At 45.9% G+C, this 140,775-nt stretch overlaps 6 protein-coding genes and 1 non-coding gene across 10 annotated transcripts; 4 read left to right on the plus strand and 3 right to left on the minus strand.

Moving 5' to 3' along the window:
• Nucleotides 1–23,773: 23,773 nt before the first annotated feature.
• On the plus strand, nt 23,774–43,184 carry CWC25 (CWC25 spliceosome associated protein homolog). The gene is made up of 10 exons (XM_036758113.1): nt 23,774–23,961; nt 27,105–27,277; nt 31,723–31,959; nt 32,903–32,972; nt 35,554–35,681; nt 36,450–36,513; nt 37,023–37,213; nt 37,640–37,738; nt 41,398–41,559; nt 42,090–43,184. Exons 1-10 carry the CDS (start codon nt 23,944–23,946, stop codon nt 42,202–42,204), a joined length of 1,257 nt encoding a protein of 418 aa, XP_036614008.1. The 5' UTR covers nt 23,774–23,943; the 3' UTR covers nt 42,205–43,184.
• A 1,518-nt stretch (nt 43,185–44,702) lies between these two features.
• Nucleotides 44,703–74,476, plus strand: PIP4K2B (phosphatidylinositol-5-phosphate 4-kinase type 2 beta). The gene is made up of 10 exons (XM_036754401.1): nt 44,703–45,006; nt 56,716–56,813; nt 58,358–58,454; nt 64,135–64,287; nt 65,003–65,149; nt 65,855–65,893; nt 66,376–66,489; nt 68,242–68,500; nt 69,267–69,370; nt 70,317–74,476. Exons 1-10 carry the CDS (start codon nt 44,848–44,850, stop codon nt 70,395–70,397), a joined length of 1,251 nt encoding a protein of 416 aa, XP_036610296.1. The 5' UTR covers nt 44,703–44,847; the 3' UTR covers nt 70,398–74,476.
• Nucleotides 74,477–74,913: 437 nt separating this feature from the next.
• Nucleotides 74,914–80,318, minus strand: PSMB3 (proteasome 20S subunit beta 3). The gene is made up of 6 exons (XM_036754402.1): nt 80,204–80,318; nt 79,783–79,967; nt 78,000–78,107; nt 76,532–76,709; nt 75,966–76,060; nt 74,914–75,037 (listed from the first exon to the last, which is right to left on the minus strand). The coding sequence occupies exons 1-6, from the start codon at nt 80,204–80,206 to the stop codon at nt 74,989–74,991; spliced, it is 618 nt and encodes a 205-aa protein (XP_036610297.1). The 5' UTR covers nt 80,207–80,318; the 3' UTR covers nt 74,914–74,988.
• Nucleotides 80,319–85,478: 5,160 nt separating this feature from the next.
• Nucleotides 85,479–85,552, plus strand: TRNAN-GUU. Its single transcript has one exon. It is a non-coding gene; the product is annotated as a tRNA-Asn (tRNA).
• Nucleotides 85,553–89,919: 4,367 nt separating this feature from the next.
• On the plus strand, nt 89,920–104,947 carry PCGF2 (polycomb group ring finger 2). 2 transcript variants are annotated; one of them, XM_036753448.1, is made up of 10 exons: nt 89,920–89,972; nt 98,302–98,444; nt 99,285–99,381; nt 99,771–99,826; nt 99,946–99,996; nt 100,458–100,566; nt 100,825–100,879; nt 101,065–101,163; nt 102,626–102,706; nt 102,993–104,947. In XM_036753448.1, the coding sequence occupies exons 2-10, from the start codon at nt 98,333–98,335 to the stop codon at nt 103,362–103,364; spliced, it is 1,032 nt and encodes a 343-aa protein (XP_036609343.1). In that variant the 5' UTR covers nt 89,920–89,972; nt 98,302–98,332; the 3' UTR covers nt 103,365–104,947. The 2 variants fall into 2 exon arrangements, with proteins under 2 accessions (XP_036609343.1, XP_036609344.1); XM_036753449.1 differs by having other exon boundaries at nt 101,068–101,163.
• A 1,439-nt stretch (nt 104,948–106,386) lies between these two features.
• Nucleotides 106,387–110,162, minus strand: CISD3 (CDGSH iron sulfur domain 3). Its single transcript, XM_036756361.1, has 4 exons — nt 110,071–110,162; nt 108,855–108,902; nt 107,340–107,453; nt 106,387–106,869 (listed from the first exon to the last, which is right to left on the minus strand). Exons 1-4 carry the CDS (start codon nt 110,116–110,118, stop codon nt 106,690–106,692), a joined length of 390 nt encoding a protein of 129 aa, XP_036612256.1. The 5' UTR covers nt 110,119–110,162; the 3' UTR covers nt 106,387–106,689.
• An 11,567-nt stretch (nt 110,163–121,729) lies between these two features.
• MLLT6 (MLLT6, PHD finger containing) lies at nt 121,730–137,565 on the minus strand. 3 transcript variants are annotated; one of them, XM_036756459.1, is made up of 20 exons: nt 137,457–137,565; nt 135,859–135,938; nt 135,087–135,141; nt 134,660–134,769; nt 133,540–133,643; nt 132,825–132,918; nt 132,113–132,244; nt 131,038–131,136; nt 128,103–128,313; nt 126,875–127,480; nt 126,295–126,476; nt 126,053–126,161; nt 125,414–125,480; nt 125,177–125,325; nt 124,841–125,041; nt 124,655–124,743; nt 123,936–124,288; nt 123,350–123,440; nt 122,549–122,875; nt 121,730–122,161 (listed from the first exon to the last, which is right to left on the minus strand). In XM_036756459.1, exons 1-20 carry the CDS (start codon nt 137,563–137,565, stop codon nt 122,120–122,122), a joined length of 3,210 nt encoding a protein of 1,069 aa, XP_036612354.1. In that variant the 3' UTR covers nt 121,730–122,119. The 3 variants fall into 3 exon arrangements, with proteins under 3 accessions (XP_036612354.1, XP_036612353.1, XP_036612357.1); XM_036756458.1 differs by having other exon boundaries at nt 121,730–122,875; XM_036756462.1 differs by lacking the exon at nt 135,859–135,938 and having other exon boundaries at nt 121,730–122,875; nt 137,457–137,557.
• Nucleotides 137,566–140,775: the final 3,210 nt, after the last annotated feature.

Raw genomic sequence — 140,775 nt, forward strand, 5'->3', positions numbered from 1 at the left:
GTCATTTTGAGGTTTCTTTGAGGAGGTGACTGTAGACTTTTTCTATTTTGCCTTTTAGTTCTAAGAGATCTGGTCATTGTTCTCTTATGATTTCTCTAAATATGATGCCCGAGCCCTTTTTTTTTGTCATGGTTTTCAGGTAGATCAGTGATTCTTAAATTATCTTTCCTTGATCTATTTTCCAGGTCAATTATTTTTGCTGTGACATACCTCATAATCTCTTCTATTTTTATTCAGTCTTTGACTTTGTTTTAATATTTCTTGATGTCTTGTGCAGCCATTAGCTTTTATTTGGTCAATTCTGATTTTCAAGGAATTATTTTCTTGGATAAGGTTTTGTATCCCTTGTTCAAAGCTATTCTCTTTTGCTATCTTTCTTCCATAGCTCTCATTTGGTTTTAAAAACCACTTTTTTTAGCCCTTCTTTTAATTCCTGCTTTAATTCTTCCAAAAATTCTTTACAACACTCAGTTTCACAAGTGTTTTGAGTTCCAAATTTTCTCTCTCCCCTCCCTTCCCCTCCCCTCCCCTCCCCTCCCCTCCAAGACAGCATGTAATCCCATATAGGTTCTACATATACCTTCCCATTAAACATATTTACATAATAGTCAAGTTGTAAAGAAGAATTATAACCAATGGAATGAATCATGAAAAAGAAGAAACAAAACCAAAAAAGAAGGGAAAAAAAAAGAGAGCAGATAGTTTGCCTCAATCTGTATTCAGACTCCATAATACTTTCTCTGGATGTACATAGCTTTTTCCATCATGAGTCTTTCGGAGCTGTCTTTGAACCATGCATTGATGAGAAGAGCCAAGTCTATCAAAGTTAGTCTTTATAGATACTATGTGTCTGTAATTGTATATAATGTTCTGGTTCTGTTCCCTTCACTCAGCATCAGTTCATATAAGTCTTTCCAGGTTATAATGAAGTCTGTCTGCTCCTCAATTCTTATAGCACAATAATATTCCATTATATTCATATTCCACAATTTGTTTAGCCATTCTCCAATTGATGGGCATCCCCTTGATTTCCTATTCTTTGCTGCCACAAAAGGAGCTGCTATAAATATTTTACCAGTCCATTTCCCACTTGTGTGATCTCTTTGGGATATAGCCTTATAAGTGGTATTGCTGGGTCAAAGGGTAAGCACATTTTTATAGCCCTTTGGGCATAGTTCCAAATTGCTCTCCAGAGCAATTGGCTGGATCAGTTCACAACTCCACCAACAATGTAACAATGTCCCAATTTTCCCACATCCTCTCCAGCATTTATCATTTTCCTGTTTTGTCATGTTAACCAATCTGAGAGGAGAGATGTGGTACCTAAGAGTTGTTTTGATTTGCATTTCTGTAATCATTAGTGATTTAGAGCATTTTTTCATATGACTATAGATATCTTTAATTTCTTCCTCTGAAAACTGCCACTTCGTATCCTTTCACCATTTCTCAATTGGAGAACGACTTGCATTACTATAAATTTGACTCAGTTCCCTGTATATTTTAGATATGGGCCTTTATCAGAGACACTGGTTGTAAAGATTTCTTCCCAATTTTCTGCTTCCTTCCTACTCTTTGCTGCATTGACTTTGTACAAAAACTTTTCAATTTAACATAATCAAAATTATCCATGTTGCATTTTGTAATGCTCTCTATCTGTTATTTGGTCATGAATTCTTCCCTTCTCCATAGATCTGACAGGTAAACTATTCCTTGTTCTCCCAAATTGCTTATAGTATCAGCCTTTATTCCCAAATCATGAACCCATTTTGACTTTATTTTGGTATATGGAGTAAGATATTGGTCTATGCCCAGTTTCTGCCATACTAGTTTTCCCATCAGTTTTTGTGAAATAGTGAATTTTTAACCCAGAAACGAGACTCCTTGGGTTAAGCTGCATTTTTTTAAAATAGTGGAAAAAATTTTTCCAATTACATGTAAAAATAATTTTTTTTGACCTTCATTTTTTACAATTTTGAGTTCCAAATTCTCTCTCACTCTCTTTCCTCTTTCTCCTCATTGAGAAGACAAGTAATTTTATAAAGATTATACATGTGCAGTCATGCAAAAAATATTTCTGTATTAATCATGTTGTGAAAGAAAATATAAATACCACCCCCCCTCAAAAAACATGAGAAAAGTAAAAAAAAAAACACAATATGCTTCAATATGCATTCAGACTCCATCAGTTCCTTCTCTGGAAATAGATAGTATTTTTTATCATAGGTCCTTCAGAATCGTCTTGCATCTTGTATTGCTGAGAATATCTGTCATTCACAGTTGATCATTATACAATGTTGCTGTTACTGTGTACAGTGTTCTCCTGGTTCTGTTCATTTCACTTTGCATCAGTTCATGTAAATCTTTCCAGGCTTTTATGAAACTATCCTGCCCATGATTTCTTATAGCACAATAGTATACCATCACAATCATATACCACAACTTGTTCAGACATTTCCCAATTGACAGACACCCCCTCAATTTCCAATTCTTTGCCACCATAAAAAGAGCTGCTATAAATATTTTTGTACATGTGAGTCCTTTTCCCTTTTTTATGTTCTCTTTGGGATACAGATCTAGTAGTGATATTGCTAGGTCAAAGGGTGCCGCCAGTGGCTGCAGTGCCGAAATGGCCGGAGATGGCCAAATGCTTTTTCAGAGTGAAAAGAAAACATGGGCCAGGCAGAAGAGTAAAGAACAGCTCTGTTTATTAAACTGAGGGACAGGGCTTATATACCCTTTTAGGCAAGCAGAATCAACAAATCCAAGTGTGAGGCATTTTCATAATGCTTGACTTCTTGTGCTTTTGTTCCCCTTTTGCTGTAAACAATATTGTGTTAATAGCCTGCAGGTCATATTTAGCATGTATGTGCCCTGGGGGTTTTGGAGAGAGCACATGTGTACCTAGGAGGATTGAAGAGCCTTCATCTATGTATGCTGAGAAGGGGTGGAAAGCCCACATGCCAAGTTATCAGCCCAAAGGCAAGAACAGGCCTCTGGCCTGTATCTTGTCCTGGAATGGACTTTCTCAGAGCTGGCCTTCTACAAAAGGGTATACATAGTTTTATAGGCTTTGGGGCATAGTTCCAAAGTCAAGCTTCATTTTTCTATGAGATTTTGCTTATGGATGTTTTTGAGATGTTCTATTCTTCTGGGTTTGTGTCTGGAGCTTACATGTCATCCCACCTGGTTTGAGTTCTTCAAGCTCCTGATCCTGGGTTGGGTCTGTCAGCTTGTCCCTGGTTGGGAGGTTCACTAGACTGCTTCTGGATTCAGTCACTTTAGCCTCCTGGGAGGCTCTTCAGGTTCAGTGACTGACCTTCAGGATTCCCTTTGGTCTTGAGCTCCTGCCCTGGCTATTCCACTATGCAGGCTTCTACCCTAGACCATAGGCTAGAAACATTCCAGCTCGACTCCTGGGATTAGAACTATATAGCTATTATGTGTTTGCCTCTGGAGCTTGTTCCTTGCTCATTATGCAGTTAGGGGCCCTGATCCTCTGAGACCTCACCTCCCTTCTATGTAATGGGCTTCAAAGCCAGATGGCACCTATTCCTGCACCCTGCACTAGTTCAGGGATCCCCTTAGATGTCTTTCTGTCCCAGTCCTTCTTGCCCTGGTGCCCAGTCTCGGTTTTCTTTTAGTTCCAGCACCAGAATGCATTCCTGGCCAGATCCATCCCTAGAGTCCACAGACTTCTCAGTCTATCTCCCTAAGTCTCCTCAGGGCTAGAATAATGACTCACTGTAAATTTTTCTTAGGTTAACCAATCAGAATCCAGAATTTGGTCTGGATGTTTTCTAGATCTTTGTCAAGAAGATGTGGTAGGCAAACTAGGCTATAATGCTTTCTCTTATTCCACCATCTTGACTTTCTCTATTTTCTGAAAGAGCACAACAGCACCCCAATTGAAGATCACAGAGCATCCATCTAGCACAGACACCAGAGCCATGTATGAAGAGCTTGAGGTCTAGAGGGAAAAACGTCCATGTCCTTTAGCAACAAGAGTTATGAATCACCATTACTAAATGTCTATCCTATTTCTGTGCCTTGCTATCATTGTACCCTAAACATGAAACCTGCTGTTCCTATGGATGCTATGTGTTATTATATGAGAGTATTTTTATTGAGAGGAATATTTTGTAAGAACTGTTTTTACTAAGCTCTTAGCAAAGGCGTTTGCTAAGAGCTAATTGTGTCTATTAGCTGAATATTAATGAGAAATATGCCAGTAAGGGCTCATGAGCTGTTGGAGGAGTAGCATAACCACAGGGTTACTCTTTAAACCTCCAAGGCTACAGTCACACTCTTGGGACCCAACCTGTGGGTATAAATTGGAGTAGCCACTGGGGCATTACATGTAGATGTCACCACCCCTATTAGAATGTAAACTACTTGAGGGTCATGGACTTTTTCACTTTTTTTTCTTTATATCTCCAAGCACACTGTAGGCATTTTATAATAGGTTTGTTGATTAAGACCCTAAACCCCAGCTTTGGTTTCAGCTTCTGTGCCTTCCTTAGGAAGCTGTAAATTATATATGTTCAGGATATGAGATCACAACTAGTTCTTTACTATCTGGCAAACTAAAACTAGAAGTGGATTGTTACTATAATATACAATGGAGATCCCATTCTAAATAACTACTAAATGCATAAAATACCTAAAAAGACTTGTATAGATTCAATTACAAAGCACTCCTTGAAGAACTAAAGAACAACTTATATAACTGGAGGAATATTCAATGCTCATGACTAGGCTATACCAATATGCTAAAAATGACAATGCTACCAGAATTAATTTAGACTTTTAATGCTATACCAATCAAATTAGCAAAGGGTATAAATTGATGAATTAGTAACAAAATTTATTTGGTTTTTTTTGGAGGAAGAGAAGGGAAGGCAAATTGGGGTTAAGTAACTTGCCCAAGGTCACATGGCTACTAAGTGTGTCAAGTATCTGAGGCCAGATTTAAACTCAGGTCCTCCTGACTCCAGGGCCTGTGTTCTACTCACTACTCTACTCACCTAGCTGCCCCAACACAATTTATTTGAAAAAAAAAAATCTAGAATATCAAGGGAAATGATGAAAAGAAGTAGAGATATTTGGGGAAGAGTACTTCCAAACCTAAAACTATATTATAAAGCAGTAGTCATCAAAAATATCTGGTATTGGTTAAAAAATAGAGAGACAGATCAATGAATAGACTAGATAATGGAGAATCAGAAAGATTGGAACACAATAATCCAGTGTTTGCTGAAGTGGAAAACATAAATTGATGGGGTACAGTCTCTGGAAAGCCCCTTGAACTCTCCTGGAATTTCCCCACTTGATTAGGCATTTGTCTGAGGCTATAATCCCCTCAATTGGCCTTTTGTTGTCTTTAAGTTTTTCTGTTACCTTAACCTAGCTCAGGCTTTCATTGTCTGTTACCTCCAGATTCCTTCTGGCTACTCCCCACCCTTGATCCTATCTAGACCTCATTCTGCCTTGGCCACATAGTCCAGGTCCCTGGTGTTCCAGCCCTCCTCTGTTACCTCACAGTCACTCCAGCCTATTGGTCATTCCCATCAAGATCGCCCCCAGACCCCTCCCCCAAACACCCCAGACTACTTGGCCAACCCTAGATCCTATTGGCCTCCATGAAAGTGCTCAGATTCAGTCTGGCCCACTTACATTCAGATTCCTTAAGAGTCTGGCCAATGTGGCAGATCTTTAATAAACCTTGTTTTTCTTTGGCTGAAAGAAGACTTGGGTTGAATTCATTCAAGGAGGACCCTTATGTTGCTATTTTGGGGTCCCAGCACTCCTAAATCTCAATATAAATTGCCTGTGGAAAAAACTCCTTATTGGATAAAAACTGCTAGGAAAACTGGAAATCAGTCTGGCAGAAATTAGGCTTAGACCAATAACTTTCACCAAAAATACATTCTAAATGTATACATGACCTTAACATTAAAGATCATACTCTTAAAAAATTAGAAGAAAAACAGATATATCACCTCTTACAGCCATGGGTAGGAGATGTATTTTTAACCAAATAAGAGATAGAGACAATTACAAAAAATAAAACAGAAAATTTTGATGACATGAAACTGAAAAGCTTTTGCATAGACAAAATCAATGCACCTAAGATAAGAAGAGAAGTGGTTGAATGGAAAAAATATCTACATATCAAATTTTTCTGATAAAGTTCTGGTTCCCAAGATATATAAAGTTTAAAAATATATAAAAGTAACAGCAACTCCCCAGTAGACAAGTGGTCAATGGATATGAACAAGTAGTTGTCAAAAGAAGAATTGCAAAGTATTCCCAACTATATGAAGGAATGTTTCAAATCATTAATAATAAGAGAGATGCAAATCAAAATAACCTTGAGGTTTTACCTCAAACCTTGCAAATTGGCAAAAATGACACAAAAATGGCAATAGTCAATGCTGGTGGGGTTGTGGAATTATTGGCACACATACATTTTTGGTAGAGCTGTGAAATGTTATAACCATTTTGGAAAGCATTTTGTTTTCACACCTCTATCTTGGCTCTGCCTCCCTAGCATTTTGGAAATATACAAATAAAATGACTAAAATGTCTATACCCTTTGAACCAGAGAGTCCATTACTGGTCTTATAGGAAGTCATTTTTAAGAAGAAAGTCTCCTTATACTCCAAAATACTTATGCCAGCAATTTTTTGTGTGTGATAGATAAGAATTGGAAACAAAGTAGATGCCCATCAGTTAGGAAGTGGCTAAACAAATTGTGGTATATGAATGTAGTGAAATATTATTGTGCTATAAGAAATTATGCATGTGATAAATACAAAGAATAATGGAAAGATTTATATGAACTGAAGCAAAGTGAAGTAAGCAGAGCCAAGAAAACAATACACTCAGTAACTACAACAATGTAAATGGAAAGCACTATGCATCAAAAAAAATCAAAAGTAAATGTACCAAAAATGGTAAAGATTCAGCAAGACTGAAATGAAGAAATGTGAGAGGATACCTCCAACCCACCCCTTTGTGGAAGTGGGAGTTCCACAGGTATTACATAAATTCTTGGACTTTTTCAATGTATCAATCAGTTCTGTTGATTTTTCCCCCTCTAAAAATACGTTGTTATATGGGATAGCTCTCTAAGAGGGGAAGGGGGAGAGATACTTGGAATAACTATGATGTAAGAAATAGAAGACATCAATAAAAACTTCTTTAAAAAAAGAAATGGATTAGGCAAATTGACTTGTTTCGGGGATAAGGAGGAGCAAGATTTCCCTTTGAAGGGATACCTGGTTCAGGTTGAAATCCTTCTCTCTTTCTTGTAAAATTTTTCCACATTTAGTTTCAGGGTATTAATTTGATTCAGCTGATTGGCATGAACCTCTCTTTGCTTCTTTCCTTCACACTGGAGCCATAACTATGGAGGAGCTACATGGGCTTTGCTCCAAGGATAAGGGTAAGGATAGGGATGGAACCTATGATTCCATTGGCAAAGGGAACTCCCAAATGAGAAAACTCCCTCTATCTAGGTAGGTTATCACCTTCTCCAAAATTAATCATCTTAAAGAATTGCCTAAAGCACTGAGATGTTCCGTGACTTGCCTAGCATCACACAGATAAGCATGTGTCAGAGGCAAAACATGAACCCTAGTCTTTCTGGCTCCAAGGTCAGCTCTCTCTTTCTACTATACCTTGCATCTCAGACTTTGTTCCAGAATACTGAAGTCTGGGAGTAGGTTGACAGCACTTGACCTGTCTCTTTCTGGTGGAGGAGCTAGTTAATTGCTTAAAGCTCACCATCAATACAAAGATCCAAGACAATACTGAAGGACTTAAGATGAAAAATGCTATCCACCTCTAGAGAAAGAACTGATAGAGTCTGAATGCAGATTGAAGCATGCTATTTTTTTAAACTTTTTTATGTTTTTTTGTCTGCATTTTCTTTCACAACATGACTAATATGGAAATATGTTTTGTATTATTATACATGTATAACCTATATCAAATTGCTTGCCACCTGAGGTGGGAGGCAGTAAGGAGAGAATTTGGAAATCAAACATTTTTTAAATTGAATATTAAAAATTGTTTTTACATGTAATTGGAAAAACAAAATATATTTTTTTAAAAAGCTGGCTGTCTTCATGTGGCCAATGACTTAGGATACAGTTTTCAAGGAGATTACTCTTCTGATTCTTGCTGAGCACTCATCTTCATTGTTCCAACTGTTTACAAAAAAACGTAATTCATAGATTGACCACTATGACATGTCATCATGTGATCAGAGCAAGTTATTTGTGGCAAAAATTCTAGCAAAACTCCCACAAGGTAAAAAGGGAAAAATAACAGCTTAGAAACCAGAAATCCAGCAGTTAGGAAAACACCACTTAGTGGTTAGAATCATTATCACTTGTACCTATGAAAGAAGATGTTCATTGTCAACTTGAGTCTCTGTTCCAGGCCTTTTAAAAAAATTTGGCACTTCCACCTTCAGCAGGTGGAAAAAATAAACTTAATAACTAATTAGTAATAATTAGCAAAAACAGGAAGTTACCAGATGGCAGCACTTCCATTTCCCAGATGAGCTCTGCTCTGGCCCTACTTTGTCTCTTCTTTAGGCCCAGATATGTCTCTGAAATTCTTTAGTCTCTTCCACCATAGAGCCTTGTGTTCCCAAATCCTAGTTCTTTCCTACACAGCCCTCTCAACTGTCTTACTGCCTTACTCTGGTGAGGGCAATCTGGAGGGTTCCCCCCTTCCCTAACTCCCTTATTTTATATTGTTTGTTTTAAATTAATTTTTTTTCAATTGATAAGAATTTATTTTCCCTTCCTCTCACTTCCAACACACTAAAAAAAAAAAATCCTTGTAACAAATATTCATGGTAAAGCAAAACAATTTCCTGCATTAGTTATATCCGAAACTGTGTATTTCATTTTGTATATTTAATCCATGATCTCTGTCAGGCTGAGACTGGGGCTGGGGGCAGGACGGGAGTGGTGGGATAATATTTTTCATTAGTCCTCTGCAATCATGGTTGATTATTGCATTGATCAGAGTTCTTTTCTTTCAAAGGTGTATGTTTTTGCAATATTGTTGTCATACTATAAATTATTCTCCTGGTTTTGCTCACTTTACTTTTTATCAGTTCATACAATGCTTCCCATGTTTTTCTGAAATTGTCTCCTTTATGGTTTCTTATGTCACAATGGTATTCCAGTGCATTTGTATACCCCAATTTTTTCAGCCATTCCTCAACTGATAAGTACCCATTAGCTACCAGTTCATTACCACCACAGAAAGATCTACTAAACATATTTGTGTGTGTGTGTATAACTTTTTCTTCTTTCTTTATCTCTTTGAATTGTAGTGAGAAGGGGCAATTTGTGGTGCTTCCAAACATCAGAATCACTAGCTGCCTGACTTGCCCCCTATCTCTGGGCACTTCTTCTGCGTAGGATCTTCCTTCTTGGTTGCATATATTGTCTTATTTTGATGTGCATTTTGTATTATTCTTTTTCTTATGTATTCACACTTTGAATTCTAAGCTTAAGTAAGCAAGGATCACATCTTCCTACATCTTTTCTCTCTCTTCTTGATACCCAGGATAGAGCTCACCACAAATTGGGCCTTAGTATAGGATGTTACTAGTTGATTGGTAGATTTCTCCCTGATTCTCAGATTGAGTCAAATATTTTCTTCTATTTCTTATCAAGGTTGGTGTAGGTCTACATTTGCTAAAACACCTCCGGATAACTTGTAAAGCTGCCATCCTGTTTACCATATCCTGAAAAATTTGTAGGAAACCTACATACATACTAAAGTTCCTTGTTAGCTTACAAAAAGGTGGGGATTCACTAGCTCAGTAGCAGAAGATTTAATTGTAGATTGAGTGATCCTTGGTTCTAGCACCTGGGTACACGATAGGCACTGAAGCTTTCAGTCTACCAGTAGTCGCAGGACTCCAATGTTTTATGTTGCTTTTGTGATAGTCAGCATGCTAATTATGCATTCGGTGGTATGGAAGGAATAACAACCCACACCTGCCTGGCTCATTTCCCAGCTTTCTGCCACCTACAGAAAACCAGGCTGTCACTACTAATTAACCAGTCTTTGAGTATAGTATATATTTTGGCCACCAGGTGGTGCTACCTTCAGGATACCTCCCTCTAGAAGTGGTTTCATCAGATATTAGCCAGCGTGTGATATAATGTGTATAATATCCACGTAAAAAGTACATAAATACCCTGCTTTTCCCATTCACAGCATGATCCTCAGAGCGTACCAGAGTGTGCTAGACTTTTTAAAAAAGGTTTTTCCAGTAGATAGTATTTTATTTTTTCCAATTACATGCAAAGACAATTTTTAACATTCCTTTTTATATAAAATTTTGAGTTCCAAATTTTCACTCTCCCCCTCCTTAGTATAGCAAGCAGTTTGATATAGGTTATACATGTGCAATCATGTAAAATATATATTCATATTAGTCTTGTGAAAGAAGAAACAGAATAAAGGGAAAAATATGAAAGAAATAAACAAATTGAAAATAATATATGTCAATCTATATTCAGAATCCCTCAATTCTTTCTCTGGATGTGGAGAGCATTTTCCATCATGAGTCTTTTGGGCTTGTCTTGGATCATTGTATTGCTGAGAAGAACTAAGTCAATTAGGTGCTGTGTACAATGTTCTGGTTCTACTCACTTTACTTTGCATCAACACATGTATAGAATTCAAGTTCTTATAGCCAGACCTCTCTTATGCTTCTGGGGCAGCAGTAATGGTGCCCTGATTCAGTATTAATCTAAGCATATGATGAAAAAAAGACAATGGCATATCACTCTCAACTATTAATAATATGGAAATATTGACATGGCTCTGTCCTTGATTCTATTCCCAGCCCACATTTGGGAGACATTTTTCAATGAGACCAATTTTCTATATATAATCTTACAAATAGTCCACCCTAATGGCCATAAAGATAACAGGAAAATGGCCTCATATCATTTCCCCAAAAAGAAAACATCTTCCTGCTGTCCTTTTTTCTTTCCCTGGTGGTGAAAGGGGCAGAAATTTGCTGGGGACTCCTTTTTAGGGAATCAGGGACCTCAATTGAATTGATCAAGGAAACAGTGTAGGAGAGAACAGTCTGTCCTCCTTCCATCTCACCAGGTGCTACAACTTTCAGAAGCTGTTGGTCCAGGTGGCTAGGATTTCATCTCTATTTCAGACCTGACTCATTCTGCTTAATACTGTACTGGTAGGCAGCTTGTGTCTTCGCCCTGTATCTGTTATCATATTGTCCCTGTCAAAGCAAGAGCAGGTAGAGGCTCAAGCCATGGCTACAGTAGCAGCTGTACCTGAAAAATGTCTATCTGAGCACAGAAGACAATTACTCTTTGTGGCTAGCATGACCAAGAGGGCATGTGTCTTGGCCTCTTCTCTCCCTTCCACCCCTGAAACTAGCAGAAGAAAACCCTTCTAAAGGCAAAGGACATAAAATGCGGGATTTTCAGGACTTATAGAACATTACCTTATCCTAGTAACTCACCAATTTTATCTCCTTCCCATCCCTTCCTCAAGGGTGAGAGAGTCATATTAGCAGCATTTACTTTTGTAATAGGATGAGCATTGAAACACTTTTCTAACATTAAGGAAACCACTGTTGGGACTATAGGGGTTGTAGTACTTTACCAATACAGCACTGGATCAACTCATGATTGGAATCAAACCCCAAAGCTCCTACATGGTTGACTAGAACCAGGAAGGGCAATCCCAAGCATATCCCATGGGACTGCACTCTTGCATTTCCAAATACATATAACATCCACTTATAGGGTACCCTGAAAAATAGCTTTGTGTTTTATGTTTTGTACTTGGAAGGAGATATTAGTTGATAATAACTAACTTAAGTATAATTAACTTCACTACTTAAGGTTTTTTTTTTTCCAGACACTTCAAGAAAGGACCTTCAGGGAGGCAGTCCAGAAAGACAGAGATAGAGACAGACAGAGACACAGGCAGACAGAGACAGAAACAGTCACAGAGACAGACAGACAAAGTTAGCAAGACAGAGAAACAAGCATAGTGGGGGTGGGGGAAGAGAGAGTGTGTGTTTTCAATGATGTGAACTTTTAAATGTCAGACTACAGCCCTTGGAGCCATGGACTTGTATAGAAAAGTGGACTCATCCACGGTTCTTGACCTCCAGAGCTTACAACTCTAGAGGCTGCTATGACTGAGCTTGCCTATGAAGAGATTGTTCTTTTTCTCAGTTTGAGACTGAGATCTTCTTTTGCTCTTAGCACATTTGAACTCACGTATTCTTTGGTATGTTTAGCCTACAGAACTTCTCTGATTTCTGTTTGCTGTTTTGTTTAGATAAGTGGGTTTACTTGCTATTCACTATTTGTGATGATCTTTCAAGTAACCAGCATTTTGTGGGTGGAGCTGAGCTTTAAAAGTGGTCAGCTTTCCTTTTGATACTCTAAAATTATACTACTAGACTAGAGATATTTGAAGGATGGCAGATAGATGTAACTCTATCCCAGCATCCTTTTGGGGGACTGGTGGAGAGATTCCTCATCCTTCACTGTTCGGGAACCTGTCTCCCTCTCCCTCCTACCTAGACTACTGGAGGTGCAGATAAGGCATGCCTCTTGCTTTCCACAGATATAGATCAGACCTCAGATTGAATCTTCCATGCCACCATCAAATCTTCTATCTTTATATGTAGTCAGTCCTCCACACCCCACACATATCCTACATGCAGATATACTTAATTTTGTTGGCTAAAATACCTTTATGACACAGCCTTAACTGACATATCGAGAAGGATTTATGTAGCAAAAACTCTACTTCACCATATTCCTGTTCTTCCATTCTAATTAGTACTCAGGGCAGTGCTATAGACCAGGCATTTGTATCAAGCGTATATGTGTATTAAGGTGATTGGTATAAGTTTGCTTACCAGAGAGTATAAGCTATATGCAGCTAGGTCCCAAGTAATGCAAATTCAAACAGCCTGTTTCCACTAGGTTGAACTCATTATTATAACTCTGAGTTACATCTATTTGCCATCGCTCAAATATCTCTAATCTAGGAGTACAATTTTAGGCTATCAGAAGGAAAGCTGATCACTCAAAGCTCGGTTTCTTCCCACAAAATGCTGGCTACTTTATAACACAATCATAACTTTGAATAGTATGAATTTGAATACATGTGACCATTTCAGGGAATTATTTATTCATACTAATTGGGACCTAGCTTTATAGAAATAATTGTTCCAGTAGAGAAGGTGATCCAGTCGTTTACAGGAACAATTGGAAGTTGAGGAGGCCAGAAAATTTGGGGGTGGGAAGGGTGGGTCTGCAGACCATGTGACAAGGAGAATCATAAAATAAGGCTGGAAAGGTAGATTAGGGAGCCAGATTTTGGAGGGTCTTTGATTCCTTTGAATGCTGGCAAAAGGGAACTATTGATGGATTTTAAGCCGAAGGAAGATATGACCACCCACAGATAAGGAAGATTAGTCTGGGAATATGAAGAATGGATGGAAGGGAGAAAATGTGGAGATAAGAAGAGTTAGGAGGCAGTGGTAATAGTTCAGGCACTTAGAAATGGAGGCCTGTACTAGAATGGTGTCAGTGGGAACAGAGGGGCTGAATAGAAGAGATTACAGAGAAAGAATCAGTCAGATTTGGTAACCTTGTAAATGAGATGGGGAGGGGAGGAACAATCAAAGACAACCTCAGTATTTCAAAAATGCAGGATGAGGGTGAGTGGTGCCCCCCTGACAGATACAGTAAAGTCAGAAAAGAAGCAAGTTTTGGGGTCATAAAGTAAACCCAATTTTGGAGTTAGAATTTGTAGTTTGTTGAGTTAGAATCTGTAACTTCCTTCAAGAGTCAATTAATTGGCAATATCCTATGGGAAGGCTTTTCTGATTTCCCCAATCAGTGGTGTTTATCCTGTAGCAAACATTTGTAAAGCACTTAGCATGTAGCAGGCACCTCACAAATGCTTGCTTCCCCCACTACATACCCATACATGCACACCCACTTCACTTTGTATTTATTTTGTATATGTCTTTGATTTTTCCCCTTCCCAGTCCTATGTGCAATGTTACCAAGTCTGACTGATTTGTTTTCTGTAATGATACTTGTCCGGCCCCTCTTTTCCCATTGACACTGCTGCAGTACAGGCTCCCTTATGTTCACTTATCTGTGTAAAGGAGGTAAAAAGGAAAGTGTGTACTTCTTTGCTCCTCTAGGAGTCATGAAGAAGTATCTCAACCCAACTTAATGGAATTATAGGAAAGCTAATATGGAGGGAATTCTGATTTTCATAATAATCTATGTGATATGCGTAATGAATATAGATTAGATTTCTCAGAATTGCCTTCTTTAGCTTGAGTTCAACTCACAATGCTGCTTGAACTGATCAAACTTTGACAAGACTGACAATCACTTCTGTCTGCATACCTGGAGTGAAGTGAATCTAAGACTGTAGAACCTGTTCCTGTCACAGAACTCTGGTCCTGTAACCCATCAAGTAACGACCCCCAAGGACTTGAGCAATATTGCTCCCACAGGACTCCAGAATTGTTGTATTGTCTTCTATTCGTGGGTTTCTCATGGGAAACCACTCTGGCCCTGGGAACAGTAGTTTGTAATTCACCTTTCCCCTCCCTTTCCATTTGTGATTTATGTATATAATCTCTGTCTTCACTTCAGCAAGGTGGAATTCTGATCAGGAGGATTACTGATTTGCAAATCTGTTCCTCATAATGAAACTAATTAATTAAATGGCTACCTGATTACTGGCACTTTGTCTCTGGCCTGCTGTTTCTTCATTCTCAGGTTAGAGAATGGCTCAGTAAAATCCTGTTAACATTAATTGGGCTGAAGAATCAACCATGCCTCTGGTGGTCTTTTGTTTTATTTTATTTTTTGGTAAATTTTAAAATTTATTTTAAACTTAAATACAAAATGAGAAAAGAACAAAATTTCCATGTTCACAGCAGAGCGTAAGAAAGAACTGAATACAGAACAATAAATTTCCATTTCAAAAAGACAAATATAATAAGTACTACACATTGTTATCAAAGCTGCCCAGCTTTTCTTTGCTTCCTTGTAGGTTTTCTTTTGTTCTCTGCTGTGCACTTTTTACTTTATTTTTTTCCCTCCCTCCCCCTACCCCACTCTAAAGAAGGCTACAACTAAGTGTGTGGATATATATACATATACACAAATATCTATAAACACACATATATATACTCATACATATATGTGTAAGACAATATTATGCTTATTTCCTCCTATTATCTGTTTCTCTGAAGGTGGATAGCATCTTCCTTCATAAGTCCAACTCTTTCCATGTTTTCCTTATTCAACCATTTCAACATTTACTATATACCACAGCAGTATTCCAACCCAATCCCTTCAAAGAAAATATGGAAAAAAGATGCAAAGGATTCAGCAGTATGAGACCTTAAACTATAAGGTGAGAGCATTGTTGAAGTATAAAATGGATAATTTCAATTATTTTAAATTAAAATGTTCTTGTATAAATAAAACCTATGTAGCCAAGAAAAGAAGGAATGCAGAAAATTGGGGGTAAAACTTTCATAGACAATGTCTCAGATAGGCTAGTGGTCTTTAAAATAGCAAGCTTGCCAACTCTGAAATCGGGAGGAGCTTTGTCATTTGAGGGACTCCTCCCTGGCACTCAAGAAGGGAGCCAGTTATAGAGAAAGAACCCAGCTCTTAATGGGGGAATTGTTCTTTTTGCCTTTTTCCCTTGCCCCTCTTTGGGGAGGCGGGGCAGGAGGGGGAAGGAGGGGATTTCTCTTTCTTGTAGCAGGGTGACTTGTTTACCCAGTAAGAGATGCCATCTTTGGCAGAGAGGGAAAGGCATGGGAATCCAAGAAGAATAACTTGTAGGAGATATCCTCCAGGAGGAGCCACAGGAGAACAGTGAGAGAAGAGAGATCATCAGGGTTCTGAAGCCCAGAGGTTTGAGTTGCCTTGGCTACGTCTGTACTTTGTGTTCTCTAGTAGAAAGAACCTGTATCAGAAAGAAATGTCTACATTAGATAAGCAGCTTCAAGTGTGAATTGGGAGGGGTATCCCAGAGGAGGTGCCGTATCCGTGTCCCTACTGTATTCCTTCAATAAAATATAAGCTTCTTGAGAGATGTGCCTTTTTTCATTTTTGCCTTTGGATTCCTAGCACCTAGAAGAGTTCTGAAGCACAGGGCAGGCTTGAATGAATGCTTATTGCATGCATGCATGAATGAGTGAATAAAAGGATGAATGAATGAAGTACAAGAACATCCAAGTGAGATGTCCTGGAGGCAGCTGAGAGCAGTCTCAGGGAGTTGGGGAGGGGTAACAAATTGAGTCTGACTCAGGCTGGTTTCCCTTAGTAGTTTAGGTCCAATATTGGAAGTAAATGAGACACTCATAATCCATAAAAGCTAGCAAAAGGAGGTTTACTGAGCCATAGCAGGGAAAGATGTTCATCTGGGGTAAAATATTGATTTAGAGGAACGCAGCCTCCCAGTCTTGTTCACCCTGCTACTTTATGGTGTGAAGCTTCAGGTGTCAATGGGTAGATTCTTAGTTCATTAAGACAATCAAATCTCCAGAACAGTTTCAATAGCGTGAAAAGCAGGGATTCTTAACTTGAGGCCTGTGAACTTTTAAAAAAATATTTTGATAATTTAGGGATCCATTGGTAGGTACTTCTGCCAAACATATTTATCATCACAGAGAGACATTAATAACCAAATTATTATGTTTGGAGCACAGTCCTTTTTAAAAACTATTTAATATTTTATTTACCCCCAGTTACATGTAAAAACAACTTAAAAATTTTTTTTAAATTAAAATTTTGCGTTCTAAATTCTCTCCTTTCCTCCCTATCCACCCCCTCATTGAGAAAATAAGCAACTTTATATCGGTTCATGGAACACAGTCCTTTTGAACACAGAAACCAATGGGCTACAAGTAGCATTTTCCAAAATTTTATATAGGACTAGGCAGGATGGATACAATTGTAATGTTTACAGAGGGCAAAGGGGAAGGTAAAGATTTACACATCAAAGAACCTATAGCAGAAGAGGAAGATCTATATTAGATAAATCTGATCAGCAAATACTGGAGCTATTCCTTATATCTCAAGCTAGAATTTTGCAAACAGAGCAGGCACATGACCAGATAGTACTAGGGTTGTAATTGATGTTTCAGCTTAATTAAATAGGGGTAATAAAGCTGAGCCAGAAATTCTTCTATCCCTAACCTGAGCTAAAGTTTGATTTCTCAGCTACACCCTGTAAACTCCAGCCTATAATGGCAGCAATACCAAAATTCTCTAACCACAAATATTTGCTTTAAAGGAAAAATTAGCCTAACTAGCATGATGAAGATTAGGCCATTTGTAACCATTACTTTGTAGGAGGCTTGTCCAAGCTCAAGATTACTGAAAAGGTGCCTCGTTAATTAATACACCCTGTAGTAGAGCGGCTAGGTGGCAAAGTGGATAAGAGTGCTGGGCCTGGAATCAGGAAGACTCCTCTCCCAGAGTTCAAATCTAATCTCAGATACTTGCTAGATGTGTGACCCTGAGCAAGTCACTTCATCCTGTTTGCTTCAGTTTACTCATTTGGAAAATGAGCTACAGAAGGAAATGGCAAACCACTTCAGTACCTTTGCCAAGAAAACCCCAGGGGCACAAAGAGTCAGACATGACTGAAACAACTAAACAGCAGCAGCATAAATCCATGTCCCATTCTAAACCACCCCCACCTCCTCCTAGGCTTGGGCAGAATCAGGATTAAACAGAAGACAATCCAAGTGGCATATTACACTCTTTATATTCCACCCAGAAAAGAAAGCTTTTGTCAGAGAGAATTGGGACTAGGCCCGGAGGAGTGGCCCACTCAGTGGACTTTAATGGGCCTTCATACTTCCAGTCTCCCAAGTCTGCTAAGACTCTTCTAACCTTTCCCTGGAGGATGTAGGAGAAGCAGTTTGATCTGCTCCCATATCAGGAGAATAATACACTTTCACGTTTGGCAGTGTGAGCTTAAAATTAGATCTCAAGAGCTTTGTGTTTCTTTCTTGAGTAATGATGATAGAACAACAATCCTAGGTTAGATATTTCCAGCCTTAGAGGAAGTCTTGTAAATTCAAGAAGTTAGAAGCTCCTGAGTGCTCATTTGGGGTCAGCTGCAATTCGGGTACCACCTGTAATTATTACACCACTTCTTGGAAAAGATGACCATCAGTAGGAGAATGAGCCCAATCTCTGGCCTGTCTTACTACAAGATATGGACCTGGAGGGGATTGTTGGGACAGATCAGAGCCGAAGTGAAGGTGAAATGCCAATTTAGTAGTTCCACAAAATGCATCATGTTTTGATGTTTTAAGCATCAATCTCCTGGGAGACTATAATAGTAGTTATGTTACTACTTCATAATTATGATGTCTGTTTTTGCCAATGCATATCTGTGAGTCTTTTATTTTTGCTACCATTTCTTTTTTTTTTGTGGAAAAAAATACATTGCTGCCACATACCTGATTTATGTTTTACGAGTTTCTAAGGACAGGGACATAAAGAACTAGAGAATGCAAGAAAAGAGTGTCCTAACCCAGGACTGAAATCAGCACAAGAAGTCCCTTAGTGGAGAGAAGGGAGTCAAGTGCCTCAGAACAAATGAGCCCAGCAGCAGGTGTTGTCTTAGTACACTGATAATACTAGTACCTCACAATTTGTTTAGAGCACACTAGAGCAGATCATCTATAGTAATTGGTGTGTGTTTGACTTACTTTTGAGCCGATCTAGACTGCTTGCCTTTTGATAGAATGACTTTGCATAACTTGTCTGACACTCTAATGAACTGCAGGTTCATTAAGTTGAAGATTGGCTTGTTTATCTGGAAACCCCAAGTAACCAATGCCAAGTATTTAATCCCTTTGTGGGAACCCCACATTTCTTTAGGACTTTTGTGATTTTGATTTCTTTTTAGGCTAGCCTGTTTTGCCCTACCAAGGGGATATTTGGACCTCCATCTGGAATGTCCTCCAAATTGTGGGGGTCCATTGGGGAAATTTTGGGTGTCTTTTGTATTGTAGTAACCCATTAAAAAATTTTGTCTGGCTAGACAGTTGGAATTTACTATGTAGTACAGGGAATCCTTGAAAAAATATTAAGTGCTCTATGCATTGTAGGTAACCCAGAGGAAGATAGGTAGATAGATAGAAAGATAGACAGACAGATAAGTAGATAGATAGATAGATATAGATATATGTATGCATATATATAAATACATTATATATCTTTACCATATCTAGATCTAGATCTAATATGATAGAAAGTAAAAAGGCAGGGAGAGAAGATGACAGAATCCTAGAGTACACTTGAATAATGTTTTGAAGATACCTTTTGGAGATACTTTGTTTCTCAGACCTAAGGCCCAGCAAGCAGGCTGTGTCCTAAGCTTGGCATAACAATAATCCTTTGCACTCAAGATGATATCACCCTCTGCCAAATTGCTTGGAGCAGCACCAGGTGTTCACTGAAGTATTTGTCTCCCCCGATTTCCCAGGGCCATCCATCACATACTCACAATCCCTGTTCCTTGTCACTGACAGGTACTACACTACAGAACTCTGGTTCTGTGCCCTGAAGGGGGGCACAACCCCCAAGATTTGAGACAATGCTATTCCTGCAGAGCCAGTGGGAACAGTAACTCAAGATCTAAAAATGATTATGTCATGATCCAGTCCAGGATGTATATAATCCCTGCCTTTAGTCCAGCATGTTAAGCCCTCCTTCTTATGAGGAGGGGCTTCTGTATGCATATGTCGTTTTCCCCACTCTGAAATTAATTAAACTTCTATTTTGTATCCTGACTCTCCTGTCTCTAGCCTGCTTGGTTTGTTCAGCTCCGGTCACCTTCAAGTTAGAGGCCAGTTCCAGTCTAGTTGACAGGTGGGACATGAATTCAGCAAAGGAAACTGAGAAGGGGTAGCCAAACATATTGGAGGTGAAATAGGAGAGAGCAGTGTGACAAAAACCTATATTTGAGTGTCTGAAAGGTGGCTAACAGTGCCAAATGCTACAGAGAGGTCAAGAAGGATAAATGCTGAGAAAAGACCCTCAGATTTGATCATTAAAAAGCACTGGTAACTTTGGAGAGCAGTTTTATTTGAGTGACGAGGTCAGATTTCATGAGGGTGAAAAATGTATGGAAGGTGAGAAGGTGGTGGCAGCCAGTATTAGACTGTGCTTTCTGGGAGTTTGGCTATGAAAGGGAATAGACAGGATGAGAAGTCAAGGAGATGGTAGGATTAAAGGAGGTATTTTAGGAACGAGGGAGATTCTAGATGTATTTATAAGTAGTGGCAAAGGAGACGGTAGATTTGGTAAGTAATAAGAGGAAAAGCTGAAAATTAGGGATCGAGCATGTGATATAAGGGGCAAATTCATGGACTAGACAGAAGAGAACAGGACCAAGAGCACAGGACTGGGTTGGCTAAGAAAAAGGCCACCTCTTCCTCTGACACTGAGACCAAGCGGGAAAGTAAAAAACTAATATGGAGAGGATTCAAAGTGAAGAACTGGGGAGAAGAAGGCAATCTTGATGAATAGCTTCATTTTCTTTCTGTAAAGTATGAGGTGAGATACTCTGCTCACAAGGGGAGGATAGTACTTGTATCATTTTGTTAAAGGCTGTGTCCCCTCAGTTAGAATATAAGCGCCTTGAGGGCAGACACTTTTTTTTTACCTTTCTTTTCTTTTCTGTTTTAAAAATTGTTTTCTTTGTACATGCATCACCTGCCATAATATCCTGCTGAATTTCAGTGGAATTGGCTCACTAGGGGGAATACCTTGATGGAGTATTTGAATACATAGAGAGGAAAAATAATGAGGTTCCAAATTCAAACTTAGCTGTCTTTTTCATTTATTTTATAAACATTTACTGAGCACTCAGTCTAACATAGGTCTAAATAACTTTCGAGGATGTTTTTCTATCATTCTAAGTCTGTGCTCTTTTGTTTTTTCCCAACTTCTAAGGATGCCTAACTATTACAAGCTGCTTCTAAAACTCTTCCTCTACCTTTCTTAGTTTTTTTTTTTTCCAGAATTGCACCCAGGGTATAGCTGCTGCCCATACTACACCCTGTAAACCATCTTGGCAGATGGGCTTTAATACAAGGAAAATTAGGAACCCCTGAGAAACCCCTAGCTACTGACAAGCACCCCCAGAAAGAATGGACTCAGATATCTTTGGTATTTAGCAAACCCCCTGGGACTCCGTGGCTCTTCCCTGGAATGTCAATAGATAGGACCATCCCACTGAGAGATAACTTGACAGACCCTTCCTGGGAGATATCCCTGGGACTCCGTGACTCCACCAAGGAATGTAAATGAGATTATCCCACTAGTAAGATAACCTGACTGAATCTTTTGATCAGCCAGGACCTTTGATCCTGTCCCCCCCCCCCCATTCTGTACCCCCATATCCTATATAAGCCAAGCCATCACCCCAACACATTTGCCATTGATTTGTGGTGCCGTACCCTGATGGCCGCCGGCTAATAAATTCTCCACTTAAAACTTATACTCTGTGGTGTGTCTCGCTTGCTTCTGGTACAACAGGCTAATCCAGTTTGAAGGTAACTGACAGGCTTCAAACTTGTCAGCGAGTTAGGGGGATATCTACCCCCAAACATGTGAAGACTTCCCCCAGCAGAATGGGCAAATGAGAGCAGTTACAACAGCTGTGAAAGTAGCTGAAGCAGGTGCTGTAGAGCCTTTAGAAAACCTTGGTCAGGCCCCCAAAATGCCAAGATCATCCATCCGCTGCCTCCTGGGCCATCTTCAGTCTTCTTGACTTGTGTCCTGTCACTGGACTTTGATGACTCAGGAAGAGTGAGGCTGATGACTTTGTGCAACTCTACCCTACTTAAATACAATTCATGTACAAGTCAGACATCATCCATTGTGTCCTTGGTCCACTTCAAAAATGAAGCATGAGCAACAACAGGAATGCACCCTCAACCTGGTTTAGCTCCTCTGCCCAAGAAGGTTTGTCAGGGTGTGGCCACTGCACATGCTACAGCTTCTTAGAGCCACAGGTTAGAATTGGTGGCAGTCAACACCAAAGGTGAATGAGCAGCCCTGACTTAAAAGCTTCTCCCACAAAGGGAAGAGATGATACTGTGTATCTCTAAGACTGTTTAGAGTCCTTTGGTGGTCATTTTGGAAAGACTGTTAAAAGTGATAACTTGAGAGAAACTGAGAAGACATAAAGGGAATGAAGACTACTTCTTTCCTGGATCCTGGATCCTAATCTTGTTAAGAGGGTGGCAAGAATTCTTGAAAAGAGATTTTAATTGGTATTCTGTGTGAATTGAATGGTGGAAGTAGAACCTTGTTATCAGAATTATAAAGTCAACAGTTAAAGGGATGGTGGGAGGTGACTCTGACAGCTATAATGTTTCTCACAGCTAAAACATTGTAAATAGTCACTTTGAGTTACTTGTTACTTTGTTAGTATATCGCATAGTCAGTTATTCCGATGTTTTTTAAGCCTATTTGAGAGATTGGGATAGTCTCTTCTCTATTGGTGACTAGTCTTTCCTGTTTTTCTCCTTCACTCCTTTGCTACATCTTCAACCAGGTTATAACTATAACTGTGGGTATCCCCCAAGGGTCTGTCCTGGGTCCTCTTCTCCCTCCACATTATCTCAGTTGATGATCTCATTAACTCTAATATATTCACTTATAATCTCTATGAAGAAAATTCTCACATCTGTTCATTACCATCTCCTATGACAGCCCTTTCCCCTGTCCTCTAGTCTCACATTACCTACTGGGAATTGGGCATCTTGCACTAGGTGTCACAAAGTCATCCCAAACCCAACCTGTCCAAAAGAGAATTCATTATCTTTGCACCAAAGTCATCACCTCTTCCCAGTTTCCCTGTTATTACTGAGGGCACCGTTCTCCTCCTGATCACCTATCATCACCTGGGTATAAGCTTCACCCCTTCACTTGCATTCATCTCACATATCAATCAATCTTTCCCTTAGAGGCCAGAAGAGCTAGGCTCTGTTCGAAAGACAACTGGTCTAATTTTCAGGAACAGGGAGGACCTTGAATGATTAAACAAACAAAACCCCCAAACTTGAATGCTGTCCTCACTCTATGAGACAATAAGCCAGCCAGCATAACCAACTTTATGAAGCAAGGAAGTCAGTCATATTAAACAGTCGACATATTAAACATCCGTCATGTGCCAGGCACTGGGCTGAGGTCAAAGATATAAAGAAAAGGGAAAACAGTCCCTGATCTCAAGCTCAGAATAATCTACTCATGGCGACAACGTGCAAATAGTTCAGGATTTGGAGATAACCTCGGAAAGAAGGCCCTAGCGTGACGTCGCGGAGCTGTCATTACATGGGTGGGGTGGGTGGGCAGAAACAAAATTTTGGGACGTCACGCTTTCTGATCATCATTGGGTAATGACATATTATGATAACGAATTGAAAGGTGTGGCTAGGCCCTGATACCCAGGGCCATAACGACCAGAATGCAATGGCGAGCGACTACACTGGTAAGAGAAGTCACAAAAGAAAGGGGGGGGTGTGGGAGGGGTGAGTATGACGTGAAACAAGTGCGCCATGACGCCTGGGCAATGCCACTCCGCGTCTTGGCGTCGGCAGATCGCCTTTCCCTCACTCCTACCTCCTCCGCCCCTCGCTGGTTCGCTCAGCCGTCGCAGCCTGATGACGCCCTCCCGGAAGTGGCGCTCCAGACTGGGTAATAAAGACAGCGGCGGCCGCGGGGGGAAGCTGTTTGGGGCTGTCTCTCTATCCACAGTCTCCTCCTTTCCGGCTCCAGGAACGTTGGCGAACCTTCCCCGAAAGAAGAGCAGGCCATCATGGGAGGTGGAGATCTGGTGAGTGGAGGGAGCCCGAGGCCTGCTGGGCGGGGAAGGACGGGGGGGGGGGGTTAGTAACCATGGCAACGGAGGAATACAGGGAGAGAGAGAAGGGCAGTGACCTTGGCCCCCAGGAACTGAGGGCCAAACCCCAAACCCCGCTGCGAGGAGCGAAGAGAGAGAGAGAAAGGGAAGGAGGGCGGAGAGAACTGCAGAGAGAGAGATCGTGAGGCTCTGTTACGGCGCTTTTTATTAAGCGCCTACTGTGTGCCAGGCCGTTTACTAAGCGCTGGTGGTACAGGGAAAGGTAAAAATCAATCAGCCCCAGCCCTCAAGGAGGTCACAGTCTAGTGGGGGAGACAGCATGCAGAGAGCTACGTAGAAGCAAGCCATAGACAACCTCAATGGGGGATGGATAGATGGCAGTGATTTGGGGTTGAGAAGAAAGAAGCAGGGAGGTTAAAGGGAGGGGAGAAACCCTGGGCAGAGAGAGGGGAGACATGAGAGGCAGAGATAGTGACTGAGACATAGAGACAGCACCTTTCCCCTTCGTGGAAGGTAAGGTGGCCTCAGGGAAGCTGAAGTGGTGACATTAAGAGGAAATGAGGCCGGAGCACGATGGCCTTAGTCATTGTCATCCCCTTCCCCATCTTCCCATTCTCTTCAGGCAACTCTTATCCTGTTTTCTCCTGTTTGATCCTTCACATCACTGCCAGATGAATCTTCTCTCGGCATAAATCTCGTTTCAGAACCCGGTTAAAGTACAGATGGCTTAGCTTTCTTTAAAGGGCTTCCACTGTCTGGAGTCCCAATTTTCTACCTGATTTTTATATTATTTCCCATTGTACACTCTACATTCTAGCCAAACCTGACTTTTCACTGGTCATCTTATCACAGTCCGCCCCACCTTTATAAATCTTATTTTTTCTTGGTTCTGGCACTCTTTCTCATGATCTCATGATAAATGTTATTTACAGATTGATACTCCTACATATTTGGTTACCCTTTCTTAAGCCCCCATTGAGAAGGGTTTAAATCCTACTCATCATTTAAGACACACCTTTAATTCTTTTTTATGGAGGCTTGCTTGATCCTTGTAGTTGGAATTGATCTTTCAATTCAGCAAACGTTTGTTAAACTACTGTTGTAGGGGTACTGCTAGGCTCTGAAGGAGAAACAAAGTTTAGCCAAGAGACAGTTCTTGCCTGCCTGAAGCTTGTGGTCTAGTGGGGAGGGGGAGAATATGTAAGTAAGTTTATTAGAGAGCTGCAAAATAAAGTACTCTGTGAAGTCCAAGAATGAGAAAGTTGCTAAGTTTAGGGAACAGGGAAGGCTTTACCATGGCAGTTGTGTCGGTTTTGAAAAGCTGGATAGTAAGAGGTGGCTGGTATCTTTGGAAAGAGAGAGAAAATAATGGAAGTATGAGTATTTAGGGGTGGCTGGTACTTGCAGGATAATGGTCATCAGCATTTCTCCAGTGTCTACTGTGTGCTAAAGCCCTCTGGATGCACAAGAGAGGCATAGGAGGAAGGTATAGACTGCTCAGTTCTGACCTAGAGTCAATCACCTGAAACTAGGCTTGGTCTGCTTGCTTGACCTTTACTTATGTGATCTGAGCTCCCATTGACAGAGACTTGAGAGATTGTGTTACAGAAACACTAAGCAGTATGTAAAATGTGTGTAAATATTATTATTAAAGTCAGAAAGGAGCCTTGAAAACCAAATTTAGCCCAGTACAAACCCAAATCTATTTCCCTTTGTAAGTTGTACACATAGCAAAGGCTGCTTGCTAGTTTTGGTATTCCTACGAAGGTCTTTTCTTGGACCTCATAATACTGTACACTTTTATACACTCACTGTCTTGGTTTGCTTTGCATTTTATATATTTGTAAACGTTCCCCATGGCTAAAGATTGTCTTCTTTATCTTTGTAGCTCTCTGGTACCTGTTGCATATACTTTATTGACCTGAGTAGGATTTTTAGCTGTCTTAAACCATGTAAATTTGTGATGGCAGCCTTAGAACTCTCCCTGTCCTTGAGCTTTGTGCTCCATCTCCAAAGCTGTCCAGATGAGTAGGAGAGGCACCCTTTATTTTTCTGACTGAGACTTATCAAGAGAAAGGTTTTCACTTGCATTTTTCCTGTCTCCTGTTGTATGAAGATGTGGAGGTGTGAGAGGCTATGCCATCGAGCATTTATTAAATGTTAACTATGTGCTAGGTAGGCACTGGCTTTGATCAGGTCACATAAAGGAAGGCAAAAGCAAAAACAACCCTCAAGGAGCTTCCATTTTCAGGGGGGAAACATCATGCAAATAAAAAAAATCACCTACAGAGTAGAAAAGAAACTTAGAGCGGAAAGCTCAACACCGAGAAAGGCTTCCTGCGAAAGTAGAATTTGTACTGAATTCTAAAGAAAGCCATCAATGTCAGGAAGTGGAGATGAGGAGCAAGAGGATCCCAGGGGCAGGAGATGGATGGTCACATGTGAGGAATAGCAAGCAGGCCAATGCTGCTAGACTTCATGGAAGGAGTAATGTGTAAGAAGACTGGAAAGGCAGGAGGGGGACAGGTTGGGAAGAACCTTAAATGGCAAACAGAAGGCTTTATATTTGATTACTGCTGGTAATGGGGAGCCAGTGGAAGTTATTGAGAAAGGGTTGGGTGGAAACATGGTTAGACCTACTCTAAGCAAAAATCACTTGGACAGCTATGTGGAAGATGGATTAAAATGGGAAAAGACTTGAAGCAGACTTGAGACTAATTAGAAGGCCATCACAATAGTCCAGGTCAGAGGTCATGAGGGCCTGAACTAAGTTGCTGACTGTGGGAGTAGAAAGAATGAGATTTGTAATAAGATTCAGCAAGTGATTGGATTTATGGTACTAGAGAAAATGAAACATAAGATATCAAACCTGAGTTACTCTGAGGATGGTGTGATTCTCAGCAGAAATATGGAAGTTCAGAAAAGGGGAGAGTTTGGGGGAAAGGATAATGAATTCTGTTTTTGACATGTTGAATTTGAGATGCCTAATTGGAGATTGAGGATTAGAGCTCAGAGGAGACTGGAGGGGAGGGGCTGGATGTGTAAATGTGGGAATCTCCTACATGGAAATGGTAAAGGTCTGATGGTTTTTTTTTTCTCTCATTTTGACTCCATAGAATCTGAAGAAGAGCTGGCACCCACAGACCCTCCGAAATGTGGAGAAAGTGTGGAAGGCCGAGCAGAAACATGAGGCAGAACGGAGAAAGATTGAGGAACTGCAGCGGGAGCTTCGGGAAGAAAGGGCACGGGAGGAGATGCAGCGCTATGCAGAGGATGTGGGAGCTGTCAAGTGAGTGTTGGAACTTAGCATTTGGTGAGAACTTTGGAACGAGGGTCTTCTGGTATGGGTCCCAGATTGGTTTATTTCCTGCGTGTTGCATTTAGCACTTAGTGGAGGAGTGCCTTGCATACAATAGGTGGTTAATATTGAATTTACATATATGCTTCTACTGTTGGATAGCATGCACTTTGGGAATGTAGGTTTTTTTTTTAAACAAACAAAATCTTTCCCCCTTCAATTAAAAAACAAAACAAAACCCTACAAATATGCACAGTTAAGCAAAACGAATTCCTGAATTGATCATGTCCAAAAAAAAAAATAGAAATCTCATTCCACATCTTGAGTCTGTCACCTCTCTGTCAGGAGGTACATAGTGTGCTTTATCATTGGTCTTCTGGAATTATGGTTAGTCACTGTACAGATCAGAATGCTTAAATGTTTTAAAATAATTTATCTTTATGATGTTGAATAATTTGTTCTGGTTCTTCAGGAAAGTCTTCCAAGGTTCCTCTGAAACTGTCCCTTTTATTATTTCTTAAAGAGTATAATACTATTTTATTACATTCATATACCATAACTTGTTCAGCCATTCCCCAATTCATAAGCACCTCCTTAGTTTCTAGATCTTAGCCAGCACCAAAAAGCTGCTATAAATATTTTTGTGTAAGTGAGTCTTTTCCCTTTTTCTTTAGTCTCTTTGGAGTATGCACTTGGTATGGTATTCCTCAATTAAAGGATACATATAGTTTAATAACTTTTGGAGCACATTTCCAAATTGCTTTCCAGAATGACTAAACCAATTTATAGCTTCACCAGTAGAATGTAGGTTCATATTAAGGAGCCAGTGTGATGTCATGGAATGGGGAATGGGTTGGAATTCAGAAACCTGGATTCTGGTAGTATTTCTCCCACTATCAATCCATCAACATGCATTAAAAATGCTAAAGAGTTTTGTAACCTTGGATATAGTTTTCTATTGTGTAAAATAAGGATGACATTATCTACTCTATACCTTATAATGTTGGAAAAATAAAATGAAATATGAAAAACACAAAATCACATAATGTATTCTAAAAGTAAAACCATAAGTGATTTTCTAGATTTGTTGTGTAGAGTCATCTGTACCGTTATTCCCTTCCATTAAAGTAAATAATTAACAGTTCACTATGTATGTGTAGTGACCTCCAACTGTAATCAGTTACTATAGTAAACTAGGGTTTTTTGTTTTGGTGAAAATTCATTTCTCTTCAGATCATGAGGGCACAGAACATGGGAGAACCCATACTACTGCTTTAGGCTTTACCTGGGGCAAGTCTGCAAACTGGTTATGTCCTGCTTTCCCTCATCTGCTATACTGAAGGCTCTTCATTTTTTATTAATAGATGGCATTTTTTATTTAATACAGTAAGCATTTATCAAGTACTTACTATGGGCTAGGCCCTGGAGATATAAAAGCAAGAGAGAAACAGCCCCAACCCTCAAGGAGCTGGGAATTCTAGTCAGGGAAAACATGTACATGTACCGAGATAAGTAATTTCAGGATTGGGGTGGAGTGGCCTTCAGCAAAGGCTTCTTTTTGGAGCAGGCACTTGGGGTGAGCTGTGAAAGAAGATAGGTGAAGGAAAGTAGAGGTAAGAAGAGAACATTATAGGTATGGGGAATAGCCTGTACAAAACCATAGGCACAGGAGGCAGAGAATCATGTGTCAGGTGCAGCAAGTTAGACAGTTTGGTAGGACCCCATAGTGTACCTAAGGAAGGATGATCTGAAGTCAGTCTGGAAAAAAGAGGTTGGGGTGAGATTGTGAAATACTTTAAATGTCATGCTAAGATTTTACATTTTAATCCTAGAGGCAGTAGGGAACTACTAGAGCTTCTTGAGCAGGAGAGTGTTGTGGGTTTCATATCTTTTGAGATTATAGCTATACTTGGAAGAGATCTCAGAGGCCATTTAGTCTACCCCTGTCATTTCACAGATGAGAAAACTGAGCCTCATGGAGGTTTAAAATGACTTGTTCGTTGACACAGAGGTAGTAAATATCAGAGGTGTAATTTGAATTCGGGTCTTCTGATTCAGGTCAAATGTGCTGCTTCTGCTGCTTCCTGGAGTTGACATTTTTGAAATACAGGAAAAACATACTAAATAAAAATGATGGGTAAGGGAGAAAAGCTAAAAACTGAAATATAAATGGCTTGCTGATAATTTAAACCCTCCAAATAAAAGTTCTCAATAGAAATATTTACATCACAGTGTATCATGAATGTTATTAGACTGTTAACATACTATAATCCTGGATCTAGAAGTCAAAGTCACGTTGAAATAGTTCTTAATTTTCTGAACCCTTTGAAAAAGCTACTAATTTTTTCTTATATTCCTCCTATATATCCTCTTTATATTGTAGAAGAAAGCATTTTTTAAACTACTCAACAAAACCACTTTCTTTGTATTATCACCAATTCTGAAATAGTGGAATTTTCCATGTAAATGAGCTTTCTGGAGTTGACTGTCTTGTAAGACCACTTGAAGACCCTAGCTTTCTCCCTACCTATTCTGCCCCCATCGGGAGGGGGAGAGAAAGGTGATGGTCTTTTATTTACTTAATGACCTTTGAACACAGAGACATGAAGTATATGTCCTATTCTTTGTGCTGTGAATTGTTTGAATCATATGGTTCAGGAAGGCAGAGCCCTTGTCCATCATCTTTGCTTGTGTGGTATTCCGTATAGAATCATGCTAACATGGGAACTTGATAGAGTGAAAACTCATTTAAAGACGCTCGGTCATCATGTTCCCCCATTACTGCAGTTCATCTCTCAATATAAGCAGAGTGGTTAACATCGTTATCTATCTATCCCCATCTTTGTTTTGATTATAATTTTATTTTTGGTGGTAGAAAAGTTTTCCTTCTAGGATACTATATTTTCCGAAAGGAACTGATTAGAAATCATTTTAAGACCAGATTAAGCTACAGAAAACAGCTGAAGCAATGCTCTTATTTCCCTTGACTTGTCTGCTGAATTTGATTTCCCCACAGCATACCATAAAAAGTATTACTCCAGCTGTCTCCTCCAGCCTCTTCATTCACTCCTCTGTTTCCTTTCTTGGTTCCTCTTCTTCTTTCTGATCTTTCGTTAAGGATGGATGTTCCCTTAAGGCCTTTTGGACATTTACAAAAACTTGGCAGGTCTGCTGTCACCTCAAACCCAACATGTTTAAAATTAGATTTTGAATCTACTTTCAAGACTTGCTTCTGGTTTAACTTCTTTGTCAGTGGCATTACCATTCTGACAATCATCTGGAATCTTGGTTTTTTTGGTTTATCAACCTCCTTCAGTCCCCATCTCCATTCAAAAATCCTTCAAAAGATTCTACTTAGCTTAAGTCTCACCTCCTCTGTGTACCCTTCCCTGATTACTCTTTGTCCTCACTGAACTCTCTCTCTCCTTTGAATTCCTGAAGCACTTAAAGTGTACCACACCATTTAGTATAGTGGGGTGCGGGTGGGGTGGGGTGGGATGGGGCTTATTGACTGAGTCCTGCTCTTGGCAGCTGCTACGTGAGTTTATCTCTGGCACTGTGGAAAAAAGCATTACTCTGAGAGTCATAAGACTTGGGTTTGAACTCCAACTTGGCCACCTAACTCTATGATCTGACTTCTCTTGTGTCCATTTCCCTGTACATAAAATAGAGATGATGAAACTTGTACTACCTGTGTCTTGCCTTCTGCTGAAATCCTACTCTTGTATTGTGAAGGATTCTCAGAGGCTGCATCATTTTGGCAGGTGCTGCAAAATTGGAAAGGCCTTTGAATATTGGCCTTGTGACAAGGCTATCTGTCTTCCAAAGATTATCCTAGCTAATTGAAGAAAGCCATCACCAAAAGTGATTTTTTTTTTACTACATCAATTCATATGTTATCTCATAGGATCATAGCTTAAGATCTGGGAAGGACCTTAGAGGCCAGTGAGTCCAACTGTCTCATTTTACAGGTAAGGAAACTGAAGCCCTAAGAAGTTAAGGGACTTACTTAGGGAGCCAGTGCAGTGTTTGAGGCAGGATTTCTTTCTTTCTGACTCCATACCTAGTGCTGTACTTATTTCACCACATCACTAGCTTCATCTGCTTACTGTCTCCTAGGCTACAGAGAGACTGTCATTATATTGAGTACAAAGGGGCAGTAACTACATACCAATGAAATTTCAAATGTTTAGAAATATTGTGGTATTTATCTCTCTATTCCATGAGGTTATTCTGAATAACAAATGACAGAATGAATGTAAAGTGCTTTGTAAGCATAAAGCATTTGTAGAATTTGCATAAGCTATTATGTGTATTTATAAATTAGTAGGTATCTAAGCTTTCTTTGATCACATGGAAGGTGACCTATTGAAGGGATGAAATTCTGAGAACTTTTTTGGTAATTGTGGGTTGTTTTCTTTTCCTCTTGGAATCAGAAAAAAAGAAGAAAAACTAGACTGGATGTACCAGGGCCCTGGTGGGATGGTGAACCGTGATGAGTATCTGATGGGACGTCCCATTGACAAATATGTTTTTGAGAAGATGGAAGACAAAGAAGCAGGTTGTTCATCTGAGACAGGACTTCTCCCAGGCTCCATCTTTGCCCCCTCGGGTGCCAATTCTCTACTTGACATGGCCAGCAAAATCCGGGAGGACCCACTTTTCATCATTCGGTATTACCATAGGTTTGGGAGGGAGGCTTAATTTACTGAGACTTTAAGAAGTTTTGCTGAACTGAATTCAGTAGACTCTCTTTCTTTGTATTGGTTTCTCCTCAGCTTTTTTCTTTTTGAATGAATTTGTTCATATCTAAGGCTGGGCATCCAGATACTGGTGAATTTCATAGTCTGACCCAGATTTGTTTTCCTGATTTTAGCCTCTTTGTTGTAAATGTGGCTTCAAGCACAGGCTAAAGAAAACTGGCAACCTTGGAAGGATCTGGGGCTTAGGGTGAGAGCAATGAGTGGGCAGAGAAGTTCATCTGTTAGATGACTGTTGAAGCTAAGGTGAGGAAAAGAAACTGTTGCTGCCTTTACTAGGTTCCAGGCTGTCCATGGGAACTGACAGAACTGCTGATCCACTGTGTCCCCCCAAATGCCAGGATCTTCTGGCTTGTAGATGGGGAGGAATAAAGTACACTCTGGGGCTGTTGTGTTCCCCATCCCTCACTCCCTCTGCTGCTGAAGAACGTAGAATACGTGGTTCTTAGTCATCTCTACTGACAGTATGGGCTTGATTTCTTTAAAGGGGAATCTGCCATAAACCCCTTAAAGGTTTCACCGCTTACGTTAGCCAAAGGGAAGGAAGAGCAGAACCTTCCAATTCCGCATTAAGGGTCTCTTGCCTGACAAATTTCTATGAGGATTTTAAGCATTGAGTTCCTCCTATAAGAAGTAGGAAAATGAGCTGATTGCCAAGAGGGAAGAGGAGAACCAGAGCCTTCTAAAGGTAATGACATCTGTAGATTTGGGAAGGTCTCTGGTTTTAGCACTGCTATACAGACTTCTCTATGGGACTTGGATGGATTTGTGTGTGAGAGCATCCATTTAGAGAATCATTTAATATCCTTTGGAAAAAGAAATGTCAGTGATTTGTATTTTTACAATTTGCTTTCAGAAAGAAGGAGGAAGAGAAAAAGAGAGAAGTCTTGAATAATCCAGTGAAAATGAAGAAAATCAAAGAATTGGTAAGTATTACGTAATATAAGAGTCTCAAAACTCAAATTCCTAATCAATCAACAAACATTTATTAAGGGCGTACTGTGTGCCAGTCATTGTGCAAGGCTCTAGGGATACACATACATACATGAAATCATCTCTAGTAGATAGTAGCTTATGTCCTAATGGGAGGGGCAGGGGTATAAACAAGGACATGTATAAGTGTAGACAGAATAAGTTTAAAGAGAATACCAATGAATACAAAGTGGTTAAATACAAGGTAGTAGGTAGTTAAATACAAGGCAGCTAGGTGGCACAGTGGGTAGAGCACCGGCCCTGGAGTCAGGAGGACCTGAGTTCAAATCTGGCCTCAGACACTTAGTAGTTATGTGACCCCAGGCAAGTCACTTAACCTTGATTGCCTCAGGAAAAAAAAAATACAGGGTAGTTTGGGAGGGTTGGCAATAACAGGAAAGGAGGAGATGGTGCTTGGGCTTCATCTTGAAGGAAGAAAAAGGGGTCCTCTGAGGCTGAGGGGGAATGCATTCTAGGCATGGAGATGGGAGATATGGAGTGTCATGTGAGGAACAATGAGAAGACCAGTTTGGTTGGTCTCAGAGTATTTCATAAAAGAATATGTCCTATTCTGCAGAAGTAAGATTTATGATCCAGATCTGGAAGAGACCTCAGAGGCCTCTGAGTCCAATGTCCTTAAATTTTTCTGTTACAGAGAATATATAACTTTCAGTGATTATATTTTTAACTAGATAACTTGTTTCACCGAAGCATATAAACCCCAACAACGTCACAACCAGCCCACCAGAGCACTGTCCTTGAAATGGTTAAACAAAACCAAATGAATTCTATATACCGATGCTGCGTGCAGTCTTTTGGTTGTTTGCCATTTGTTAAAAGGAAGCAGGGTGTATGCTTTGACTAATAAGTTCAGTGTATTTTATCCAATTTTTTTCTCCGAGTGCATTTTTAGTGAAGCATGATTCTTTTCTCTACTTTTTGGGGTGGGGAAGGTATTGTGTGGCATAAATTCCCTGGTAAAAGTGGGAGCTTGGATTTTACTGTGTTTCACAACGAATCGTGCTGTTTTTTCAGCAGGTCAAAGCCTATTGTTGAGTTTTTTAGACAGAACCATCAACCCTTACCCACTTCAGCCTAGCCTCTGGTGGAATCAGACACAATTGGAAAGTTGGAAGGCGTTGTTGCAGCTAATCTAACCTTGCCACTGAAGGAATCCCTCCTATTCCATACCTGAGAAATAGTTGTCCAGCCTCTGCTGGAAGGCCTCCATGGAAGGGGGATCTTGCCACCTCTTAGGTTGCCTGTTCCACTATTGGGCTGCTCTCATTAGTAGGGAGTTTTTCCTGACATCCAGCCTAAATTACTACTTCCACCCATTGTTCCTTATCCTGCCCTCAGGGACCAACCAAATGGAATAAGTCAGTTCCCTCCTGTATGTGACAGCTTCTATTTCTTGTAGCTAGGCCCATCTTAATGTAGCCCAAGAACGAATTGCCTTTTTTGGCTGCCGCATTACACTGCTGACTCATGTTGAGGCTGCAGTCCACTAAACCACACCTTACCCCACTCCCCACCTCAACTTTTTCAGAACAATGATGTCTGTCTTTGTCTCCCCCCATCTTATATTTGTGAGGCAGCATTAGTAGAACATTGAGCTGGGACTCAGAAAATCTGGTTCTATCACCATCACTCTGGGTAAGTCCCAGTCTTCTGCAGGCTCAATTTCCTCATCTTATGTTTTTGTTTGTTTGTAGGCAGTTGGGGTTAAGTGACTTGCCCAGAGTCATACAGCTAGTAAATGTCTGAGGCCGGATTTGAACTTAGGTCCTCCTGATTCCAGGGTTGGTGCTCTATCCACTGTAACCCCAGTTGCCTCAGGTTTCTTCATCTTATGAAATGGAGATTGCTACTATTGACTTAAATGCAAAAATGTACTTTGTAAAAGCACTTTATAAATATGACTATTCCACTAAAGTCCTGCTCTGATGCCCCATTGCGGTGTGGAGGCACGCTAAAGGCTATAGCAGTGGAAAGCGTGTTGCCTCTAGCAGCCCTTACTAGATTGGAAAGTCTTTGAGGATGAACTTTATGTCTTTTTTCTGGGGTCCCCTTTACTTGGGTTTCATCACCAGGTTGGTCAGAGAATGATCAAATTTTTTGCCACAGTACCATTCAAAGAGTACTTGGTAGTTTGCTGTCTTCTTTGCTGATGTGGAATAGTAATAACTCCTTAATGGAGGTAACATGTTCTTGGCTTAAAATGGAAACTGCTAGAACGCATGGAACTTTGGTGATGTTCTATACTGCTGACGACTACAAAGCTATGCAGTAAGTGTAATGGGAGTTTCTTGAGGGCAAGAACATTTTTCGTCCTTCTATCCTAAGAGTCTAGCATGTGCTCAGCACATAGTAGGTGCTTTATAAGTGTTGTATTTGTTTTGTTGAGTGTTTGGCACCAGTTCCCCTAGAAGTCAGATTGCTTGAGCTTGGCAGGTATCAGAAAAAGATTCCATGGGAGGGAGTCAAGAGTAAAAGGTGGAGCAAAATCAACATCGTGCTTTGTGAATTTTCTAGTTGCAAATGAGTCTGGAAAAGAAGGAGAAGAAGAAGAAGAAGGAAAAGAAAAAAAAGCATAAGAAGCACAAGCATCACAGCTCCAGCAGTGACCGTTCTGCCAGTGAGGAAGAGCGTAGCCGTGGAAGGTGCATGGAGGAGGCATTTGGTGCCCCATTAGCTCATATGTCGCTGGGTGGCATCCTGGGCCTGGAGAGGTTGGCCTAGGCCTAGTCTTAGTGATCTTTTGTCAGAAAAAAACATCTCATTGTCTGACTCAAGATCTTTTGGCTTCTGATTGTTATAGGACAGAAATGGGTTTGTTAGGTTTTTTTTAAACAGGTTAATCCACCCATTTTGAAAAATATATTTTTATTCTGAACTTAGATACCAAATAGCATGGGCATTTGCATAGACTTAGTACAGAAAAAGAGGATTGTATGTGAAACTGTACATATGCTGTTTTTCTTTTTAAGTATATGACAAAATCCACCTGTAGCTTTCAAAGCTGTTTTACTTATCTGACCTCATTTCTATTCTTTTCTCTCCATTTATCCACCCATTCTTGCCCACTCTGTCTCTCTCCCCCATGAGAATAGCAGCAGGCACCTCTGCCTCTGACTCACTGTCAGCCTCCAGAATAGCAGCACACGGTTGGGGGAAAGAGCTCCAGTGGGGGTTGGGGCTGTCGAGCCAGGCCCACGATTTTTCACAGGAAAAACAAGATTGCGCTGATGCATCTTCCCAGCCAAGAAAACCCAAATAGGGAAACACACTCCCAAGTAATAACGGGGAGGTGGGAAGGCCACGGAGGGGGCAGGAAATATGTTTGAGCACATGAAATTAAACTGCTTTCTATATCTGCTTCCTCACACAGTTGTTTGTATCCTTTTTTTTGCCTTTAAATTTCTTCTTAGGTCTCAAAAGAAGATGGCAAGTCCTCCTCCTGTTTTTCCCAAAGCTCCAGGTTATGGCTTACAGGTAGGTACCTGGGCTCCTCCCATAGTGGTGCCAGCATGCTGTTTTTTGTTCAAGTGACACTGAGCATTTTTTAGCATCTGATAGTTATAAAAGACAATAAGATGCCTAAACATTCAAGGCAAGTACCCCTGAGGAGCAACTTTCTCTTCCTTCATCATGTGCTTCTATCTCTTGGCAGACAGGACAGCCCCATGAATTCCATGCTAAATTGTCAAGATTGTGATTTGGGCTTCCTTATTTCTCATTCCCCTCTGCATCCCTTGCCCTAGGCCTGGGGTAGGAGAGCGTTGAGAAGGGAAGTAGGTCAGGTGGATAAGGTTTAGGGGTTGCTTTTTAAGGTAATGATGTTCCTATATTTGCATGACTGTACCTGTCTTGAAAATAGTTCTGTAAAGATAAGATGATGTGCTCTTGATGTCTCCCGAGTGGTTGTTCCTTCCTCAGTATCAGTGGATTTTCCTTTAAACCTCAGGTGTCTGAATAGCTTTTTTGCTTTATCCTTTCTATAGATAAAGGACACTGACCACGATCGCAGACTACAGGGACCTCTGGCAGCTGAAGCTGGGGGAGCACACAGGGTCAAGAATCATTCTAGGTCACGGAGCGCCTCCCGTTCACCCCCAAAACACACCAGCAGGAAGGGCGCATGGGATGCTGACACGCGGGACAGGAGGTCACGGTCCCCTAAACATAGTAGACAGTGAGTGTGCCCAGTTAACAGGGAAATAACTACAGGGAGTGCACTTTTGATTTCATTAGCAGTATGCAGATGTCATACTGTTTCCCCTATACTTCCATAGATGCTTGTCTCTTGCATACTGTTTTTTGTTACATTTAGCTTTCCTTCTCGCCCCTTGGATGTAAAAATCAGAGGAACCATAAATTTATAGGTATATATTGTATTCCAGTGTACTTTGAAGACTGGGTTAAATGCTATCTTTGTTATCTCCTGTGTATTCCCTGTGGCTTTCTCTTTAAGATATTGTCCTTCCTTCCTGTCTCTCCTCTCTCTGAGTGCCCCTCCCCCCCCAAGTTGTCTTACTGTCGAGTTACAGTCCTTCTCCCACAGGTATCAGAGACATGGACTTAGGTCCCATCGCTGAAAAGACTCTTTCCTTGATTACAGGCACACTTCCAAAGTAAACAGGAAAGAAAGAGGCCGAACTAAGAGCCCTTCCCCCAAAAAGGAAGGCTATCAGAGGCGACATGCTCCAGGTTATACCAGGTAAGGTGGGTGCCTAATTAGGGTAGCTCCAGAATCTTGATGTGTGAGCCCAGGAATAGCATAGACCAAGCTAGAAAGAGGCTAGCTATATAATAGGCTTTTCCCCTGGCAAGTCATTTTACAGCTTTCTTTCTGCTGTCTCCAATAACTTACACACCATAGAGAGGTCCATGGTCAAACTTTTTTTTTCCTTTTTTTAAAATTTCTTTTTTTTTCAAACTTTTTTTTCCTTAAGAAATTTTCTGCCTTGAGAATACTAGCCAAAAATCAGTTAAAATTTGATGCCAGAAAATTAGTCATAAAACAGGTATCATTGCTTTGCAGAAGAGTGTGGAAAACACTTGATATGTTGTCATGAGGAGGGATGGCTAAAAGATCCTGGTGGGTCCCTAGACCAAAAGAAAAAGTCTCTGCTTTTAAAGGGAAAGTGTTGTCACAGAATATAGCATAGAACTTATAGGAAATCCAAGATAATTTGGGAATGGAGGGAAAGCTAATGAGTAGAAGGATCAGGGAAGGCTTCCTGTAGGACAGGACCTGGGTTGAGTCTTGAAGGAACCTAAGGATTCTCGGAAGCAGAGATAAGGAGGAAGAAGTGCATTCTGGGCATGGAGAACAGCCTGTACAAAGCACAGAAAAAGGAGCTGGATTTTTATCCGTGATCAACAACAAATAGGCAATTTTGGCTTCAGTCAGTCTATCAAACATTTATTAAGCTTCTGTTATGTACCAGGCACTTAGGATACAAAGAAAAAATTAAACAGTCCCTGCCTTCAGTAAACTCGCATTCTTTTTTGTCATCTTCATTGTACATCAGTGTATACAAAGATCTATGTAAGATAACTTTTGGGAGGGGGGATGTGTGCCTCCAATGTAATTGGAATACTAATGGAGTTCAGGTAAGGATGGCCTCATGTAAGGAGGAAGTACAGCATGGGAATGGGGAACAGTATCTACAAATATATAAGGATAGGAAATGGGACATTTTCCTAGGAGATGGGTAATTTGGTCGAATCATAGAGTATGTGAAAGGGGATAATGCAGATGATGCTAGAGAGGTAGCTTTGGGCCAGGTAGAGATCCTTTCAATGCCCAACAGAGGAGTTTTAATTTGATACTGGAAGTAATAGGAAACCCCAGGAGTTTGAGCAGTGGAGTAGCTGGTCAGATGGCAGCTTTGTGGAAGATGAATTAGAGAGGCTGGAGGCAGGAGACCAATTGAGCTGTTACAGAGGTCTAGTCAAGAGGGGCTGAGGGCCCACACTTGGATGGGAGATGCTGTAGAGGCTTGACAGCTGAGTGTGATCAGAAGGCTGGTGGTTCACAGAACCAAGAGAGTTAGGAAGAGTGGTGAGTTTGAGAGAAAAGTAACAAGTACTGTACTGAAAAGGTTGAAATTGAGATGTTTGTGGAACATTCAGTTCAAGATACCAAGTAGATATTTGGTAATGCAGGATTGGAGCTCAGGAGAGAAACTCTGCCAGTGATGCAGCTTGGAGAGTCATCTGCATAGCAATGATAACTGAACCCATGGGAGCTGATGAAGTCATTGTGTAAGACAGTATAAAGAAGAGGGCCCAGTGTATAACCTAGGGATAGACCTATAGTTGGGGATGGGAGAGGGGGGGAGTATGGATGAAGAGCCATCAGAGGAAATTGAGAAGTAGGCAGAAAAAAGAGGTAGTGGGATCACGAGAAAGTAAAATTGAGTGTATCATCTAGGTCAGGGGTGGGGAACCTGCAGCTTCAAGGCCACATGTGGCCCTCTAAGTCCTGGAGTGTGACCTTTTGACTGAGTCCAACTTTTACAGAATAAATCCTTTTATTAAGGGTACTTGTTCTGTGAAGTTTGAATTCAGTCAGAGGGCCGCACTTAAGGACCTAGAGGACCACAAGCAGCCTGGAGGCCACAGGCTCCCCACCCCTGATCTAGGTGGTCAGCAGGGTCACATGCTATAGAAAGGTCAAGAGGGAGGACTGAGAAGAATCCATCAGTCAATTAGGAAATCATTGTTAACTTTGGAAAGAGTAGTTTCAGTTGTGTGATGAGGTACAAAGTGCATGAGGGAGGACAGAAGACTAATGTGAAATGATACTGGAAAAGTAGGCTGGATATAGATTATGAGGCTTTAGTCCTAAAATAGTATGTTTGTATTTCATGGTAGGGGCAATGGGGAGTCATTGATATTTCTTGAGCAGGGAGATGACATGCTCAGAGTGGTGCTTAGGAATATTATTTTGATAGCTGGGTAGAGTCTGAATTGGAGGTGATAGGGTGGGAGAGTGAGGAGAAAATGGAAACAAGAAGCCCAATCAGGAGGCTATTTCAGGAATCTAGTCACAGGTAATAAGGGCCTGAATAAAGGTGGTCGCTAAAGACCTGCAGAAGCAAGAAATGATGTGTAGATTGACAAGGCTTGGTAACCGATTGGGTCTGGGAGGTGATGGAGAATGAAGAATCAAGGATGACTCTGAAGTATTGAACTTGAATGACCAGAAGAATGATTTATTCTCAGTAGAAAAGGGGAAGTTTGGAGGAGAGGGAGGTTTAGAAGGGAAAACATTTGGATTCAACCTTTTATAACCTTGCATCACTCAGACAGTCTTGGCAGCTGTGGAGAGGTGGAAATATTCTTGGAAGCCTACCTAAATGTAATTGGAGCTTATACCATTGCCCTTTGTGAAGCTTCAAGTGAAAGACTCAGGACGACTTGTCTGTTGGACTTCATTTAACTATTCTGTGGGATGTGCATATAATGACACTGCATTTATCCGGCATCATTAGAAGATTGGGTAGACAGATACAGTCTTTTCAACTCTAGTGATTCTGTGAGTGCATTTTTCCCCCCAGACAACTGAAGAGTGCTTCAGTTCAAAACTTAAATTTTACAATAGCAGCCCTGAGCGCTAAGTAGACCATAGATAAAAGGTGACACAATAGTTAAGTGGTAGACCTGAAACTAGAATCCAGGACCACTGACTCCCAAGTCTGGTGTTCTTTCTACTTCCAAAGTATAAACTCTTCATTGTAGAACTAGACTATTGAAACTCTGGACTTTATTAAGCAGAGTTTGATCTCTCTGAAATGGATTTTCCTCTTTGCTTCCTGAGAACACTGGAAAGAATAGTGTGTGATTTGGAATGTGGAATGACAGGGATAAAACTCTTTCATTTTCATAAGGAGTTAAGTTGAAATTCTCAAGCTATAGTAGTTTCTAGTTTGGTCCTAAATAGTGTTTTGTCTCCAGATTCCCAACCATTTCCAGACTTGCTTTATGGCTAAAAACAAGATCAATTTTGAGATGTTCCTGCTAGCTACTACATTGACTGTGAGTGTGGGGCCTTTTTTTGTTCTCATGCTTCTTATTCCTTAATCATTCCAAAGACCTACTGATCATTGACTTTCCCCGAATGACTCTAAAAATAAAAAAAGTTTTTCATTTGATTCAGGATGGTCAAGGGTGCTACGCTTTCTAGGTCCTCATCATTGACTTTCTTAGATGAGGGAGTTTGTGAGGGAGAAAAAGGAGTCTCAAGCAAGCTAAGTGTGTGTTGATGACTAAGAACCTACTGCTCACGCTGAACCTGGCTTTCTCTTCCATATATGAGATTGTTCCCAGCTGGGAAAAGGTAGATCTGGCAGGGGTTTATGTTCACAGAAAACTCTCAGCAGAGGAACTTGAGCGAAAACGGCAAGAAATGATGGAGAATGCCAAGTGGCGGGAGGAAGAGAGGCTGAACACCCTCAAGAGGCATGAAAAGGAAGATGAAAGAGAACGAAAGCTGGAGAAGTTGGACTCTCGGGATGGGAAATTCATTCAGTGAGTAGACTTGTCCCCAGCCATCCCGTTCCCCCACACCCTCTCCAGACTGCATATTTCTTGTAATTGGGGTGGGAGGGTGCCTCGGTGTCATGGCTCTGAAAGAAAACCTCAGCTCTTGGCACTCAGCTTCCAGAGCACTGTTGGTAGGGTCCAGGCCTCTGGCCAGAGAGTGGGATGTTGATTTTGTTGTGGGCAGAAAAAGATAGGTTTCTAAATCATTGACACTCTCTGGTCCTCCTTTTAAGTTTGGGGATTTCATGGTTTAAGAATCTTTTTCTAGTGGGCCTTTGCCTCACTTTCTGAAGTAGATAAATTTTCTCTTATGGGTACTTATGGGGAAAAAGAAATCTGCTGCTTCCCCCATTTGTATGTAGTTCCAGATGGCATGCTGAAAGTTATGTGTGGGCTTTTAAAAGTCTGTTTAATTTATAGTAGCCTGAATCTTGCTGCTTCTTATCATGACCTAGCCGGAGAGTTGGTCAATTAGAAAGGATGTTTTTGACTTGTCTCTCTCAACTCCTTCACAGCCAGTTGAAGTTAGAAAGTACGTCCACCTCCTCCTTAGAGGATAGGGTCAAGCGCAACATCTACTCCCTGCAGAGAACTTCAGCTGCTTTGGAGAAGAACTTCATGAAGAGATGAAGCTTGTTCACAAGGCTCTTATGCTGATGATCCTGAGTTTTCCAGGGAAGCTGCTGGCTCCTTAAAGAATCCTCTTTATAAGAGTTGAGATGACTTCCAAGGATGTCAGATGGCCACTGCTCAAAGTGATTCTACTCCAGTCATTCCTGAGAACAACTAACACCCCTCACAAAACAGGGAAGAGGCCCTGTTGTGTACAGTATCAGTCAGTTCCTTGGTTGCCTCCTCCGGTGTATATTGCAGAGTTGGGGTTTTGCAGTTTCTTTAAGAGGTGCCCATCTTTGTTTCAGTGCTCCTAGAGATTCCTACCACTTTGTAGAGCTATTCATGGTCCTGACAGTGGTCCTGTAATTTACCCTGAGCCTGCCTTTTCCATCAGATCCATTCCCTTTCAGTACAGACTGAACTTAAAAAAAAAATCAATCTCCCTTTAAAAATCATTCGTGGACCTCTTCAGCTGAGTAGCAAATCAAAGGATAGAATCAATATTCCTGGCTTCTGTTACAAAATGTCTTGAAAGTTAATTTGAGACAGATCAGTGCCAGCTTGGGAAGAGCCAGAGAAAGAAAAAGGAAATTCATGGAGGAAATCCAGAGAGGTGGAGAAACAATAGTAAAAAGAAATGAACTGTTAAATGAACTGTTAAACTATTTGGTTTTTAAAAATTTACAGCAGTATTGTGTGTATATGTACAAATGTATACTTTTTAATAGTTATTTTTGTCTAAATATCCCATTTGAGAAGTGATTTTTGATATATTATTACCATATCAAACTGTGGATACCAAATAATCCTGTCACACAGGGCAGCTTTCTCTTCTGTGTAGCTGGGATGGTTTTTACCACTTCCCACAGCGCCTTAACCCATTTACAGATGGATCACTTTGTGTCTCTGGATGTGAAGTTTATGGTTCCAGAGGCACAACCAAACTGCCAACAGGCCTCCTGGCTTTAAAAGAAAATAAAATAGAAATTCTGTTTATTTTCTTGTGTTCTTTTTATGGTGGTGTTGGTAAAAGTTGGTGTCAGCTAAAAGAAAATACAGTGAAACTTTTAAGGTAATGAATGAGGTACTCCCCCACCTCCTTTTCCCTTCATCTTTTTGACCACTGCATTTCAAATGTCAGTAAAGGGTCACAGAGTTAGATCTGGAAATGGACTTTTAAATGTCATCTGGTCTGACCCCCCTCATTGTACAAATGAGGCCCATAGTGGTGCTAAGTGGCAGGAGTGGACACTCACACCTTGACCCTCAGACTCCACATCTAGCACTATGTCAGGGTCTCTAGTTTTTCCAAGACATATTCCTTCATTTTTATCCTTATGTTGAATTAGGTTCAGCTAATTTATACATTGGCTAAAATGATCATTTTCTAACAGAGAAAATGGACTAGGATGTGTTTTTCATTTGTATTTGACCACAGCCATGGAATTTTTATTTCATGTGCCTTGGTGCCCTAGGTTTAGGGATAGAATTTCACACTGTCCTCTCATGCTAGGAAGTTTAGCAGTCTTTATTACATATTTACACACAAAGTCTCAACCAAAAACTCTAAATGCGACTTTTATAGCTTGAAAAACTGCAAAAAGACATTTGGCACACCGTATTTTAACCTGTAGTTTAAGGGGACGTGGGGCTCAGTTCTCAGCAGCCTCGGTACCTTGGTTTTGAAATACGAAGCAACACTTCCAAGCTACCTGATTCATCAGTTATGTGGGTTCAGTAAGGAGATTCTTCCCTTGGGATGAATACCTCACAACCCGTGTGCAGTTTAGGTGGGGACTTGATGTAGCCCACCTGAGAATGGGATGACTTAATCCATTCGGCTGAAGGTCCCTCAATTTACCGCTTTAGCGGGAGATGAAAGGGAGGCCAGGTGGGTGGATGCTGGACCCATTCATAAAACCCAGAGTTCCCGGTCTTCTCTTCCCATTGGCCCTGGGGAAAAGGGGCGTGTCCCGCGGGTGGCGCACGCCCTACGTCCAGGGGAGTAGGACAATCCATGAATTGAGAGAGAAGGGGGAGATTTCCCTCAGTTTTCCAATTTCCCTCTGCTCGCTACTGCCATCCTCCCTCGGGGTGGGGATGGTACGTCCCACCTTCCTCGCATTTCATCCCCCGCCTCCCCTCCCCGAGCCGCGGCAATTGCCGCCATCTTGGCGCGTCAAACTGAGAGAAGCAGCCAAAGCGGGGCTTCGGGGGGCTGGGGCGGGGGAGCCCCCCCTGGAGGCGGATAGCCACACCGACCCACTCCGCCTACCCTCCCCGCTCGGGCGCGGGTCTTTTGGGCCCGCGGAGGCCCCGCCGGCTCGGGCCGGGTGCTGTCAAGCAGTAGCGGGGAGGGGCCGGCGGAGCGGCCGCCGCCTCCCTAGGACGGGCGGTACCACTGGGGCGGGGGCGGGCGGCTCCCTCATCTGGGGGCGGGGTAGGTAGCGGGACGTCCCGGCGCCTGGGGCGGGGGGGAGGGAGGAGCGTGGGGTGGACGGTACCACGGGGGCGGGGGCGGGGGGGAGGTAACGGGCCGGGCGGTACCATGCGGCGGTGAGGGCGCCGCTGCCGGGGCTGGGGATCGGGCCGGGGAAAGAAGCGTCGGGCCGCGGGCTCGGGAGCCGTCTCCGCCGCCGCCGCCGCCGCCGTCCGGGCATGTCGTCCAACTGCACCAGCACCACGGCGGTGGCGGTGGCGCCGCTCAGCGCCAGCAAGACCAAGACCAAGAAGAAGCATTTCGTGTGCCAGAAAGTGAAGCTGTTTCGGGCGAGCGAGCCGATCCTGAGCGTCCTGATGTGGGGGGCCAACCACACGGTAACCACCCTCCCGCGGGCCCTATGCACCCCCACGCGCCGCCGCCGTCCGCGTGTGTCACCCTGCGTGCCCCGGTGCCCCACGCCCCTTGCATACCTGCTGCCGTCCCTGGCGCCTGCAGGCTGCGCCCACCCTATCGGGGGTTCATGCACCAGCCCCCGCGGCCCGGCCCCTCCATCGATGCATGCACCCCACCCTTCGCATGATGCCTCTGTCGTGTGCGTCTGCCAGCCCCCCTGGATGCTGCTCCCCCAGGCCTGGTGTCTCCGTGGTAATTCCTTCTCATTCCCCCTTTCCCCCTGCTTCCTGCATCTTAGGAAACATCCCCCCACACACACACACACACAATGACTGACATGTTGTTCTGGCCCCAACAGGACCCCCACCCCCACCCCCCCTAGACCGGAGCTCTCTTGGAAGGCCAGGGTGAAGATGTACCTCTTGCTTTGCTTTTTTTCTTTTCTCTGTCTCTGCTGCTTGTGTTCTTTTCTCCTATCTCAGCTTGTTGGCCAGTCTGGGCAGGATTTGAAAGGTGGGAAATGGAGGGCGGGGAAGGAAGAGTGGGGAGTGGGTTTGACTGGAATCTTATGCTGTGATGCTATGACTTCATAAAGTTTCCCCATCACCCTTGGCCTTCTTAACCACCTTGCAGAAATTCTGATTTTCCTCATGTTTGTTTCCTTCCGGCAGGATGGTAGTTAATGTTGGGTAAAAAAGCAAATAGACATGTACTATTAGATAGGATCTTTATTATCTCCTTCCTTGCCAGTGGTTCTGTAGGTAAAAGTAGTAGAGAAAGAAGGAGTGTAACAGATTTTAGGGTAGGTAAGTCCTGATTATGATGAGGATAAGAAGGAATGTCTCTTTTGTGCCTTTTCACCAGGTGTCATGTCAAAGAGTTGTATATTTTAAAAATTACACCATAATTCAGGATCCCAACCCCAGGTGGGAGGGGATATGGTCAATGAGAGTAAGGGCTTTGTGGAAAAACACCAGTGCAAAATATTATCACATTTCTGGGTTTCGTTGTCCATCACTTCTCTTATCAGGACCTACTATCCAGCAGTACTTGCCTAGGAATGGGATGGCAACAAGGGTGCTGAAGCCAGCTAACCTAGTGATCTGTAGGATGTTTCAGTTCAAGGACTGATTTTCTAAGGCCCTTTTTTTTTCCTCTTGCTTTCATTTTGTTTAAATACTCAGTCTGTCTTTGTTGTCAGATGATAGAACAAGGGAACTAGAAGATCCAACCCTTCTTTTCACTACCTTTTGGCCTCTCTATAAATTTCAGTTTTCCACACTCTGCCTCATTGCCATTGGAAACCACCAAGATCAGGTAGCCAGATGTTAACTAAGAAGTGCAGAAGTGAGTGTAGGGCCTTTCTCTGCAAGAGAAGCCTGGCTGGTTGATTGATAGACTTCAGTCTGATCCAGGGTCTTTGATCTTATTGAGGATGAAAAAAAAGCATGTAGCGTGCATAGTTTTTTAACACCATGGTTTGAAAAGTTATTGTTTCACAGTGTTTGTCCAGATAGGTTTGGGGAACTGCAGGCTCACAAAACTGCCAGACCTTTAGGAGCTTCTTTGGGCCAAGTATCCTATTTACTTCTAATTCTAAACTTAGAGTGGCTATAAAATTTTGATCACCCTGCTTTTTCAGGGATCATCCAGGGATAGTGGTAGGATCAGGTCTTGCAGTAGAGATCTCCATAGGGACTCCTAGTTCGTCTTCCTTCCATAACATTCTTAGACTATCCTGACCCTAATAAGCAGCAACTTCTTTATATATAAAATTGGAAAGCGTTAGAAATATAGAAAGTGAAAGATCACATAATCTGCTTCCTCATTTTGTGGGAAAGGAAACTAAGTCTCAGGTGAAGTGACTTTTCCAGGGTCACAAGAAAGAGTGAAGGGGTCTCAATGCAGCCAAAACCAGTATGTCTAGTGGATATGCTTATTTTGGCATATTTCATTGTCTTGCGTCAGGGAACTGGAATACACTCATTTGGTCAAGGGCAAATGGAAATTGTCTTGATGTTGCTGAAGAAGCTTGGTAAGTTATTTTTACTTATTGGCAGGAAGTTTTACAAGTTATGCTTGTAAATACACACAGGATCTGAGGAATCTTTAGAATGACAGACAAGTGGGTTCTGGTAACACTTATTAACTTGTCATTAGGAAAGGGTTACTTGTATCCATCTCCTTTGTTAATTTCTGTAAATTCCTGTCTTCTGGCTCTTGGGAGTTTGAGTAAAGGCCCATGTTTTTAGGTATAATTTAGATCTCTGGGGAGCCTCACTGGCTCCATGCCTTCAGCCAGGAGGGATGAATCTTCCCATGCTGGGTAATTGCATCTTAGATTATATGGAGACTCAGAATTTCTGTGTTGCTAACTATGAAATGGGGAGAATACATCTTCCCAGATGATATTGGCAGAATACTGTAGCACCTCTAGGAGACAGGCACTGAATTTTACTTGGTGGATAGTTGTCCTTCCTCAGAAGACAATTTCTTTAAAAAGAAAAGAGTAGCTTCTTCCTGAATAAGAGCTCTTTTGCTTCCTAAATTACAAAGATTTTAGCAAAGCATTTGGCAGGGTGTCTTTTGTAACTGTTGTCTACAAGATGGAGCGCAATGAGATAGAAACTAGTATATTTAGGTGAATTCTGAGCTAGGTGAGTAGTTGGGTCCAAAGGAGAATCATTAATAGTTCAGAGTTTGGCTTGGAAGGAAGTCTCTGGTAGACATCCCCAAGGACCTTTCTTTTTTGTGTCCCTATGCTGTTAGCATACCATCTCTGCTTTTATCAGTCATTAATAAAAATGTTAATGAAATTTGCAAATTTCACAGAGCTAGGAGGGAAATCGAATCCTGGGGATAGAGTTAGAATTCAAAAAGGTCTAGATTATCAGTCCACATGTAATAAGATGACATCTAGTAGGGGGTAAATAGAAAGTCATACACTTGGGTTCAGAAAATCAGTTTTGTAAACATAAGAAGGAGGCCTAGCTAGATAGCAGGTCATACATACAAAAATGTCTTGGACTTTTAGTAGCATGCAAAGTGCAATATGAAGCCATGGTGGGATATGGCAGCCAAGGAAGAGAATATGGTCTTCAATTGCATTTTTTAAAAAGCATAATGTTCAAGACTAAGGATGGTGATAGTCTTCCCACTGTCTTCCCTGGACAGACTACATCTGGGTTATTTTGTTCAGTTCTGGGAGCCATATATTAGAAAGGACATTGACAAGTTGGAAAACATCCAGAGAAGGACAGTGAGGATGGTGAAGGGCCTTGGGGTCCTAAAGATCCCCTGAAGGAGCTGAGGATGTCTTCCTTGAAAAAGAGAAGATGTGGAGAGACCTGATAGCTGTCTTCAAGCGTTTGAAAGGCTCTTATATGGAAGAAACATTAGACATCAGTCTGCTTTACCCCAGGGGGCTGAACTAGGAACAGTGGGTGGAAGGTGCAGAGAGGCAGATTAGGCTTACTGAAAGGGAAAAAATGCCCAACAAATAGAACTACCTGAGTGTAACGTACTGCCTTAGAAGACAGGTTACCCCTATCTAGAAGCCCTTCATCAAAGCTGGGGGATCACTTGTCAGCTGTGTTATGAAGGGAAGAAGAGCTTTCTGGTTTGGATGTGGGTTGTAATTAATGGCTTCTGAGGTCTCTTCCAATCTCAGTTGCCTAATCTGTAAAGTGAGGTAGTTGAATTAAAGAAACTTTAATAGTCCATTCCAACTCTGAGATTCTGGGACCTCTTTGATTATGAAATCTCTTATTAATTTTATATTTACGATGTCTTCCTAGGCAAAGGCGGCCCCAGGGCTGTGATGGTGCCTGGAACAGTCAGTGTAGTAGGTATTAAGGATGGCTATGGCTTTACCCTTGGGCCATATTGCCATATAATTTCATGGTTCATAAAGTACCTGGTTATTTGTCCTTTAAATAGAGATGGAAAGGAAGAGTTCAAGAATGAGACAAGTGGGCCCAACATTATGCCTGATGAGGAAGTAGTGAGCTTATCATGGATGGTACCAGAGAAAGCCAACTGGCTTTCCAGAGGAAAAATGTGAAATGTATAGATGGCTGGAATCTATAGCAGCCAGAGGGTGGGAGTAAGTTGAACAAAGCAGTACTCACTGTGGAAGCGTGCAGTTAAAGAAACATGGATAGGGTGTATAGGACAACCCCTGAGAAGGTAGCTTTGGGGTGAGGAAACGAGTGGCCTGGTCAGCTTCTAAAGGGCCTTTGACCTTGAGGAATCTTTTAAATCTCTGGGAGAATTAAAAGATCTCAGACCTTTCAAGACCTACTCATATGACCTAAGGGTTCAGATCTCTGCCTGAGGGTGACCGTCTCCATGGCCTTTATGCATTTTATTTTTGATTAATGCCTCCCCAGAGTTAAGAATTAAACATCTCTTCTTCCTAGTTACTGCTCTCTGAAGCATGATGTCTCTATTTTGTTATCTCCATTCCGCCATTTCCAGACCCCATCTGAGGCTGTTCTTTATACCTTTTCCTACTTTCCTATCCCTCTACCTTTTTTTTTTTGATTAGTCTTGGTCCAGAACCACCTCATTTGTCTTCTTCAACTCTTCTGCCTTTTAGAAATAATCTTACTCATTTGTATTCTTTTGTGGGCCTTCCTATGACTGGCATCTCCCAGTAAAGGGCAGAAATCCTGGAACAGAAAGCCAAGGAAGGAGAGAAATAAACATAGTTGTCGCCTAATTAGCACTTGAGACTCAAAAGTCCCTCTTTGGTTTTCATGTTTCAGGTCTGGATGTCCAATTATTTGTATCATATCAGTCTCCAAGCTCTCCTTTCTTTACATTCTCTTATCCACAGTAAAGTCCAATGTTTTGCACATCAAAAATAGTGATCTTTTTGGAGAGTCAGCATTAGAAATTGTTCCCCTGGATCCCCAGTGCAGCTGTTTGAAGGACAGCTACAATGATGCTCTGAGGTAGAGGAGAGGTGTTTGAAAAGGTGGAACATGATAATGGAGGTCACCTCTTTGGGCCCATATTCAGTCATTTCATGATTTATCCATGTTGATTTAGGCCTAGTGGTGGTACAGATAGGCCAAAACAGTATTCCAAGGGATCCTCATTTCACCAGCATAAATATTCCTTCCACTGGCACAGATTATAACCCATCCATGCCTTGATATGTGATGATTAGGAGGTTGTTGTGACTGAATAAAGCCTTCTCTGTTCTTATATTTGATTTTGGAATATAATAGAATTTTTTTCTTCCTGCTTGTGTTTTTATTGAATTTCAAAGTACTCATTACTAAAAAGAGGGGAGCTGGCCCAGAAGTGTTTTAGTTAATAGGGAAAAGATTAAAATACTGCCTTTAGCATGTTCCTTCCTACAGTGGTACCCTACTGACTATAGAATGAATGTTGGACAGAAGACATTGAAACTTCAACACCATTAAATATGTTTAACACAGTCTGCCCCCCCCCCCAAGAAGATAGTCATGTGGAATCATTGATTTAGAGGTGGAGGGAACACCAGAGACCATCTAGTTCTAGTCCAGCCTTCTCATTTTACAGATAAGGAAAACGAGACTCATGGAATTGAAGGCCCAAGGTCATATAGGTAATAAGCATCAGAGGTTGGAGTTGAACCCATGTATTCTGACTCCACTGCCCTTTCCATTGTACTGAATTTTGGTATACTGGAGGAGTTCAGAAGCCTGGTTCTGTTTCTGGCTCTGCCCTGAGATTTTGGGGCCATGGTAAATCACTTGCCCCTTCTGAGTCTCAGGTATCTGTCTTATTGATAAAATGTGGCTGTTGGACTAAAGAACTTTTAATGATCCATCTAGGTTTAATATCCTGTTTGTCTAAACTTATCCTAATTTGCTTTTTGGTAGGCAACCTTTACTTCAGTCAGGTCAGTCTCCTCCCTGTTCTATCAGCTCTATGTGCTCTTTCCACCCTTACCCCATTCTTCACTTCTTGTTCTTTCACAATGTCCTCTCCCAGACTCTGGGCTTATTCATTCTGACTTATCCTTTAGGCTCCTGCTCATGTCTTGTTTCTTCCATGGATTCTTCCCTGGCCACTCCAACCCACACTGTTCTTCTCTTCCTGAAAACTATTTAGCATCTGCATGTTTGTTTTTACATTTAATCACATGCAAGTATATCTTATTTAATGTTGTTAATTGGTTCTGTGAAAATATTACTATGAGAAACAAAGTTATAGGGCTCAGTTGGTTCCCTAATTAGATCATTTGATTTACATTTCAGATGGTCAGGCAACTATTTGCAAAACAAGGTCTCATAATGTTCCAGTGGGGTTTGGTTTATAATGTACTAATTTTATTATTGGGAAATGGCATTGATTGGGCTGACTTATAAGGTGTCTGCCTATACAGGGTTTTTTATTTTGTTTTGGTTTTTTGTTTGTGTTTTTGGGGGGGCAAGGCAATGGGGGTTAAGTGACTTGCCCAGGGTCACACAGCTAGTACATGTGTCAAGTGTCTGAGGCCGGATTTGGACTCAGGTCCTCCTGACTCCAAGGCTGGTGCTCTACTCACTGTGCCACCTAGCTGCCCCCTGCCTATACAGTTTTATAATGCATAGTCACAGAATATGAAAGCTAGAAGGGACCTAGAGATCATCTAGCCCATACTTGAATAAAAATAATCACTAAAACATTCCATTCCTTTTTTTGAAGATCATTCAGTAGAGGGAAGGGGTTGAGAGATATGAGAGGTGTATTGAAGGTAGAAATAACAAGGTTTGGCAACTAATTTGGCTTATGAATGAGGGAGAGTGAGGAATCTAGCAAATCTTGTGCCTAGAAGGATGGTGGTGTCTTCAACAGAAATAGTGATGGGTTTAAAGGAAAAAATAATGAGTTCTCTTTTGGACCTGTTGAATTGGAGGTGCCTGTGGGGCATCTAGTTTGAAAATTACAACAGGCAAGCTAGCAGTGAGGACTGGAGTTAGGAGAAAACTGCCTCTGGAGCTAAGAGGCATCTGCATAGAGTTGATAATTGCACCTATAGGAGCTGATGAGGTGGTCACCAAATGAGAAAGTGTAGAGAAAGAAGGCCCAGGAGTGTATGTGGTGGGAACATGGATGGATGGATGGATGGATATCCAGCAAGGGAGACTGAGGAGTAGTAGTTAGATGAACTAAGATAGCAATGTCAGGAAAAACCCTGAGATGAGAGAGTGGTCAACAGTATCAGTTGTTGCAGAGAAGGGAAGAAAGATGAGGACTGAGAACAAAGGCCATTGGATCACTGGTAACTTTGGAGGAATCAGTGGGAGGCAGCATGCATAGTGGGAGAAGTACTGGCTCTGGAATATCTGAGTTTAAATACTGTCTTTGACTAACTGGGCAAGGCGGTTAACCAGCCTCAGTTTCCTCATCTGTAAAATGACAAGCTCTTGCTAGAGGTTCTTTGAAGACCTATGATGCAGTAAACAAAATTTCAGTTGAATGACGAGATTTGAAGTTAGACTAGGGATGGAAGGGAAAGAGAGTGAGAAGTGAGTTGGAAGTGAAGGCAAGGAGTATAGACAGTTTTTTCTAGACAAAGGAGAGATAAAGAACAATGGCTTAAGGTGATGGTTGGGTCAAGTGAGGGTTTTTAGAAATGAGGGAGACCTGTGTGTTTTTCTAGGCAGCAGGGAGCCAGCAAGAAAGAGCAAAGATTAGAAAGGGAGGGTGGATGATTGTCTGGACAATCTTCCAAGGAGGAAATGAGGGAATGGGATCAAGGGTAAAAATAGAAGGATTGGCTTTAGCAAGGAGAAAGGCCACCATATCCTCTGAGATTAGGGATAATGTCAAAGTATAGAGATGTAGAATAGTGGGGAAACAGAGCTCAGAGGAAATGGCCTTTCTCAGTAAAGGATCAGGTCCTTTGCCGAGAGAGTGGGAAGGAATGGGGTGGGGGGAGGGGGGGATGGTGTGAAAGCCTTGAGGAGAGATCTCTCACAATAGAGACAGTTTCCTTCCATGACCTGAGCCCAGATGAATGAATTATCTATTGGTTTCAGTTGTCCATGCCAAAACACCATTTGGTGGCATAAATAATCAAGAGAGGAGTGGAACCTTTTCCTACCTAGTCAGGCTGTGTACATAGTGGCTTTCACCTTGGTCCCCACCCTCTCAACTCTCAGGAGGGAGACAGTTAGATGGATAAAATTGGTATTCCTGAACATGGTTTTGCAAAGTTAGTTTCCCTTTCCCAGGCAGCTGAGAAGGTGATCTCACCTTGGTCCCATAATAAAGTCTAAATTTTGGACTTTGCTGCAACGATTTGCTACAAGCCCAAAGGGGTCATTTACATAGTCTCCCCAAGACTGGGGGGAGTCAGCTGGAAAACAAACAAATTGTTTAAGAATCTAGAGCCTCTTTAGATGTGCTTCTTGCTCCCCTTAGCTCAACTAAGAGTCAGGCTTTATGGGAGAAGCAGAAAAGGTTATACAATTGCTTATATGCTATTTCCTTTGGTGTAGAAATAAGGAACATTGTAATGGTTTTAGCCAGAACTCAGGCTAAGCAAGCAAGTTTACCAAAAGGTAGCAGAAAAGAGGGCTTGCAAGTCCTCTAAAGGGTAAGATGTCTTCTCACCTCATCTTTTACTGTTGCAAACACTGTTACAAAAATATTAGCTGATGATGTTGGTGTGGAATACCCAGTTCTGGCCTCTGGGAGTTGATATGGCACATAGCTGATTGCCACAAGTAGGCTCAGTCTTTTGCCTCAGTTTCCACATTAATAAAATGAAGACTGGGCCTTCTCATTTGTGAGAAGGCAGGATATACACCGCCCCCCCCCCCCCCCCCCCCGCCCAAGCTGAGTCATAGTACCTGAGTTTCCTGGGACTTTTCCAAAGAAAAGGATTTGAAACATAAAAAGGGTAATGAATTAAATGCCATTTCTAAGATTCCTAGAAGTATCTTAATGACTCTGGGTTGGGTGGTTTTTTTTTTGTTTTTTTTTTTGCTGCCGCAAAGGGCCACATTGATATAACAGGATGACTTGTATAGAAATCACCTGGCACATACAATGCTTTGGCCCTGGATCCATTAGTCATAACTCAGGTCACAGTGGTAAATTCAGAATGCATTAGTGGCTATTGGGCTTATTATACTCAGGAGAAGTGAGGCAGGGGAACATCAATGGCTAATAAGACAGCTGGCTAGTCAGCCTTACAGTGGGAAGAGCATTCCTGAAGGTGAGATGGGTGCATTGACCCAGCCCTTTCCCCTCTTCACCAGTGGGAATCCCACCCTTGTTTAACGTTCCACTTTACTGTGTCCTGGCTCATTGCTGACAGGGCCAGTGAGTGATGGGAAGGGGAGGATGAAAGTAATGGGATGATTCGCTTCAGTCACTGGTCAGGGTTTGAGTATGGAAAACTGCTAGAACTTTCTCAAGGGAAGGTATCCGTCTTTCCATATTTTTGCTTTTTTCCCTAGCCTGACCTTATGATGGGGTTGAATACAATACTTCCTTATCCAACTTGTAAATGATCATGGCCATCTCGATATATGGTTTTCCACATTTTCCCACCTCATGTTTCTAATTGTTTCCCCATTGATGTTAAAGAGCCATTCAGATGTTTCAAATTTATAAAGAACAAACTTGGCCCCAAACAGGAGTTGAGAAGACACATTTGCAGAGGTAGGAGTCCATTGGTTGGAACATTGCATATGAGATCATTTTTTTGGTGTGTTAATTAGCTTTACTGAATTTTCTTTCTCTTAAAAAACAAAATCCTTTGTTATAAGGGCTGGTTCTCAAGGAGTAAGAGGGAAATAGAGAGAAATGTAGGCAATGTAAAAACAAAAGACCTCAATAAAAATCTATTTAAATTTTTTTTAAAATAGTTATTCTGAGATTTATTACTATTGGGTTATAGGATTTTGAGCTAAGGAACCTCAGAGATCCTTAGTCCAATGCTCCTCTTTTCATATAAGGAAAATGAGACCCAGAGTGATGAATTGACTTGGCCAACATGATACACAATCTACCCAGGTCCCTTGACTCTGAATCCAGTCCCATACTGTCAATATTTGTTATGTGCCAAGCCCTGGGGATATAATTAATTAAAAAAAAAAAACAACCCTTCAATGGGGCAGTTCTGGCAGGTATGTAGTTCAAATAGTACCTTCATTTTATAGCAGAGGGGTGAAATTATTTGTCTGGGGTCATATATCAAATAACTAAGAATCAAACCCAGGTCTTCTCACTTCAGTACAAACAATTTTTTGTTTTTTAATGTTTTATTGGTGCTCTTTTTCCCCTCAGATATCATTGTTACTTTCCAACAGCACCTGCCCTCCAGGAGCTTGAACTCTAATGGGAGAAGACAACACACAAAAAGAGGCTGGAAAGTGAGGGGGAGGGAAACCAAGGGGTACCCAGAGGCAGTTGAAACCAGGTAGGGTAGCAGATGAAAAGTGGAGTGAGCCAAATTTAGTTTCTGCCCTCTATAAAGAAAGGTATTGCGAAGACTTTGATGCTCTGCCCTACAGCCCTCCAGTCGTAGGGGAGAGGAGCCTGAGGAAGGTGGTCTCAAGGCTTGAGTTAGCAGCATGGTGGTAAGATTAGAGGTGGTGAGCTTAACCCCAGAGGGGCATCTTGTTTTCTGGAGTTGAAGCCACACAAAGCAGCAGTTGCCAGGTGAAGATCCAGTGGGGTTTTTTTTCCTACAAATTTCAAGTCAATTACTTGAAATTTTAGTAGATGAGTACAATTCAAATAAACTCACAGGGCTTCCCCACCATTTTACAGGTAAGGAAACTGAGCACCAGATAGGTGAAGTGACATATCCATGTTGCCTAGGTAGATTGGGAATCTCAACCAACAAATAATTGAGCCTTATTCTGCCCAACGTTCTTACTGTTAGACACTGGAGGATGAGGAATGATTCAAGTCAGGTCTTCAAAGAGTTTGCAATCTAGTAACAATAATGTTGCATTGGTGTAGCACTTATGGTTACAAAGAGGTTTTCATGAATTATCTCATGTTATCCTCACTTCAACTATGTCAGGTTTGTTGTTCGAATGGCATTACCCTCATTTTGTACCTGAGGGGTGAAATTATTTATAAGCCCAGGATCACACAATGAATAGCTAAGAATCAAACCCTGGTCTTTTGACTTCAGTACTTCAGCCTTTTTATTTTTTAATGTTTTATTGGTGCTCTTTTTTATTCTTCGATGTCATTGTCACTTCCTAAAGACTCTTCCTCAATCTTTGTAACAAAGAGGTACGGTAAACAAAACAGACAACCTCCTAATCACATCTGACGATACACGCCTGATTCTGCACCTGTAGTCTGACAAAGCGCGTTTCATGGGCAGTCTTCCTGAGTTGTAATACAGCACCATTTTCAGTATATCAGTAAGGGACATGGTATGCACGAATTAATTACCTATAAGACCGAATGTTGTAAGTACCATAAAGGGGGTACTTGAAGAGTTGAGAGAGTAGAAAAATTGCTTTTTTTTTTTGTTTTGGACAGCACAGTCACATACAGAAGGAATGGTGGCATTTGACCTCATCCCTAATGAATAAACCAGGTGTGAGGGAGCAGATGGGGCAGTGGGGTCACGCTTGGCCCTGGGCTCTTTTCGTCTGGGGCACCATCTTCTCCTCTTCCTCTCCGGCAGCCAGCCTCATCACAGTCACGGGCCTCCTTGTTTTCTCCCGCAGATCAATGAGCTTAGTAGTGTTCCAGTCCCAGTCATGTTAATGCCAGACGACTTCAAGGCCTACAGCAAGATCAAGGTGGATAATCATCTCTTCAATAAGTAAGTTCCTGGGGTCAGCTCTCTTGTTGGGAGGGCAGGCCTTCCCTTCGTTCGGAGAACTTTGGAAGCTGGCTCTTGTGCCAGCATCCATTAGGGGTGGGAGATAACGCAACAACTAATAACAAGCAACAGACCAGTTGCCGGCTCTTCCTCCCCACCCCCACTGTCTCTTGATCCCCTCTGCTTTGTCAGCAGTGCCCTGAGGCTCCCAGTGGGCCTTCAGCTGGGCACCAAGGACTCACTGGGGGCCAACTTGGGTGGAAGTGAGCCACTTGGAAATTGAAGTATCTAGTGTGGGGCTGCCAAGCTATCTTGATCTTGGGAAGAGGCGGGAAATTTCTTGGCATGTTTCTAGTCTGGAATGCAGTCAAACTCCCTGTAGATACAACTCTCCTCTCCCCTTTGAGTAGTACGGGTACTGTAAGCCTGGTGAGGAGCCCAAGGGCTCTGTCCAGAGCTACTTTTCCCATTTTTGGCCTTCATGGCATCTTAGGTTGGAAGCTAAAGCATCTGGGCTTTCTCCCTAATGACAGAATGGAGGACCCCAGGAGCCATCTAATCCTGCTGGGTCTGGAGGACTCCTCTGTGCTCTTTGGAGATCTCTGTTCTTTGCTCCTGCCATGGAGCATCAACCTACTGCCCATCCCTTTTCCTTGGTGCTTTTGAATTCTGATTCAGTTTTCTCAAATCCCCCAGCCCTCCCTTGCTTCAGCAGCCTTACCGTCTTAACCTATGGGTTAAGAGAGACTTGAGTTTGGTTTGTGAACCTCCCTCAATGTCTCTCTGCCACAGGGAGTAAGAAGAACACTTTGTTCTAGAAGCCATCTCCACATCACAGCTGCCACCAACTAAATTGCCACTTAGCTAAGGCAAGGCAGCAAAATCTGAGCCATTGTGTTCATTATCAGCCTCTAGTTGGGAGTAGGGAAGGAGACTTTGGTATTCCTGGGGTTTGAGTGGGATCCAAAAGGATCCAGGGACTTTGGGCCCATCAAAGTTTCTGCATCCATTGACTCTGAAAGGTATTTCCATTATTCTTGGACAAAAGCAGGGGGTCCCTGACCTTTATTGGAAGGAGTGGGCAGGGTACTGGCAACAAAATTCTCAAGCAGATTTCTGATCGTTAAGTCCCAGAGTAGTGGGGATGGTTATATTTCCCTCCCTGCTGGGAACCCCATCAAACTGCAGAGGGGAGGAGGCATGGAAGCAGTACTAAGCTAGGAGGCCTTCCAGGAAAGGTTTCAATCTTTTGGTAGGCAACTCATGGCTTAAAGCCCCAGGGCCAAAGTCATTTTCCTTCTGTGTGCTGGGGAGAGAAAGGCAGAGTGCTTAGACCATCATACCCCTCTCCAAGGCTAAGCACTTCCATTGGCAGTAAGTGATGATATAAACAAAGGTCAAGTTTGAAGACACTTGACATGGTATTACCCCATAGGGGCCTTTTAGCATAGTAGTGGAAGGTGGACTGGTTTGTACAGATTCCAGTGAAACCCAGTGGGCAGAACGGTTTTGAAATTCAGGAAGACATCTCTACTTTTGCCTAGGGAGAACCTACCCAGCCGTTTTAAATTTAAAGAGTACTGCCCCATGGTGTTCCGAAATCTCCGGGAGAGATTTGGGATTGATGATCAGGACTACCAGGTAAGGGGTGTCTTTTTTCAAGAGGGCCTGAGGGTAGGGGGGTGGTGTCACAGACCTTAGGGGGCAGGAAGCTTGAAACAGCAACTCCCCAGGGGAAATTCAAGTGCTAGTGCTGCTGGTAAAGGCACCACAGGCATAGCCTTAGTTGAGAACAGGGCCTTCCTTGGCACTTCTCCTTGGACCCAGGAAACCTGAGTCGTCAGTAGAGCTGTTGGGAGGTTGAGCAATGGGATGGAAGCAGGGATTATGAAAGCCACTTCATTTTGGTCTGACATTCCCAGTCTAGGCTGAAGACCCCTTCTCCTTCGTAGTTTGACTTAAGAAAGAGTTGTTCCCAGCAAGAGATAAGAGGCCTCTTAAAGCAGATAAGACAGATTAGGAAAGGAAGACTTCAAGGCTAGTGTAACTCCTTCCCAGGTATGAGTGTCAGGTAATAAATAAAGTCCTTATGATTGGGGGAGGGGGGCAAGCAGGGTAGATTAACTGCCCCCTCCACTTGATGCCATTTGTGGGTTGAGGGAATCAGCCCCCTCTCATATATTGGGGAAAACTGATCCCATTATCAGGAACATTAGAGTATGACTCACTCCTCATGGTTTTCCTTTTTCCTCCACCACTTCATCAGCTTTCTGGGCCTTTCTCCCATACCTAGCAGGCCCTTCATTAACTGAGAACTGAGAAAGAGCGGAATTTTCCATCTCACCTACATAGTAATAGGAGATACAGTTGATCCTTAATTATCTGAAAGAACCAGGAGAGTATAATTTGTTAAAATCTGTAAAGGATGCTCCATTTAGCTGTAGTAGTGGCCTCTCCCCTCCTCTCCTCCCCTCCAAGTAAACCTTTTACTGGAGCTGGTCTCAAGGAGCAAGATGGGCTCAGAGCTCTCTCCACTCATCTCCTTGACTTTTCTCTACCTCCATCCTCTAATCCTTGTCCCCTAGTCAGAGGCACTACACAAGTAGGTATATAAGGCAGAGACTAAAAAGAAGTGAGGAGGAAAAACCAAGCACCCGAATAATTAAAATTCAGTTGTATCCATGTGCTACAGGAAAGTTACCCATGTCCTGTGTTAGGATAGAGCCCAAAGCAACATCCTGCTTCTAGGAGAGAAGCTTGAGGAGTTTTTGATCCTCTCTAGATGTTGGAGTAGCAGCAGGTTACCTTGCCATCATCACCCCTCCACTGTGGCTCACTTCTCATCCCTCGTCTCACACCATGCTGTGTGCTGAACTCTTCAGCCGCCTTACTGGGTAGTTAGCTGTGCTGAGGATTGAGTGGAGTTTATGGGGGATGATATAAGTCAAGATTATTCAGAGCAGGCACTATACTTTTCATCTCTTTGTTTATTAGAAGCCTTGGAAAATAATATTTTCTGTCTCTGCTTTACTTGAGCTTCCTGCCATGTTGGTCTTTCCACGTAGAAGGTCAGGAGTGGGAGCAATAAACATGTATCCACTGAATTTCCACTACTGAGAAAGAAAGCAGAATACACCAAAGCTTTTTCTCAAACTGCATGCACCTTCTCTTTCTGTTGGGCCTGAAAGCTGAGTCTGAGACTGGTTCTAACATTTATTTTCAGACTAAGGACTTACCCCAGCCCTTTCAGTTTCTTTCCTCTTTTCACATATGAGGATTGGGCAGACCTAGGAGTAGCAATCTACTTGGACTGTCAGGACTCCTTGAGAGTTTAATTCTTCTTGAGATACCCCCCACCCCACCCCCCACCCATTTCATGCCTAAATTTTCCTTTAACAATGTAAGTGATGGTACTTCCCTCCCAGGAATACTGAGGCCTATGTAATTTAACCCAGGGAAGTTTGGGGGTGAGAAAACAAATAAGGAAGGCATCAAGTGAGAGAGAGGGGGAAGATATGGAAATTAAGCATTTGCAGTGATCAAATTTCCTGGGGATAAAATTTTTTCCAAATATTTGGAAACAGGTAAATATGGGTCTTTGCCTAAGAATAGCATTATTCAACATTCATTCATTCAAAAGAAACCTTTATTTATTTATTTTTTGGACAGGGCAATTAGGGTTAAGTGACTTGCCCAAGGTCACACAGCTAGTACATGTGTCAAGTATCTGAGGCCAGATTTGTACTCAAGTCCTCCTGACTCCAGGGCCGGTGCTTTACTCACTGCGCCACCTAGCTGCCCCTAAAAGAAACCTTTATTAAGTGCCTGCTATGTTCAAGGACTGTGCTAACCACTGAAGGAAATAGAAAAAGACATAGGTCTTGCTTTCAAGAAACTTCTGACTAAGTAGGGGAGATATGAGATGTACACCAATAACCATCATAACAGAATGTGCTAAGCATGTAAGAGACTACAAAGTACCTCCCTGCCTCCCATTTCCTTCTTCCCCTCCAAAATAACCCATTATTTTTCTGCTAGTGTAGCAAACAAAATCACTTTCTTTTCCCCTGACTTTCCAAAGGATCGCTCCTCTTTTTAAAAGAAATTTGATGGTTTGACAAGAATTTTTGGGTTTTTTTTGCTGCTTTGATTTCTGAATATATTTCTTCCTCTCCCCGGTGAGCTTTCCCTTTTAACAAAAATTTAAAAAGAAAAGAAAATAGTTTAGCAAAGCCAGCCAGCACATTGATCATGTTTAGCACTTTATGCATAGCTTCTTACCCATAGTGAAAGGAGGGCAGTATTTTTTCTTAATTCTTCTCCAGGACTAAGGTTGGTCATCATATTAACATAGCATTTAGTTTTCTTTTATTGTTTTTTCCCCATTTCCATGGATATAATTCCATTTCCATTTTGTACATTATTTTCCTGGCTTTCCTTCAGACTGCATCAGTTCATGGAAGAGATTCCAAGCTTCTCTGCTCATTTATCTTATGGTGCAAGATTATTCCATTACATTCAGTAACCATAATTTGTTTAGCTATTCCCCAGCCAATGAGCACCTACTTTGTTTCTACTTCATTGTCATGACAAAAAGTACTGCCATGTACTTTTTGTATAGGGAGGATTTCCTTTCTGTCTTTGACCTCTTTGAAGTATGTGCCTCCCAGTGAGCTCTCTGGATCAAAAATTTTGACATTTTGGTCACTTTTTAATTATCATAATCTCAATTTACTTTCCAGAATGTTTACCAGGGGTGGGGAATCTTTGGCCTCGAAGCCCCTTGTGGCCCTCTAGGTCCTCAACTGCTGCCCTTTGACTCAATCCAAACTTCACAGAACAGTTTGTTTGGATTGAGTCAAAGAGCAGTACTTGAGGACCAGAGACCCACATGTGGCTTTGAGGATGAAGGTTCCCCATCCCTGGTTTGGAACAATTCCACCATCAGTTCCACCATTAGTTTATTAGTATGCCCCTCCTGCATTGACTATTTCCATCTTTAGATAAATAATTTTCACTGGACCAGATCCTCTTCCATGGCTGCTGCTGACCTCTGTCCCCCAAATGAGAAGGAGTCTTAGAAAGGAGCAGAGAGCCAAGAAGCCCCGCTGGAATTCTGACAGCCCTAGTAGATGCAAAGCAGGAGGCTGGAGCAAGGGCAAGTGCTCCCCAGTGAGAAGGGAAAGCCAGCTGCTGTCTACAAAGAGAGCCCAGAGGGCCAGGACCACAGGGAAACATCGTATGTTTCACTTGTTTCCTGGCACCTAGGCATTGCCTCTCAAGGCTTGTCTTCAGCTCTCCCATCTGTCATGGTGAACTCATTCACTGCCACAGCTTCAGATACTGTTTGTGTGTAGGTGACCCCAAATAAACATCTTCAACCTTGATTGCTCTTCTGTAGTTCAGACCGACATCTATATGTGCCTGCATTTCAGTGTCTCACCATATGCTTCAAACTCAACAAGTCCAAAATCAAGTTTATCTTTCCCCTAATCTTTCCTTTAGTGGTGCTACTGTTTAACTATGCTAGAACACGTGGCATCACCTTTGCTTCTCCTTTCTTCCTTATGGGCCACAGCCAGTTGATTACCAGGTCCTATTGATTCTTCCTTTGTGGCGAGGTACCAGTTTGTCTGAAAAAGATCTGGGGGTTATAGTGAGCAGCAAGGTTAGATGAGTCAACATTGTAATATGCTAATATGGTCTTAGCCTCCATTAAGAAGGGCAGCGCCTCCAGGAATAAGGAAGTGAAAGTCCCTCTCTACCCCGGTCAGACCTCGTCTAGAGTGATGTTCAGCTCTAGGCACCACAGTTTAAGGAAGACATTGATAAGTTGCAGAGTGTGCAGAATGGTGAAGAGCCATGTCTAGTAAGTCTATGTCATATGAAATTAGGTTGAAAGAACTAGGAGAATTTAGCCTAAAGAAAACAAGACGCAGGAGGGAACATCATAGCTGTCTTGGAGTATTCGAAGGACTGTCATATGGAAGAGAATGAGACTTCTTTTGTTTGTTCTCAGAAAGCAGAATCAGGAGCAGTGAGTAGAAATTGCCAAGAGGCCAGTCTAGGCTTGGGGTCAGGGGAGACTTCTCTCAGTAAGAGCTGCCCACAGGTAGACTGTGCCGCCCCAGGAGGTGCCAGAGATCCACTTGTCAGGAGTAATATGAGTAGGAAGAAATTCCTTTTAGGTATGGGTTGAACTAAATATCTCCTGGGGTCCTTTCCAGCTCAAAAGTTCTATGATATCATGATCTCTGATGCCCGCCCCTTCCTCTAGGCCCATTGTCACCTGCCAGGACTGTTGCAGTAGCCTAACACATCTTCTTTCTCCCTCTTCCAGTGCATCCTTCACATTACCAGACGAATATTCTTTACGCGTAGCTTTGGTCAAATTCTCAAAAACCTCTTCTCGTGCTCTCTTCCCTTGGCTTCATATGGCACACCACCTGACATTTAGGCTTCTTTGCCAGGCACCCATGGCTCTCCAGCCGAACCAGGCCCATCACCTTCCCAGCTTTGGGGCTTGGTGTGAATTGAGTATCGGTTCTCTCTCTCTTCACCCTTTAAGGATCAATTCAAACGTCACCTTATACAGTACACCTTCCCCCCAATTTCCCCTTTAGGGAAAACCTTTTCCTCCATACCTCAAACTTCATTCTGTACTTCTTTCATGAAATTGTGTGTTATTTTGTACATCACTATAGTTAGATAATTTTGCCAAACTGTTAGGCCCAATGCTTTGCACTGGGTATGCATTTCATATATCTTGAATTGAATGGAGAAAGCAACACCCAATTTATATCTTGGTTTTCATGGGAGATAGAAGGGGAGCAGGAGATGATTGAGAATGATATTAATCTTCTCTGGTACAGATAGGGGAACTGAGGATAATGGATATGAAAGTGATTTGTAGAAGGTCACACAGTATGTCAGGATCAAGATAAGAAGCTAGGCTCTCCACCATTTCCCTCCAGGACTTTGACCAGGAGGCTTGGTATACCTTTAGGTTGCAGGGAAACTCATGGAACTAGAATTGAAGGAAAGACCTTTTTCCATAACTCTTTCTCCATGCCTGTCTCAGGATGGAGGAGAGGGGAGAGAGAAAAAGGAGACTCTGCAGGCAACACTGGTTCTGTTACCCAAAACTCTGGGGGTTGCACATTTCCTATAGGAAATAAGTGACTGATTTGGAGTTCCTTTGTCCTCATACTTGACTGCATGGGCCAGGGTGGGGTGGAGGATAAGTTGAACCTATTAAAAGGAGACACTTAGTACCAGTTGGGGTCCCAAGGCCAGCCTAACTTTTGTCTTGGTCCACCAGAACTCAGTGACACGCAGTGCTCCTGTCAACAGTGACAGTCAGGGCAGATGTGGAACACGTTTCCTCACCACCTATGATCGTCGCTTCGTCATCAAGGCTGTGTCAAGTGAGGATGTGGCAGAAATGCACAACATCCTAAAGAAATACCACCAGGTATGTTGAGATTCGAGTCTGAGCTGTGGAGGAAAAAAAGGGGGGGAAGTCAAGGGAGAACAGTCAAGAAAGGCCATGGTGGGAGGAAGCTTCTTACTGGAGAACAGGTGGTGCCTTCTAATAGCCGAGCCACTGCCCCTCTCCTGACACCTGCCCTAAAATAGATGAAGATGCTTCTGACTCATCCCTGCCTGCACAGCTCTCCCAGCCTCCATCACTGACACTTTGACACCTGCCTTGTCCCTTTCTAAGGAGGCTCTTCCATCTGGAGTGACCCTCCAGCTGTCTGGGAACCATCTGAAAAGGAGCCTGGCTAGTACGTTCACCAGACTCTTTGCACTTGGTAGCCCTGGTGGCTTCTGCCTCCAGGATTAAGTCAGTGCTGGAGAAGCCATGGAGAGAGACAGGGAAGGGGGGGTCGGGGTGGGGTGGAGTGGAAGGAGCAGCTCTGGTCCCAGGGTGGGGATGGAGCTTAAAGCAAGGGGCTAACCCATTTCCTCAGCAAGTTGCTCCTCAAAGTAAGCCCCTATAACACTCCTTTGTCAGGGATTCATTGGAAACAGGGCTGAGGGGGACCTATGTCGAACTTCTTGAGGGATAGAAACCCAGAATTGCCAATATGACGTGTCTGGGGAGGGGCCCATTGGTCCTGGGGTATATCCAGCTGTTACTCCTCCGTTTTTTTTCTTCCTGTTTCCCTCCCCTCCCATTCTAGTTCATAGTGGAATGTCATGGAAACACCCTTTTGCCCCAATTCCTGGGCATGTACCGCCTGACTGTGGATGGTGTGGAGACCTACATGGTGGTCACTAGGAATGTGTTCAGTCACCGGCTGACTGTACACCGGAAGTATGATCTCAAGGTATAGAACCTGTGGGGTTTCTGGGCTCCCATGTGCAGTGCGATCCAGTGAGATAATGTATGGTAAGCCTGAAGTAAAGATGAATTGTTATTCTCCAGGCATGTGAAAGAGCTGCAGGAGCTGTGGTCTGCCCTAGATGTGTCCTATGCTGTGTTCCCTTCCTGTGCCTCAGAGCCAGCCTGGGGCTCAGCACATGCTGGACAGGAGGCTCATTGCAGCCTACTTTTAACCCCCAAAGTTTTTGTCCTTTATGTACAAAGAGGATAACTTTGAACCACTCTCAGTGAGGTGTGCACAGTGAGGCAGGAGAGTGCAGGCAACTTGGGATGAGTTCTCCACCTGGTCACCTGGTCTTGCTTTTGGCCTAAGGTCATATAATTTTAAGCCAGTGGCCAGAGTCTGAGGTATAATTTGTGGTTGAAGAACTTCTTTTTTTCCTTTTTTCCCCCTATATGAAATTTAACTGGTGTATCCACACATCAGACTTCTGAAGTTGGCATTAATACCACAGCTCTAACACACTCTGTCCAGTTCTTTGTTTCTTGTTTTTCCTAGCCTTCCCTCCATTCCCCAGAGGCCAGGCCAGTCTTGTTTCCTCGGTGGACTTAGCTTTTCTATTATCCCGTAAGATGCAGAGTGTATTTGCCTCTTCTTCCCACCCATCATATAGGACTCATCTTGCTCCTCTTTTATGTTCCTCTTCAGGGCTCCACTGTTTCCAGAGAAGCAAGTGACAAAGAAAAGGTAGGCTAGTTTGCTTAGTATCCACAATCCAAAGGTCTTGAGTGGGTTCAGTGGCAATGAATTAAACATTCTTTCTATTGGCAAGAACCTGTAGGGACCATGCTGTTTATGCCCCTACCTCTAGACCTGAGCCCAGCCTAGCCCAGGTGGCCTGGGGGAGAGGGGAGATCTGTTACGTTTAAAGAATGAAATTCCAACAAGGCTTCTCAGGCTTAGCAGGAAGTTCTTCCATACAACTAACATAACACCTTCCTGCTTTGTTTCTAGACCCTTGTCTCTACCTTTTTCTTGTTACTCATCTCTAGGCCCTCCCTAGGTTCTTCATGGCTCTCTAGAAGCTAGGACTGAGACTTGCTGGCAAGGGCTGGTGATCATGCAGGCTGAGCATCTGTACATCTGTATCTCAAACATTGGGGACCCCCCGCCCCCCATGAGTCCCAGTGCTGCCCTGCCTGCCTGACACTGCCCTTCCCCTCCCCCAGGCCAAGGATTTGCCGACCTTCAAAGACAATGATTTCCTCAATGAAGGACAGAAGTTGCATGTAGGGGAGGAGAGTAAAAAGAATTTCCTGGAGAAATTAAAACGGGATGTGGAGGTAATAAACATGGCCATCTTCCTGCTTGGGAGAGGGTGGGAGGTGATTCAGGGGAGCACCTTCCTTCAGGGCTACACCCACCTAAGTCACTAGGGAGCCTCCTTTTCTCTGATTAACTCCATCTAACTGTCTTCCTGTCATCCCTGTCCAATGGTTATATTACAGATCTATTATGTTTACATTTTAATATTGCTTAAGAGAGTTTGTGTATGTGCTTTTACCTCAGAAAAGGACCACAGCATCTTCTCCTATGCTCCTTTTTTATTAAGCACCTGCTGTGTACCAGGCACTGTGCTGAGGGCTTTACAAATATTATCTTATTTGATCCACACAACAAACTTGAGAGGGAGGTGCCGTTATTATCCCTATTCCATAATTGAGGAAACGGGCAGACAGAGGTTAAGTGACTTGCCCAGGGCCACATAGCTAGTAAGTGTCCGAGGTCACATTAGAACTCAGGTCTTTGTGGTTCTGGGCCCAGCACTCTGTGCAATGTGGCACCACCTAGCTACAGCTCTTGTTTTTCTCTACATAAAATTTATTTTTACTTAAAAAGTATAGCCAACACCTGCTTTTAAATCACTTAATTTATAAATCATTGTGTTCTTTGAGAAACATATGTTAGCATTAAAAACAGCTTAAAAGAATGTCACGGCATTTCTGAAGCAGCTGTTGTAGAGTGGAGAGCGCTGAACACCTAAGTTCAGATTTGGCCTCCGATGCTTACTAGGTGTATGACCCTGGACAAGTCACTTAGCCTTCGTTTGCCTGAATTTCCCCAGCTGTAAACTGGGGATAATAATAGCAGCTACCTTGAAGCGCTGTGAAGACAAAGTGAGATCACATTTGTAAATTGCTTCACAAGTACTTGGCACACAGTAGATGCTCTATAAATGCATATTCCCTTCCTTCCCCTTTCCTTCATGGCTCTCTTTTAAAAAATCAGTTTTGATTCTTTTTTCTTCTTCTATATTTTAATACTGGCATAGTTTCCTCTTGCCCTCTTACTTTCTGCTAATAGTGGAAAGAAAGCTGGATTTGGAGTCAAGAAGGCCCAAGTTCAAATTCCACTTCTGACATTTATGAGCTATGTGTTCATGGTCAGATCATTTAACATCTGGGAACCTCAGTTTCCCCATATGTAAAATGGAAACAGGGAAGTATCTTCTCACAGTGTTGTTGTGGGGCCCAAATGAGATGTAGAATGCATTTTAAAAATCTCAAGATACATTATAAATGTCAGTTATTATGAATAATACTCACAGCAACAGTAATAAGCTAGTATGGACTCACAACAGTGCACTAGCCTTCATGGTCTGTGGCTGGTTCTCCAGTAGTTGAAATAGATCTTCACGGCCCAGATGTATTGTAATCAATGCGTCACAACTGGATAACAGCCTAGGATCATTTGTGGCCATTGCCAAATTAGCTGGAGCTCTAAGTTCTGGCCTTATTAACAAAGTGTTTGTCAAGTGAAAGCGCTCCCTGACCAGCTGATCCCTGGGTGCATTTCAGTTTTCTAAGGCCCTTGGTCTAGTCCAGAAGAGCTAAGAATTAAGGGAAAGGGTGGCAATTGTTGGTACCAGTCTGTTGCCTTCCCATCCTAGGGTGAAGTTTTCTTCCCCCCCTTGGTGCCTTCCTCCCCTCTTCTGGTCTCCTTCCCCATTTCACTTTCTCTCCTGTTCATCCTTTCTCCTTATAGAACCCAGTGGAGCTTCCCATATAATCTCTTCCTTCTCTCTTCTCCCTTAGTTCCTGGCCCAGCTTAAAATCATGGATTATAGCCTTCTGGTGGGCATCCATGATGTGGACCGGGCGGAGCAGGAGGAGATGGAAGTTGAGGAGCGGGCAGAGGATGAGGAATGTGAGAATGATGGGGTGGGCGGCAACCTGCTCTGCTCCTACGGCACACCCCCTGACAGTCCCGGTAACCTCCTCAACTTCCCCCGATTCTTTGGCCCTGGGGAGTTTGACCCATCTGTGGATGTTTATGCCATGAAGAGCCACGAAAGTAAGTGGGAGCACTGCTCTATCACCCCATCTTTTCCCCAGTCCTGTGGCCAGAGAACCTTGTCACCTATGAGAGCTGCTGCTTGCGGCAGCTACAGCCTAGCAGCCGGAGCCCTGGATGAGGAATCCACACAGGGCCCAGATTCTGCAGCTCCTCCCCTGGATAACCTTAGATGAGTCATTTTCAGGCTGGGTTATCTCAAAGGTCCCTTTCAGCTCTAAACTTTAGGTCTTCCCCTCTCCTTGGCTTCTGCCATCTCTGTTAAAACTGCCATTGGCCACGGGGTTCATGAGCTGTCTCCATGCCCTCCAACCTCCCTATGTTGGTTCTGTGCTACATCTAGTAACTCATTTTTCTAGGGTTCCTTTCTCAGTTTTATGAAATCTTCTCAGGATGGGAGAGGGGAAGGGGCTTCAAAGCAGAATTTGTTTTCTTCTGCCTTAGTTAAAGCATCATGATCATGTTGTGGAAAGTGGGGGGGATGGAGTTCCAGGAGGATACTGTTTCAGGTACCTCCTGACCTGTGGGTATGTGGTTTGGGAGAGTTTCTTAGTTACTCGTAAGCAAAGACCTGAAAATATTCCAGGAGTGGCCTGGACCAGCTTGTCTGACTTCTGTGCCTCACAGCTGTGAGGATACGGTAAAATAGTCTTTGAGAAGGCACTTTAAGAAGACATCCAGGGAGGGCTGAGAATCTTTGAGTTTCATGTTTGAGGTAGGTGTTTTGTCTGACCCTGTCATCTCCTGCTCCCCATTTTCCTGCCAGATGCCCCTAAGAAAGAGGTATATTTCATGGCCATCATTGACATCCTCACACCCTACGATGCCAAGAAAAAAGCTGCACATGCTGCCAAAACAGTGAAACACGGGGTGAGTGTGTCCTGTTCCAATTCAGGCACCAGCAAGGGGGAGACCTTGAGGCGGGGGTCTCAGAGGCCCCTTGTGTCTGAACGAGAGTCCCTTCTGCTGGCAGTGACCTCAGATGGCCTTGAGACACTGGGGCCCACCTCCTCCCTAAAGCAGTTGGTCTCCTCAGTCTCTCTAATGGCTAGTAAGTTTTTCCTCACCTCTGCCCTCAGTTTACTTCTCTGTACCTGCCATCCATTGTTGCCCTTCAGCCATCCTTCTTACACATGGCAGTCCTAAAGTGAGTGAAACCAGCTGTCATTTCCCCACTAAGTTTTCTCTTCTCTAGGATAAATGTCCTTAATTTGATCAGCTAATGCTCATGTTCTCCAGATCTGGCACTGAGAGGTGGGGTGGTCTGAGGCTTGCTGCCCCCTCCCTACCACAGAACGGGCTACAGGGAAAGCTGCTATTTTTCTTTGTTCCCCAGCCCCTTCAGGCAGGTGGGCTTGCCTTGGCCTTACTTCTCTTGCACTTGGGGAATGATCCCACCTGCTTCTTTTCCCAGAGGGTTCCTTAAGATGTGTATCTCACCTCGAAGCTTGTAATAACTTTGTTTTTGTATTTATACTGCTCCCTAAAGGTCTCTTTCCCTCCGGATTTAAATCCATTGTTCTGCAAAACAAAACATTAGAAAGATCTGGGACCTTCACCATCATTTCCCCACATACTTACATCCCAGCTTTACTGTAGGCCTGAGGGGAGGAGAATCTGACCTTGAATGAGACCTGCACTGAGAGGAATAGAAAAAAGCCAGGTCGAATGTGGGACAATCAGTTAACACTAAAAATTGCTCTCAAGAATCTGTTCTACGTAGATTCAGCTAAGTTGTGTGCAGACTACACGCAGACACATTCAGCAGGCTGTGACCCTTAGGACCATTCTCTAACATGTCCTTTATGCATTGCAGGCTGGGGCGGAAATTTCAACCGTGAACCCTGAGCAGTACTCCAAGCGCTTCAATGAATTCATGTCCAACATCCTGACATAGTCATCATCTGCCTGCAGCCAGAACCAGAGTGCTGGGGTGGGATCTGGGAAGGAAAGGAGGAACAACAGGTGGAGAATTGAGGTGGGGGGGGGAGGGGTGAACTTCAGAGGAGAGACTAACAGCCTGCAACACTGTACAAGACACTGTAGCAGCGTGTGCATGAGAGAGAGAGAGAGAGAGAGAGAGAGAGAGATAGTGTGTGTGAGAGAGAGAGAGAGTGTGTGTGTGTGTGTGTGTGGTATAACTTTATGGAATCTTCATCTTCTGTGCACCCTTGATTCCCCCACTTGACCCTGGTGGAAAAGTGGCTCTCTCTTTGTTACTGAGACACCCAGAGGCTGGGCAGGGCTCCGTTGGGTTTATTTGGGTTTTGTTTTTTAAATCGCATTGCTTCAACATTGCTATTTATAATGTTGTGTGCAAAGTCATCCTGTTCTCCCCCACCCCAACTCCCTTTTAATGAAAAAGCCCCAGTAGCCCTCCCTGCATGGGGGCCCTTTAGAGCAAAGCACTATGACATCAGAAGGGAGAATGCCAGTAACTTCTAAACCTCTTGGGGGGGGTTTGGTTGGATGGATTATTTTTTTTTAACAAGGGTATCGAGTGCAACTCTCCCCACTGCCTACCATGCATAGAAATTAAAAATGAGATTGTTCTTCCATCTACATTTGTTCCCTTCCCCCAGCCCCCCATGTGGCTCCCCACAGGCCATGGGGGACTGATGGCCAAAGATGTCAGTTTGGTGGAGTCCAACCATAGGGGAGTAGTGGCTTTTGGAGCCATTTGTTTTAAAAGAAACTGCACATGCCCATAGAATCATGGCAGACGTCTCCTTCTCAAAGCCTGCCTCCCAGTGGATCCCAGAAGTAGAAAGTGCGCCTGTGGATATTATAATCATGTATTCAGTTATCTTTCCCTTCTAAAAACCCAAGGAATTGAAGTGTGAAAGTCACCCAAAATCTTGTGTATTTTTCCCTTTTGATATGCTCCCCCCCCCCCCCCCCCCCCCCCGCAGCAAGCCTTATTTTATTTTGGACATATGTGTGTCCAAGTTCTTAGCCTGGGGAAAGTGAAAATGTTCCTTCCAGAGCGTCTCCTCCAGTGAGATCTTTCCAAGCACAAGTGCTGTCATGTAGATGTCTTGTTCAACCCCTGGTGCACCTTTCTGAAGCCCTTGAGGCTAATGAGCAAGGGAGTGTCCCTTTTCTATCTTCACCCTCCTCCCAGTGGCCCAGGAGTCACTTGGGGAAATATTTCCAGGAAGTTAAAATTAATGTGCTTAGTAATATGTGTGACCAAGATCCAGCACCATCTGGGGTGACTTTTTTTTCCCCCACATACACCTGGATTCCTAGCTAGTTTACCATCCATTGGTCTTCACATTTAGAAGTAACAGGCTTCTTCAACTTCATTTTAGGCTCTCTCCTACCTCAGGGGCCCTAATGATTTACTTTTGTTTCAGAAATGAGCCAGGCATAGGTCTCCATGAGGTCAGGGAATCTCACCCTTTTTAGAGAGAAAGCTCAGCCATGAGGGATCCAACCAAGTGAAGATACTGATTTGTGGATGGGAGGTGGATGACCTTCTTAATCTTCTCTTTACCCAGGTTTGGGCAACCAGGGCAAGTAATGGTGAAAATTGTAAATAGTATTATAAGACAGTATGGTTTGCCACACCCTTTGGAATGGGATTGTATTTCCTTTGTTGTAGGGAGAGGTAGTTTAGATTCAGTTTCTGAGGCAGGAATGGGAAGCTTTTGTCTTCCACCCTTTTGGCCTGGATTCATTATAGGAATGGATTAGAGATGGATAGATTAGATTCATCCCTGCCCTGTGCTTCTTGGATGAATGAAACTTGAAGGGGTGGTGGGTACCGGGTAGCTTGGATTAGCTTTCTGCACCAAAGCTTCCAAGGTAACAAGGGGCAGAACTTGGAACCAAATGATCTGCAGAAAGTCCCAGTCAGACTTGGGAAAGGAACAATGTAGGAATGTTCTTTGGTCCTGATCCCATCCCCAAATCAAGATGAAAAATTGGATGTGATTCTAGACATCTGTTGTCTAAAAAGTTTGGAAGATCATGTCCTCCCAGCGCTTGTGCTCCCACCGTTGTATCTGTTGATCATGTTGCCATAATGTGTATACAAAGTGCAGGTGTGATTTTATCATTTAAAGATATACTACCCAGGTATCTAACTTGTTTAACATTATAGTTTTTTAATTTTTTTGTATATTGTTTACATCTTTGAGAGATAGCATTCTGTTTGAAATGCGCATTTTGTTTCTAGACAGTATTTTTTGGTTGACTCCCAGCCGCAAGGTAAGAGTTACCAGCATTTGAGTTGTGGTTTGGTGGGTTTTTTTTTTAATAGGCCTTTACTCACCCCATTTCTGCTATTTTTCAAAACCTTAGGTTTGGCCCTTTGGAATTAAGAGTATTTAAAAGCTATTGGTCTTCTCGTTTTTTAATGGTTAAAAAAATGTAGAAAAGAGGAACTGGTGGTGTTCAAAGGCTGTCTCCCCCACATCCTTTGGGTGGGTGGAGTCCAACTTTCCCCTACTCCCTGCCCCTTTATGATTTTGCACAGAAGAGATGAGAAGCTGTTACAGTTTTAATGCATTTGAGAGCAATTCTGGACTCTGCAGAGTAAAGGCTTAAAACAGGAAAGGCAGGGTGAGATGGAAGTTAAGAGGGACTGTCTTCCCTTCTCTCCTTTAGGGGACTGAATAACATGTATTCCTAATAATCTGTGTCCTCCTCTTCAGACCTTTCTATTTGAATGTCCATGGCTGGAAATGAGAATCCAGTAGGCTCCTTGTCACAGTGAAGAATTACTCTTATACCTCCACAATAAAGACCACTACCTGAAGGCCCTGGCCTCTTTAAACTCAATGACCACTAATCTTTGCATGCATTCATGTCCCACCCCTACACTTCACCACAACACACACAAACACAAACTTTATCTTTCCACCCCTCGTGTTTGGTGGATTAGAAGATATTCCAGCAAGTTGCCAGCCCCCCAGACCAGGTTGCAGCATACCTAGAGGCTTCAGGTTATTTCATCAAGAAGGTTGGCAACTTAGCCCTTTTCTAGTCTCCCACTAATTCTACAGTGTCAACATTAGCCTGACATATAGTAGGTAAAGAGGCTGCTAACCCCCATTAAACTACATACTCTCCTGTTTTTGTATCTCAGGACAGGGCCTCCCCAGCTGGTGCTTCTCACACACATTTATGCTCTGGGTAGAAGAGGGCACTCCTTTGTTTTTGTCCTTCTTATCCCAGGAAAAAAAGAGAAAAATCTACTATTTTAAATTTAGAATGGAGGAAAGTATTGTTTGACTCATTTGTATGTAAAGCAGCCCTCTTCATAAGTATATATGAAGGAGAACAGAATTGTAAACTCATATGAACAGGCTAGGGGATGGTTGGACAGGTTCAATTTTTTAAGCACAGAGAAAAAGGGGAAAAAAATTACATTGCAACAAATACTGAGGGCCAATGAATGGTTCATTTCAAAAAGGCCAGTTTCCTGTTTCTGAAACATGGCATATCTATAAGATAACATCAGAAAATTTGTAATCATTATGCTTTTTTTCCCCTTCTCAAGTCTTCACTTAAAGGTATTCTTACCATCTCTTGATGTCATGTCTGTATCTCCCAGGAAGCTTGGGGTGGTAGATCTTAAGGAAGGGGAGCTAACTTGCGGAAGAAATTTTCCCCCCTGCTCATAGTCACTTTGTAAAAGAAATTTAATGTGATGCCTCCAAAGGAACAAGTCCAGGATTACCCCTTAACTGGCATCACACTCCTTAGCACAGTCGGATCATCATTGCAATTGAAACAAAATGTGAATAAAGTTTTAGGTTCAACTCTTTGGGGGAAGGGAAAAACTCCACCAATCATGACATCTAGATTACCCACTGTTTCCATTTTTTAAATAGGAACTTTCAGTCCTCTGTGCTTGTCTGTTTGCTCGGAGAAGTTTGAGACCCTATTACTGTTTTGAAATGCATGCATGTTACAAGATAAATCTCTGACCCGAGGAAAAAAAAATAAAACTCCAGATTTTGTGTACATCTTTTCTTCATTGTTTTTTGTGCCTACCTTGAGTAAAGTTTAAAGCAGTATTTCACCTTCTAGTTTTCAAAGCCAACTTTAGCGCTCATCAAAGTGCCTCAATTTGGAGGAGGGATGTACATATTTTATTAGACTACCAGCTTAAAAGGGCAGTGCAGCTTGTGCCTCCTTATGGTCTCCTATCACTTCTCCCAAACTCCCCCACACTTTGCCTTCAACAAGATCTGGATACATGCCAGCCCTCACAGAGCCCCAATCCTACCAGTTGTGGGTGGGAAGTACTAGGACCCCCTGAAAGCTTTTATAGATGATCCTTAAGAAGGACAAGTTCACAAGGCAAATAATAACTAAGGTTTCCTGCAGGTCAGGAAGAGAATGAAAGGACCAGGGTAAATCCCTGAAACAACTATGAAAATTGCTCAGAAAGCAAGAAGGAAGAGGTATCTTATTACTTTATTTTTTTAAGAAAAGGTTAATGGGCTCTAGGAGAGGAAAATGGGTGGAAAAGGTTAGTCCATCCGTGCCTTCAGCGTCCGGGTGGTGATCTTGTCTTTCTCACTAAGGGGGAATTAAGAGATCATAATTTAAGTTTTAACTTGTGGTTTTCATGCCTAAATGACCATACCAACACAGACACTTGTACCTGTTTCAAGAAATCTAGAAATAAGTTTAACATCAAAACCTAAGAAGGGTTCTTAGTGACCACCCAGCAGTGCTTTGACTCCTGGTTCAGTGCTCATTACACTACAATACAGCTGTACTAATCCCATTTTGGGATGTGACCCATATGGGGATTTGTTCTGCTTACTTGTTACAAATTTTCTATTTCTATTTCGTGGGAGTAAAAATGCATAACTGGAAAAAAAGATTCCCTCCACCCAAATTAAATACAACTTGTCTGTTATGACAAAGAGTGAGCACTAATGGATAATCCAAAACTTCCCTGGAATGGAAAGTAATTCACTTGCCTTTTAGTTTTGCTAAGCCACAGACAGATTTAATTTACAGTCTTGAAAATCATACTGGGGAACGGAGAAAGGAAATGCAGAAACTTGCTGGGAATCAGAAAAGACACCCATCCTGAGATTTTTTAAATTGGCTACAGCTTTATGTACCCCTCCCTAAAAATCTGGAGCATAGGGAGGAAAATAAATGAAGTCTACATTCTTTTATTACATCTCTTCTATGTAAAAGCTCAGGGACAAGTGTCTATGATTGAAACTATTTTCTAGGCATCTGTCTCTGCCTCTTTTAGGGAGAATGAACCTCCAAATCTTCTCACATTTGGTCAATCCAGGTAAGTGCCATGACAAGGAAGCTCAGGGTACAAGACCAGGCATTATACCTCGGGGTGGGGAAAGAGAATTGGGAAGAATATGAGCGGCCTTAGTTTATTTCCACCTCATTCTTGCTACAAAAGAAGTGGCTCCCTCTCCCATAGCCCACCCAGGGCAGTAAGAAGAAATTTATGCCACGCCATACTCACATGATATGGACAATCACCCCCATTCCTGACACAGCATCCCGATCCACAGCATTCAGCATGGCTTGGGAGATGGTTTCAAAGAGGTGCTCAGGTTCCTACCAAGAACACAGCCTCCTATCAACTCTCAAAAGCCCTAGAACCTAGACTTGGCCTTGCCCCTTGCATCCCCTTACTTACTAATGGTAGTTCTCAGCTAAGGTCTTCAGGCCTAGCCCTGGGTCTCATCCCAGCCCTTTCCTATCTTATTTTCAATGTGTAAATGGGCAGGAAAACTAAGCCTTTGAAATACTTCTTTAAAAAGTGGTAGTCCTACAATTCAAAACTGGCTGGGATATGGACATCAGGCCCGGAGGCTATTCCTCTCTTGGAGCCAGAGAAGTGAAAATCAAAGAAGTGAGTATTTGTTAACCAAACTCTGGCTCCAACGCCAGCCAGAAGCTTCTCTGGCTATAAGTTCATTTTTTCTGCACTCGCAATGCAAATTCTCTATTTGCTGACAAGGGAGTAGAATGCCCAGGCAGCTGGCCCCAGGGTTTGGGATCTCCCAACACCTCACTTCCACTTACCATATCAGGTTCCCAGAGGGATTCGCACATCCCATACATCTGCTCAGAGCAGGTACCACTGACCACAAAGTCATCAGTCACCATGGGACAGCCAATGAGGTCCAAGGAACAAATAAAGGGCTCAAAGGTCTTAGGGTGCAAGCCAGCAATGACTGGCTCAGTGTAGTAGGGGCCAAACCTGGTAGTGGAAAAGGGGTGGTCAGAAGAATTCGGTAGGTACCCCCCCACTCCCACAATCCTCCCAGGCTAAGGTCAGGGCAGAAAGAAAACATCCCACCAATCAATGTGCCATCAGTTTATTTCCTTACATGATTTGATTTTAAATTCTTCATTCCCTATTTGGCACCAGGCAATACTTAGGAACTCTTTCCCCATCCTTTCTCCTGTACTTCCCTTACTGTACTCTTACAACTGCCTTTGGCATTTTCTTCTTAGAACCCCTTCAACTTTGGTCCCTCCCATCCTCATGGTCCTTTCCATTCAGTCCCTATCCCTACTCTCTTTTAAGTCCACTCCATCCTAATGGCCCTTCTCTATTCATCAGCATGTCAAGAAAGCTTTCTCTCCCTGATCCTAGAGAATCTGCTTCAGATTTAAAGCACTTTCAAGTCTGAGCTCCTCTCTGGGAGTCACCAGCTTAGTGTTCACGGGAATGGGGGCCTAACAGAAAAATAGTTTAACAGTTATGTAATTCTTTCAGGTTCAAAAAGTGCTTTACATTTACTGCTACAGATGAGCTGCCATTTATACCAGTAGAGGCAGTATCCATACAAATAAAAGTATGGGTATTAGTTTGAATATAGTATATGCCACCCCTACCCTCACCACCCGCTCCCTGAGATCTTATATATACACACACACACACTGGAAAACACTGCCATGATAAGCTACATCTGAGTTTTATCCAAGTTGGAATGGGAGGAAAGGGGGGGAGCGTGGCCCATTTTACAGAGTAGTAACTATGAATTAGGAAATAGCTGAAAATAGTGGAGAATGTTAGATTTGAGGAGAGAAACCTGGGCTCAGACTCCATCTCTGACATTTATGCTGTATGATAAAGTCTCATAACAAGGAAAGCATTTTGTAAATGGACACTAATAAAAGAATTCCATTTGACCATCAAAAATATTACTATGCCCACTTTATAGATGAGGCACAGAGAGATTAAATCATTTTGACTATGCTCACCCAGCCAGTAAATGTCAGAGGCCAGACTCTCACCCAGGTCTTTTCTGACTCCCAATGCCAAACTCTTTCTCCTCTCCCATACTGCTTTCCTTAGAAAGTCTCCCTTTGGAAACAAGGCCTCCCAAAAGCTCGACCCCTCTTCCACCACAGTATATATGTAGGAGTACCATCTTTTATTACCACCACTGTTTCTAGTGCCCCTGCTTTGCTCCCAACCACTTAACCCAGGAGGCCTGTTTTTGAAAGCCCTCCCAGAACTTTAAGCCCAAGGCCTGCTCACCGTTTCTCATAGAGGAGGTTGGCTACCATACTCATGAGAGTATAAGGTTTGATTTGTCGTCCTTCCTTCAGTTCATATAAATTCAGCCGGAATTTGAGGCGCTGAGCTCTGAGGGAAGAAACCAAGAGCCAACCATGTCAGTACTGGCTTGTGGCCCTCCTGCTGCCAGACATACAGATGCCAAGTGACAAAGAGACAAGAGACAGAGAGGCAAGACAAAACTCACCTTTCAAGAAACCTTCAAATAACTTCACCTATTTCATTCAAGACCCTAATTAGAACTTGTGAGTATGCAGCTTTATAAATATTTCCTTCAATAGTTCAGTCTACCACCTGTCTTAACTATCCCAACAGGAAGGTGAAGTGAGGGGTAAGCCTACTCTGTTCCTCTGTAACTTTTTAAACTTTCTTCCATTTTATTTTCTTTTTGTTCTGACCTTAACAAGATGAACATTTCCATACACAGTTAGGAAAAGAAGAATGTGTATGATCTTTGATTCCTTTTCCCTGGCTACCCACATCCAGCCAGTCACAAAGTACTGTGGATCCTTCCTATACGATGACTCTTGAATTCACCCAGTCCTTCGACCCATACCCTAAGCAGGCCCTCCCTTGTATCAGAATTATAAGAAACCTCTTCACTTTGATTCTCTAGCCTTGACAATTCATCATGCCTGCCTGGCACCACCAGATTAATATAAAACATATCACTTTCTTCATATCACCTAGTTACTCAGAAATCTTTGATGGCTTCTCACTGCCTAAAGGATAAAGTGTAAACCCCTTAGTCCTTCCACGTTCTGACTCCAAACCTACTTTTCTAGTCTTATTTCCTTGTTCCTCCCTCCTCTACATGGACCTTCTGCTCCTGTAACAACTATCTCCATAACTTAATTCACAGTTCCTCTTCCTTCCTTCCTGTCAATCCTTCAAAGATTCAGGTCAAATTTTGTGGCAGCACAGTTTAAATACATAGATGCTGGTCTTGAGAGTCAGAAAGATATAGGTAGGTTCATAATAACTCTCTGACATTTACTAGCTGTGTGACTCCGAGCAAGACACTTAACCTCTTGGTGTCTCAGACAATTAATTCCCTGGGACTTATCCACTAAATCTTGGTTAGTAAGTGGGGAAAATGATAGAAGAAGCAATGGACAAGAAGCCAGAAGACCCGGGTTCTTGTTCAGACTCAGTTCCTCTCTCTGGGGCTCCCCTATACGTAATATGGGAGGATTAGAAGAGATGCTCTCTATAGGCTCTCCCAGTTCTAATATTCTATAATTCTGTGCTGTCAAGCCTACCCCCGCATCGATCCAAATCAAAAACACACCTCTTTATCATTTTCATTCCTATACTACTATCTTCTACATCACTCTTTTGACGATTGCCATCTGTGACCCAGTATTGTCAAAAGACTTTTTTGAAGGAGTGCATCCTGTCTTCTCAACTATATTTCAAGCATCGTTCCTCATCTCAAGAGGCTCCTCTCCCCCGATCTTAAATGGGATGATAAACAGAATGGCACACAATCAGGTCTAAGTGAAAGCAGTGGGGCAGACAAAGCACCTTCCAGGTGGGAGGGCTTAACCTTTCGTGTCATGGCAGTCTGACAAAGCCTAGGGACCCTTTCTCAGAAGGTGTTTCTAGATAGTTGAAAAAAAATTCTAGTTAGAGATCACTGAAGAGAATGGTGGTGTTTGTTTCCCATTTAAATTTAGGGAATTCCCGAAATCCCCAGCTTGAAAACTCCTGTGTCAGAGAAGGGCAGAAAGCTCACACTTACACGGTCTGTACGTCGGTGGCGAGTCCAGCCAGGCCAATATATAAGCGGTCACCCATGGGGAAGATTTTCTGGAAGTCGGTGGTTACCATCTGGGCCTGGATGCCGAAGCGTCTGTCCGCAGCAATGGCCACACAGTTCTTCCCCTTCATGGCCATGACGGCCCCTCCGTTATAGGACATAATAGACTGGGGGCGTGGAAGGCGAGGGAGGTCAGTGGTGGTGGCAACCACGGCCCCTCAGCCCCCTGCGGTCCCAGCCTCCTCCAAGGTCCGCCCCCTGCAGCAAGGCCTCGGGCTGTTTCCCCTCTGCCGCCCCCAGACCTACCCCCTGGGACTCCTCTCCTCCCTCTGTCCTCTCCCTCTTCAGTCTCTTCCTTCTCAGCCCTTCCGGGCCCCGGCTCAACCGGGGACAATATACTCACCATGGTGCCGGCGTTGGAGAGATCCCCAAAATATCCGCAATTAATTCCCGACTCCTCTGGACTAAGGTCCTCACAGCGCGCAGCCTTGCTCACTGCCGGTCCCGCCCTTTCTTCTCGCTGGACTCCCAATGGCTCATCGTCCGACTTCCCGTCACCATCAAGATCTTTGATTGGTCTTCTAGTCTACCGTCAAGTCACGTGGGTGCGAGCGAGTAGGTCTGGACCTATCAGAAGTGGGCGGGGAAGGCGGAGCTGGGTTGGACCGAAAGTGAAAAGTCACGGTCCGGAAGCAATCCTCTACGCGCCGAGAGGTATGCTGGGATCCCGGAGGACTCTGTGGGATGTTGCCATCGCCGGTGCGCATGTGCGCCAAGGTGGGCGGCCTCCGGGGCTTCCTAGTGGTTTTCCCGCTGCGCGGCTTCTCTGTTGTGCGCTGTGGAACGTACAACCCCCCCCCCCCACCCCCCACCCCAGCTCGAGAGGCTGCGGGCCCCAGCGATTGCATCGGTCTGAACCGTAACGAACCAGATTCCGTAGACAGCGCTGTGCATACAGAGGCCATTTGGACCATCCCTCTGCCCAGTCCTGGTCCAGGAAAACGGTGGCCGATCCTGGTGGGGATGGAGTGCACGTGGCGTCCCTCCTTTCCTAAAAGGGGTTCAATGACCAGGGCTCTGGTCAGACCTAAAATATTTAGGGGAGAAAAAACCCTCAACAATCTTGTGTCTGTCAGGTGATGCATCGGTTACATTACTGGACTTGGATTCGGGAAGACCTGAGTTCAAATCCAGTCCCAGAAACTTCCTAGTTGTGTGGACTCTGGGAAAGTCACTTAACCTCTGTCTACGTCAGTTTACTCATCTGAGATAATAATTGCAGCTACCTGCCAGGGTTATGAGAATGAAATAAAATAATATTTGTAAGGAGCTTTGTAGCCCTAAGGTACCGTATAAACCGGCTGTCTCATTACTAATTCTTATTGTCACACCGCATGCTCTTATCTTCCCTGCCCCCTCCCCAATTCCATCCATGCCCACGTAACGAGCTGTAAATTGCCAATAATTCTGTTATCCTGTGTGGGTGGGTGGCTTCATGGAATCAGTAAGCATTTACTATGTACCTGCTATGGGAAACTTTAGAGCACAGACTGTAGAGAAGGGAAGGGATCTCTATGCAGGCAGAGGAGGTTTCCTCACTCAAAAGAACTATACCCCTATTCCTGTGCACCAGGCACTGCGTTAAGGGTTGAGAATAAATACTCAAACCTACGATTTCATCACTTTTTTTATTACTAGATCTCACCATCCACAGGAAATACTTCTTTTAGCTGAAATCTGTGTTGTCTCCTCCATCATAGTGGCAAACTAGCTTTGGCAAGCATTCTGTCTTATGTTTCCCCTCAAGTTTATTTTCTGAGCATCATCAAATAGGGTTTTCCTGTTGTTCTATCTTCCAGTAAATATTTAGTGCTTTTGATGTTTGGATGGGAGACACCTTGTTGTAAAAGGGCCATCTGTCTATCCATCCATCCATCCATCTATCTATCTGTCTGTCTATCTATCTGTCTATCCATCCGTCCATCCATCTATCCATCAATCCATCCATCCGTCTGTCCATCCGTCTGTCTATCCATCCATCTATCCGTCCATCTCTCCATCTATCCATCCATCTATCTATCCATCTACCTATCTATCTGTCTATATATCTGTCTGTCTGTCTATTATCATTGGTTCTGTTAAATCAAATGTTTTTTTCATAATGAACAAAGTATAAGCACAATGGGATCTTATATTCTCTTTCAGTTATAAAGTGGAAAAGATGTGATTCATTGATGAATATTATGTTAAAGCTTGTTCATTCCTCTCTCAGTCACCTCCACTTCTCTCCCACATGTAACCTGTACCTTCCTCTTCTCAGCCTTGATTCACTCCCCTCCTCCCCCCATCCTCGTTAAGCTTTTTGCCTTACCTTGCCAGGACTAGGCTTCTACATCACTGTCACCTATTGCACACCATGCCAGTGCAGGCATCACGCTCCCCTTTCTAGCACCCCTTTATTGTTGTCTCCTCTATTAGAATGTGAGCTTCATCACCAAAGAAAGAGGAAAAGGACTCATATATACAAAACTCTTTCGTATTAGCCCCAAATTGGAAACTAAGGGACTTTCCTCTTAGTAGGGAACAGCTAAACAAATTATGGTATATGAATATAATATATGAATATAATATAAAATATGGTATAGGAATACAATAATATCCCATTATTATGCCTCAAGAAATGATAAAATGGACAGATTTAGAACCTGGGAGGACCTCTATGAACAGAGAAAAGGGAGCAGAACTAGTTAAGCAGTTTATACGACAGCCATATGGTAGAGAAAACCAGATGTGAAAGGCTTTGGAACTCTGATCCCTGCAATGATAAACTATGACAGCAGAAGACTGAAGATGTAACAGGATACTGAGCTTCAGCCAAAGAAGTGGTGAACTAAAAATGAAGAGACATATTTAGGGGCATGACCAATGTGGGAATGTATTTTGCTTCACTGTGAATATTTATGATGCTAATTTGTTGTTGTTGAGTGGGGGGGAGGGGAGGGATGGTAGGAGGAACAGAAATGCATGTAAAATATTATTTTTTTCAAAAAAAGTTTTAAAAGAATATAAACTACTTAAGAAAAGAGACTGTCTTGCTTGTATTTTTTATTCCCACAGTACCTGGCATATAGTAAGCAATTAATAAATGCTTTATCCAGAAATAATGCCTAAAAATGAATACTATCCGATCTTCTTTAAGGAACTTTCATCCTACTGAGAGAAACAACATTTACACAGAGAAATAAATACAAAGTATAACAGTGGTGCAGGGTGGGGTGGGGGAGCTCCTGTTCAAAGTCACACTTGCACTGGGCCTTGAGGGAGGTAGGGATTTCCAAAAAAACAGGACCTAAAGCTAAAATATTGGAGCTCTAGCTCTGCTTGTGACCCAAGAAAAGTCAAAATGGGGACAATACTTTCATTACCAGATCACAGGGTAGTTGGGAAGAAAGCCCTCTGTAAACCCTGAAACATCATGGAAACGTGATAAATGGAGCATGTTCCCATGATTTCATAACAACCCTGGATGAGGAAACTTCCTCTACCCTTACAGGTGGAAACTTCACTGTATCTTATAGTTTTAGAGAATTGTCTAGTGAATTGAGAGGTTTGGTGACCTGTCCAGGGTCATACAGCCCGTACAGGTCAGAGGTTAGAACTAAACTCATCCCATAGCCAGGTTTTCCTGGATACTATTATTAACTGCAAGTAATTAAAAAAGAAAATTCCTAGCCCAGGCAGCCTAAAAAAATAAAATAAAATAAAAATAGGACCGGTTTCCTCCAGCAAGCGTAAGGATGGAAATATGCTTAATTTCATATAAAATAGTAGAATTTGAAGCTAGAAAAAGAACCTTAGCCATCATTCAGAAGAGGAAAACCAAGTCCTAGAGAAATTAAATGACTTACCCAAGTGACAGCAGAATTCAAAGTCAGTTCCTCTGACTTCAGATCTAGTACTCATGGCAATAGTAAATGCTTAATGAATGCTCTCTGTCTGTCTGTCTGTCTATCCATCACTTATCCATCCATCCATCTTTTATCTATCATCTATCCATCCATCCATCATTTGTCTGTTATCTGTCCATCATTTATCTATCATCCATCTATTCATCTATCATTTAGACATCCATCCATCCATCCATCCATCCATCCATCATTTCTCTATTCATCCATCTATCATTTGTCTATCATCCATCCATCCATCCATCCACCCATCATTTAATCTATCATATATCCATCCATCCATCAATGTATCTATCATCTATCTTCCTATCCATGCATCTATCCATCCATCCAACCATCCATCCATCCATGTATCTATCTATCCATCTATCATTTAATCTATGATATATCCATCCATCCATCCATCCATCCATCCATCAATGTATCTATCATCTGTCTTCCTATCCATGCATCTATCCATCCATCCAACCATCCATCCATCCATGTATCTATCTATCCATCTATCATTTAATCTATGATATATCCATCCATCCATCCATCCATCCATCCATCCATGTATCTATCATCTATCTTCCTATCCATGCATCTATCTATCCATCCAACCATCCATCCATCCATGTATCTATCTATCCATCTATCATTTAATCTATGATATATCCATCCATCCATCCATCCATCCATCCATCAATGTATCTATCATCTATCTTCCTATCCATGCATCTATCCATCCATCCAACCATCCATCCATCCATGTATCTATCTATCCATCTATCATTTAATCTATGATATATCCATCCATCCATCCATCCATCCATCCATCTATGCATCTCTCTCTCTGTCTCCCCCCACTCCTTAGCTACCAAACCTCATTAAAGAATGGCAGTCTGTCAAATACTTTTGAAAGACTAAACTCTGATCAACCGCAATGACCAACTTCTATTCCAAGGACCAGTGCTAGCTACCTCCTGCCAAACAGATGATGAACTCAGGATGCAGAATGAGACATACATTTTCTATGTATAGTTTCGTACGCTCCCAGTTTTTGTATGCATACAGTTTTGGTTGGACATGGCCAATGGGAGAATTTGTTTCACTTGCCTGTACTTATGTGATACAAGGGCTTTTGTTTTTACAATGGGAAGGGATAGGTGGTGAGAAGAGAAAATAAACGTTCGTTAATTGAAAACTATCAATTTTGAAGGGTTAAGAAAAATAAAGTAAGTCTTTCTCTTTCTTCTATGCACTGCCCCCCCTCCCCCCCCCCGCCCAAGAAAAGAAACCTACACCTCAGTGTATTCCAAAACCAAATACAAATTTTGAATCTTTGCTGTTTTGGGATTTTTCCCGCCATTGTTTCCTTTTTTCATTAGCGGGAACACAACGCACCCTTTGGAAACTGATCCTCCCCCTGCGCCCCGCGTAAAATCCGTCACGGACACTCGTGGAATGCATAATCCTCAGAATCCTGGATCCCCACTCCAGCTTCTGAGCCCCCGCCCTTTCTCTCTGTCGGTGGTCTCTCTACTTTGCATACTTTTTCCCATATCCCTGGCCCTCTGCTCCCTAAACCTAGCTTCCAACCCTCCTCCCGCATCTGTCATCCTCCCAGGTCTGCTTTCTTTTCCTACTCGGCAGTCAGAGCTTCGCCCCCAGCAGCCGCCAGTGGGCTCTCTTCCATTGACTCAGGACGCTGCTGCGGTGGCTAACAACAAGGTCTCTGCGGCGCAATCGGTTAGCGCGTTCGGCTGTTAACCGAAAGGTTGGTGGTTCGAGCCCACCCAGGGACGAGAGTTTTTTCCCACAGGGAAGCGAAGCCCGTAGAAATCTTCCAACCTGCTTCCGCAGCTTTCCCTCTATCCTCCCACGCAAGATCCCCAGACTCGTGTTTGAGATATTAGCAAATATGAATGACGTCCTAACCAATCTGCAGGGGCGAAACATCGTTTGCTTGCGTCAGTACATGCTTGACCACCCCCACCCTTGAAATGGGCTGCTGCGTAAAAGAAAAAAAGGCAACGGGGAAAGGTGCTCTACAAATTTTATAATGTGCTTTCTGTGGCCGGCTTTGGAAGATTTGGAAGGAATTTGCACGGAAGGTTGAACAGTCTTCCATTGTCCATAGCAGTCCATGTGGTGCATTCAGGGTCACATTCTCTTTGTGTGGGGCTTTCTGGGTCTGCAAAAGAGGGGAGAGCGGGAGGGAGGGGAGAGAGAGGGAAAGAGGGAGGGAGGGAAGGAGGAAAGGAGAGAGAGAGGGAGGGAGGGAGAGAGAGAGAGAGAGGGAGAGGTGGGAGGGACATTGCAGAGGAAAAGTGTTGAAAGAGAGATAAAGAAAAAAAATAGGAAACATGAAGACAAGGAGACAAAGCCAGAGAGAAGGTACCAAAGAAAAAGAACTATATGGAAAGATAGAAAGGGAAATTCAGAAAAATAGAAAGGAATGAGATGGATAGACATTAAAAAAAGGGAGAGGGAAGAGAGATGGGGAAGACAAGAAATAGAAAGAAAGAAGAATGTGGCTGATAGGTCCTCCTTCCCGTCATCATTAGCATCTTCAAAAAGATGTTATGAAGTTCCTAATTGTTCTGGGTAATGTGCTGGGGTCTGAGCAAAAATAACTGCATTAATCCAGCCCTTGCCCTTTGAGAGCTTATGATCTAAGACAGGCAGACAGACAGGCTCCAACATCAGAATAAAATTTTGAGCCAGTAGGGAATGAGATTATAAAGTATTAAAATCAAATACAAGTCAATGAGAGTCGAGTTGGATGATGGGGGGTGTGGGGAGCTGAGGGAAAGGCGTCCTTGACCTGGAGGAGGAGATGGAACAATCTTGAAATTTCATAGATCATAGTTTTAAAATTGGAAGAGACATCTAGTCCAGGCCAGCCCCCTTATTTTACAGGTGGGGGTAACTGAGTCCCAGAGAGGTTAAATAACTCCAAGTTCAGCAAAAATCTGTCTTTCATGGAAGACTACTTGCATGCTAGAAGGGGGCTTTGTGAAGTGGGTTTATGACTAGGTTGCACCATGAGGGCTCTGGCCTCAAAGTGTCTGTTCCCTTTAGCTTCTCAGCTCACCCTCCTATTTCCTCCCGGTTGTCCTCCCGGATTAGCTGGCAATAGCTGAGCAGAATAGCATCTGCTCTCTACAAATACAACCTGTTACCGGAGGAGCCTATTCCAGCTGTGACAATTGGCCTTGATTCGAATTGCTGATAATTCTTTCGGAATTAGCAACATGAGGTCTCTTGGTCTAAAAAAGAAATATGAAAAGAAGAGAGTAAAAGGGATTTCTGATAGCTATTTGAATTCAACCAGAGAAGAGATGGAATTTATCCGAACTGGGGGGGGGGAGGGGGGCGGGGGGCGGTTGAGGGGAGGACAGCTTCGCTCAAATAACTCAAGAATGTGTTGACCCTTGACACACTCTACCCCTCTGGGCCCCTTACAGGCCGTTTTATTCCCACAGCCTTTCTATTGCACCAGGGATGGTTCTTGGGGGGGAAGGAAGTAAAAGGTGTAGGTTCTCCTGGTAGTCCCAACAGATTCCTCAGAGATCCCTCCACAGTGTGTCCTTCCTCGACTTCTTCCTTTCCTTACTCCTCTCTTTTTCCTTTTCCCCACCCTCTTCTTTTTCCTTCTCCACTTCCTCCTCTTCAACCTATTTTTCTTCCTCCTTCAGTCTTTTCCTTGTGCCTCTTCCGTTTTTTCATTTCTCTTATTCTGATTTGTATCTTCCCCCTCCCTTTTCCTCTTCTTCTTGACCCCTTCCTTCATTTCTTTCTCCAACTCTTTCTTCTCTTTCCAACCCTCCTCTTCTAATCCAATTCAACACACATTAAACCCTTCCTACAAGGGCTGCAAAAAGAGATCCAAACTGGCCCTGTCTTAAAGGAGTCTTAAAGGAGGGGTCGCGTGACAAAAGAGTGAGATTAGTGCGGAGGGAAGACCCAAGTCAAGGGCTAAGGCGAATTTGCGGAAGGAGAGCTGAGTTTCCTTTCTGTCTCGTGTTTTTCCTTTTTCCTATCCATCCTTTTCTTCTCTTCCTCTTCTGTCTGCCACCCGCACCGCTTTTCACGTGGATGGGGGAGGGGTCATCGAGCCAAAAGCTCACTTTAGCGAGCTTGGAAAGCGCACCCTGAGCAAATTATCAGTGAGGATTAAGCCTCGATTACTTACTCTGCTGGTCACTGGCCGGCGAATGAAGACAGGAGCTAGCCTTTTAAGTGATTTTATTAAAATTCATAACTCAAGCATCCACCCACTTGCCTAATTGCACTTCTAGACGGATAATCGAGCTCTGAGAAGAGCATGTTCTATCCATCGGTCCAATAAATTTTGTAAAGCGAAAAGCAAATCGATCTCCCTTGTCACCCCCGCTGGCAGTCGCCATAACACAGTAACGATTTGCTGGTACCTGCAAGCATCGGCTCTAGGCTGATTCTCTCGAAGACTTCAAGCCTTCCATATCCCTTCACTACCCGTCTTTTAGGGTCTCCCTCTTTCCCCCAGGAAAGGGTGTCATGAACAAGAGGGAGGGGACTGGGGGAAAGCGGCTTGGCCTGGAGAATCACCTCAATCGCATCCTGAAATATTTTCTGTCTAGCTAGGTCTACACCCCCTTCCCGCAAAACCCTCCTGCCCTGCTCCTTCGCATCGCAGAAATGAACTAGAAAGTGGAGATGCGGGGAAAAGAACTGAGGTCGCCAAACGCGCAGGTTGCGCGAGAAAGAACCGCAGGCAGAGGGAGAATGTGGCTGACCGGCCACAGGTTTCTGCTATTTGTCACGGTTTTGGTTTTCGTTTATTTTTCGTCGTTTTCCTTCCTTGTCCTTTTCTTCATTGTCTCCTTTCCTGTTTTCTTTTTCCCCCTTCCCTGGAGCGCGCGCGAGCACACACACACACACACACACACACACACACACACACACACACACACACACACACGGTCCACCCTGGGGCAGGATGCACGAGGGACAGAGCCCAGAGCACAAACGCCAAAGACTGAGGGATCCTCGCCGGGCCTGAGCTCTCTATGGGTCTGCGCTCCTACTCTGCCAACAAGCCCTCCTCCCTGCCACTCCGTGGCCTCGCACCCCTGCCTGAGCTCCTCCCTCTCTGCTGTGTCTGGACACGCGGTCCTCCTCCTAGCCGCTGTCGAAATTGGTGGAGAACAGCACCAGGGCTTGGAGCCTAAAGAGCCCCTCTCCCCTCCGGGGGCGGGGGGGAGGGAGCCCGGGCCGGGACCCAGGGACCGCTCCTCCTCCGGCAGGCTGGCGCCGAGCCGCCGTGGTCCCTAGGTTGTCTGAGAGATTTAAGCCCCAGGGGAGGGGGAGCTAGAATTAAAGATGGGGAGGAAATTGTATGCCCATATTATGTGTGCGTACACACACACAGAGACACATATGCATCATGTATACATATACATAATTGGCCATTGAAAATCCATTCCGTTTGGATTGAGGGAAAAGGGCCAAGATGAACAATACAGAGGCCGGATGGACGGGCAGCGGAGGCTAGAGGGGCTCCCACCCGGAGCCCCGGGCCTAATCGATAACATATTTAGACCGAGCGGACAAGGTTCCCCTTTGAGGCTCGATTCCTCGGTTTGCCCGGCCTCTGGCGGCCAGCTCGGAGCCCAGCCCTCCCCGGGGAGGCGGAGGTGGGGTCACAGGATTAGTGGGGGCCAGACATTTTGGGGTAAGAGGAGTTTTGCGGGGAGAGGAAGAGAGAGATAAAGGGTGGAAGGCTACTCTAGGTGGGGGAAAGACGAGGGAAGCTGTTCAGGGCCGGAGGAGGCGTGTCCTTGCTTGAGACTGGGGTAGCAATTGTGGGGGCCCAACCTAGCCTGCCTCCCCCCAACCCCCCTCTTCCCCCTCTCCGCAAACACCCTGAAGGAATGAGGTCACGTGGGGTGGGGAGTGGGCGGGACCAACTCTTGTCTGAAGGAAAAAAAGCCATTTTGGCCCCCCCCCCTCTCCGCCCCCCATCCCCAGTCCCTCCCCTCCCCCTTTTCGTCCCCTCCCCTCCCCTCTCTCCCTCCCACCCACCCACCCACCCCAAGCCGCTTTCACAAACTCCTTTCTTAGGCCAGGTTTCTCCCCTCCCGCCGCCGGAGCGGGAGACTCGGCCGGGGCCCTCTGCCCCTCCCCTCCCTCCCACCCCCCCTCTCCCGCGACCCATCGGACCCGGGACCCGCGACCCAGGTAAGCGCGCGCGGACTGTCCCTGCCCTTCTTCGCTCTAGCGCCGGGCCCCGGATGCAGGGGCTCTTTCTCCCTACGGGGGTGGGGGCAGCGGCGCCCCTCGTACTGCGCCCTTTTTCTCCTACCCCCCAGCCCGCCCCGTCTGCCTTTCTTTCTCCCCCTTTTCTCTTTTTTCCTTTCCTCTGCTTCCAAGATGGCCGAAGCGGATTCCCTCCCCCCCTTTTTTAAACCACTTGCCATCTCCCCTCTTGTCCTCGACCACCTCCACCTCTTTATGCCGCACTACCCCCCCCATTCCCCTGCCTTAGGGATGAAGTGGGCGGGGGGCTGGGAGACCGGGGGGGGGGGTCTTCGTCCTCTTGTCCCTTTCCAGTAGCTTTAGAAGCACCAGATCCCCAGCCACCAACAGCTCCGTAACTGGGGGAGGGGGGCGTGAGCGCCCCCCCCCACCCCAGGCGTCGGGGACATTGGAGGAGTTGGGGAGGTGCTTCCCGGGCTGGGGGAGAGAATGGGGGAATGCCCCTACGATTCTGCGCGGATCGCAGTATCTTTCACCGTGGGGTGCTCTCCTCCTCCCTCCCCAATATAGTGGCTTCTACTCCTAAAGAAAAGAGATCAGTGTCCATCCTTTGCCTATAGGACACTCCCTTCGCGGGCCCCGCAGAAAGTTTGACTCCAGGGAGGTGGAGATCACCCCAAAACTGAGGCCCCACATCTAAGGGCCGAGGGGGGGGGGGGGGAAAGAGGTTACTTATCGCGATATTTTCCATCGGTTGTGGCAGAGGGGAGGGGTCTGGAGGGCTAGCCCCTCCCCCATTCCCGAGCTGGAGCCTGGGGCTTCCTCCGGTCCCCCCCCACCCCCAATCTTTTGCCTCCGGCGCCTCGAGCTGTGGGGCCGGCTACCTCGGCACTTACCCACCCACCCTTCCCTTACTGTCCATCCAAAAATGCCCCCAGCCCCACCCCCCCCACCTGAGCTTGGGACTGCTGTGGTCGAGGGGGCAGGGGGCGTAAGAGAGTAGGATGGTGTCGAAATTATCCATAAATTTTATAGAAAAGTGTTGTGTCTGTCTTTGCCTTCCTCCTGCTATTCTGTCCCCTTCTTTGTCTTTTTTCAGACCCTCCGTCTTTCTGACTGTCTCTTACGAGTATATGTGTGTGTATTTAGACTTGTACTCCCTCTGTTTCCTCTAAGGAACCTCTGAAGCCCTCCCAGGGTCTCCCCCCAATGTCTGTACCTCTTTACCTCGTGTCTCACTCCTTCCCCATGTTCCCCACCGCCCCGTTCCAAAGTGGTACTAGTTGGGGCAGGAACACAAAGCTGGCATTGGTGGGACTTTTCCCCCTCTGGGGCCCTTCTGACCTGCGGGGGGGTGTGGTATGGGGCAGTTAGAGTTGGGGAGGGCATGAGAAATGAAGAAGAGAGTGAGGCAGAGGGCATTATAATCAGCTAGAGAAGAGGGTGTGTGTGTGTGTGTGTGCGCGTGCTAGAAACAAGAAGTCTCTGTCCAAGGTGAAGCTTCCTGGGGGGGGGAGGGGTGAGTATGAGAGGTAGACAAAAATTTGGGATAACGGAGCTGTCCTTAGGGATACAGGAGGAAACAGCATAGGTTTACTTTGTTGGTGCAGCCAGATATGGAGTGTTTTCTGGACAGGTGCTCTTTCCTTCCGAGGGTTCTGTTTCCTGGGGAATGTGTGTGTGTGTGTGTGTGTGTGTGTGTGTGCGCGTGTGCGTGTGCGAATATGGTTGCCTTTGTTTCGGAGAAAGATTTGTGTTGAAACTTGCCTCGGATTTGGGGGAGAAGTGCACAAAAGGTTAGTGTGTATGTATGTGTATTTCTGGTTATAGTACATTGTGTCAGGCTCTGTGTGTATAGACCCTTGCTGAGGAGGGAGTGTGTGTGAGCCGTGCATTCATCTGGCAAGTCTTCGTGTGCCTGGCTCAGTCTGTCTCTGGCTGTACATGTGTTCGGGTGTGTCTGGTTCCGTGTGTCTGGCCAAATGTATATCTGACCACATCTCCGTGTGCATGTGAGAGAAAAAGAGAGGGAATATTATTGAGTGTGTCTGGCTGTGTGTTTCTGTGTGTATTTGGCTATGGGTCTGATTCTGTCTCTGTGTTGGGTCTTTGTCTGGTGCCACCCTCTGTTGTGTCTCTTGGGTTTGGCACCTTTCTAGGGGGTTCCCTGGATGTCTGCTGACACCACAGCCAACAGGCAGCTAGCGCTGAAATATTGGAAGGACTGGGAACGGGGACAACAGTCAACAACAGCCTGCGCAGCAGCCAAGGGGCTGGGCTATGGTAGACAGGGGTAAGGAAATTATAGGAGAGCCAAGGGGCTAAGAAATCAAGGGCTTCTTCCTCCTGTACAACAGGCAATGGTGACCAGACTTCGAGGGAGTGGATTTCTTTTCCATAATGCCTGGAGAAGAAGCCTGGTATCCCAGGGGAAACTGATCAAGGCCTGATTATCTCTCTAAGACAGAACAGATAGATACAGCTATTTGCAAATAAAACTGACAATCTAAATGAAATGGTGAATATTCACAAGAAATATGATTTGCCCAGATTAACAGAACAGGAAATAGAATGCTTAAATAACCCTATCTTAGGACAGATAAGTAAAGAACTTATCTCTGCATGGCAACAGAGAGAGGCATGCCATGGGAGCAGACCTTGAGGCTTCATTCAGGTCCTGTGACCTTCTGCTTGGCATATGACCTTGAGAATGTCTTTTTGGAGTTCAGTCTTCCTTGTTCATAACATGGGTGCTGGGGGGAAGGAGGGAAGAGAAACTAGGGGTTGAACATGATCCTGTCTTCCTCATCCCTAGACATGAGATAAGTGTTTTAAAAGGCAGCTAGGTGTTGGTATACTTTATAATTTAGACACTTAATAGCCAAATGATCTTGGGCAAGTCCTTTATCTCTTTCAGCCTCAGTTTCCTCATGTGTAAAATGGGGATAATAATAGCATCTGCCCCAGGATCAGATGAGATTAACAACATGTGAGGAAAGTGTTTTGCAAACCTTAAAGCCATGTGTAAACTCTAGCCATGTAACTGCCTTGGTACCTTGGCAAACTTTAAGGATCCCATCCTTGGGAACCTCAGAGAGGTTACCTCTCCCATCCCCTTAGTTGCAGGCAGTACTGTCCATCTCCTACTCAAGGCCCACTGGGGTCAGATTGTGGGGAGGGCAGGGGAAGGGACTGCCACCCCTTTGAGAGCCCTGGACCAAGAGCCAGAAGACTTGGGTCTGCTTCCTGCTGCTGCTGCTGACTAGGTTGCATGATCTCCGTCAAGCCCCTTTCTAAGTCCAGGCCTCCTCCTTTGTAAAATAAAAGAGATAGGTCAGGATCATGGATTCTGAAACTTTTTTAAGTCACGGGCTCTTTGGCAGCCTGTTGAAGCCTAGGGATTCCTTTTTGGAGTAATGTTTTTGAGTGCATCAAATAAAATACATAGAATTGCAAAAAAAACCCAATGGTTAGTGAAAATAAAGGTGTAATTTTGTTGTTGTTGTGTTCTCATTCAAGTTCATAGATACCTTAAGATCTATCCAGGGAGCTCTTGGGGGTCTGTGCAATATTAAGGTCCTTTCCAGTCATGACCTTGTATGACAATAGATATGACCTTGAGTGACCTCTGCTGAGACCTTGACATCTCTGGATCAGGGAAATGGGATTATTTTCATTGGAGAAAAGAAGTAGTGGTGAAGGAGGGGAGAATCTAACTGTCTTCAAGCACCTTCTGAGCCCAAAGTCTCTTAGGAAAGACCTAAAAAACACTGAAACCAAGAGAGACTTGGGGAGCCGGGGAGTTTCTGTTCTTGCAAACTTTGGGGCCAAAGAAGGACACCTGAGAGTGGAGATGGAGAAGGGAACTATGTGGAGGCTCAGGGCCTTGGAGGAGATGGTCTGATTGGGGGCAGGGACAGAAAGAACTCCTCTTCTGCCGGGGGAGGAGGGGTTCAAAGGGGTGCTGATTCTCCATTGACATCCCATTTCTAAGCTAGGTCTGCTGGGTTTGACATCAGAGGCTTTCTGGGAATGCTTACCTTTTCATTTTCTCCTTTCTCTGTCAGTCTGCAATTTTAGCTGTGGTACCCCTTTCACCTCTTCTCCCCCATCCTAACCCCCACTCTCCTCCCCCATAGACCCATCCTGGTGGCATCAGGGGAGAGATTAGGTGTCAGGTGTGTGGGGGCCCTGAGGCCCAGAGGTGGGGAGGGGGCAGGGCCAAAGGCCCTAATACTTATGAAGGCTCCTGTTTACTGTACCTCTTGGCATCCTGCCTGCAGGGCTCTGTAGGTAACCATGGAAATCAGGTGAGGGAACCAATCAGCATCCCTTAATTCCCTCCTTCCTCCCCATAGGTAAATCTGCGGCCCCTCTGGATGTGGGAGGGACAGGAAACACGATGGGAAAGTGGGAAACAAATTCTAAAATTTGTCGAGGAGAATAAGGCCATAGTGGAAGCAGCGATGTTCATCTGAAGCTTCCAGGGGGAGAAGAGGGGCTTGATTAACATTCTGAGCTGGCTTTTGCTTCGGAGGAGAGGTCTGGTTGACTCCACCATGACTCCAGGTCACTTCTGAGCGCACGAGTCCTGTAGCCTGGATGTTAGTGTGTCTGCCTTAATAGAAACTACCTTGGTGTATGCATTTAAAGCAAGAGTCTGTTGTTTTGGAAACACAGCAAGTGTGTGAATGAGGTGGCTGCGTTGGTGTGGGGAGTCTGTGGATTTATGTGTAAGGGAAGGGGAACCTGAGGAAGTTGGAGCATGAATAAGATGATGATGACAGCCGCCCTGGTTCCATGGGGATGCCCGGCCTCAGCTTCCTCATGTAACACCCCATCCCCTTCACCCCAGACAAAAGGGCAAATATCAACATAGACACATAGGTAGACGTGGACTTTCTTTTCTGTCTTCAAAGACTAGAATGAAGCATCATGGGGAAGTGGAAAGGGACCCAGCTCTCAGTACACACACACACACACACACACACACACACACACACACACACACACACACACGGAGTGCGCGCTCGTGTGCGTGTGTGACTGTGTGACCTTGGGCAGATCACGTCATCTCAAAGGTTCTCAGTTTCTTCATTTGTAAAACTAGAGGATTAGACTAGAACAGGGGTTCTTACCCTGGGGTCCACAGACCTAGGGAGGAGGTATCTGTTGATAGATTTTAGACTGGCAAACTTGAATAGGAAGGAAAAAAATCTTTATATTTTCACTAGCCTTAAATTTAGCATTTCCTTCAATTATGAGTTTTTAGAAAAACATCATTCTGAAAAGGGGTGCATAGATTTCACCAGATTGCTGGAGGGGTTCATAAAATAACAACAACAGAAGTTAAGAATAAGTCAAGGAGAACATTCTCCAAAGTGCTCCTCCCAGCTCTCAATCTTTAATCCTGTGATCTTAGAAATTGATTTGGAGTTATCTTGCCAGGAATGGAGTTACAATAGAAATGGTCAAACAGCTAAGGGACTAAGGTCTCTTTTGGCTTTAAATCTATGACAGTTTCCTGTGACCCAGGAAAGGATGGAAGACTGACATTTTTGCCTGGGACCTGGGAACACCTTGTGTCCTGTTTCTTTAACCTGGATACCTATTTCTGTGTATCTTTGCCTCTGAATGAATATTGCCATGTGTCTCTGTCCATATCTGAACATCTCTGCACACCAGTGTGGTGTCTGTATCTGTGTTTTACTGTGTGTGTGTGTGTGTGTGTGTGTGTGAGAGAGAGAGAGAGAGAGAGAGAGCGCGATTGTGCCTGTTACACTGCTTACAGCTCAGTGTTTGCTGTCTCTCTTATTTTCCGTCTTTGCATCTCTCTCTCTCCCTCTCTCTCTCTCTCTCTCTCTCTCTCTCTCTCTCTCTCTCTCTCTGTCTCTGGCCCTGTCTGTACTTTTTCCTCCCTGGGTCTCTCTTTGCTCCTTGGATCCTGGCCAGCCTCATCTCTGGAGTCCCTATAGAAACCCCTGATCCTGATTTGGGGGATGGTGGGGGAGCGGGGCAGGAGCTGGAAGGGATGTGGAGGGGATGCGTTCTGCAAGGGCTACACACAGCCTACTCTGACCTTACACACTGGAGTTTTCCTAGAGTGGGGGGTGGCGTTGGTGGCTTTCTCCTGTTCATATTTGAGATGTGATTTCTGAAGGGAAAAGAAAACAAATTAGGAAATCAAGCTTGGGACTTTGACCCCCTCCCCACCAATGGCTCCTAGGCAGGACCCACCTTTAGAAGTGAGAATGTCTTCTGTGGTTGCTTCAGGCATTCATTAGAGAATCCCAGAACCTTAGACTTGGTAAGGACCTTAGGATATCCTTGAGCCCAACCCTGTTATTTAAATTTTCCATTTAACAAATGATTATTAAGTAGTGTATATTAATTATTCCTCTATATGGCTCTAGTTAGTTGTACAGTCAAGATTTGAATCTGGGTCTGTCTCCTGTATGGTTACTGCCCCTACCTGTACTGGGCAGAGGGGGTCACCAGTGGGTGTTGGCACATGCTGTGGTGTTTGTCTGGAGAGATATAAGGGGGGGGGGCATTCATTGGTGGGAAACGAGGTATTTTTTAAGGGGCTAAAGTTGGTTACTGCTTGTCCATATAGTGGGAAACTTGGAGCACAGAGGTGGTTGTGGTTGTTGTGGTTTTTGCCTCCCTGCCCCCTTTTACCCGCAGAAGTGGTTCAGAGGAAGAAAAAGGCTAATCTCTGCTCTCAGACAGCTACTTGTCTGTTGTCAGGCGGAGGTGGGGGGGGACGACGGACTGGAGCGCTCAGGAAGGGAGGGAGGCTATGCATCCAGGATGCAGACAGGAAGATGGCTATAAATGAATGAACTGTGGCCACCAGGGCAGAAGACCAAGGAAGGGATGGAGGGAGTAGGACCAGACATAAAGAATCAGGAAAAACTTCTTATAAAGAGAAAGCATGGAATAGGACTGGGAAGGGACAGAAGGAGCAGAGTAGGAAGAAAGGAAAAGGAGGAGGGAAGGGCCTCTGAGAAAGGCATTGCCCAGAGAAAGTGAGGCGTGGAATGGGCACAGGTTTAGTGCAAAGATGGAAGTTGGGAGGGGAAACTGAACGATGTGGAGGGCCTCAGGTCATGGAGTAACTTAAAATCTGTTTATCGAATTTGATATTATATGACTTATCTTTGTGGCATAATAAAAGGAGCACTGGATTTGGCATCAGTTCCTGTGGGTTCTGGCCTTGGTTCGGCTATTATCTACAAGACCCTGGACGATCATTCACTTCTCTAGACATCAGTTTCCTTATCTGTAAAAGGAGAGCTGAATTAGGTGGCCTCTGAAGTCCCTTCAAACTTGAGATCTATGATCTCCAAGTTTTCTTCTAGATAAATGTGTATGTACACACACACACACACACACACACCCATACATTTGTTGTTATTCAGTTGTATCAGTCCTTTCCAACTCTTCGTGACCTCATTTGGAATTTTCTTGGCAAAGATACTAGGGCGGCTCTCCAGTTTCTTCTCCAGCCCATTTTACAGATGAGGAAACTGAGGCAGAGTTAAGTGACTTGCCCGAGGTCACACAACTAGGAAGTGTCTGAGTCTGGATGTGAACTCAGGAAGATGAGTTTTCCTGACTCCAGGCCTGGTGCTCTACTGCACCACCTAGCTGCCTAGATCCATCTATCCATTTGTGTGTGTGTGTTTACACATGTACATATACATACATTTATATACATACAAATATGTATATTGTATATATGTGTATATATATACATATATATATATACACATATACAGATCTGTGTGTATGTGCGAATGTATGTCTCCCTCTCTCTATATGTTTTTTTATATATATATATATATATATATGTATATATGCATATATGTATATATGTATATATACACACATACACACAGGCATATGAATACCAGACTGAGACACAGTCACGTCAGCCAGAAGAAATTTTACTTGTTTAAACAGGGAGAAACAGAGTCAGATTGCTCTGAACGCTGAACTCCAGGAAAGATCTCAAAAGGCTTGCATGATCTCTTAGCCCACCTTCCATCTCGGCCATCTGCCAGCTGGAGGACTCTTCCCGTCATCTGGCCCAAACCTTTCCATCTTCGGTCTTGTCCTGAGCACAGGTGGACCTTGCACCTGCCTGTTCCCATTTTCTTTCTGGGACATCCAGGTGTCCAGTACTTAGGGTGGACTCTGGGCAGGTGATGGTGGGGAGAGATAGTAGAAGGGCCCTGGATTCCATTTTCCCGTCTTCAGGCTCCCCCCTGGCTCAGCGTTTAGGTTGTTCCCTTCCTTTTTGCAGGACGGTGCTCTCCCTCCTCTACCCCAGCATCATGCATCGGACAACTCGGATTAAGATCACAGAACTGAACCCCCATCTCATGTGTGCCCTCTGTGGGGGGTACTTCATCGATGCCACCACCATTGTAGAATGTCTGCATTCCTGTAAGTGGGGAGGGGACTGAGAGGGGTGAGCCCCGTCTTTGGATGGGAGGCCATCTTTCCCAGGGAGTTGGTGGTGGGGAGATCCTGGGCTGAGGAAGAGACTTAGGCTCTGCCTTCAGGCTGATGGGGAAAGACACCACCCTAGGCCCTTGGGAAGATCTAGCTTTAATTGAGATGTGCTGTGATACAGTGGAGAGAGGCCAGAGACTGGCTTCAGAGGACCCAGGTTGGAATGTGGGCTCTGCTAATGGCCACCTGGGCAAGTCTCTTCCCCTGCCTGGGCCTCAGTTTCTTCATCTGTAAAATGAAGGGAGTTGAAGTTTGGACTGGATGGCCTCTGAGGTGCTTCCCAGGCCTCTGTGATCCTATAACAGGAAAGGCTGGATGTGGCCTGAGAAGACTTCTGATGCCATCAGAGTCCAAGACGACCAAGGCACAGACAGAGATACCGATGAACAGGGTACAAACAATAGATGGGAACAAACAATCTGTAAAGCAGCATTCAGCCCATGATGTCAGGGGGACGATTAAGGGAAAGGGGGAGTTAGTCAAGGAAGGCTTCCTGAAGGGGGTGACCTTGTCCAGACACTCTGTAGCTGTGGTCTCTCTAGGGTTGGACCACAGGTTAGATCAACATCTAGCCTTAGTCTAGTTCCTGAGGAGGGAAGAAGAATATCTTGGCCAGGACCCCTTTTCCTCAGTCCTACCCCATCCCTTACACGAGAAGAGAAAGTTAATCTAGCAGGCATAGAAGATGGGTTGACCATGGGGTCACTCCTGTATTGAAGCCAGGTGTATGCAGAGGCCTTCCTAACCTCCCTCACTCCTTTCCTCTCCCAGTCTGCAAAACCTGCATCGTCCGATACCTGGAGACCAACAAGTACTGTCCCATGTGTGATGTACAGGTCCATAAAACACGTCCACTGCTGAGCATCAGGTGGGGCCCAGAGACAATAGGAGGGGCTGACATCCCCTTCCCTTCTAGCCTCCTGCCCAGGGTTCTTCTCTCCTCTGCTTGCTGTTTGCTCCGCCTTCCCTCCCTCACCCCTCATCCGGTCACTTTCCTTTCCTGCCTAAGGGACCCCTGAATAGGGCGGGGGAAGTAGGGGGAGTCAGGAAAGAGCTTAAGAAATCCCTGGGGAGGGGAAAGTTCTTGGGGTTGGGCTTGTAATTCGAGACACAAGGGCCATGTGTCTGATGACCAGAGGATGAGTGGCATCAAAGAAGGGGTTCCTGGGGCCCCAGGGAGATGGGGAAGGTCTTTGGCTTCTCTTGACACACTCTCTGTGGTGAGCTCCGTGAATCCACTTGTGGCATCTTTTCCAGGTCAGACAAAACCCTTCAAGACATCGTATATAAACTAGTCCCTGGACTTTTCAAAGGTACAGGCTGTCCCTGTTTCCCTCCTCCCTCAATCCCCAACCTCCCCTCCTTCATTTCCCTGAGGGTCCCTGCACACCTCCCCTTGTTCACGGTGAGCTTCCCTTCTCTTCCCTTGCAGATGAGATGAAGCGTCGGCGAGATTTCTACGCGGCTTACCCTCTCACCGAAGGTGAATGTTTCCCCTCAGTCCTGGGCTGAGTAGCTGGGGAAGGGTGGGGAAGCGGAAGCACACGTGTGTGTGTGTGTCAGACTCTCTCTCTCTCCCTAATTCCCCGCCAAGACCCCGTCCCCACCACGGCATGACTTGGGTTTGGTCCTTCCCCACACTGGGCTGAGTGAGTATGCCTGCCAAGAAAGGAGACCCGTTGAGTATGCAAGTCCAGAGCCCTGGGCGCTCCAGCAGAATGTAAGCTCTCTCACGGCAGGGACTGTTCTCACTTTTGTCTCTGTATCCCCAGTGCCTAACCCTGTGTCTGCTACAGAGTTGGTGCTCAAATATTTGGTGAATTAAAACGAGCTTGGGGAAGTGGGGAGGAGTGGCAAGTGTGGGCCCCCTTCCTACCCCACCCCAAGGCTGAGGATCCCTCCCCCCACCCATCCTGCCACTGACTCCACTTCTTTCCCCCCTAGTCCCCAATGGCTCCAATGAAGACCGAGGCGAGGTCCTAGAACAGGAAAAGGGGGCTCTGAGTGATGATGAAATCGTCAGCCTTTCCATTGAATTTTACGAGGGAGTCAGGCAAGTCCCTTGCCCCTGCTCTGGTCCGGGGGACCTGGAAGTTGGAATAGATCAGGATACCTTGCCTGGGTTACGGGGCTTTTTTTTTTCCTGCTCCTTAACTGGAGTTTCTTCATTCTTTCCCACATCAGTGGGATTTTCAACTCCGGGTGGGAGGGTTTCTGATAATGAGCCACTCCCTGGAGGGGACAGGACAGGATTGGGAAGGGACCCCCTCCCTCTCCTGGGATTTCCTGGCTTCATTCCTTCCCCCAACAGGGACAGGGAAGAGAAGAAGGGCGCCCTGGAGAATGGGGACGGGGACAAAGAGAAAGTGAGTGCTAGAGGCAGAAGGAAGAAGGGGACTGGGCCGGGGGTAGGGGTGGGGAAGAAGCCTTGAGGGAGGGGAGACGAGGGATTCAGGTAGGCGGGGGAGTGGGGGAGTCACTGGAGTGGACTGCAGTGTTGTTCCTTCCCTCCTCTTGCCTTGAACCCCTCTGTACCCTCCCTTTCCCCCAGAAGACAGGGGTACGGTTTCTGCGATGCCCGGCAGCCATGACGGTCATGCATCTTGCCAAGTTTCTCCGTAACAAGATGGATGTGCCCAGCAAATATAAAGTGAGCCTCGAGTGACTGTAATCACATGATGGATGCTGTGTCTGTGTGCAGGGTCATGTGTGTATCCTCCTCTACAGCCTGCTTGGCTGTATTGCCTTTTCCTTGGTCCCTCTAATCTCCCTAATGTCACTCCAAGTGTGATGACCTTCCCCTGTGCTCCTCTGTGCCCCTAGAGGACAGCTGCAGAGATAAGGATGTATACGAGGGGGCAATCAGTGATGGGCTCCCTCAGTCTGGTTGTCTGTGTTTCGTGACTCAGCCCTGGACTCTTTCTCCTAAGGCAGGACCATTTTGAAAACAGTAAAACCAAGTTTGATTTCAGCAAGGTATTTGACAGGGCCTCTCATAAGATCCTGGTAAACATGATAGAGACATGTGGGCTAGATGTTTGCCCAGATAACTGAGGGGAGCCAAAGAACAGTAAATATCTGCTTCAGTCTGCAGGGAAGTCTCTAGTGGAATGCCGCAAGGCTCTGCCTGTAGCTTTGTTGTATTCAGCATTTTTCTGTATCACTAATACAATTGTTGCCGAATCAGGATCTGAAGATGCTGATTGGACTAAAATGACCAGATCCAATCTAACAAGAAGAAATTTAATAGGGAAATTTACTTTTGCTTGACTATGCATATTTGTTATGAGAATTTTTCTAATTTAGGGGAGAAAACAAATGAGAATTGAAAAAGACAGAAGCTTAAACTGTTTTAAAAAGAAAAAAATGAAATTCAGTAGGAATGACCACAAAATCCTACAGTGGGGTTAAAAAATTCAATTGTACAAGTATGGGGTCAGGGAAACATGTCTAGACATAATTTCAAATGACAAAGGCCTGTGGGGTTCATTCAGTGGACTGCAAGTTCAGCATGAGCCCATAAGTGGTTTTTTTAAAGCCGCTCTGATTTTAATTAATCATTAAATAATCAGTATCATTCACTTGGAGAACTAGTGTCCAGAGCAAGAAAAATAAATGTCCCTCTGTCCTGGTCAGACCAAACCTGGAGCGTTCAGTTCTGGGCGCCACAACCTGGGAAGGACATGACAAGCTGGGGCCTGTGTAGAGAATGGCGACCGTGATGGTCAATGAACGAAGGAAGCATTAAGTACTTACTACATGCAGAGTTCAGCGCTAAGTGCTGGGGAGACACATAAAAAAGGCAAGATGGGCCTGCACTGCAGAAGCTCACGTTCTAATAAGCAGACTCAAAACTGACAAACGGAAATCATCTGAAGGAACCTGGGGGTGCTATTTAATCTAGAGAAGAGATGGCTGGGGCACTTATAGCTGTTTTTAAAGTACTGAAAGGGCTGTCCTTGTGGAAGAAGGACTACATTTGTGTTTGGGTCCCTAGACAGGAAGGACCCCTTTGAGCAAAGCTCTGTCTCCTTGGGCAGGTCATGATGTCTGTCCTGTTTTTCTGTTTTTCCCCCTCCCTCCCTCTCCTGGGATGGGTGTTGTTTCTCCAGGTGGAGGTGCTGTATGAGGATGAGCCTCTGAAGGAGTATTATACACTCATGGACATTGCCTACATTTACCCTTGGAGACGGGTGAGCATCAGGGATAGCCTGGAGGGGGTGGAGAGGCAGGCAGGGCTGGGGTAATTCAACCAGGACTGAGTTCTTTCTTTCACCCTCATTCCTTTTTTCTTTAACTTTCTTGGTGTCTCAGTGTCTGTCTCTCTCTTTAGCTGTTTTTGCTGGTTTCCCTCCTTTCTTCTCTTGATGCTGGTATTATGTTCTTGGGGTGAGGCATGCAGGGCAGGAGGGCCTTTTGCCCCTGACCCTCCCTTTCCTTCCCTGTCTCTCTCCCGGCTCCTCTCCCTGCCCCCTGCAGAATGGCCCTCTCCCCCTCAAGTACCGAGTCCAGCCGGCCTGTAAGCGGCTCCCGCTGCCCACCGTACCCGCTCCTTCAGAAGGCACCAACACCAGCGGGGCATCTGAGTGCGAGTCAGTCAGCGACAAGGCCCCCAGCCCCGCCACCCTGCCTGCCACCTCCTCCTCCCTGCCCAGCCCTGCGACTCCCTCCCATGGCTCCCCCAGCTCCCATGGGCCTACTACCACCCACACAGCCTCCCCCAGCCCCACATCTGCACCAGGGGGCACCACCACCAATGGCGGCACCTCGAACTGCCTGCAGACACCGCCATCTACCAGCAGGGGGCGCAAGATGACTGTCAATGGTACCCCAGTGCCCCCCTTAACCTGAGGACTAGGCTTTCCACCCTGTTTGTGCAGCCTCACTTCTCTACCCCCTCCCCTTTTTCTTGACTTCCCCTATTCCCTCCTTGACTCAAGGTCCTTCTGCCCCACCTGGAGGGGGGTAGAGGGAGGGGTTGGGCTTTATAAATAAATCTATCTATCTATATATATATATATATATATGTACATAGGAAAACCAAATATACATACTTATTTTCTATGGACTAGCCAGATTAATTTAAAAGCTGCAGGAAACAGAGACCTTACATGTATGTGTGCAGGTACGGGTGTGGATTATGTGTGTCTGGGTTTTCTTCATTCATTTTTAAGGGAACTGCATGATTTACTCTGGCTCCTTTCCCTTTGGGATTATCTGTTTAGGTGGGAAAGGGAAGGGAAGTAGAGTCTTTGGGGCTGGGTCTGCCCCATCTTCCTGCTCTCCTCGCTCCTCGAGGAACAGACTGCCTCTGTTCCCTTTGGGGATCCCCTCCTCCAAGACCCCAGAGCTTTAGGTAGCCCCAGGTCCTGCAAGGACAGCACACCCACCTGGCAGAAGCCGCCTTGGCTCTTAAAGGCAGCTTTTGGAGATGGGGTGTGATCATACAGGGGAGGAGGGGGTGGGGACGAAGGTGGGGAGAGCTCGATTCTCTACCCCACTCATGCTTCCTTCGTCGCTCCCACCCACCCCCATGCTTAACGTAGGGAGCTTTTCTCAGACAGTGCCTTTTGCAAATGCGGTTTGTCCTTCAGTTCTGAGGGGGGAGATCTGGAGGGGTGGGTGGCAGTAGTTCCCAACCTCTCCCCTTCCCCCCTGCCCCCAGCCTTGTAGCTTCTGTGGATAGATTAGATTCTTTTTCCTTTTGTTTGTGCCCTTTTTGGCATTAATCTTGCTGAAGGAGAGAACTTGAGGGGGGAGGGGGAAAGGAGGCATCAGAAGCTCTTGAACCCACCTGGAAGCTTTCCCAGTGTGGACACTTCCCCTCCCCACCCACCCCCCCACTCCCATTCCCCTTAACTGAGGCCGCAAGTGAAGTCCACCTTTGGGACTTTGTGGGGAGAGGGCATTTGAACCTCACAGAAGCACACTGACCCCAAACTTGGGAAAAGTCCCTGGGAGGGTCAGCAGTCCCCCTCCCCCTGCCCAGGGGCCCCAAGTTCAGGACACATGTAAAGGGGGATCTCAAAGCACAAGACAAAGGTAGGATTACCAGGGTCCCTCTTTCACCAGGACTGTTGCCTGCAGATTGAACAGACACCTTAGTTTGGGGTGGGATGGGTTAGGGTTAGCCCCATACGATGGAAGGCTGAATTACTTTGTTACAGGGCTGGGTCGGGCTCCTCCTCAAGCAACCCCAGCTTGGCCCTGTCACTCCTCTAGTGTAAATAGTGAGAAGGTGGGATGGGGTAAGGAAACAGGGCACCGATCCCTGACTCTTCTGTAGGGGTACAATCAACCAAATGGCTTTGTCTGTGTGCATCCTGTCCTTGTTGCGGGTCCTGTGATCTGTGTGTGTCCCCTCCTGCCCTTCCTCCCCCCTGCCTTGGCGTTTGTACGACTAATCAGCTTTGTAATAAATGCTGCAGATTCTCCTTGGGCGTGTGCCTTGTTTTCTCTGGGGGCGGGGGTATGCCATATGATGGGAAGTCCATTGTAAAGCAGGGTCCTTTAACCCTCAGCCCGCTTCATGACCTCAGTCTGACACTACCCTTACCCCCCAACAGTCAAGACATAAATAAGGCAGTCATCCTCATTCTCCCCATGGGAGCGCTGGAAAATTCATAAAAACAAACCATTTTTAAGGTTTGCAAAGCACTCTATGCTCATGACTGAAAACTGGAAGGGCCCTCAGAGTTCACCTAGTCTTACAGATGAGGCAACTGAGGCCCAGACAGGTCAAGGGACTCACCTAGGGTCACACAGGTGGTGGCAGCTAAGAGGGATGTGAAACTAGGTCTTCCTGACTCCTAAGTCTAGCGTTCTACCCAGTGCTCCAGGCTGCTTCTCAGGCCTCACTAGAACCCTGTGAGGTAGGTACTACAGGCATTGTCACCCCCATTTCAGAGATGAGGATGCTGAGGCCTAGAGAGATTAAATGACTTAAGTCAGGGTCATACAGCTAACAGTGTCCCAAAAGTCTTAGTGCACAAAGGCTTTTTTGGGACACCTTGCATCCCTGGGCTAATTCTCTATCCCTTTATGCCACACAATGGCCCCACTGAATGCTTTGTCTTTTGTCCCAGCTTCAACTCCTTAGGTCCAGAACTCAGGGTTATAATTCTAGAATCTGGCATTTTCCCAGCCTGTAAAGATTTCTCTTAAGCCACAGGGTGTTGGGGGGAGGGGCACCACTGTCTTTGACAGACAGGGAAAAGAGGACAGGGCTGGAGAACCTTGAAACCATTATTATAATTAGCAGTATTACTGCTAGTATTAGTATTTATATAGTACTTAAGTTTGCAAAGCACTTTACATGTATTAACCCATTTGATCAACTAAATGCAATTTTCCAGCCCAATTAACAAGCATTTATTAAATGCCTACTGTGTGCCAGGCACTGTGCTAGGCTCTGGGGATACGAGTTGAATGAATTCAAGATTTCCTATTTACAAGGAACAGACATGTAACTTCCAAAGCCAAGGCTGGGGGGAAGGAGAGGCAGGGGGAGATGAATTTGGATGGGGTATGGAAAAGGGACTCTGGAAATAATAGAAAGCAACACTACCCAGTGAAACTGAACCCAGCTTTACCACTGGGAGCAGTAAGGGCGAGTCTTTAAGCCTTAGTCAACAAGCTTGTTCCCGTGTGCCAGCCAGTGATCAGGGTTGGTGATACAAAGAAAGATCCCTCCAGGAGAATACTTTCTAATGGAAGCCTCAGTTTTCCGTATCAAATGAGGGGGTTGAGTGAGTGGCTGACGTCTAATGCTAGGAAAACCTCAAATGGGGAGACAGAAATATGTCAGGCCACCAGTCCTGGAACTGGATCTTCCCTCCTGGCACATTAATGAAAATTAAGAAAAAGCAACACATTGAGAAAAAAAACCATTACTAGGTATATTTAATGGCACCAGACGGGGATGAATACATGCTCCTGGGTTCTGTGGGGGGAAGGGACCATGGACCTTTATACTCTATAGGTCAAGAGACAAATCCAGGGAAAACACCAAAAGACTCCCACCTATAGAGGAGACTCGGGCTGAGTCTTGTGTGGAGGAACAGAAGGGTCTTGGGAGGATCTCCTAGTAGGATGGCAGTCAAGCCCTCCAAAGCGCCTGGAAGGGAGGTCCTCATGTTAGAGGAGACACTGCCAACCCAAACCCAAGGCACGCTGGTCAGAGCGGGGAACCCACTTGGGCATTCTGTATCCGTTCACTCTTGTGAGTGCCATCACAATACGGGGGCTTCGAGGTTGCCTTGCAGGTGCAAAGAAAAGCTGAACGGTCTTCTTCAACTTTGAACCTGAGGGGGAACAGGCCCGTTCCCTGGAAGAGGTGGGAGCCATCACAGTAGGGCTACAGGGGAAATGAAGGCCATAAACACAACTACTCAAGGCCTGTGCCTTTCAGGTCCCTGTGCTGGGTGCTGAGCTGGGATGGGGAAGGAGACCTAGAGCAGGACTGAACAATGTCCTCAGGGAGCCCCCAGTCTGATGAGGAAGACTTGCTATCCAGCCAAGTCAGGGCAAGTTGACATATGGAATCATGTTTTCAAAGGTGGGGAGAGGGAAATGAATTGATAAGAAAGAGGGAAGATTGGGAAGGTTAGGTCCCAACAAAAGGAGGACAAGCTTAGGAGTGACTTACAAGCTGTACCTGCCTCTGCCAACCTCCCCTCCTGGGGTAGGGAGGGTAGAAGAGTCTCTTGGAGCCCCCCACCCATCCAGGAAGAGAGGGCAGCCAGGGATAGCCATGCCTGGGGGTGGGGGAAGATCCCAGAGGATGCCAGGGATGCTCCCCCACTCAATACCCACTCAGAGTCCTACCTGGTTCTTACTTCGGCCACACACACACCATTTATAGGTTTTCCCTGTCTTCAAGGACACTTTGATGGGTGTTTTCTGAGCAATCAGAGGCTTCTTTCTTGGAAACCATTTTTTCTATGCATAAAGAAGGAAAGCATAAGTTTAATAATCTTTATACAAAGTAGAGCTTTTTCTGTTCTTTCAATTTATTGACTTTATAAAAAAATATTTTTCTCCTTTGCAACACAAATATGTATATTTAAGCAAAACAAATTTTCCTACTGGCCATATCTAAAGATGTATATCTCATCCTGTGTATTAGTCCATCACCCTGTCAGGAGGTAGGTAGCATCACTGGTCCTCTGCAATCAGGGTTAGCCATTGAGTTGATTGGAGTTCTTAAGTCTTTCTAAGTTTTGTTTTTACAGTGTGATCACTGTACAAACTGTTCATTTTTTTTTCTAAACGTTTTTTATTTTATTTTTTCCAATTATATGTAAAAACAAATTTTAACTTTTTTAAGTTCCAAATTCTCTCCTTCCTTCCTTTTCTTTCCCTCCCCTCTCCTTGAGAAGGCAAGCAATTTGACAGATTATACATGTGCAGTCATGTAAAACATTTCCATAATAGCTATGTTCAAAAGAAAACAGGCCCCAAGTACAAAAACAAAACAAATAAAAAACCAAAAGAAAAATAAAATTTTAAAAAGTATGCTTTGATCTGCATTCAGACTCTATCAGTTCTTTCTCTGGAGGCGGACAGCATTTTTCATCACGAGTCCTTTGGAACTGTCTTGGATCATCGTATTGCTGAGAATAGCTAAGTCATTCACAGTGGATTACTGTACAATATTGCTCTTAGCATGTATAATGTTCTCCTGGTTCTGTTCACTTCACTTTGCATCAATTCATGTAAGTCTTCCCAGGTTTTTTTGAAACCATCCTGCTTGTCAATTTCTCATAGCACAATAGTATTCCATCACAATCACATACCACAACTTGTTCAGCCATTCCCCAACTGACGGGCATCGCCTCAATTTCTAATTCTTTGCCACCACAAAAAAAAAGCTGCTATAAATATTTTTTTACGTATGGGTCCTTTTTCTTTATCTTTTGATCTCTTTGAGATATAGACTGCTGGGTCAAAGGGTATGCGCAGTTTTATAGCCCTTGGGGCATAATGAACTTGTCTTTTAAATAGTTTGGTAACTACTTAAATATAATTGGCTTCCTTTGTATTCCCATGTATTTTATACATTCAAAAGTATTAATCTGAGAAGAGGTTCCTAGGCTTCACCAGCCTGCCAAGGGAATCCATGACACCCAAGAACCCCTAATACAAAGATGTATATACATACACATATATACGCATACATATATATATGTACATACATATCCCCATCACAGCAACTCTCTAAGCTAGGTGCTATTATGAGCCCCATTTTTACAAATGAGGAAGCTGTATGTGAGGAACTGCCAAGATTCTAGCCATTACTAGCTACTTCAAGGGAAGGAATGCATGTGGGTACTTACTTACCAGCCAAGAGGAGAACACCCTGGTCTGGTTCCACCTCAGCTCTGCACTCTAGGATAGGGACGGCGGAAAAAAAGAAGAGGGAAAAATAAAATAAGTTTTTAAAAGTTGATCCTGGGACTTTAAGGTAGAAGAGGGGAAACTTGTTCCTCCACCCTAAATATTTTAATCCATCATAACTACTCAAGGCTGAGAAAAGGAAGGAAGGGGCAAAGGGGAGAGAAAGAAGCTGAGATAAGAGGAAATGAAAGACAAGAAGAGGGTAAACAAAAGGATAAAGCAAAGGGAAAAGAATTTCCAGAATGGTGTGAGAAGACCCATAGGGCAACTAGATGGTGAAGCAGTAGAGCCCTGGGCCTGGAGTCAAATGTTTAGTCAGATACCTCCTAGCTGTGTGACCCTAGGCAAGTCACTTAACCCTGTTTGCCTCAGTTTCCTCATCTGTAAAATGAGCCAGAGGAGGAAGTGGCAAATCACTCCAGTAAGTTTGCCAAGAAAACTCCAAAAATGGGTCACAAAGAGTCAGGCACGACAGAAAATGACTAAACCACCACCACCTGAGAAGACCCAAGAGCACTGAGGAAGGGAAGGCAGAGGGGCCAGAAGAAACAGGGATGAACCAGGGAGGGCAGGGCTTTTTTAAAGACCTTCTGGTCCAGCCCTGCTCCATTTCACAGATGAGGAAGGCCCAGAGAAGTGGGGTGACTTGCTCAAGGTCAGACACATAGGAAATAGCAGCCCCAGGATTTCTACAGCACTGATTCCGAAGGCGTCGGTCTTTCGGCTGGTCATCCCCAGGGCCGAGGGAGAAGGAGCAAAGGTTTCAGGTGTGGAAGGGACCTCAGAGGTCCTCCAGTCTAACTCCGTTTTACAGCTGAAGGAATTGGGGCAAAGGGGAATGGGGGTGGGGAGGGAAGGGAAGCATGAGGAAGAGAAGGTTGGAGGAGACTGGGAAAAAGACTTAGGAAAAGGGACCACGGGGAGAAAAGAACAGCGGAGCCAAGGAGTTTAAGGGATGGGGGAGACGGAGGAGAGGTATGGGGGGAGGGGAGGGAGGCGATTACAGGCAAGAGGTGGGGAAGGACTGGAGAACTCGGGGAGGGAAGGGGAGCTGGGGAGAGGAGGGAACATCCCAGGGCAGGATCGGGGGCCAGGGGAGGGGTGCAGGCCGGGGGATGGGGATGCAGGCAGACGCCCGCCCAGCGTCGGCGCCTCTCACCGCTGCACAGCTCCCCACGGTCCGCAGCCTGCCCACCACGCCGGCCATGGTCCTGCTGCGCCACGGGCCCCGCCTCCGGTCCCGCCCCGTGGCCGGGTCACCTTCCCCGCCGGCCTCGGTGTGCAGTGTCGGGCTCTCCCGCGGGGGCGCTAGGGATGCGCCGGCCCTGCGCCCTCGCCGTGCGCCCGTCCTGCGCCCTCGCTCTCTCTGCGCGCCTCCCCCTTCCTGCGGGAGGCTGGCGCGGCCGGAGTGGGAGGAGCGAGCCGAGCCGCGTAGCCTTAGCAGCCCTGGGCACCAGCTGTTTTCCCCGACGGTTTGCGCCCCACCCTAAATCTGGGAGGAGAGCGCTGAGGTTGCAAGGGGAGCCCTGGCGGGAAAGGATCTCTGCGCGACATTGATGCAGCGGTCTGCAAAATATATGCGCATTGAAATGCAAGATGAGACTCTAGCTGCAGCCCGGTCCTATCCCTCTACGGCCCCGAAATCTTCAGTGCGCCCCCGTTACCTCCCGAGTAAAGTTCTTGGAAACATTCAAGGCTCTCCACGATGTGGCCATGCACCACCCTTCCAGCCTTATCTCACAGGGCTCCCACGCACGCTGTACTGCCACGTAATGTGGGCTATGTGCCAGGGACCTGGGCGACTCCGAAGGGTCTTTGTGCGGCATTTTGTGCAAGAATGGCCCGTCATCCTTCTCATCACTTACTGAAATACTTCGCTGGCCTTTCAACTGTGACTACCAGGCCACTCGTTCTGTTAGTAGTGGCTAGGAAGGCCAGCCAAACGCTGCTTCAGACACGAACCAGCTGAGTGACCCTTAGTTAACCTGCCTGCCTCAGTTTCCTAATCTGTAAAATGGAGTTAATAGTGGCGCCTACCTCCCAGGGTGGTAGGGACCAAAGGAAATTGGATAGATGATAGATAGATGAGATACATACACATAATACAATATGTTGTTCCCCACTTGGAGTTTTATTGACAAAGGCACTGGAGTGGTTTGCTTTTTCCTTCTCCAGCTCATTTTGCAGATGAGTAAACTGAGGCAAACAGGAGTAAGGGACTTGCCCAGGGTCACACAGCTAGGAAGTGTCTGAAGCCAGATCTCAATTCAGGTCTTCCTGACTCCAAGCCTGGTGCTCTATCCCCTGCGCCGGGTAGCTGCCCACAATGCAATATGCATATACTTATGGACACCTATTACACACATGTACACATATATAATTTACTCACATGTATACGTATACACACATGTACATGTATCTCCCTCTACAAGGCTTGCCACCAAAGCCTTCCTACTGTCAAATAGTCCAACGTGAGAAACCGATCAGCGGATAAGCCTTTGAAGCTGAGACGTCATCCTCTGCTGCTGCACTCTAAAGACAGTGGGATTTTTCCTCTTGGATGGCAGCTGAAACCTTCCACATGGGTTGTCTCCCCCATGAGAATGTGAGCTCCCCAGTGTTTTGCACATAGTAAGCACTCGATGAATGCTTCATTCATTCAAAATCCTCCAGTGGTTCCCCACTGCCTCCACATTAAAAGTTTAGACTCCTGACTCCAATTTAAGGCCACCTACAATGTGGTTGCAGCCTCCCAGTTCGGCCTTACCTCTTCCTACTGTCCTTGAGATCAAAGGTGGGAGGCATCTTGCTAGAAGATTTCTAGTGGAACCCTCTTACGGGCGAAGAAAGCAAGAACCCAAGCGGCAAGGCCACACAGGGAAGCATGGACTCAGATGTCTCCAGAGGAGAAAGTGAGGCTGGTGACCGCACAGCCCTCCCTCACTTAAATCCAGTTCACTTGCATATCACCTCCCTGAAGTCATGGTCCTCTTCCAGAACGAAGGACAAACAACGACTCCAGACCCACAGCTCTTGTTAGCTGAAGTTCTCCCTGTATACCCTAAGGCAGGGGAATCTTTCGGTCCTTAAGTTCGGCCCTTTGACTGAACCCAAACTTCACAGAACAAATCCCTTAATAAAAAGAGGCCACAGCTTCCCCACCCCTAGGCTAAGGCCTTTGAATTTGCCTACTCTCTCGTTACTAATTCTCTTGTTTGGAGAAGGCTAAGGCCTCCTCAGGGCAGGAAAGTAAGGTACTAGCATTAAGTAGGTCACTTGGAAGCCATCGAGGTGTTTTATCTCTTTATCCTGGGAGTATTAGCACAGTTCCTGGCACACTAAACGGGCATTTAATCAGTACTTACTGAATTTGATTTCCTGTCCCTACAAAAGGTGGGAAAACTGAGGTGGTGTACTCATACCCTGGCTGAGGGGCAAAGGTGCTGTTGAAAGACACAGAATACATACTTGCTAGGCAAAGGCCAACCCCAACTAATAGTGATAATAGTAATAATCATATTATAACAATAATAATATTCAGTTGTTTTCCGCTCTTCATGACCCCTTTGGGAGTTCTCTTGGCAAACATATTGAAGGGGTTTGCCATTTCCTCCTCCAGCTCATTTTACAGATATGGAAACTGAGGCAAACTAACTTGCCCAGGTAGTAAAAGTGTCTGGGGCTGGATCTGAACTTGGGACGATGAGTCTTCCTGACTCCACGCCTGGCACTCGTTGTTGTTGTTGCTGCTGCTGCTGCTCCCCCTCCTCTCCTCTCCCTCGTCCCCCTCCTTTCCCCTGCCCCTTCCCCCTCCTCTCCCTTCCTTCCTCCCCTTCTCCCCCTCCCCCTCCCCTCCTCCTCCATTTGGCACACTAAGATTTGACAGTAAATGCGATATTCCACACCTGTGGTTCCCTATCTCTGCACAGAGGGAAAAGAGATGCATGTTCTCAATTCTTCCCCTTGACAGCCATTTAACAGGCAACAACTACAGAGGCATCAATCCAGGAGTAAGCCCTAAATTCTTATGCTTCTGTGACCTGTAAGAGAAAGAAGAAAAATCCTGGGAGCCCCAAGTGAAACCAGGACATCAAGGCATGGGAGAAATTCTTATGATTTGGGAGCAAAGAAGAGACTGCCTTTAGAGAAAGGGAAGATAAACTTGAAAACAGGAAAATCATTGCAAATGGAAACTGAGCTGCTAAGTAGGGGTTATAGTGCAGTAGGTTGTGATGATAGGCAACACAAGATTCCACAGGACCATCATCCGATGTGCTAATGGGATACAGAACTGGAAGAGATCTTAGAAATTATGTAATCCAACCTCTTCACAGAGAAGGAAACTGAGGCCCGTTAGGAGAAGCAACTTGCCCCATGTCACATAAGCCATTAGTAGAGGTAAGATTCAAATCCAGGTCATCCACTCCAAATCTAGTGTTATTTCTTCTATCCCACACTGCCTCCTTTCTTACCGAAGTCTTTGGTTTCTTTAATCACCTTCTCCATATCCCCATTAATTCTCAGAAATAAAAGGAACTACTAGTGGAAAGATTTGGATTCCTTCCACCAACTGAATGCCCTTGGGAGGAAGGAAGGAAGAGAGAAAGAAGGAAGCAAAAAAAGAAGGAAGTGGTTCCGTGTTCTCCTACTATGTGTTGTCTCTTATAATCCTCACAGCAACCTTGGGAGGTGTGTGGTATTATTAGCCTTATTTTACAGTTGGGAAAACTGAGGCAGACAGGTTAAATGACTTGCCTAGGATCGTACTCTAGGCCCGGGGCTCTACCATCCATCATGGCACTTAGCTCCTTCTATAAAACTATATATATGAAAGTGTTTAGTGCTGAGAACTTTACTAGTCTTTTTACATGAGTAAATGGGAGAAAAACATTTGTTTTATAGGAATTTACTTTCCTGGGACGCATCTATTCCCAACTGTGCTGGTAGACTCTACTGTGGGAGATTTTAAAAGAAGTGGGAGACCACATGATTCGTTCCATTGGTTACAATTCTTTACAACTGGACTGTTATATAAATAATTTCAGTGTGAAGGTGTATGTAGAACCTGCATTGGATTACATGCCCTCTTGTGGGGGAAGGCAGAGAGAAAATTTGGAATCCAAGAACTTGTGGAACTGAGTGTTGTAAACTAAAAATTAAAAATAAATTTGTTAATTAAAAAAATTGAAAAAAAATATTTAGGCAAATCCAGAGGCTTAAAGAGAGCTGGATATTTTACCTCAAGTAGACCAAACTTCCTGATTTTGCCCTGGAATTTTCAGATTTGATCTGGATGCTTGGCCTGGTAGAGCTAAAGCTTTAGAAAGTTGAGGAATTAAAAATGTTTTAAAAGGGGCAGCTAGGTGGCAAAGTGAGTAGAGCACTGGCCCTGGAGTCAGGAGGACCTGAGTTCAAATGCGGCTTTAGACACTTGACACACTGTGTGACCTTGGGCAAGTCACTTAACCCCAATTGCACTGCCCTCCCCCTCTAAAAAAAATGTTTTAAAAGTAAAAAAAAAGGAATGGGAGACCATGGGAAATGTCTTAGAGGAACTTTTGAGCCTATGAAGATGATGGAAGAACACACCAATATTAATGGAGTCATGTATCATGTAATCTCAAAAGCCAGGGCCAGAAGGGACCTCAGAGAACATCTAGTCCAATTAGTCCCCCTCTTCTTGTCAATTAATCAGTAAGCAGTTATTGTCTACTAGGCCTATGAACATACCAAAAAAAAAAAGAAAGAAAGAAAGAAAAAGAAAGAAAGAAAGGAAGAAAGAAAAAACAAGAATGAACCCTTGTCCTCAAGGAGCTTATATCCTCTCAGGAGAGACACAGTGTACATGTGGTATGTACAGAGTAAATATAAATTAAGAGGTAGTGGGGCGGCTAGGTGGCACACAGAATAGAGCACCGGCCCTGGAGTTAGGAGGATCTGACTTCAAATTCGGCCTCAGACGCTTGACACTCTTACTAGCTGTGTGACGTTGGGCAAATCACTTAACCCCAATTGTCCTGCCTGACCCCTCCAAGAATAAAATAAAATTAAAATAAAAGTTAGGTAGTTAAGGAGGGAGAGCCCTAGCAGTTGGGGGAGGGGATCAGGAAAGGTTTGGTGTAGAAGGTGGTGCATGAGGGAGGCGATGAAGGAAGGAAGGAAGCAAGATAAGATGGAAAGAAGGGAAGGATTTATTAAGTGCTTACCTTGTGTGAAGCCCTGTGTTTTGCTGAATGCCTTTAAAAGCCGAGCTGAGGAGTTATCTACTCCCCGCCCCCCCCACCTCCTGTCTTTGCTCACAGTACTCACATTTCTAGAATACACTCTGGACCTCCCACCTTACCCTCAAGAAGATAATCTACTTAATACTTGTGTTCAGTCGTGTTGAGTTTTCTTGACAAAGGTACTGGAGTGGTTTGCCATTTCCTTTTCCAGGTCATTTTGCAGATGAGGAAACTGAGGCAAACAGGGTGAAGTGACTTGCCCAGGGTCACACGGCTAATAAGCATCTGAGGCTGGATCTGAACTCAGGAAAAGGAGTCTTGTTGAAGTCAGGCCCAGCACTCTATCTACTGCACCACCTCGATGTTCTCCTACTCGGCACTGAAGGAAGTCAAATCAATAATGTTTACTTCTGTTTAAGGGCATGATCATCTACTGCTCTCAACTCCTTGAGAAAGTCATCTACATTCAGTGCTATTTTAAATGCTTCCACTTCCTCTCTTCTCATTCAATTCTAAACTCTCTGTAATCTAGCTTCTAACACCATCATTCAATTTCTCCAAATGATTGTTGACCTCTTAATGACCTCTTAATTATCGACTCTAACAACTTTCTCTCTCTCTCTCACTCTGGCAATTTGGGTTAAGTGACTTTCCCAGGGTCACACAGCTAGTAAGTAACTGCTTGAGGCCAAATTTGAACTCAGGTCCTCCTGACGCCAGGGCTGGTGCTCTATTCACTGAACCCCCTTGCTGCCTTGGTTTCTTTTTTCTCTACCATCCTTTGAGACCCCTCTACAGCATTCTGAACTCTGGATCACCCTCTTTTCCTGGGTAATTTCTCCTTTCTAGGGTTTTGTGACATGGTTATCTTGCGGTTCTCCTATTTTTCTGACTTTTCTTTCTCAGGTTCCTTTGCTGGACCTTCCTCCAGATGAACCCCACTAATCATGGCTGTTCCCTCAAGGTTCCATCCTGGGTCCTCTTCTCTTCTCCCTCAGTGCTATCCTGCTCCCTAGAGTTAACATCTCTTTGCAAACGTTTTTTGGATCTATATATCCAACTCTATCTAGCCTCTAGTCTTGCTGGACATCTTGAACTAGATGTCCCAGATACATCTCAAACTCAATGTATTTTGTTGTCATTGTCTTGTCCGACTTTTCCTGACTCCGTGGACCATATAGCTTGCTTTATGTGTTTGCATGTTATTCTTCCCCACCTCACCCCCGCCCCCAATAGATTATAAGCTTCTTGAGGGCAGGGGCTGTGTTTTGCTTTTTTTTTTTTATTCCCAGGGCTTAGCACAGTGCCTGACACATAGTTTAATGTTTATTGAATTGAAATCGAACCTAGAGCAGTGTGTAATGCACTTTTCAACTATTCATTTTAGTTCTAAATCAAGTCTAGCATTATTAAGCACTTACCATCTTTGTGCCACTGTGCTCTAAACAGTGGGGTTCCAAAGAAAAGCAAACAAAACAACCAAAAAACCCAAAACCAAACAAAACCCCCAAATGGTCCCTGCATAATCCTATATGGCATAATTCAGATTTATAGAGTTTCAAGGTTTATAAAGCCCTTCTTTTCCTCATACAATAACTCAGTGAGGTAGGAAGTGCAAATATCACTCTGTGTTTTACTGAGGAAGAAACGAAGGCTCAGAGAGTGACCCGCCTGTGGCAACACTGCTAAGATGGGCTAGAGCCAAGGTGGCAAACCCTGATGCCATCCTGCCCCTACCTCAGAACCTAGCAAACACAATGCCTTGCCCATCCTAGATAACTAATAGTAAACATTTCTTGAATTGAATGAAAAGAAAAAGTACTCCGTGGGTGGGTCTCTCCCAGGATCTTGGTGGGGGTGCAGAGGTAGAGGCCTGCTGCCAGTGGGCTTCCACCTCCACTGCATGGACTCCAGGAGCCTGGCACCCTTCCATTCAGCTGCACAGTTGGAGAGAGCTCTCTGGTGACCCAAGTTGAACTGTCCTTCCCTCTCCCAAATGTGTTCATACTTGGGGGAAGGAGGATTGTGGATCCATTCTCTATTATCCTCCCTTACTAATATATTTAATTCAACAAGTAAACACACGTAGACCCAGGCAATTTCATCTGGCATTGGCACCAACCTTCTGACAACCTTATTATTCCCAATGGAGAGATGACAGAAATAGAGGTTAGGAGAAATCATCAGATTAGGTGGAAAGGCCCTTAGGGAGTCAATGCCTTCATTTTATAATCATTGAAACTTAAAGTGTATAAAGTGATCATGTACTCCAATTCCCTCATTTTGTAGGTCAGTTCATAGGGATATTAAGTAGCAGGGTCAAGATTCAAACCCAGTTCCTCTGACTCCAAATCCAGGGCTCTTTCTACTACACCATGAAATGACTTGCCCAGGGCCACTCAGTTAATGTCAGAAGCCGGATTCAAACCCAGGTTCTACCCTATTCCCAGATGACTGCCCTTTCTCTCATGTCACATGTGTGTTCCAATCAGTACCGTTGGACAAGATGGTATCAGTCATGGATACTGTTTTTTTGTAAAACATTCTTTTATTAAAAGAACAAGTGCTGTTTACGAACTGCCCTTTGTACAAATAACATCAGTTATACAAAGATACAAGATCTGAGTTATACACACCGCGGGGTGAGGAGGGGGGCGATGGAAAGCACTACCTCTTGGGCTGGGGAAAGAAAGGGGGTTCAGAAATGGGCAAAAACAAAACCAAAAAACCACTGCATTTTGCCAACTGCCATCGTCCCTGCCCCTCCTCCAGTTCCCCTAAGTATCTGGGGAAAGGGGGTTAAAAAAATCAGCGTGGGATTTAGATGGAATTAGTCACCAGCCTGACAAAGGGTAACAGAGGAGGTGTCTTGAGGCAAATCGAGGGGAAGAGAATGAGGCAGAAGGCCGATGATTAGCCATCCCACCCCACCCACTTCCCATTCAGACATCTCAATAAACCAAGGAGCAAAGGTGGAAGACAGCCGTAACCGGGAGGGAAGGTTCCCAAGAGCACCTTACCCTGACTCCCTTCCAACTTCACCCTCATTTCCCAAGGAAGTTATCACTTTTAGGAGTCACCTCCCATTCCCTTCTAACTGTAACAGTCTTGGGAGAGGGGCATGTCTTCCCACCTTCCCTCATTTCTCCACAGTCTCCCTCTTGCCCTGGAAAAAAGATGCTGGGCATCTAGATTGGGCAGGGTAAGGGAGGGCAGTGTGGCGTGAAGGACACCCGGCCGCTGTAATTTTCAGTGTGTTTGTTTTCAGGGCTGGGAAAAGGTGCTCAGGGTGAGGAAGACCTGCCTCAACTCTCAAAGTCCCCTTCCTTCCCTTGTGCCCCTGTCTCCAGGCCAAGCCCTGGGGGGTTCTTCCCAGAACTCTTTCACGGCCTCCTCTGAGTGGGAAGAAAGTTCTAGGCCTCTTTGGGGCTCCCTCACAACATCCAAGTGAGGACACGGTAGGTGTGTGTATGTGTGTGGAGGGGGGAATTGTATATTAGGAAGCCAGAGGGAAAATCTGACTTCCCATCCTAAAAGAAACACATAGGGTAAAATGATACTGGGAGGGAGGGTGGACAAGGGAACCTTTTAAAGTATAATTATTTACGTGACAGATTGGATGAAAAGCAAGAGTAAGTGCTACAATAACCCTCCCTCCCCCCCAGCCCAGAGACACAGGTACATGTAAACTCTCACAGGCACATCCACCCATGGCCACCCCCACAGGACGCACACAGAAACAGACATACACTCCCACTCACCCTCACAATACTTACGTATACGCACACACATACCAAGACAGACACATCCAGGACCCCAGACCAGGTCTGTAGACACATGCCATGCCCTTCCCTGCCTGCCCTCCCTATCTGGAAAGTCTGACACCCAAAGTCCACCTTGCCCTCCCTCCCTCCCCACCCCCTTCCCCCAACTCCAGCTCTGATGAAATGCTTGGATAACACATACCCCTTCCACTCTCACCCATCTCCGAACTCAGCTTCCTCCCCCACTAACCACATCCTTTCCCTCCCCGAGACACAGAGATATCTACCTTTAAACAAATCTGTCTCACCGCCCCCCCCCCCAGCCTAACCACCCCCCACCCTCCCAACCCAGTCTAAGTCTGTCCTCATTAAATCTACCTGATCTGAAAGCCTGGGAGGGGGAGAGCAGAGAGCAGGCTCGGATCATGAGAGAGGCTGGGTCTCGTCCTTTCTCCTATCTCAATGCCAGGCTGCCCTAGCTCCCTCTAAATCAGACTCTGACCCCTCTCTGCCTCTGTCCCCATTCTAGGGGGTCAAGTCAAGCTTGCTTGGGAGTCCCTTCCCCAAATCTAACCTTGTTTCCCAGTGCTAGATTCTAGTGCCTCAGGAAAAGTCCCAGGGTCAGGCCTTTAGCTTGTTCCTATTCCCCTAAGAGGGGCTCTCCAGAATCCACAAGGGGCCTCTGATGGGTGAACGGCCAAGTAAGAGTAGGCTTGCTCTGAGGGGCTGAGAAAGGAGGCCTCATCCCTGTTACACTACATGAGTTTGACCCCTTCAACTCAACGTCCCTTACTACCCTAGCTCAGAAAGATTATTCCCTTATTGTCCTAAATACCTTAACTTTAGCTAGAATGTACCTGATGGGGCCAAGGAACCCTTCCAAGGTGACATACAGTATAAATTCTGAGGATCTCTGGATGCTATTTTTGAGGGGTGGAATGGAAGGGGTGAAAATGTTTAAAAAGTTTAGCTAGATTGAGGACAAGATGATAATTTCTTTTATCATCTCTCCCTAACTGCCTGTAGAGCATTAATAAAAAGTGATTATTTCTGAGATTTCCAACATTGCCCCCTGAGCTCTTGGCGAGCCTCAGAAACTGCCCCGGGGGGACGTCCCCTGTCCCTCCTCAGGCTCCCTGTGTCTTATCAACAGGATTAATATTATTTTCAGTATCAGAAAAGAACCAATTGAGCAGCGTGGGCAAAAATATATCTGCACTACGTCTTCTGTCGTTGCCAAAAATATATACATCTCCTCTTCTTTATTTAAAAAATAAAACAAAACAAAACGAAACCCCCAAACAGAAACACAGAAACCACACATGCAAGAAGAGACCGACAAAGCACACTTGTCTGGATGGGTGTGAAAGGCTCTCTCCCTGACTCTCTCCCCTTCCTGATGCCACCCCCATGATCCATACCCCTCCACCCCAGAGCAACTAAAACACGCAGCTTTAATTTCCATCTCCCCCACAAAACACCCCCCAAATCATCCTGTCCTTGGCTTTCTGGGAGGGGTAGGGGGAGAGCCTCTTGGCCACCCATGAAAGAGGAATAGCTGGTAGGTAGAGGGGCAGCAGGTTAGAATTAGCTTCCTCCTAAGGGGAGGGCAGGCTTGTTAGTACAGGGAAGGAAGGGGGCAGTTTGTTTCCCTGCCCCAGCTCTGATTCTTGCGGGCTCCCCTAGGCCTAAGGAGAGGGCAAAGAGGCTAGGATGAACTAGACAGAATGAGCGGATTGTAGCTGACCCTAGCCTCCCACCACCTCAGCTATGTGCGTGTATGTGTATATGTATGTGCTAACATGTGATTATGTGCTTGTATATGTGTGTTTGTATGTATGTGTGTGACAGAGAGAGAGCAGGGGAAGGGGCAGGGGGAAGATGCTGTGAGCTGAGCACCTTGGGGGAAGGCGTTTTCAGAGAAGGAGGGCTAAGGTGCTCACACACGAAAGAGGAAGACAGCAGTTACCCTGATTTGAAAACTCTAGCCTCTTGTCACTTTCCAAATTGGAGTATTTTTTTTATTATTAATATCTCACTTGCCCCCAAAGTGCCAAGACTGGCTAGAGGGAGATGTGGCCTAGGGGCCAAGGTCTCTTTAACTGCTGTCTTAACTGACCAGGAATAGAAAATTCTCCCCTCCTTACCATGTACTCTTTCTCCACTATCACCTGACAGTCCCTACCCTCCTCCAGTGCCCATTTTCCTCTCACCCCGTCTACCAGGGTCCAGTGATGCACACACCCAAACACACACATACACATGGATACTCACTCACAGACCCAGCTCTCCAGCACTGTCACAGCACACCTCCCACTGATAGGTTCTAATAGTGCAAAGAAGTGTGGGGTAGGCGGGATGGATAGATGGGGCCAGGCCACACATACAACCCCTTCCATCCATCCCCCCCAGGAGGAACCCCCCAGTAGGTGTGGCTGGGTGGAAGGGAGTGAGCTGGGCTACGTTTGACGTTATTAAGATGGAAAACCACAAGCTCACTTCCCTTCCCCCATGGTGCCTAGAAACAGTGGGGCTGGGGGCTGGGTATCCCCTGCCACTAACAGAGCTTCAGCCTTCTTCAGGCCAGAGGCCAGATAGGTGAGGGTTGGGGGATGGGAGGGGAGGCAGCATCTAACCCCGGCATCACCACAACTATTAAAACCACTCAAGTGCCAACCTATTGTGTTTGCTGAAAGCAACACAGCCATTAACCCCACCTGGCCACCTCGATCCTCACGCCAGGTAACCACTCCATCATTCCATTCCCTGTGCCAGCCCAGGGGTAGGTACGGCGTATCCCACAGCAGGGGTCAGAGCTGACTATCCTCTCCTTCTAGATCCCTAGCCAAGGGGCCAGTGGGATGTGGAGGCACGGAGAGGGGTGATGGAGGGAGCAGGGAAGAAGTGGGGCTGGCCTCAAAATATTAAAATTGCAAAGGATACGGATAAGTTGGAGCTGAACCTCCTGACTGGGGGAGGAGCGACAGACTCATCTCTCTGCCCCATCTCTCTCTGGGCTCCCCCCCTGATAAAAACCCTGCTTAGTCCTTTGGCCAGGCTGGTGGCAGGATCTCAGCATGGGATGGGTGAGACCCGTTCCCACCTCCTTTATGCCAGGGCTTTCCAGTGTCTGAGCACAGGCGCCTGCTCTCGGCTGGGCCCGCTCTGGGGCCGGGCTTCCCCTGAAGCCCCCCTGGGGCGGGGAGGGGGAGGGGTTGGTTTAGCCTTTTTCCTGGTTGCATGAGGATCCTTTGTCACCGCTCTGGAAGGAGAGGAGAGGAGACAAGACTGGGGCGTTAGCAGGAGGTGATCTCCACCTCCTCCTGCACCCTGGTCCCCTTTCCTGCCGCAGTCCCTTTGACACCCTTTAACCACCCAGCCTCTAGTCAGAGAAAGCTGGGCTGATCTGTGACTCCTCTGGAGCAGGAGCAAGGGAAACTGTGACCCTAAATGTGAGCTGTGAAAAGAGGGAGGAGAAGCTCCAACCTCAGCCCACCTGGGCCAGGCCTAGACTGGTGACCACTGGGCTGGCACTTCTCTACCCTGCTGGCTTTTTCTTCCTGCTTCCTTCTGCTGTGGCTACAACTCGACCCTCCAGAGTGCCAGGGGGAAAAGGGTGAGAGGGGACCCCAGAGGGCACGGTACCCACCCCTCCTTTCTGCCCGCTGTTGTCCGCCCCGGGGAGGCTGAGGAAGGGGTTGGTCTGGGCGGTGAGGACAGGGGGCCCGCCTGCTGCCGCCGCCATGAGGGTGGTGCCAGTGCCCAGCGCCGGAGCCACCAGGGAGCCCGCGGGCAGCAGGGGTGGGGCGGCTGCTGAGGGCAGGAGACTGGGGGTGCCTGAGGGCAGCAGAGGGGCCGTGCCGCCTGCCAGCAGGCTGGCCATGGGGAGCTGGGAGCCTCCAGACATCTGCAGCCGCTGCAGCTCCCGCTTCTGCTGGATCTGCTGGATCATCTGGTACACGACAGTCTGGTGGTCCTGGAGCAGGGAGGAACAGGGTAGGTGGGGCTAGGCTGGTTCTTGAGCTTCCCTTCCCTTCCCAATTCTTATACCCAGTAATTAAGGCTAAGGATCTAAAACTGGGGGTGGGGGCAGAACACATGGACAGGAAAGGTCACAGGATCATAGATTCAGAGCTGAAAGAGACCTCAGAGGTCACTGGGTAAATCCCTCTCTCGTTCTACAGTGGAAAAAACTGAGGCTACAGAAGGCAATTGAGACACCCAAGATCATACAGGTGGAAAGGAGAAGAGAGAGGATTTGAACTCAGGTCCTCAGCACCCTTTCCACGCTGGCCTCAGTGTAGGACTTCTGCCTACTGTGGGCACTACCAGGCAATGCTATAATTGAAAGGGAGAGACAGGGAAAGGGAGTCCCTGAGGGATTTGGTTGATTCTCTACGAATCTTCCTGGGAGTTCTTGTAGGGTTGGGGGTGACTGTGCTTGAGTTACCGGGGTCAGCTGGGGCGAGGTCAGAAGCTGCTGGAGTTGCTGGAGCTGCTGTTCCTGCTGCTGGAGGAAGTGTCTCTGCTGTTCCGTCAGGCTGCCAGCCAAGGAAGGAGGGGAGACAGAAAGAGAGAAAGAGAGAAATTAGGGCATTCTCCCTCCCTACCCAAGGAAATGAGGGGCTCTCTCAGAACCAGAAACCAGGGAGGCCATTAAGGGGGAAGGAGGGAGGGCAGGCCTCTGGCCTCTCCTTGGGTCAAACTAGAGAAAAGAGCTGACCATACAAGTTATGTCAAGAGGTGGGTTTGGGTCCCTTCCCCCAACCCCACCCCTGGGACCAGGGAAGGAAGCAGGAGACAGGGAATCTCAGTGCTAAAGAAATACTTAATAGACTGGGCTGGAAGAGGAGAAGAGTGACAAAGTCTCTAATGGCAGAAGTGTTCGTGACACAAGAGGAGGATATCTCTTTGAATCGTGTAGAGAGCATCTCTCTGGAATGGGTGTGGAGGAGATCCTATATGGTTTAGACATGTTCTCTCCTTCTCTTTAGACTGGCTGCCTAAAGCTGGGTTTCCCCTTCCCGACCTCTCACCTGCTGAGGCCCCCTGGTAGCTGCATTGTTGGCGTTCCGCTTCCCTGGTTTAGGCCGGTGGGTGTTGGAGGCGCCACAGCCCCATTAAGCCCGCCCAAAAGTCCATTGAGGGGCAGTGTCCCTCCCCCTGCCAGACCTCCGAGAAGGCCATCGGCCATGGAAACAGTCCCTAAGCCAACTCCTCCGGCTCCCCGGCCTAGCCCGTTTTGTGACTGTGGCTGCTGAGGGGCTGGGGGGCCAGGCAGGGCCAGGGGCAGGGTAGCTGGACTCTGCTGCAGGAGGGGTAAGGGTGGAGGTGTGCTGTGGAAGGACAGTGAGGAGCTGCTTCGGCTTGGGCACCCAGAGTGAGGGTCCTGGAAGAGGAGAGATTGAGGTCAGAACCAGGGCGAAGTGGATCAGCACTGAGCCAATGCTGCCATCCCCTACTGCCACCTGTTTCCCTCCCAAGCAAAAGCTCCGGCCTCAAAGAACGTTCCACCACCATTGGCTCCACCAAACCAGCTGCCTCCCCCCCCAGGATAGGGAGAGGGGAGAGGAGGACCTGTGCCAAACTGGCAGGCTATCCAGTGATGGAGGCCAAGTTTAATGTGGGCACCACCCATGGGCCCCTGAGAGGGTACTGGGCATCAGAAGCAAGAATGCTACCTGGCACCCCTCCCCATGCCAGGAGATCTGCCTAGAGTGAGTCCCCTCCTGCCCGAGGCCTTCCCTGCCCATACCTCGGAAGACATGGAGAGAGAATTCTCCAGGCCAAAGCTGTTCTTGCCGGGAGGGCTTTTGCTGGTGCTTAGGGAGTCACTGCTGCCAGCTGAGGAGATAAGTGAGAAGGGGCAGTGGGCATCAGGAGATGCCAGCTCACCCCCCCCCCCCACGGAGCCTGGTAGAACCCCAGAGTCTCCGCTCACCATTGGGCGGCAAGCAGTAGGGACCCTGGGGGGTGGGCCCATTGGCAGTGGGCACCCCAGCAGGTACCACGGGGAAGGGCACTGAGAGCTGCACGTTGAGGATCTGGAGTCGCTCCTTCTTTGCTGTTAGGCTCATGATCTGCTCCTGAAGTCTCTGGTTCTCCTTCTGCAGCGAGTGCAGGGCTTTCAGCATCTCCACAACTGGAGAAAAGGAGAGAAGGAGATCAGGCGGGGCGGCAGCACGGAGGAGCTGGAGTGGGAGTGGGGAGGGCATTCTGGGCGTTCTCTGGAGCAAACTCCCTCTCCACCCCCGTGCCCCCGGGCAAGCCCCCTCACTGTTGACTCCGGCCTCGCCGTTGCCCTGCTTCTCCAGCAGCTGCTCCATGTTGGCCGTGCCCTGGGCTGCGGGGTCCAGCTGGCTGCTGGCACAGGGAGCCGAGGGTGCCGTTTGGTCGAAGAGCGTGGGCAGGCTGCTGATGGGTGACCTGTGGGGGCAGAGACAAGGACACTGGCCCCCAGCTCTCCCCGGGTCCCCCCGCCCCCAGCCCGCTCCCGGTCCTGCCCCCCACTCACATAGATGACAGGCTCTCTTGGGGAGACGTGCCCCGGCAGCCGAAGCCGCAGTCCTCCAGGCTAGGCTCTGGAAAAGAAGAGGGGGCTCAGCACGGGGGGACCCGCTCCCCGAGGACACGCACCCCCACTTTCTTTCAGACGGGCTCCCCCCGGGCTGGGTGGCTGCCCCTTAGGTGCCCCCCCAGACTTGTTTCTAACTAGTCACGGCGAACCCTCCGAAACTTGTTTCCAGCAGGAAGTGGGCTCTGGGCCTCTGGACCGACCCAGGTGGGAAAGCCCCGCCCCCGGGGGGGACAGGTGGTGTCTCCCCGCCAATCAGATCGTGGCCACTCCCGGGCCGGGGCTCCCTCTAGGGGGCCAGAGGCGGAGCTGCAGCCGGGAAAGCCAGAGACCATTTGTTCCCCGACCGAATGGGGCCATATGGGCACAGCTGGGCATGGCGGGGCCGGAGCGGCCGCTGGAGGCCAGAAAGCCGAGGTCCAACGCCGAAGTACCCCTCCCTTCCTAGGCAGATCCCTCCACCCCTCTGAGTCTGTACAACAAGCCTGATGATGGCTGGACCCTCCCTTCGCGGGCTAACCCCGACGCGCACCAGACGTGCAGCAAGGGGGATATTCTCTGACCCACCCGCCCGCATACCTGTTCGGCTGTTCTCTGCCTGCGTGAGCAGCGGGTTAACGGAGCCCATGGGGGTGCCAAAGATGTGGGAAGAAGGAAGGCTGAAGGTAGAGCCGGCCAAAGAAAACACCTGGAGGGGAGAAACGCAGAGTTTTCCCGGATTCACCAAAAGAGATAATTTGTGGCCCTGGAGGGACAGGGAGGCTCAGACTTCACAGAGGGATAGAGTTTGTGGAACTCAATGACCATACCACCCATCTTACCTGGGTGGTGGAGATGGAGGCAGACGAGGCAGGGAGGGTGCTGGCGAAGGGTGAGCGGCTGAGCTGGGGTAGAGATGAGGTGCCTGTGGGGCCCAAGAGGCTGGAGGAGAGGGGTGTGCTGCACACAGCCCTAAGGACCCCACCACCGTGCGAGATGGGGTCCTTGTTACTGGTGTAGATCCCTATGGGGAAGGGGGTCAGACACAGGAGAAAGCTCATCTCATCCTTCACGTTGGCTCCAAGCAGCCCCGCTTCACCCTAAGCTCAAACTGTGTCTCTCCCGCTTGGACACATCTTTTGTAATGGGAACCTGGTCACCCCGCCCGGGCACCCTCAGAAATCCTCTTATAGCAATTCTGTGGTTCGATCCCTGTATGACTGAGGGGTGGAAACAGGGATGGGACAGACTTTGCACCGGCATACCACCTCCCCCAGCTCATGCCTTGCCCTTCCCCCTCCCCCTCCCCAAATCCTGACAAATTTTAATATCTCATTATCACTAGGTTGTGTTATAGACAAGCAGACCACCCTATGCTAGTGCCCTCCATATCCCCCAGGAGAGACGGCAGAAGATTCCTACCTGCCCCAAGCAGTGGAGACTCAAGGCTGAGGCTGGGAAGGGCTGCTTGGTGTCCAAAGGCCCGGGAAGCAGAGGCGTTGTTCACACCGGAACTGACCAGTGAACCCCCTGAGAAGGGTGAAGCTGCTGTGGCAGTGAAGCCAGCCAGCTGGGCCCCAGGGAGGGATGGTGCCAAGGGCCCTCCCACTCCCTCCTTGTTTCTACTCCCCTTGGGCCTTCCAGGCCCATGTCGATTCTTCTTGCTCCCTTTATGTTTCTTCTCCTTCAGGCCCTCAACCACTTCCTCTGAGGCAGCACTCAGTGAGGGCATCCTCTTGTGGCTGCCAGGCCCAACGCCTCCCCCAGGGATATGGGGGGCCTTGTACTCTCCTGGAGATGGCACCCTGGCCCGAGCTGTGCCCGAAGCGGATGTGGAGAAGCGCATGATGGAGCCGAATCCAGAAAACACCACCTTCTGTTCAAAGACATCAGCCTTGGGGGGCTCAGAGGCAGGGGGTGAGACAGGGGCTGGTGGCCCAGGGGGTGTTGTCTTGGGGTACTTCTCCTCCTCAGGCTGCTCCAGTTTGGGGAAAGATGAGAAGTCTGGGGAGCTTTGGAGGGAGGAGACTGTAGACAACAGAGGAGACTTAGGTGAGGGCAAGACACCTAGGTTGGAGCTATGTAGAAGTTGGCTTGGGGGAAGACAGGGTCAGGTCCAGAGCAGGGAGGAAGAGACTACACAGAAGTATGTCCTAGTTGAGCCAGGCTCACACAGCTGAAACTCAGAGGAGAAGATGGGGGAGAGAAGGACTAGGTGGTGGCCACTCATTTGGAATAACTAGGATTGACGAGGACAAAGGAGCTGGAGGACGTTGAGGGAGAGGGAGGGGAGGCATTGTCTGTGTGTTTTTTTTTTCCTTGAATCTATCACCATGAAAATACTGTGTAAATCAACAAGACTGGGATGGAGTGTGATTGTATTGGTTAAAAGAAACTCCCAGATGGGAGAACTCCCTTCACTAGTGCAGGGCAGCACTTTTCTACAGCTTAGTTGACAAGGCATTAAGAGGTTAAGGGATTTGGCCAGGGTCACAGGGGGTCAGAGGCAGGATTTGAACTCAGGTCTTCCTGGCTTTGAGACTGGCTCCTTGGCCACTAGAACACTCAGTCTCATGTCCTTTTTTCTTTAAAAGGTGCAGTTGGGCTGGGCACCAGCCTGAGCTCCAGTGCCTTAGGCTCCCACACTCACCTGTGGGCTGGAAGGGTCCTCCAGAAGAAGAGGAGGAGGAAGAGGAGGAGGCAGAGGTGAAGCTGGCCACACCTTTCCCACTGCTCAACTTCTTGCCCTTGTGGCTGAGGCTGTGGCTGGAAGACTTCTTCCCTTTGGCATCCCTGCTGCCTTCAGGGGGCTCCCGGGCACTGCCCTCGTGGTGAGAGGAGGAGGAAGAGGAAGAGGAGCCCTGAGGAGGGAGGAGAGAGGTGGGGCTGAGAATCAGGCATATCCCCAGGGAGGCCCCCCCCATCCACATCTGGGAACAGCAGGGGGATAGTAAAGGAACTACTCCCTTGCCCCAGTGTCTGAAAGGAGAGATCAGAGGGGAGATGTGCCCTCCCACCCCAAACCTGCTGCCCTCAGGGTCCTGGGCATGATTCTTTCCTTTTGTCCACAGAATCTTGGGATCATAGGTTTAGAGCTGGAGGGGACTTAGAACTGAATCCAAGCCCCTCATTCTGCCGATGAGGAAACTGAGGCCTAGACAAGTTACATGACTCGCCCAGGTGTGTCTGAGGCAGAATTCAAACTCAGGTCTTCCTGACTCCAAGTCCAATCTTCCACAAGGATGCAGACCAAATTCTCTCGGGGGAAGGCTGTCCTTGGTTGGCACAGTATCACCCTCTCCCCTCAACTGAATTTGACCCAGACACAAGAATTCCCCCTTCTAGCTCTGTCTCCTCCAGCCTCTCTCCTCCTGTCGGACTGGTAAGATGCCTGGGGATTCAGTGAGAGAGGGCCCAGACAAGGGAACTCATAGGGTCCCACTGAAGATCTGACAGTTAATGATAACAAAATGAACTGAGACTGAGATGGAGCCTGGTACGGCAGCAGCATGATGAGGGAGATGCCACTCAGGGCCTCAGAAGATCATAGGATGCTAGAATGGGATGGAACCTTAGAAGTTCCAGATGCGGACTGGGGCAGCAGTGTTATGGGGTGCTGGGGTTTATCAGGCATGGGAAGTAAGAGAATGCAGAAGTTGGCAAGCTGCCAGTCAGTCCCTCCCCAGCCACCCAAATATGATAATGAGGAAGAAGAATAGGGGTGGGAAGAGGAAGGCACCCCCTACTCTCTCTCTCTCTCTCTTTCCAGACAGAGCCACAATCTTTACTCTTTATACTATATAACAGCTGGAATTCTGAGGCGAGCCAGATGTGGCTCTAATCTGAGAGAAGGGAAGGAGAGTTGTGGGGGAGGGATGGTTATGAGGGGACAGCTGGCCATTTGGAATAAAGGCATCTATGGACATATGCTTCCAAAGAAGTACAAATGAACATCCACATAAGCAGGCAGACATGTCACATGTGTGTGGGGATAAACATATTTGCACTCATGCGAGCTCACACACAGACACCTATGTGCATGCTCATATCTGCCCGAATAGACACACACCCTGCCAGCCAGCCAGGAACATTCCCAGTTCTGCCCAGCCCTGCCTCCTTTCCTCTCCCTGAAGCTCTGTCTGATCTAAGGCCTTTTCACAGGGCTGGAGGCAGGGATGCCAGACTCCCAATCTATGATGCCCCTGGGCTTCTCTAGGCCAAGTGGGCTCAGCCTCAGGAGTGAGGGAGAAGAATTCTCTGGCCAAGTTTCCCTCCCCACCCCCCCCCAAGCAAAGAAGGGGGAGAGGGAGAAGGCTACTATGCCTGGGCAACTTGGACAGTCACTATGGCAACATCACTGGGGCAACCTGATACCCGATCCCTGTGCCAAACTGCCCTTGGCGCTGCCAGCCTCCTGTCAGGGAGGGGCAGAGATGAAGAAGGGGGCCTCTTAGACCCCTGGGCCCCTGGTTGGTTTCTTCCTGGAGAAGGAATGGGGTGAGCTGGAGTGGGGGTGGGGGTGGGCAGGGCTGTGAGTGCCCCGCTCTTTAGGATTAGAGACTCCCAGGAGAGAAGAGAGGAGCGAATTGTTTGCCAGATGTTCTATCTCTCTATGTGGCAGGTCTGACCTACCAGGGCCCCAGCTATGCACAGCTGGAGAGGGCAGACACTGGAAAGAGGGGCTAACTAAGGTGTTGCATGAGAAGGCTTGGGAAGAGGGCCCAGGCCAGGGGCAAAAGGGAGGTTATTTAGGGGAAGGGAAGGGCAGGGTGAGTGATTAAAAACCCCTCGAGATCCTGTCCCTTGCCTGTAGGCATGAACTGTCATTCAAGGCAATGGGATATGGGGGCTGATTTCAAAAGTCTGGCTTTATCCTATCAGGAAAAAGGCCCAAGAAGGGGGCTTTTAATTACTCCTGGTACACCCCACAGGCTCTTCCTCTAGGAGAGAAACCTGGTAACTATTTCTATGATCTCCTCCCAACCCGACTCTGATGTTTGGGTCAGGGCATTGGCATGCCACTTCTCTCTGGGCCTCAGTTTCCACATCCGTAAAATGAGAGTTAGACTAGGTGTTCTTTTAAGATTGCTTCTGGCTCTAACTCCACGATTCTATGACCCTGCAAATTGGGTAATGTGCCCCAACAACTGCCGTTGACAACTCTGTCGTCCACAAGGTGGGGAGAGAATAAGACATTTCCCATGCCCCCTTCCACCTTCTCTGGGACAGGGGCATGGAGGTGTGATCAGCCCGCAGCCACGGTAAGTGCTCACAAAATCTGAGACTGTCAGAAATCACCTAATTCAATCCCTTCATTTTACTGGCAGAGAAACTGAGTCCCAGAGAGGTGAAGTAGAATGCCCCAAGGCCACCCAGTGAGTTAATCACCAGCCCAGGATTCCTGACTTCTAACAGGGGCTCTTTTGTCCTGTGCCTTTTTAGAAGTCTAGCTTGAGTGAGCCACTGGGGTTGGGGCAGGATGCCTCGGTCCCATGGTTCTCCCTGTCTGCCCCCCACCCCCACCCTCCTCACTTCCATCCTCTGTTCCCCTTCCCCTTCCCCAGGGGAATATCGGCAGCTGATACCTTGTCAGTGACGGGGGGCACAGGAGGAGTAAGGATTCTCGGGGGAGACTCAGGCCTCTTCTTGTGCTTCTGTTTAAGCCGATCCTTGTCCTTCCGACTCTGAAGAGGCAAAGGTGGGGCAAACTGAGTTTATGAAGACTTAGAAGGCCCAGGGTGGGGAGGGAGTGGGCCCTAGGAGCTGGGCCAGGTACTAGGCTAATGTGTTGACAAAAGGGAAACATCCCCTTCTCAGGGGACAGGCAGTCTGAGGGAGGAGCCCTGAAAGGCCAGGGTGAGGTCCTTCTGCCAATTCCTTTTCTCCTCCAATGTTTTCCATCCTGAAACTAGACTGGGGGCAGGGACGGGGTTTCTCAGGGATGGGGAGACACAGACAGGTTCCTCAGTGATTCCCAGCCCCTCCCCCGTCTCTCTGCTGCCTACTAAAAATAGCTTGCTCCATTATCATGCCAGCGACCCAGCTCAACACACAATCCAGCAAGGACATACACACTGGGACGCACGGAGATACTCAGGGTAGCACGGTGCCACGTGCATAGGGGCACTAACTGAGGCCCGGGAATACCCACAAACAGATAAAGGACCCCTTCTACCAGCATCTACCCAGAAACCATGAGCCCATGGAGTAGGGGTGGGGGTGGGGTGGAGAATGACCCAAGGACAAAGACAGACGCAGGCACAAGGGCAACCTCCTCGGTTTGGAAATGGTAACCAACCTACTCCCCAGGAGCACATCAACTTGGATCAGAGGAATGGGGGCCCAGGACTCAGAGCTGTCAGACCACCCCATCTAAACTCTTCATTTCACAGATAAAGAGACTGAGGTCCAGAAAGGTTGTGCTTCTGTTTAAGTGATCTGCCCAAGGTCACACCACAGAGCCAGGATTCCAACAGAGATACTGTCTCCCAATCCAGAGCTCTCCTCACCCTGGCATCCCAGCCATCGTGGAGTCAGCTGTGTGGCAAATGCCCATCGCTTCTCTCGCTGTGGCAATATCTTTCTTTTCTTCCCTGGGGGATGTGAACTCCCACCTGGTGCACTCTTAGAACTGGGGCCCAGGACATGCCAATAACATACCTTCTTCGGGCCTCTCTCATGGTGGGAGCCATGCTTCTCCTGAGAGGATGGTGAGGCTGATTGACTTCTCCGGCCAGCGATGAAGCCGCTGTTGCCTCCCCCTGATCCTCCACTGGAGTGCCTCGATGGCTTCTGGTGGAGGGGTGAAGGGGAATTTGCTGGCTGTTTAAGAGGTCCTAGTCAAACCCTTCTCTCACCAGCCCATGGAAAGGATCATTAAGGTCAATTCAAGTGCCTCTGCTTGGAGCCCTACCTCCCTACAGGTCAAAAGATCTATGTGGTGTCCAAAGATGTTTTCTCCTCTCCTCCACCATTCTCTGTGACTGACCTCCTAACTTCTTCCCCACAGAGAAAGAGTTCTCTGGCCTCTCACCCTTCCCAGTCAAGTCAAGAAATCTTCCTTTAGGATGGATCATAGAATTCTGAGCTGGAATGACCTTAGAAACCATCTAGTCTAACTCCTTCACTTTATAGAGAAGGAAACTGAAGCCCAGAGTGGTTAAGGAACCTGCCCAAGGTCATATGGGTTTAAGAAGGAGGGATGGGATTTGAACCAGGGTCCTCCAACTTTAACCTAGTGCTCTTTCCACTAGATTACATTTCTATCAATGGCTTGGCTGTTGGAAAAGTTGCACAGCTAAGGCCCTTCTGGGGATGCTGGATTGGAGCTGAGTGGGATGGGCAGATAAGGGAAAGAACCGTCCCAACTCACCATCTTGCTGAAGTGGTATTTGCAGTAGCCACAGTATTTGACGTTGTCCACTTCTAAGACCTCTTCCTCACATAGCAGACCAGCCATCTGAGCACTAAGCCCCCCAACCGAACCCCAGGCAAAATTAGAATGGAGCGCTCCAGCTGCAGACCACCAATAATTCCCCTTCCCACCCAGCCAGACCATCCTCTACACCCCTTTCTAAAACTTTGTAATTATTAGAAACAACAGCTAATAGAAATTTTTCTGCCTTCTGCCCCATTCCTCGGATGTTAACAGACAAGTCCCTCATTTGCATAATGTTGCATATAGGATCTGGCCATCCATATTTGGGGGGGGGGCAGGACATCATCTTAACCATCCCTGAAGGGGCAGAACCTGGAACAAACAGACAAGCTATGCCTTTTGTGAAAAAAGCAACAATTTATTTTGGGATGACAAGACCACAGGTTTAGGGCTGGAAGGGACCTCAGAAGTCCATAGATCTTGCAACCTCCTCACTTTGCAGATGTGCAAACTGAGGCCCAGAGAGGGAAGTGACTTGCCCAAAGTGAATGCAAATAAGCATGCAAGAGACGGGCAGAGTTGCCACCTTCCAGTCCACTTCTATTCTTCATCTTTCCTCTAGAACCCTACTCCCTAAACTCCTGGGGCATCCTGTGGCTCTGAGAGGGCATCTGGGCGCAGGGGCACAACAGAGTTTGGGATGGCTCACCAGGTGACATGGAAGGCTTGCCGACAGCCATGTCGGTTACAGGTCATGCAGGCTCCTGAAGCTGCCTTGCTCTCCCGGCCCTGCTCCTCACAGATGTAACAAGTCTAGAGAAGGCAATGGAATGATGGTGTCTCAGGAGACAGAGCCTTGGATTTGGAGGCAGGAAAGCCTGTTTTTGAATCCAGTCTCAGATGCTTACTATGTGACACTGGGTAAGTCACTTCACCTCTCTGAGACTCAGTTTCCTCATTTGTAAAATAAGGATAAGAGCGGCACTGGCTGCACAGGATTGTTGTGAGATAACATTTAAAAAAACCTGTTAGGTTATTATTAATATCTTCCTTCCCCACAATGCTCCCCTTCCTTCTGCAGCCCTCTATCCCACCCACCCCTTTCCTTGTTCTGGGATGCTGAGCCTCCACCTCCCTATCCAGTCCGCTGCCCTTTTCCTTTTTCCTCCCAAGGCTCCTATCTCCCGATTCCTTGATATCTTTTGTCCCAAAATATTGAGAATTCCTGAGGTACAACCTCAATCCTTCCTAATAATAACTCATTGACCTGAGGTTTATAAAGCCTTATTTCTACAGCTACCCTGTGAAGTAGGCAGCGAAAGGATTATTATCTCTGCTATACATCTGAGAAGACTAGAGAATGTCGAGATTTTAAAATGACTGTCCCAAGGTCAAACAGCCAGTACAGGTCAGAACCAGGATTCTAACTCCGGGTCCTCTGATTTTGAGTCCTGTGCTATTTCTACTTAAAAAATATGCCCCTAACCGCCCCCCCCCCACCCACCCAGAGCCCATTTTCTGTAGCTTGGGTCTTAGAGGCATATGTATGTGTAAGGGGAGAGTTTGAGGGGAGGCAAGGAGGGAGGATGCTAGGACCTTCCCTTCCCTGCCCCGGGGAAGCATAGCTAAAGAACATGCTCATTGGACTGAATTGAATGAGATGGAAAGATAGACGGAAGAGTGGACAGTGAGATGGACGATGAGATGGACGGATGAATAGAGGAAGGTGGAGAAATCTGACAGAGGGATGGATGAAGGAGAAGATAGAGGGACAGATATGGAGAATGGTAAGTGAAAAGAAAGCTGAAAGGCTCAGGGAAAGGACTGACCTTGTTGAATCGGTCGTGGGGGACGTACTGTAGGACAATGGGTTCCATGGTGAGCACATTGGCAAACTGTACCTCGGGGATGTAGAGGGCACACACCACATGGGCCCAGCCTGTGAGCAAAGAGACAAAGCTTCAGGGACCAACCCTGACCTCCAGGTATTCACTCAATCTCAGCAGCCTCTCCACTCCCAATACCAAACCCAGACCACCGGTCCTCGTTTGCATTTGTTTCATACAACTCCAAGGTCATTTAATTCATGGCATCACGAAAAAAATTCCCAGTCCCTCCCCAACCCTTCCCAGGCTAGAAACCTCCAGGCCAGGCTGAGCATAAGTATGTCTGGCCTGGCCAGGTGAGCCCCCACAGAGTTGACCTGCATGTAAGGGTTAATCCTATGGTTGGAGTAGGAGGGGTACCCTAGCTCACCTCCATTGTCCGTCCTCTTCAATGCCCCATCTTTGTGTGGGCACAGTTCACACCTCTATAAAAAAATACAGGGCATAAACAAGGGATCAGAGAGGGCATTTAAAATACGGCCAGGGGAGAAGGGAGGGCCTGGGAGGATGTCTGCTGAGCCCTCCCTGGCTCCATTGAAAGTAAGTTTAAAAGGCCCCCAACTCTGGGGATTGAGGGACTAAGTGCTGGGGATAAAAACAGTGTCAGAAATAGGAGCTCTGTGTTCAGTGTCAGGGATGGGAGACTCAGTGAGAGATGGAGGTTCAACTGGAGTGATGTGGGGGCTCAGTGTCTATTATGAGGAGGCTCAGTCAATGTCAGGGATGGAAGGGCTCAATGTGGGGTGTCAGGGATGTGGGTGCTCAGTGTCAGCAATGGAGGAATCGGTGTCATAGATGGAGACTGTGTCAGGGAGGTGGGTGCTCAGTGTCATCAATGGAGGAATTGGTGTCACAGATGCAGACAGTGTCAGGGAGGTGGGTGCTTAATGTCAAGACTGGAGGAGTCATCGTCAGAGATGGGGGTCTGTAAAGAATGGGAGAGCTCAATGTCAAATTTCTAGGTCTCAATGAGGGGAACCAAACACTCAGGATTGGGGTGTCTAAGTAACAGGGTTGGGGGACGGGCACTCAGGAACCCAGGCTTGACCTAAACTCAAGACTCTCCAGCCTCAGCCTCAGCTTTGTTGCCAGGGAAATTGGTGGAGGGTCCAGGGGAGCAGATGTGAGGGGAGCATACTCACCACCCTGGCGGCTCGCTCCTGTGACTCACATTTCCGGCAGAACCAGGGTCCGGTGGGCACCTGGACGATGCCATAGCAAGCTTGGGGGGTGGGGTAGGAAGGGTCAAGTCAGTGCCCAGAGTCCCCTTAAGGACAAGGGCCCCAGAATGGGGGGGAAGGGGAAGGGGGCCTCTTGAGAGCTGGCTTGAAGCAATTTTCTCAATGACTCCCATAGGAATTGTGGGTGGGATGGGGGTGCAGAGGGAGTAGAGAGGGTACAGCTTTATAGGGATAAGCCAAACTCCTTGGCTCCCATATCTTATTCTCCACCAATTCCTTGGGAAATTCTTGGGGGGGGGGTACATACAACCACACAACTACATGACCACACAACATCATAACATGACAATCACACAACCACACAACAAGTCAACCCCATTTCCTAAAATCAGTGGTAGGCCCTGGGAGGTAGGAAGTTTGGGTCCTTGCCTTAGACCTTTAGATGACCTCCCTCACACACAATTTCCTCCTAGCCTTCCCTCTTCCCTGTCATCAGAAACTACATTAAAAAAAAGGAATATTTATTTACACTCTAGGAACAAGGCTTGTTGAGGTTTGCTATGTGTATGTTATTTTTTTGGGGGGGGGGATAAGTAGTAAAAGCAAAAAAAAAAGGGATCCTCTATCTCCTTCACTTTAGCTAACAGGCCAGCACAGGTCAGAAGTCACCTACAAGGGCAGGTGCCAGAAAACTAACTCTGGGGAGGAGCTGCCATTACCCACAGCAACTGGGCTCCTGGGCAACAGGGGCCGTCCCCATGATAAACGGGGTAAAGGGGGGGCCTCTCAGAGGACGACTGAAGGGGATGCCACTATCCAGGTGTCTTCTGCCTCCCCCACCCCCCAATTCCTCCAGGGTTGAACCACCTAGTCATGTGCTGTTTCGGAAACTCCCAAAACCAGTATCTACCGTCCCACACCTTTCCCTAGAAACATCTTCCGAGTCTCAGCCTCTTCTCTACACCCTTTAAGTGTCTGCCCACTCTCGACCCCCAGCGCTCTATGTCCCTTCTCTTACCTTCCTAATAACCCCACTCCTTCTCTAATCCGGAAGCTGGGGGGGGGGGAGGGTTGACTCTCTCTGACCTCCCTTCTCACCACGGAGCAAGAGCCAAATTAACCAAATGGGGTTGAGATGGGGGGTGGGGGTGGAAAAGAAGAGTTTATTTCGGCCACCCCAAACTCGGGATGGGGCAGGCAGGGTGGTGGCGGTGTGGTAAGCACACCATTAATCACCCTTCTCCTAGGACTCCCCCTAAACTCATTTAACTTGGGGGGGTGGGGGGAAGAATATGATCGGAACAATAGGCAAGAAAACAAAGCCTGGTCGCCCCCTCCTCCTCCTGAGATGGGGGCGAGGGTGGGGGGGTCTCCCCCTCCACCCCCCTTCCCCTTCAGGTGTGTGTGCGTGGGGCTGGGGCAGGTCCCCACGGACTCGGGGCAGTCCCAGGAGTGGACGCCAGTCTCCGCCGGCCCGGCGATGGGGGGCGCAGACCCCCGCCCCCTCCCTCAGCCCCCTCCGCTGGGGGGGGGTCTCGCCCTCCCCCTCCCCCTCTTACCTTGATGGACAGCGACGCTACACGCGTGTCCATCGCAGTAGACTAACGGATTCTCCGCCCAGCCCCGCTCGTCCGAACACACGCAACAACCTCCTACCATCTCCTTCATACTTCCATGAGCTCCCGGGGGGGTGGGGTGGGGGGGCGCTGGGGGGGGTCCGCCGGGGGGGGTCAGGGAGGGAGGGAGGGAGGGGGGGGGGGGCTCCTTCGCTCCTCTCCCCCTCCTCCTCCTCCTCCTCCCCCTCCTTCTTCTCCTCCTCTTCTTTTCTTTCTCTTCTTCTTCTTCTTCTTTTTCTTCCGCTCTCTCGCCCTCTGGCCGCCCCCGCCGCTGCGCTCTTGCCCTCATGCCCCGGCGGGCGCCCCCCCCACCCCAAGAAGAACCTGGCTCTCCCCTGCCCCCCTCCCAGGCCCCCCCGCCCCAAACTAAAGAAGGCCCCTTAGCAGCGGCAGCCCGGCCAGGCCGGGGTGGCTGAGAGTGGCATAGCTCTCTCCTTCCCTCCTCCTCCTCCTCCTCCGGCCCCCCCCTCCGGGCGCACACGGCCCCCCCCCCTCCCTCACCCCGCCCCCCCTGCTCCCCCTCCCCGCCCCGTCTCAGCAGTCATGGCCGCGGAGCTCGGTAAAGTCTTAGGTTCAGAGAACAAAGCCTCGCTTGGTCGGGAGGGTTTCTTTCTTCCTTTTTTTTTTTTTTTTAAATTCGCGGTCCGCCCCACGCACACGCACTCGCTCACTCACTCACACTTTCCGCCGTCACCTTCAGTTGGTCCAGGGCGCTGGCCCGGAGGGGTTTTCTGTCCGTTTTTTTGTCTCGGTTTCCACATCTCTAGGTTGCGGGTCTCTCTTAATAACAGCCCTGGGGGAGAACTTAGAGCAGGGACTGGAGGAGCCCAGGGAAAGTAGATGCTATGAGTCTGGGATCCCATTCTGGGGTCAAGGATGATGCGGACCCCCCTTCCCTACCCCGCCCCCCGCCACCCACCCACCAGCACACACACACGTACACACACACACAACCTCTTCTGGGAAGGTATGGACTCAGACACACAGGCATCCGGGTGGAATCACTAACAACAGCCCAGTCAATAAACGTTTATTAAGCGTCTGCTACAATAATTATACATAGCTAAGGCTTATATAGCACCTACTGTGTGCTATGTATTGTGCTAAGCCCTGGGGATACAAATATGAAAGACAGTTCCTGCCCTCGAGGGGCTCACAGACTAATGTCTAGTAACATGAAAACAACTATGTGCAAACAAGATTCTATCATATATATCTATATATTATCTAAAAAGTTTCATATATAGATATCTACATGATACTATAGAGATATATCTAAATTTCTTTCATATATAGATCTCTAATATAGAGAGAGCTATATAAAAATTTTAGAGATCTCTAAATTTTTAGCTAATCAATAAGGGAAAGGCAGTAGATATTCTAATATCTGCTGGTCCAATCACAGGTTTAATCACAGACACAATTCTAGAATGGATGCGTTCATTCACAAAAACATATACTCACAATCATGGATATAAGCACAGACACAGACACAGTCACGAACAAGTGGGCATACTCATACACAGATCCATGCCTAGCTATAAAAGTATGTTCAAGGCACAGACGTGGCTACAGACACAAACAGGTGGATAAACACAGAAATACATTCATGGACATAGGTACAATCCCAGACACACACACACACACACATATATATATATATGTATACATACATACATATATACATATATATTATATATATGCAGAAGCAGAAATGCAAAGATGGATATACTCCTAGACACACACAGGATTAAACACATAAAAGCTGCACGTGAATTCTTGAACACACACACACACACACACACACACACACACAAGAAAATCCACAGTTATAGACAGATACACAGTCTCATCTTGAGATTATTTGAACACAGTACTAAGGACTCAGGGAAGACACTCGCAACTCAGATTCTCAGACACATATAGAACCAGATAAACCCCCAGATTTTACATAGACGTGTAACAGCCCTGGTGGACTGATGGTTGAGCCTGGAAGGGGGAACGAAGGTGCCTACCCCCAAAGACTTGGATGTGTGTGGGAGGGTGTGTATAGTATATGGGGGTATATATGTGATTGTAATCAGCACCCCCTTCCCAAAGGGACGGCTAAATAACTGCAGGGTCAGAGGTCACCCAGTAGGAGGTAGGGTAGTGGGGGAAGGGAGCAGTCTGAAGCTGGGGGCTGCCTGGCAATACTTCAAAGACCCTGTTGCCGGGCGCGCTTCCTGCGGGGGGAGGGGTTGGCGTGGGGAGCTGGGACAGGGGGGAGGAGGAGGAGGGGAAGATAGGGGCGGAGGACAGACGGTGAGAGGGGCTTGAGGTAGGGGGAAGAGTAAAGGCTCTCCCTCTGCCTTTTCTTTCCCCCCTACCCCTGGCGGACGTTTCCGCCGCCCTCCCGCCCCCTTTTCTCCTGCACCTGTTCGACCGGAACATCAAGGGGCTAAGAAACCCCCTACCCTCCAGCGCCACCCCCCCCCGCTTCGGATCACTGCCTTTGGGGGGGCAATCCCCTGTCCCAGGTCCAGGGGATTGAGTAAGGGGGCGTCCCCCCACCCCACTCCAGTCTCCCATTGGTTCCGCTGCGGGTGGGGGTGGGGGGTGGGGAAGAGAACTTGTCCTTGACCTGGAATCCGGAGCTGGGGGATTTACTTTCACTAATCCATCTGATCTGGGGGAGGAAGCGGGGAGGTGGAAGAAGAGAAGGCGGAGGATTCCGGGAGTGGAGCCGGTCTAAGCCTCTTCTCTTAGTTGAGTGGCCATTCCTATGGCATCCACCCTGCCCCCAAATATTGGCACCCACGTTCGCGTGCACGTGGCTCCTGTCTCCCTCCCAATCTAAGGGTCCTTTCCCTGGAAAGCGCGGGGCAGGAGGGCAGCGGCAGGACCGTGACATTGGGATGGGGAGGTGGTTCCGGAGGAAAATGCACTAAACTTTCTTCCCCCAATTTATGACCCCGGGGAGGCTTCAAGGTATACGGTAGAAAAATGCTACTATTTGTTCCTCACAACCACCCTGGGAGGTAGGTGTTCTTATGATCCCTATTTTACAGAGGAGGAAACTGACGAAGGTAAAGTAAGTTGGCCAGGGGTCATATAGCTAATGAATGTGAGGCTCCAAGTCAAGCGCTCTGTTGACTTGAGTCAAGAATACAAACTCCTTGGGGGCAGTGATTTTTACTTATTTATTCTGGTCACACTGCCAAGTGATGTACTTTATTAGGTGCATAAAAAAAAAATGATTGCTGGAATGAACTGAGATTTC

The sequence above is a fragment of the Trichosurus vulpecula genome, chromosome 4 (genome assembly GCF_011100635.1).
Source record: "Trichosurus vulpecula isolate mTriVul1 chromosome 4, mTriVul1.pri, whole genome shotgun sequence".
Lineage (NCBI taxonomy): Eukaryota > Metazoa > Chordata > Mammalia > Diprotodontia > Phalangeridae > Trichosurus > Trichosurus vulpecula.

Coding starts and splice junctions, on each gene's coding strand:
- CWC25 (XM_036758113.1), top strand. Junction 31,960..32,902: donor GACCCACTTTTCATCATTCG/GTATTACCATAG, acceptor ATTTGCTTTCAG/AAAGAAGGAGGAAGAGAAAA. Junction 35,682..36,449: donor GAAGAGCGTAGCCGTGGAAG/GTGCATGGAGGA, acceptor ATTTCTTCTTAG/GTCTCAAAAGAAGATGGCAA.
- PIP4K2B (XM_036754401.1), top strand. CDS start 44,848: ATGTCGTCCAACTGCACCAGCACCACGGCGGTGGCGGTGGCGCCGCTC. Junction 65,150..65,854: donor ACCGGAAGTATGATCTCAAG/GTATAGAACCTG, acceptor GTTCCTCTTCAG/GGCTCCACTGTTTCCAGAGA. Junction 68,501..69,266: donor TGCCATGAAGAGCCACGAAA/GTAAGTGGGAGC, acceptor TTTTCCTGCCAG/ATGCCCCTAAGAAAGAGGTA.
- PSMB3 (XM_036754402.1), bottom strand. Junction 76,061..76,531: donor CCCTCTGGGAACCTGATATG/GTAAGTGGAAGT, acceptor TGTTCTTGGTAG/GAACCTGAGCACCTCTTTGA. Junction 75,038..75,965: donor GGGGTGATTGTCCATATCAT/GTGAGTATGGCG, acceptor ATTCCCCCTTAG/TGAGAAAGACAAGATCACCA.
- PCGF2 (XM_036753448.1), top strand. CDS start 98,333: ATGCATCGGACAACTCGGATTAAGATCACAGAACTGAACCCCCATCTC. Junction 100,567..100,824: donor GAATTTTACGAGGGAGTCAG/GCAAGTCCCTTG, acceptor TTCCCCCAACAG/GGACAGGGAAGAGAAGAAGG. Junction 101,164..102,625: donor ATGTGCCCAGCAAATATAAA/GTGAGCCTCGAG, acceptor TTGTTTCTCCAG/GTGGAGGTGCTGTATGAGGA.
- CISD3 (XM_036756361.1), bottom strand. CDS start 110,118: ATGGCCGGCGTGGTGGGCAGGCTGCGGACCGTGGGGAGCTGTGCAGCG. Junction 108,903..110,070: donor CCGTGGGGAGCTGTGCAGCG/GTGAGAGGCGCC, acceptor TCCCTATCCTAG/AGTGCAGAGCTGAGGTGGAA. Junction 106,870..107,339: donor GTGGCCGAAGTAAGAACCAG/GTAGGACTCTGA, acceptor TTTCCCCTGTAG/CCCTACTGTGATGGCTCCCA.
- MLLT6 (XM_036756458.1), bottom strand. CDS start 137,565: ATGAAGGAGATGGTAGGAGGTTGTTGCGTGTGTTCGGACGAGCGGGGC. Junction 128,314..131,037: donor TGCCCCCCGTCACTGACAAG/GTATCAGCTGCC, acceptor CTCCCTCCTCAG/GGCTCCTCTTCCTCTTCCTC. Junction 122,876..123,349: donor CCTCGCCCCAGCTGACCCCG/GTAACTCAAGCA, acceptor TCCCTGCTCCAG/GACCACCAGACTGTCGTGTA.